Genomic DNA, 121896 nt, shown 5'->3' with positions numbered 1-121896 from the left:
AGGATATCTTATTATAATTTTCATCTTTCGAAAACAAACAAGCTATCGTGATTGCACTATGAGTGCACTGTGCATTTATACCCCTTACAATGTTTTGCAGCCATTATTGTATGTTTTTCTAATGATGCCTCTACATGAAACTCTATAACTATATTTTTAATGCTTAGTCAAACTAATATACAAACGATATGAATATATGCAATAAGAATAATGGTTGACACTAGATTATAAAGCCCTAGATTTATAGTGTAGGTTTGCTTCCAGAAGTATGGGTGAATAAAATAGTTACCAATTTGTACCCTGTTACCCTGTAGGTACAGTGTCAAAAAAACAAGACCAAAACAGAAGTTAAACAAATAGGGATTCTAGTGAAAAGAGGAATAGATTACTTGGTAAAATGACGTTAACAACCTCTATCTGTCTAAGAGCACACTTGATTATTTGAAATCCACGTAGGCTTGTTCTGACATTAAAAATATTCAAGTTATAATTATGAGGTTCTTCAAAACAGCTGAGAACATTAAGAATTGAGCTCGTTCATTGGTTCACAATTTATGTCCACACATAGTTAACAAGGTAACTCTTACATTTCTCTTTCCTGATATTTTTTACATATCCAATTATCAGAGGACATGGAGATACGTATGTTCTGTGTAAAATTGATCGTATTGAGATCTCTTTCAGAATAATTGGGTTTTTGTTGGTTCTCTGTTGATGCTGGTTTTGGGTCAACGGGCATCAACAGCTGTGCTTGAGGAAAATGTGGGGGATTTGTCGCAGGGAGAGAGAGAAGCTGTGACGCTCACTGTAAAGCTCGTCACCATTTCTTCTTCCTTTTCTCTCAAAAATTGTTTAATGTTATTTCTTAAAACGTTCTCTATAATATCAGTTAATTTTTGAATATTTGAAAATAAAATGTTCACATGTTGACCCTTTAAAGGTTCAGTTTGTAGAAATTAATGGTGAATGTGCATCATGCAGCTGAATACCCCTAACCTCACCCTCCCCTTCCAAACATGAAGGAGAACCTGTGGTAGACTTCAGTTGTCATAAAAACTCAAAAGGTGTTTAGTTTGTCCAGTTTGAATGACTGTAAAAAAATAAATAATAACATGGCGGCCTCCGTAGAGAGGACCCGCTCCAGATGTAAATATAAAGTGTTTAAATATAAAGGGCCCAGTCTAGGGTACAGAAAACCACAATTTGAACAATTTAGATGAAACACACAAGTGAAAGCATCACTAGGATTATTTTTAATTCAATTTCTGCCAACAGATCCCTTTCGCCTAAATCTTACACACTGGACCTTTAAGTGTGGGCTGCCATTATACAGTGTTACATTAAACGGCCTCTAATGTATACAATGCCTGTAAATGATAGAGTCTGGTGTTTTACACATAGGCAGCTGAAGGTCAGCGGGTTGACTGGTCCAGGTCACAGTGTTGTGTTTTTTCGAGGGTCTGTGTTTGTTGTGTAACGACCTGCGATAGAACAAGGTGCCCGGCACGTGTCCCTACGTCACGGACAACACCCACGCCCGGCCCTCTGACGTCAGCGCTGGTTCCTCATCAGCTCATCGAGCCGCTGCCCCCTTCGCTGACAGCTCCGCCGACCCGGCACAGAGAGAGGGATCGCCGGCCGCTCATCGGGAACACAACCGGTGCGACCTCTTCTTTCACGCGGGGGACAATTTAAACAGAAGCACAATACGAGGATGCTGGCTGCATGAAGAGAACGATGGCACAGAAAGACACGCTGCTTCATCTTTTCGCCGGGGGGTGAGTCACATTAACGATACCACTCCAAACCGGCGTGACGTTATTAACACGATAGAGGAAAACGAAACGTGAAGATTGGAACCGGAGCTTAAGCTTCGCTGCCTCATCTGTTTGAAACAATAGAGAATTCACGCTTTGAGCTAAAGGTTTCCTAGCCGCCAGCCGGCATGCTAACCGAAGCACCTAAAGGCGAGCTAGCTCGTGTTAGCATAGCACAACGACTGTACTCTCACTACGTTCGCTGCCCTTCACCAGCGGACACATTCGCCACGTGAAATCATCTGTGTGAACTTAATTCACACCTCAAACTTATAACATGACCAACGTTAGCAAGGATAGCGAACTTTTCTTTTATGTCTGCGCGTTACATCATTCCGGAAGTTTGCTAACACCGCGTAGCCACCGTTAGCTAGCATGTTGTATCCAGGTTGTCGGTGAGTTTTGAGTCTGAAAAGTCGTGTACAAACTACCGGGGGTTATATTTAATACGTTATGTAGACGACTTGGGCTATAACGTGTAACTCAACACCGTGAGTTAGGGGCTAGCCAAGTCTCCTCTTGGCCGACTGGATGCGGTGCAGTCTCGGGAACCGTTGGCCTTTAGCTCGGTGTTACGTGAGACTGTGCCCGCAGGCAGCTCCGTGTTCTGCCGCCACAAGCTCATGGCCACCTGGCCGAAGAATGCGAACTGTTCCCAGCGTATAATTCCACACAGGACCGGGTCACGAACATGCGCTGGGTGCACAGACTGTATAGAAAGGCTGGATGACTTCCAGTGCATGTTGAGGTCACATTAGAGCAACACAGGCTTGTTAAAAATGACGCCATTTTACCCTTGAAATGTTACGTCGTGCACAAGTTTTGCTGCCTTTTGTAGTATTGGTGATTTGGCCTGAACATGTTTTTATTTAATTTTTTTTATTGTAAATTCAGTTGTGTTGACGACTTTGTTGTTGTTTGAGCTGTATCCGGCTGAAGGTGTGCAGTTCCTCCAGTATCTGTATGTAGTAAACATTTACATAAAAAAACCAGCTGAGCTTGTATGACAGCCTTTCGCCTCTTCCTTCATTATATGTGCAACAACACCAGGGATGTCACTTCAGGCCAACGCACGCATCCATTCACCGCTGTTAATAGCCTTTCTAATAATTAGAATTTCGTCATTCCATGCTTTCTAACAATCAGATAGTCCGGCTAGATGGGGAATGATTAGTAAATGGACAATTGGAAGTTTGACTCTGTCCTCCAGACACCAGACAGTTCAGAGGCTTAGTTTAATCTGTTCCAGACTTCTAAGCCTGTCACTGATACGTTTGTGCTAGTGAGACGTGTAAAGAACAGAATGAATCAAAAAGTTGTGAGGACATTAAAAAGTGCTGCTCTCTAAAAATAGTCTTCCTCAGTGCAATAGGAACGTCTGAGCCACAAAACACTTTACCAGATGTGTTGGTAACCCCGTATTACCACTGCTAACTATGGCTTGGTCCTGGCTGCTCATGTGTGTTACGATCAGAGGGGGAAAAAGTGTCCTCAGTCAAGGTTCATATGGGTAATCATGCAAAAGAAATTTAGCACACTGTTCTAAGCAGGTTAACCATTGTACTATCATAACAAACACGCATCTATTGGCCAGCGGGGAATTGCTTTCAACCAAACATACCCAAGGCCCATAATCCTAATTTTCCCAATTTTATCAATTTGCAGGTGTAGTGGTACGGTGGGGGCCATCGTGACCTGTCCCCTGGAGGTGCTGAAGACACGGTTACAGTCCTCTGGCCTCACCCTCCGGCCCATCTTCCAGGTCCATCTAGGCACCTTAAGTGGTACGGGAGTTATTCGACCGGGGCCTAGCCTGCTGCAGGTCCTACGGTAAGATTTTTGTGTGTGCAAAAACAAAGTGTGAGCTGTCCATTGAGGCATTTGTATTTCATTATCTGCATGCCAAGGCACAAAGTGTTCCATCCTCACAGTTTTTGTACTTTGATCTTTACTCTTTTGTAGTTGCAGTGTGACTTGCTGCTATGTGAAAACCTCAGTGTTTAGATGCGTCTGTTGTGTTGACTGAACAACTTTGTCAAAGTAACTTTTAGTCTGTGGAAATGCTTTGGGAGAGCCTGTCATTTGCTCCCTGCTTCATAGTCCTGCTTTAATAATCCTCTCCTACATAAAAGAGAATCAAGAACACTCTTTGTATTTAGTTTCTTTAATCAGCTGTTCGGGGTAACACTAGTCATGCTTTCCCAGCAGGCTTTAAGGTGTGCTTATAACCAGGTGTTCTTGGAAATGGCTCTATTGTGAATGTGCTTAGGTTGGAGATGCTGAAGAGCAGCCTCAGTAGGCCAAATGGAAGGAGGGGAGGTTTTTAGTAGGGGGCTGTGTCAGTGTTATATTACACTCAAAGGACCATGGCCACATAATTAACCCGTCTGAACTGGTGTCTTCTGTAGCTGAGGCCATAAAAGCTACTGGCATTTTTGTCTTTGGAGAACAAATATTTCCGTGTCAGTTCAAGGTAGTTTTCTAGTTTTTCAACTTACTTGAACTGATACAGATTCTTGTTTTCAGGGCTTGTAGAGGGTTGTCTTTGATAGGCTCATATGTGTAAAATTCATATTGGACCTGCAAATAGGTAATTGTACATAATTTGTTCAAAATGTGTTGGGAAGTCGAATGCATGTTGCACTGCTTTAGCGCACTACAGAACACAGCAGCAACTGCAGTTGTAACCACCCCTTTTTTGGCCCCGGGCAGACCTGAATATCATCTGGAGAATGAAGGTTGCTATTTACAAAACAGACACAAACTCCCTGGGATGTGGCTGACGTGACAAGCCAAGGGCTGCAAAAGGCACTGGGTTCAGTGAATAAACTTATGCAAAACCAGCTCGAGTGTACAGGACTGGTGTAAATGAATCCTGCCTTTAATAGAGCTTGGGATAGTCAGACTGACATATGAAGAGACAGTTCAATATGTACAGTTGTGTGTATGAATAAAAGTCTGTCAGTTATTTCATTGTATGATGGTTTATGTCTCTGCTTTTATTTCAGATCAATTCTTGAAAAAGAGGGACCAAGATCACTTTTCCGAGGTCTGGGACCGAACCTTGTTGGTGTGGCCCCCTCAAGGTACAATGAAACCCATTTGAGTTGCTCAAACATATCAGGGTTGTCCACCTCCACTACCATCTATACCAATGTTCTTTTTTCATAGTCAGAGTTAAATATACCTGCTCATCACAGTGCAAGTTAATGATAAAAACACAAGGAAGTGTCCTTGTTATTCTAAAACAATGAACAAAGCCAAGGCCAAGAGGGTCACAAAGTGAAGCAATGGTGATTTCTTAGCAGTCTTGTTTCCATGTATAAGGACACTTCAGATTGTACTATACCACAGCCGCTAACAAAATAAAACCAAAAAAAGGAGGAAGCTGTGTTTACATTTTACTCTTAAATTGCTGAAGACACGAACTGGCTGTATAAACAGGAAGCTGTTGCCATGACAATGATGTTTGAGTCCCCCCGCCCTCCTTACAGAGGCCTAGTCCACATTAATGAGTTGGTGTCCACATAAATAGAGGAGCGTGGACACCAGTTTTATACCTAATTAAAGAACAATAAAACAATTTAGGTTTTACAGACGCAGACTGGCAATGAGAATAACTGGATAATTGAGCATGTTTAAATTTGTGTCTGAAACTTTTAGAAGAAGTTGTATCAATGTTTTTGCATGGAAGCACCTTTTTTAAGTTTCAATTTCACCTTTGTTCTATTTTTGGTTTCAACACAAAGTCAGAACTTTGCCCCGTTGGCTCATGGTTGATTATGTTGAAGGTAAACTTCCATACAACAGTAATATAGCTGTAAAAGGAATTGTCCTAATTCATGTGCCATTAAATGTTGATCAGACCTTGAAACGTTGTTAAAGTGGAAAGGGTTACGGGTTCGGGTCATACTTTTCCCCATGGTTAATGAGTAGCCACAGCATGAGCCTTTGGTCAGTAACTCCACTGTCCCTCTGTTCCACTAGCCAGCTCGAACACGCTTACATTCAGAGCAGCTCAGTGGGTATCTGTGTTGCCCAGTGCTTATTCAGCCCATTCTGGTGCTGTAACGGTTTGTTCCAGAAACCAAGCAGAGAGAACAGGCACCGGGAAACCGACTGCTCTGGACACACTCTCATAAGCCCAAATTGAATCATTTGCATATTTGAACAGCCATATGTAATATCACGTTCACATATTCAAAACATCTAAGCACTGTGTGCTAATCTTTATAGCTGCTTCTGTTCAGACTTCTCAACAGTTTGTTCTTTATTTCAGAGCCATTTACTTTGCTGCGTACTCAAAATCGAAAGAAAAATTCAATGGGCTGTTCGTCCCTAATAGCGGATTGGTGCACATGTCCTCTGCTGGTGTTGCAGGTGAGAAGAGTGCATGTTCCCCTTTGTTATATAAAATAACGTGGTGCCATCTTGAGTCTTTTTAAAGCCTCTGAAATGAACATTATCAACTTCAGAAAAGGACTACATTTTTAATATTCCTTGATTGTATATCTGACTGAGCAGTATATTTTGCAGGTTTTTATTGTTGTGTTCCTATAATTTCCCTCAATTGGCCTAACAAAAACATTTTCCCTTCACAACTTTGTTAGTAATTACTCTGACGAGGTGATAGTCTTATTACCCTGTGGTGTAAAACGGTATATTCTTTGGTCACTTTTCCTCAGCTTTCGTTACCAACTCTCTGATGAACCCCATCTGGATGGTGAAGACCAGGATGCAGCTGGAGAAAAAGTGTGTACTCTCTTTATTTCACCTGCCCTGTGTGTTCTTGCATTTTAACCCAAATCTTTAGACAGACTGCGGTGTAAAACAATCTGACTTATTTTAGGGGCTTTGCAGAGGGTAAAGGTAATAATGTGACCTTTCAGCTTAAACTGAGCCTGCCTTCATGGCACTGACCTTGGGTTACACTGTGTTTGAGACGGAGCGTGTGACCTGGCGCCATAAATACACAGTGCTGACGCACTGTCCTGCGTCCAGGGGAAGAGTCTATATTTACATTACAGAGTACAGGGCAGTAGTATCATGTGATGTCACATGCACAAGTCTTGTCTTTGAAGCACTTGTCCTGTAACACAACTATGGCTTTATGAATGAAGGGGCAAAGGATTCCATTATTTCAAACCAAATTCAGTTGAAGTAAAATTAGGTACTAATTCCAACAAATGGGTAAACTCCTTGATTCCCATGTTGCAATTTTCATATCATTTAAAGTAGACAATGCTTCAAATGCAAAAGCTGTTTTTCTCAAAATGTATAATTGTGCTTGGGTTTGGTTGTGATACCTTGTGCTGGGGATCTATCATAATGTGATTTTAGCACTAATGAGCCTGACCTGTCTGATCTTCCAGAGCCAGAGGAGAGAAGAAGATGAATGCACTGCAGTGCGCCCGCTATGTTTACAGAACAGAAGGGATCCGCGGTTTCTACCGAGGCCTGACTGCATCTTACGCCGGCATCTCGGAGACCATGATCTGCTTCCTCATCTACGAGACACTGAAGAAACATCTCGCCGAGAGCCAGTTCGCCTCCGCGAATGGCGAAAAGGAGAAAGGAGCATCAGACTTCCTGGGTTTGATGATGGCGGCTGCTTTTTCAAAGGGTTGTGCGTCCTGCATCGCCTACCCACATGGTAAACACTTGTATTCATTGTTTTTCCCTTGCAACAACCGAATATCACGTAGAGTAATTCATATTTAATTAAATGACTAATACTTTTTTTGTGCTTTGTCTCCACAGAGGTCATACGGACGAGGCTGCGCGAGGAAGGCAGCAAGTACAAATATTTCTTCCAGACGGGAAGGTTAATAGCAGTGGAGGAAGGCTATGCAGCTTTTTATAGAGGACTCATTCCACAGCTAATTAGACAAATCCCTAACACAGCCATCGTCCTCTCCTCTTACGAACTCATTGTCCATCTGCTGGGAGACTCCAAGTGAAGACAAGTTGTGAAGCCAATGATGGATTCCTCGCACGCAAAACTCAAGTCACACTGAGCAAGAGACTTTTGAAGATGTAGCACATACTGTTCGAATTCTGATGTGGTGCTACAGAGACTTTTACGGTGGAACTGAAGCAGATTGTACTGTTATCCAAAGAGCTAAACAGATTATTTTATTGAAAGCTTGTTCGGAGTTTATCAAAATAATTCTTGGAAGTCGTGGTACTTACTGAAACTCCAAACCTGTGAAAAAAAGGTCATCTACTTAGACGACTAGTGTTAAGTTAACTAAGTTATTTTATGTTTTGTTATTTTATGACAGTGTTTGTTTCCTTTTATCAGTGGTGAATGTCCCATCACACACAAACACACACACACACACACACGGGTTGACTCGTTAAGTTATCAAAGGGAAGTTATTCAGATGCAGTGCAAGTAATATTGCTGTTCCTTGCAGTGTAATGACCACCGACCATTTTGAGATTTGTTTCACAAATACTGTTCTGGTTTTGAATTACAAAGAAAGCAATCATATTTTTCATTAATATATATATAAATATATATATATATATATATATAAACATATATACAGATTTATCTATTTTTTCTTAGAAAAAGATGGTCATTGTTTCCAATATAATAAGAACTTGGATGCTTATTTGACCAGTAGTTCAATAAACTGCATCAAGGAAATGATATGAGTCGTTGGCTGACACCCAGGTGAGAAATGTACTTTTAGTTTGTCTTACACGCAATAGTAGTGCAGGGTTGTTGCACTGTCACTATGGCTCAATAACTGATGACTGATTATGTGAGGCAATAGTGTGCTGGTTCTGTTTTGAAAGCCAATTATACCGATTGATTCATTTAGTGAGGACTTTATACCTGGTGATAACATTAGGATCTGGATAAAAGACACATACAATACCAAGACTGAAAAAAGGAATCTATAGTCAGAGATTTCTTTAGTGAATTTAATTTTATTCCACTTTTATAACTACGGTAAATTTCTCTACATACAAGCATAGTGCCTTTATTACAGTAAAGGCTCTCATTTGCTTGTAACTTGTGGTTATACTTCGACTGAACATCCAGAAGTGTTTCCCAGACATCATACTGTTATTTGCTGAGAATATGTTATTGTTTCTACTAATGTCCCAACCTCAGTCGCTTGGATCTGAAAACAACTCTTCCACTATCTCTGCATATCATGCCTATAAAAATGATTCTCCCCGTTGGACTTTTTTCATGTTTTAATGTTTCACAACATGTTATAATTTTATGCCCCTGATCAGCATGAAAGATTAATGCCAGCGTGACTTTACTCAAATCCATATAGTGCAAATATAAAATGCCTATCCCATCTTTAAAAGCTATGTTTTTATTAATAATGCATACCTATAAGAATTGAATGCTTCAATTTATATTTGAAAGAGTCTTCAGGGAACATGGATGGACAAGTTTCAAGTCTGGTTACAACTCTGGGATTAAATTGAGGTCTCGGCCCATTTTCAGTAAAGTAACATTGTTGTTCTTGGAGCCATCCCTGTAGCTTTGGCTTTATATTTTATACTTCTCACATGGAAAATAAATCTTCCCAAGTTACAGCTCTTTTTCAGACAAGCAGGTTTTCAGGAATTCTTCTGTATTTTACTCAGCCTTTACAAGCCTTCCAGGAAATGAACACAACTGAGGTAATAATGAGTCACTCAAAGTGGGAACATATTTGGTCATAATAAAGGAAATGAAAAAAAATCCACCCTGGGCCAGAGAAGAGCCAAGTCATCTATTACTGGAAAACAATAGGAAACGAAAAACATGTCACGAGACATTAAAAGCACGTCTCTTTATGTGCCAAACCACTAGACCAGTCATACATGCATCAGCAAAAATGACTTCCTCCTGTTGTGGTTTCTGTTGATTCATCCACATTTTTGTACATTGCCAGGAAGAACAAGCTGGTGACTGAATAGCTGTGAGAAGACTGCAGCAGGAGTTTTCCCAAGTGAAATTGAGACATACTTGCTGTTAGTGTTATATTTCTGAAAGGTCACATCTACAATCAATGCTTACCTGTTGGTCGTTCTCTCTGTGACATGTATATACAGCGTATCACTTTCTTACACCTGCAGTGGCTGTAATCAGCCCTGTACGACCATGATTCCAAGATGTTTAATGTCATATCAGTTATACAAGTATAATCATTGTAGGGAACACTGAAGTGGAAAAAACAAACACAAACAATGTAATATAAACATGTATGTATATAATAATGTATTTAAGTAAGTAATAACATAATACACATAATACAGAGTAGCAATAATAATAAGATATACAGAATAGAAATGTATATTTACAATTTACCAAATTTACTAAATTCAATTTACTAATACAAAATAAATATGCGATAACATTTCATAATGACGTCATTATAAAGACATGAGAACATATAAATGTGTAATTACAGTGAAGGCTGAATACTTAATACAAAAAATCTACTTGCATATAATATTGCACTCTGTGTGTGCATATGTGTGAATGTTTATTTTTTTAGTTGCACAGGGCTGATTGCACTATTAAACATAAAAAAATACATGTATAATAAACAATCTATGCAAAAGTAAAAGTAAATCTGCACAAATGGATCTAAGCAAAGCATAAATATAGAGCAAAATTCAGTATCACTACTTAGCTGAACCTAAGACTGTGTTTTGCACAAAACAATAACTGTGTACTTTGTCCAGCATCATGGGCGCCCTGTGACTTCCGATAACTTTGATTTAAGATGAGATGTCTTTGCAGCCAGTAGAAATGGAACGATTACAGTAAGCAATAATACTTGGCTGTCGTCAGTATAACTTTAATATATACTTGAAAACCTCTTAGTAAGGGGTGATTTATACTCTATACAGTTTTGCTGTAGCGGAAAACTGATTTACTTCAGATTTACTCTGTGGTTATTAGGGAAAGGGGTTAAAAACAAGGTGATACAATTAACAAAAACAACAACAATAACAAAGCATTTTATTTCACAACACCTTTCTAGACACCAAAGGAGACATTACAATATATCATAGATACAATTTTAAAAATAAATAAAATCCTACTTTAAATCAGATTATGAGAGACACAAATACATACAACATATTGAACACAATAATAGTTAAAAAGTCAAAGCAAATTTAAGAAAGTCTAAGGTTTGAAAAAAATTAAATATCCTATTTTCAAAAGATGAAAGTGTTTACAAATAAAGTGAGAGACTCACAACATTATTACCTGCGGGTTCAAATATTTAATTTGTTTGATATCTCACTGATCAGGGAGAAATCCAAACATTTTAGAATATAGGACAAGATGGTGACCGAACAAGGGACATTCACCATCCTGTCCTATATTCTAAAATGTTTGATTTCTCGCTGACCAAAAGAAAATTGCTATAATCGATATCTGAGAAACTTCCTCCACCCTTGTATAATTTGAAGGTAAAAGTGACTCTCTGGGGCCGCAGGCTGAGTGATCAGGCCCCGGGGCCCCTGAGCTCCTGAGCTCCTCAGCAGAGTCGTGACCCCCAGAGCAGATTACCGGCCTTTAGAGCTGCTCTGCGGCGGAGCAGTGACCTCTGTCTGCCGCAGGGAGAAGAGCTCAGCGGCGGCGTTAACTCCCGGACTGTTGACGTGATTGCGGGGGCTCTGACGGCAAGGTAGCTCACCCAGCGTCACCCCGTCACGCAGCCTCCCTCCCCCGGACATGTCTCTGCTGTGAGAGCCACCAGCAGCCTCTCTCCATTTCCCAGATCCATTAATACAATCACTGTCATCTCCTCCGCGCTGCTCTTTTGACAACGGTGTCTTTACCCAACTTCCGCCGCTAAGTGCTAGTTGGTCAAAACTTTAGCCGTTCGCTAGCTCTTAGTACAGTTAACCAATCCGAGTCTCTCCAGCACACCAGCTAGCTAATGTCTTGTGCGGTCCTTGTGTTTGAACGGCGGCCAGCACCATTGCCGGGACACCGGGCATTCTCCCCCCCCGGGCGGCTGATGCAAGGGTGAGGGGAACGATGCTGAGATTCCTTCACATCCTCCTCCTAGCAGGTGAGCTAAGCTAGCCAACGGCGGTTAGCCTGCTAGCTAGGTCTGAGGCAGCAGCACCTCGGTAGTTTAGGGGATTACGCAATAGGATAAACTGTACCCGTTACTCTATTTACATTAGAGACTTAGAGTGTTTTATCTTATTTGTGACTTAAGACACATTATCTTGTAATTGTAGTGTTAATTCACACTAAGCTTCTCTTTAGCTTAATCTCGGACCTGTTGGTTCCAAGTAGTAGCTAGCACTGGAGTAGCACTTGGTTTCTAGTGAAATAAGTTTAATTAAAAAAAGTATAGTATATGTATATATGTATGTGTTGTTCATTTGTAGGCTGTAGTATGTTAAACAGCTGAGCTCAACCTCACTGTGGCTAAATAACGGTCTGTCCACCTTTAACTGTTTTATCAATGGGTTCAAACTATTTTATCTATAAAATAACAAGACAAATTGGTGATGATATTTCCACTTTCCTGTTGGTTTTTCTACGCCTCTTGTGTCCTTGCTCCTATTTTGAATTTATTTATGTCTAAACTATGACAAAGTTTGTACCTTGACTGTCAGTAAACACATAGATATTTCCATAATATCCCCTTTTGTATTAAAAAAAAAACTTTACTTGCACAGTGGATTCATGTTTGTTCTCATCTATTTCTTGTATATATATATGTTTGAATATGTTTCAATAGAAAACAAGTAGAATAACGGTATATCTAAATCAGGTTTAACCAAATCTGAACACTGAGATTGGGTACGTTCATTGCAGGACTTTTGTATTTGATGAGCTGTATTTACTAGGCTATAGTTAGGTGTAGTTAACAGACTGCTAGCCAAAGAAGCTTTGATTGTTGCCATTTTGAATGGAATTGAAATGTCAGATAATAATAATACCATGTCTGTAATGTCCTCCTCACAGGCCTCTTAGGTGTTCTATGGGATAGAGTCGATGCTCTTGGTAAGTGTGGGATTTCTCTGCCTCATCCTCACACTCTCCCCACCCTGTCTGTCTCTAATGCTGCTTTCAGACATGCACTGAACTCCAGACATTCTCCTGAGATTATCTTGAGGGCCTGTATGTGACAACGCGAATGTCAGAGTCCGTTGCTACATACATGTCTGGCTGAGCTCACGTGAGAACACAGCAGGAAAATGTCCGGGGAACTCAGGACAAGCAAGTGGGCGTGTTGATGACGGTTCTAACATGCGCTGGACACAAAACAGGAAAAAAAACCCTCCAAAATATTCCAAATCAGGATGAAAAAGAGGAGCCATCCACGTAATATATGCGGACAAAGATGTCAACTTGAAAAGACAACTAGATTTGAGAGCCCTTGGTGATAACGGGTGACGCCGGTTTATTGTGATATAAACAAAAGAATTTGATTACCACACCGGAATTTATACGTCATGTCCTGCCTCCTGCATGCTCTACTCAGACCCTGCATGCTCCAGAGATTTTCCTGTTGTTGTGTACACATCTAACTCACACAATCCCTCGCTGCATTGTTCATGAAATCAAAGTCCAGAGAATATTCAGTCCTAATTGTCACACTATCTGCTGGAGTTCATCTGGGAGAATGTCTTAACAAATTTTTCTCTGATCCACAGGTGGGGTCAGACTAGTGGATGGGGAGGACAATTGTTCTGGGAGGGTGGAGGTACTCCGCCATGACAGGTGGGGGACAGTTTGCGACCACGGCTGGGACCACCGGGAGGCTGACGTCGTGTGCTTGGAGCTGGGCTGTGGTTTAGCTGAATTGGCCCTTCATGGTGCAAAATTTGGTGAAGGTAGTGGAGCCATCTGGCTGCGCCACGTCCAGTGCACTGGTCACGAGTCCAGTTTGACACACTGTGCTGTCGTCCTCCACAGTAACTACTGCACCCATGAGAATGATGCAGGGGTGAAATGCTCAGGTGAGAATCTGACAAGGAATTTTATTTACCAAGGAGTACTGCCAGATGGTTGACTGATTTCTGCCTATTGATTCATAGAGGATATACAAAGCTCACAGTAATACAGTCATGACAGGTTTCTCCATTGAACCTAACTTAACATAATAATGCAGACATACCTAGAAAACACAAAATTTATCTGGGACACTGAGGCATGTCAATTTGTTATCCGGCAAGAGTATATAAGGGTTATGGGTCTGATTTGACCAGCATCTATTTTCCACCAGTCCATTAATCTGTGCAATTATCCCAAACCTTCAGCATTAGCAGAAAACCAATGTCTGTTTTGACAGCAACAGTCTTGACACATGAGGTACTTTATTGGAGTCAGTCAGCAGAATCCCTTTCTGTCTGCAAAAATCCCTTTTAGACTCACCTCTTTGAAACCTCTTTAATGCTTACCGTCTCTGTCTCTACCTAATTTATGCATCACTTTCGACAGAAGTTTATGAATAAATGTACAGAATGTTTGGTTTGATACGAGGTGGGCTGGGCAAAGAAATATATACTTTATTGGGGGAACAAGGACGGAATCAAACGTAAAAGTAGGATTGTACAATGAGATCTGTTGGGTAACTGAAACACTAGGATAGTATTTGAAATAGTCTGCGTGCCAGCATGGTCTTTGATAAGCTGGGTACAGTCCATTGGATCATCCTCACATTCTGAGGTTAACCTGTCTTTACTCACAGGTACCCTTTTAACGCCCACCCTCACCCTGCTGTCACCTCACACTGTGTTCTCACCCGGGGAGGCCGTTCGCTTTGGCTGCAGTGTGCTGCTGGGTCACCACCTCAGTGACCTCCACTTGTACAAGCAGGGAGTGTCCACGCCGTTGGTTACACAGAGGGCGGACCAGACCCACGCCGGTGTGGAGCTCACACTGTCCGACATAGAGACTTTCCACCAGGGCAGCTACAGTTGTCGTTACAGGATCAAGGGTGGCTTCCCCTCTCAGCTGCTCAGCTCTCCACCCAGCAACTCCATCAACATCACCGTGGGTGAGTCATAACTGCAATGTCTAATCTTTATTAACTTTATTGCACCAACCTCCAGTCTCATAACTCATTGTTCTATTGCACAATCTGATCAAATATTTGATTTTCTGTCTGACTCAACCTAAAGGATTTGTAACAATTCAGATTAAAATTTTCCTTAAATCACTTGAATCCGTTTTGTTCAAATGTTATTAGATGTATTTATCCCTAATACACCAACATTTTGGATTTGAGAATGGAGGTTCATGGATGATCCTCAGGAATAGTAAATGTAACCAAATAATCTAAACTCAAAAGCCAAATTAATAGCTTTTCTGAGCTTTCGATCGCATTCATGTGATGAGCTCCATCTGCTAAAGAAGACAGTGAGATGTGGTCTAAAGCTGGTTAACTGGATCTTTTGAGTTTAGGTTATTCTGTTACAGTGCATACAATTGTGATATTAAAATGTGGTTGTTAATATCACATTTATTACCAAATTTATAAAAAAGTTACAACCATCAACCGTTTTAGGACATTAATCTAGTCAAAGGTAGTAAAATCTGAGGGAGAGTCTCAGATGATCTCAATGACCTCTAACAACCTATTTGATTTTCATCTGATCCACAGTGGAGCTCTTGACTCCCCAACATTGGTACAACACGTCCTCTGAGGCCCCGGCTGGTTCCGTCATTAAAGGCCACAATTTTAACATCACCTGCTCCACCCTGCAGCAGTACCCAGGAGGTTCCTTCCAGCTGCGTCTGATCCGGTCCAATGGCACCGTGCGCCAGTCATTACCTGCCCTCACCCCGTCCGTCACTTTCACTTTTTCCAACGCCCAGAGCGCCAACGAGGGCTACTACTACTGCCTGTATCGGGTCCAGCTGGGTGGACGCACCTTTGTTTCCAGAGAAAGCCAGCCCCTGCCTATAGCCATAAGAGGTGAAACTGATAGTGTTACAGACTATAAAGATGTGCTAAGATTAAGGTATTGTGTAAATGATGAATTATACTATAATATGAATATTACATCATTTAGAGTCTATATAGATTTCTTTCCTGGCAGTTCTTTATTGTACAGATTTGATGTTTTGTATGAAGTGTAATTCTTTCTATGAAAACATACCCTGAATATAACTCTCTTCTCTGACCCCCAGACCCAGATCCACTATTGAGTCCAATGGTGATCAGCTGGCTTGTGTCTGGCCTGACATTTGTGGTAGCTGTCATTGTTATAATTATTGTGGCCAAGGTACTATGTAACAAGGAGAAGAAGCCCTCTGAACTAGAACGAGAGACCAGAACCTGTAAGTTCCTCCTTCGGATTTCTTTATACTTCAGACAGTGACTTTTAGAAGCCGTCCCTGTGTGTGTATTAATAGTAACAGATGTGCTTCTCTTTCCAGGTGTGGACAACACTTATGTTGCCTTATCAATTAACAAGCTATAATGGGGTACGCAAGCAACAGAACAACAACTAAAGGTACTGAAGGTCACGATTCTTACACTAACACTTATAAAGTGTTAAGTATTTACCACCCTATCTTACAAGGGTTTACAGAAATATATCAAAGGGTGTTTATTATGTTCTTGTATCCAATTCCGGACTGATCATCAATTACATTTTTGTGAGTTGTTGGACCTTCTAGTTCCAGGGGTATTGAAAGGTCCAGTATGAAGGATTTAATGGCATCTAGTGGTAAAGTTGCATATTGCAGCCAATTTAATACCCTTTGCCTTACCCGCCCTTTCTAAGCATGGTGGCCTTCAGGGAGGTACCATTAAAAGTGCAAGGTTACAAAAACACAATTATTGGTTTCAGGTGATTCAACACGTTAATCTCTATTTTCTAATTCTGAAACCAGCTTGGATACACCAGTTATGATTTCGCCATTTCCTATATAAAGAAGATGAAAACTCAACAAAGATGTATTTAAATAGTTTTTACCTCCAGCTGTCAATAAGCCACATTAAATCTACTTAGATGTACTGTCACAAAAGAATAAAGCAAAACCACTGAGGATGGGTGGATACTGTTTATAGTCACTATATTTGACTCTGATTGTATCGATATTCTTAATTGTTCGAGGTTGGTGAATTAATGTGGTGCGTTTTGTGTTTGTCCTTTGAAGCAGAATCACTAGTGAGTGAAGCGTCGGAAGGATCCCACTGTCCTACCTTGATTCAGACGGCACGTAACAAGAGAACCAAAAGGCTCGGCTGGTCGTCACACACCTTTTGACTAAAGGCACCAGAGGGACCCAGTTCAGAACAGTCTGGACGAGGTAGTTTCCACTGGACACTAACATAGACCCAAGACTGTACTAGTTTTCTAGCATACCAAACTTCAGACTAGTGTCACTGCAGGGAAACAATGGATAGAACTGGCTATTACAGATTGTATTAGAGTGAGATGCAAGCTAATGGCCACAGAAGACTGAGAGACAGGAGAAAGTACTTCCAAGTCAAAGTTATGGTTCAGGTTGTTCTTCAGATTCGCTCACTTGGTTACTGCCATGACCCCAGATGTATGGAGTGGGGGCAATTACAACTAAATGCTAAACTGGGGAAACTGTGACATGGGTTCTTCAGGTCTCTGTGTATATGCAGCTCAAAAACATTTTGTATTTATTACCAGGTAACACTAATGACAGGCTCAACTAGCTTTCTATGTATTTGCTTCCACAGATCAATGATCCTTAAAGGATTAGAAAATGTTTTTTGTATTTTAAGTCTAACCCTACTCTATATGTCATTAACATGTACATTACTGCACTTAGAAGTGTCCAAGTAGAAACTGAACTGATAAAAATGTTGCTGTTGTAGGAGCTTCTGGTTTCAATTAGTTTTTTTTATGGTATTACTGCATGTATTATGTAGTTTATAGCATCAGATCAAACTACATAAAAGGAGAAAGCTATTGTCATGAAATGCACAGTATAGTTTCTTTATTTTTATACCCTCCGTTATTTAAACGTTAAATATTGCTTTTGCCCCTGAATAAAAGCCTTTAAACTTGTTAACGTACACAAGCTCTTTTATATTTTTAATTTTGAAACTGAAGTACAAAACAATCCACATCAAACTCTGTATGCATGTATTTGGTACAAAAGTGCGATATCTCAGAATTACTTCTCGTGAAACAAAGCATAAACATGACATAACAGCTTGAATAAACACTTCAGATACAACTTTTACCCGACTAATTTAACACTGAAAACACATCAACAATTATATCCCAATTATAACTGTGAAACTGCTGAGGCACTTGAATTACAGCTGAAAACTGTCCAAACTGTATTTTAATGTAATTATTTATTGAATCAAAGGACGCATGCTTAGAGTATTTAACTACCAGGGTCTGATTAGTTTTTTTTTTTATAATGTACACAGAATGATATACTGGCAGACACTCACAATACCAATCACTATAAATATGTAAAATTTTTGGAATACTAAAAAGATCTGTACCTTTTACACGTTGTGACATCAGTTTTTAAGATATTGAATATAGGAAAAAGATATATTTAAAATTTTGATGAAATCACAATTTCTTGATGGCATCTGATGGTCCCTTTTAAAAGTAATGTGTGTGTGGTTAAATGACTGGATTTTAATCTTTTAATTAATTGTGCATGAATATTCTATGTGAATTGCTGAGGTGGAGTATTCGGGCAGTTTTCTGCAGTTTGTGATGCTCAATGTGCCAAATATTCACCATCAGTGTGACTTCTTATTTGGAAAATCCACTTGAATTGCTCGCATCAAGATCAGTGGATAGTAGTAGTGTTTAAAATGTCGTTTCTTGGCACATTTTGCACCAAGTATCACTGAGTACATTGTGCTTCATCAGATGATACTGCAGCTACCTGGGTATCCTGTTTTTGTAGAGCTGCGATACTGACGCCTGGTGACAATCATGTATTTTACCTTATAAACATAAGCGGGCTAATAAACTGCAATCATAACACACACAAATATTGCATAAACAACAATTTCAGCAATGTCTAAAATAAAGGCATTGACCAAAACACATTCCTTGAATTGAAACACACAAAGTGCAACAGCCCAATAAATGGAGCGAGAATAAAATACTATCATTCTAACCCTTTGAGGGATTCATTTGTCTCCATGCTGGAGAAAACCAAGTAGAGGAAAACTGCCACGGCCAAGAAGAACACGAGCTGAACCCACATTGGGATGAGGGGGGACGACTTTGGGGGCTTCGGAGCATCTTGATCAGGTTTCATGGGCGGAGATTTCAAGGAGGAGCCTCTGTAAGTGGACGGCGTGTCATGCATGTAGTGCCTGTACAGCAGATCAGAAGAGTTAGGCTACATCATATTATTAACATCTCGCTAATGAACTAGCAGCAACCAAATGCCAACCTGTCACCATCTTTGTATTAATTCACTTACTCATCACCAAAATCTCTTCCTCTGGATTCAGGCCTTGCCCTCTGGTACGTTGAGTAAGACGTCCTGTAGAAAGCGACATCAAATGTAACCGTGAAGGTTTTGTTCAACCTTGGTCAACAAAAACCCAAACAATTATTAGAACTGTAACTTACTCATGTTCAAGTTCCCTCTCAGCCCAATTGGATCTGGAGCTCAGGTAAGACCCTCTGGACAGATGGAGAAGAAGTAAAAATCATTCAGATTATTATTAGTTTTTTGATTACATGAAATAGAAGTAGTGATCATAAAAAAGACAGAGTTTAAACCTAGGAGAGCAACATTAAAAACCAACCTGTCAGCATAGTCTCCACTCTCATTCTTAACCTGCAAATCCAGAATCAGAGAACAAAATAAGTCTGCTTTTTACAACAGTGCTGATATAAACAATGCATCTCTTTAACTACTGCTGCAATTCATTTGAATGTACTGTCCTGTCTGCATCTCTGGCTCTTACATGGGATGCCCTGCTCAATCAGATTTTTAAAGACGAGTATAAAGTCCCATTTCATTTAGGACAAATATATGATATGGGCCTATTTTAAGATTTTATCCTTCTGGCGACAAAATATCAACTGGTCACTGAAACTCCAAGGTGAAGTGCCTGGAGCACATTTTTACAAGAATTGGTTAGTGGAGAACTTAAACAACATTTAACAGAATGAAAATGACTTTTAGATTGATGATCATATTGCCAATACTTCTGTAAACTAATTGTAGCTGTAAATGCAAAAAAAAGGCCATTTTACTGATATTCATTATACAATAATTATTTTTATTCCCATTCAATATAAATTAAAGTACCCTCATTGCATGATACAAGTTTTGCAAGACTGACATGCACAGATGCATCTATCATCCTGTCTGCTTGTGTTCATCCACAGGTGCAGTTATCGGCTAAAATATCATCAGGAGTAAAATTTTCCCTGCATCCCTAAGCAACGAAAAAGATAAATTACACTACAACTCACATTCAGATTCAGGAGGCAAGTAAAGAAAAACAAAGCACCCGGAGGCAGATGGGACAGAGATACTTACTGGTGTCCTGTAAACATAGGTGACTTCATCCTCTGTAATAAAAACAAGTATCACATTAAATGTCAGGAGAAGAAGTCCCATTATTTATATTATTATATCATAAGACTTGGGAGCACATTGACTGCTGCTCAGTAACATTTCAGATTCGGGCAGAAGTTCAAATGCTACTGTGGCGTCCAAATCAAATTCTTGTCAATTCAAATTTGTTTTCCTTCACTTTATGTATGTTACTTATCCTAAGATAGAAAAACTTAATATTTGACTGTAATAACCCTGATGAGCTAATGTTTGGCTTCACCTCATCTGAAAGGGAGGTTGGAACAGGTTGGAACCTGTATGGCCAGAGTAAGATTACCAGCTTTTAAAGAAGATATTTAGCTTCTAGACAAACAAGATGTAACAGAGAGTAGTATATACACTCACTGAGCACTTTATCAGGAACACCGTGCAAATGCTGGGTATGGTCTGATTTCTTCATGGCATGGATAACTTAAAAGAATCTGTTTGGGATTCTGGTTCATGTTACAGGACCGCTTCACATTATTTCTGAAGATTTATCAGAGGCCCATTCATGCTGCTAATCTCCCGTTGGACCACACCCCGAAGGCGTTCAACTGGATTCAAATCTGATGACTCGTCGTCATGTTCACAAAACCCGTTTGAGACAATTTCTGCTTTGTGACGTGGAGCATTATTCTGTATTAAAGGGATAGTTCACCCAAAAATGAAAAATTCACTCATTATCTACTCACCACGTTGCCGATGGAGAGGTAGGTGAAGTTTTTGAGTCACCAAAACACTTCTGGAGTTTCACGGGTAAACAGCATTGCAGCCAAGTCCAATACAATTGAAGTAAATGGTCGTCCATGCGTCCGTAAGCCCCGGCATTCAAATGTGACTCGAAACAAGGTCATTTCCACCATGATTTTATCCTCCTCTGGACACTTAGGCTAAAACGGGGTGCAAATGACCTTGTTTTGTGTCAAATTCGAAAGTCGGGGCTTACGTACACTTGGATGACACCACAGGAGCAGTATGGAGGCATTTTAGGTTTTTTTTGTTACGTTTGAAGAATCGGTCGCCGGTTAATTCAATTGTATTGGATTTGGCTGCTACGCTGTTTACCCCTGAAAGGTGTTTAGTGGACTCAAACACTTCACCCACCCCTCCACCTGCATAGTGGTGAGTAGAAAATGAGTGAATTTTCATTTTTGGGTGAACTATCCCACTAACTGAAGCTCCTGACCTGTATCTGCATAACTTGAATCACTATGCTGCTGCCACACGATTGGCCGATTGGATCACTGTATGAATAAACAGCTGTACAGATGTTTCTTATAAAGTGCTCAAATATGATTGTTTTATATGCACAATAACAACACGAATCATTCCTGTACATATGCAGCCTGTTCCTCAGAATGGGAGTATACTTGTATGTGAATGGAGTATCAGGAGAACATGTATATATATACCCTCTTCTCTGTAGTAGGTCTTGTCAGGTGAGGGTTTACTGTACTTGGCTCCTTTCCCTTTGGCCATGGCCTCTTTCAGCTTCTTCTCATACAGACTTCTGGTGGTGTCTGAGAACAAAAAGCAGGATTAAGGAACAGGACTGAGGTGACTAACGGTGACAGACAGTAGCAGCAGGACGAGCAGGAGGCCTGTGAACGGAACAGCCATAAACGTGGATTCGAACTCGGACACAGAGTAAACCAAGTGAGCCTCTCACCGACCACAGGTCCGTGTCTGATCCCGAACTCATCGAGCAGCTCGCTGATCTCTTGCGCACTTTTACCGCTCAGAGAAGACATTTTCTTTTTCACTCGCTTTATTCGCTCAAACCACGAAGTTGTTATTTAGTTTTAGTGTCGTTTCTGTTGAGCTGTACTTTCTCTCTCTGAGTCAAGACCGTAAACTCCGCCCGCCTAAAGTGAGCGGGAGCTCGTTTTGAACTCGCGGGCAGCACGGACTGGTAGTTTAGGGGAACAAACAGAGGCTTAACCCCGCCCTTGTTTATTGAGTCAGGTGTGTAAAAACATTCGCACTTTCCGTCTGACACTACATCATTTCCGGTTGGCAAATTCTTCTTTATGGTTTCTATTTTTATTCTGGTAACTTTTAAAAAACGAAGCAGCGCTACCAGCAGGCTGATAATAATAGTTACTAAAGCTAACATCAACACTCGTGTATCGGAAGTCAATGTTCTCTCATCACTAATGTCACTAACTTGGAGTTTATGTGACACAAAAAGCCTCCTTCCACATTGTTTTCAATTTTTTTATAGTGATTATTATTATCTTAACATTTTATTCATAGTAGTTAAATCCAAATCCACCATTTTAACAACTTGAAGCGGTGTGTTGCTATTGTACCTGCTAATAATGAGCATAATTTCAAGCAATTTGCATAATGTTGGCTAATTTAGTTTGTATTAAAACTGTAAAATAAATAAATACAATCAAACGATTAAAGCAGTTTGAGTAAATCACAAGTTTGGTATGTAAAAGCTTTATTCTTATCAGTACTTGCAGTATAGAAAGCAACCAATTGATTTTTTTGCAAGCGTTTGAAGTACATAGAAATTCTTTGTTACTTTCTACCACAAATAATTTTGAATTTCAATAATTGTCAAAAAATACAAAAGAAGTAGAGGCCTTAGCTATAGGTTCATTTAGCCCTGATTTAAAGGGAACATGTCTTATCTATGGTTTATGTTACACATACAATGCATATTAAAGATAATGATTTCCAATTATCAGTATTTAGCATTTTACACTGCATTTGTAGCATAACATAGCACAGCATAACATAGCATAGCATAATGTAGCATAGAATGTAGCAATTTAGCATATAATAACAATTTAGGTTTGTTTTGCTAAACATAGCAAAACAAAGCATAGCATAACATAACATAAGATAGCATAATATAACATAATATAACATAACACAACACAACATAACATAACATAACATAACATAACATAACATAACATAACATAACATAACATAACATAACTAGCCCCAGATGAAAAGCCAGTCTGGTAGGTCTGTGGCCAACCAGAACATCAGCAGTCCCATCACTATCACCAGACCCATCTTCAGTATCGACTTCAGCATGCGGAGACACTGCAGAAAAAAACAACAGAATCAATTGAGGCACAAACACACAAAGTAAATGTTCATCAATAACCAGTGGGAACGGACCTTGTGTCTTCTGCTACAGATTTGTGTCTGACTGACATCCTTCTCTGGCTTGCTCTCTGGCAGCTCAGTGTCTGGGGGATCACAGACCGGTATCGTTGGCAGGATGTCGTCGGGCTCTTTCAGTTCCTGGTCACAGACAACGCAGTAAAACAGTGTGTATGTGGTTCTGTGTGTTCTCATTTGTTACCACATGCAAATGATCATACGCTCTCACTTCAGATGTTTCTCCAGAGCTTGGGTCGTCCTCCCGGTCTGTGGAGCTGCTGAGTGAATCTCTGTCACTGCTTAGAAAAGAGGAGAGAGACACAGTTTTGGTTGCGTCCATCACACATCAGGTTGTTCTAACAATGTTTGATGCAGAAAAGAAACTCTGCTTACCTGTCAGTTTCATAGTGAATGACTTGAGACAGTGGATCTGCACAAAAATGAACTTTTGTCTGCCTCTCTAGAAATATGCACAAATGTAAAACGGATAAATTGTGGAATACATGTGAGACATTATTTAGTAATAAAAGCTGTAAACCCATCTCCACTCACCTTCTCTTTCATCCTCCCCTTCACTGTCATTGTAAAACCTGAAGAAAGCCTTAATTCTCTCCTCCTCCCGGCTTCTATCCTCTTCATTTTCATCATCTCCCAACTGCTCCAGCTCAGTAATCCCAGAGGCCTGGACCTCAGTGTTGAAGAAGAAGCTGTCATCCAGGGATCCCTGGTAAGATGGACTTGTGGATTTGCTCTCCTCGCTCTGTACGACTGAGCAGATGTTGATGTCTTCTGCAGGACGCTGACTCACACGTGAAAGAGCTGTTTCCGTTCTATCTGTGTCCTCTGCGGTTGACAGGTCCTCAGACAGGATGGAAGCAGTGTTTGACATGTCGAAATCCCAACTTATGCTGACATCTGCTGGTTCCGCTCTGTTGTTTGTGATGTGATGGTCGTCAGACATGCTCCACCTGGAAGGGGCAGCATTGCTTGCTCTGTAAAGCAGAGTGTCCTCCAGTTTCTTGTCATTTTGAAGATCATGCAGACACTTATTATCTAAGAGTTCCTCGTCTCTCCTCTTCACCTCAAACTCATCATCACTGGAGCTGTAGGATTCACTCTCACCTGTCTCACCCGACACATTCCCAACAATCTCTGTTTTTCCTCTGTCTGCCACATCGTAACTCCTGAACACATCAGCATCCATCTCCAAATCTCTGCGGCACAGATACCTGCCTCCCTGCTCATCAGTGTCCTCCTCTGTTCCCATCCATGTTACATCCACCACAGCTCCTTCCACACAGACCTCCTGCTTTGCCTTCGAACCACTGTCGGATGTATGAGGCGAGGCGCTTGCCTGGGAATTACTTTCCAATTGTTTGACTGCATCTTCTACATATTCACATGAAGAAAAGTCTGAGGGATAATCTGCAAAGCCCTCACCGGCCTCTTCATGCTCCTCCCCTGAGAAAGCCTCCATTTTCTCTACATATTCCTCACCATCAACTTCAGCAATGAGATCCTGCAGATTTTGCCCTGATATGTCCGGAAATGCCAGAGTGGCGGTCGCAGGCTCACCTCTGTAAGGACTTTCAACATTTTCTTCTTGTTTCACTCTCATGCTCTCACTCTCACAATCAGACCCTTGCTTGGCTCCTTCACTTTCTCGCTCATCCTGTTTGATTTCATCACCTTTTGTCATCATCTCATTGCCACGTTCAGGGACTCGCTCGAAATAGGACACCTCCTCATCACTCTCGTTGTCACCTTGTTCCACTTTTCTAACTTGAGGGTTTTCAGCACCCTGCGGGGCCAGAGGGAGTCCCTCAGCAAAGATCCTGTCCTCTTCATGACCAAACTCATCGCTGCAGCAAACTGACATCAATATGTCTCCTGGGTTGTCTCCTGTGCCCTCGTCCTCTTCCTCATCCTCTCCCGACACAGAGCCTTCAGGTTCATAGTCTCCATCCGAGCTTGTGTAATCTTCCTCTGGTGGACACCGGACACCCTGAAAATCTTTTTTATCTTCAAATTGAACTTTATCAACACTTTCACTCGTGTACATATCTTCAGGATCAGTGCTGAACAAAACAGCAGTTGCACCAGTTCCTTCCTGGTGCAGATCTTTGTTTTCATCAGCGATGCCTGTTCTGTCTTCCTCAAAGTTTTCGTTAAAATTCAAACTCTCAAAGTCTAAATCTCCATCAGGGAACAATGGAACAGACGAATCTGCAACAACACCATCATTTGATCATTACTCATTTGTAAATGGGTAACATAAATAAAAACAAAACGACGATACTAAAAGGTTTTCTTACCTGAGAATGCATCACTTAGTAGATTGGAAAGATCTTGCTCCATCTTCGCAAATAAACAAATAAACACATTTGTTTATTAAAACCAGGAGTTATAACAACACAAATGTTAATGCATTGCCTCAGATCAGTCTCCTCTCTCTGAAAGGAAGAGCGCACCAAGTTACTCTCCTTTGTTGTTGCTGCAAGTGGCTTCCTGTCAGACAGACGCTGCATAGATAGATTACACATTCAAACTCAAACCTTTGTTTAAATATATGATGTTGAATGTCAACATTATTTGAGGCTGCCATTAAATATGAAGATATAAAAGTATGTTGCAAAAAAGTTTCTCACTAAAAAGTGAAGTAGCAGAAGCGGTGTTTTGTGCTGCTGCAGGAACGTACCTTCAGGAGCTCGTGAAATGTCAGCTTTGATGCGGTTTTGGTTTCAGATGCACTATATGAACTCCTGCAGTCACACACGCAGTTCCTTCTCGATGAAACAGCTCATGTTTATTGGTGTTTTTATGTTGTCATTGTAAAGGAATGGTACAGTGAAAGTTCTGGTTGTGACTTTGATTTATTTATTTCTATCAGCTAAAAACTAGTCATACTGAAGATGTCCTGGTTTGTTAACGGTTGTCCTAAGTGGTTTACAGCTCATGGCGAAGGAGGTAGCGGTGGTTTGGCTTCAGGTCAACTTCTACTGGAAAATGATCACTCACCTCAAGAGCCTAAAGAGCCAAGAGATAACAGGATTGAAGTTTGTGCTAAATATAAAACTGAACTGATAACATACATGTTTACAGGGTAACACGCTTACTTCCTCCTCAGTGAGATGGAAATCCTCTTTAAAGTTGAACGGTTGAGCCGAACCCGGAACTACACTGGAAATAATTTCACGTCCATGGACAACAATCCTGTTTGGTGAAAAGACGACAGTAAGAAAACATGATTGGTGTCTGCAGAGTTTCTTCATGTGTGTGATTTAGTTTTTTCCGCAGTCTCTGACCTGTCGTAGGCGCAGTGCGTCTTCTTTCGGACAGTGGTGTCTTGTTCGTCTCCAATCAGCCAGAGAAACCTGGGGTCACTCCTCAAGCGGACGGCTCTCCAGCCCTTGATGGTGACGTAGCTGCAGCCGGCGTTCAGGTCCCCCAGGATCATCACATTCTGGTGTGCATAGGTAAAGCAAGGGTGGAAGTTTCAACACATCAAAACAACTCATACATGTCAAGCTAAGCTGAGGACATGATGATGATAATGATGTGGTTTCACTTACGTCAGTCTTCCACTTCTTGTAAATTCCTGTGAAGACTGTATAGAGTTTATCAATTTCCTTCATGGCAGTTTTTGGACTTGTGTGTTGGCCAATCAGGACAAAGTCCTTCACCACTGCAACAAAACAAAAACACAATACATTTACTGCTTTTGCAGTCTGGGGCTTATCAGAAAGCCTTCCCCGATTTTCATTCAGTTTTAATTCAAATTTCTATTTTGAAATACTGCTTGGCTTTTATGCATCAAATTGTTTTTATCTGGATTAATTGAAGAACCTAGTTCTTTGTCACTTTCTCATCTCGCCATCAGTAGTGGAAGAGAGAGGATGACAACTAAATTGATGAGATCATTTATCCTGCAACCTCTGGAACTATATAGACTGATATTGAACTCCTGAACTGACCCCAGAACCTTACATGTTGAGAATGATTAGAAACCTGGATAAATCCCTATTATCCAGTCAGCATGTCCAAAACCAAGAGAAGAGCCAACCCAGCTTTCTGAAAATATAATGTAACAGGGTGCAATTTCTGGATTCTTACATGTTGTGGGGGAGTGAAAGCGGACGATGAACGGCTCTCTGGAGAAAACATCGGTTTCATTGGTCCCTTCATCCAGTTTAGGATACTGATAAACCTCTTTGACCTTCAACACATTGCTCCTAAGGGTGAAAAAAGAGAAAGAGCAGGAGTGTGATGATGTCATGTTAAACTGAACATTTACAGTATTGTTGGATGAACAGCCCGAGTTACCTGTAAATGTAGACATACTGTTCCTTGTAGCTTTTCCTCCCCAGCCTTTCACTTTCCACATAGGAGTATGGGTTGGATTTGTCCAATCTGCTGACAACAACATGAACCATATGAAGTAGAAGTCGCTGCACCAGGTTTTGAATTTCACCCGCAAACACTTGTACCTGTTAAGATCTTGAACCAAAGTTTGAATTGCTGCTCCTTTAGAGTCTCGGACCTCCTGAATGAGACACAAGTCGCATCGAGAAAGGATCTGAGGAGCGAAAAAAGTCAATTAAAAAGAAATTTCAGGGGTGCCGTTTTGTTTGGTTGTAGCTGTAGACAAATACAGCAGAGTATACCTTCATTAGAATCCCCATAACCTTCTGGTTGTTTGCCTTTGCTTCACCAAAGCTCTGAATATTAAAAGCGCAGATTTTCAGTGAAGATGTGACATTCAACAGACACAACCCCGCGGCCAGCAGCACAACTCCAGTCCTCATCCTGCAGAGGGTTGTCACTCTGTAAGAAGAAAAGAGAAATTGGCAAGAACTTTGTTGTATTATGAAATGTGTTACAGGAACTCTCAGCCACATGTATGTTTGCACCACAGCCTCTGACCTTCAGTTTCAGTTTCACCAGGAGACTGAACTCAGTCCAGCAAAGATCCATCTCATCAATGAGCGCTGTTGTTTTAGGGAACATGCAGGTAAACGTGTGTGAAAAGACGGGAGCTGCAGATCTGTGTGGCGGATGTGCTGCGTCAGTGCTTGTTGAGAATAGCACTTCATCTGGAACAGTTAAAAACCTCTGAATACAAAGAACAATAGCTCCATCCCACTGAGCTTTGAGTGTGTTTTTGTCTCTGTTTGAGTGTAATCAGACAATAGATGGTGTCGTGTGTCATTTCTGTGGAATCATATCATTCAGTCAGTTTGGCACAGACATGAGCAGCTGGTAGTTACCACACAGAACCACCACAGACAGAACAGGTGCAGATTGAACTGATATAGGACAGTTCTCCCTCCCTTCCCCCTGATGTATCTGATATTTACTGTGAAAATCATTTTCATTTAGACCTCAGACTATTATTATTATTATCTTACTTACTACTTGCACTTCAGTACAATTCAGAATAAAATATAATATCAAATTATATAATATTGCATTCAATTGTTAACTAGGGTGACTTTACTTTAGCTACACATGTGTATCTGTGGCTTGGTATTGTATCTGAGTGTTTGTTATGTATTTTAATCATGGATTATTTGTTTGTTTTTATTGATTGTTGTGTGTTAATCACAGGTTTCTTGTACAGTTACTTCGGATGGTATAATGCACCTGAATTATCCATAGATATGTGTAATTATATAGAATTGGTCACTTTATTTTATTACATGTTGCCTTGTAAAAACTGTCTATAGGCACAACAAATGAAAATTTGCTTTATGGTAAACTTTGGCTTATTTACAGTATGTTTTCTGTTGATTGAACAGCACTGATTATATCAAATAAATAAATAAACTTTGCAAACTCATATTACATATTCAAACTACATATTTTAGAAAAGGACAAGTTATTGTTGTTAGGCATTGTTATAGATAAACACCATGCGGCATTATACAACCCATTACAGTGCTAGGTATACAATCAATCAATAACAAACAATATAACTGTATGATATGCTGTATGAATAGCCTAATGTAACTCTGACAGGGATCAGTTTGCTGTTCTTTTATTTTTATTATTTTAAGTATATTTTAGATTTTAAAGGTAGTTTTTACTCTGTGGAGTATTGTTACTTGTACTTACGTTAATGAGCCAAATACGTCTTCCAACACTATATATGACATTATAATGAATTACAAACACTTGCTTTGTTCACACTTCATGTGTATTTGAATAGTCTGCACACACACACACACAGTACATCATCCACATGTCAACACAACATCATGTATCTTACACTTTAAGTTTCAAGTTTAAAATAATATGAAATACATATCATACTACATCCAGTACAAAAATCTTGTTCTAAAACAACAGCTATAAAAAAGTAACGATATTCCTGAGCAGTGATGTTGTCATATTGGTCTAAAACAGCTTGAATGTTGAGGAGAGGCCATTTCCAGGAGATAGTTTTCGATACGTGTCTCTATGTCTGAATACAGGTCTTCAACTTGCTCCCTGAAAGGAGGATGCCACAGCCACAACATGGCAACCCCCGCCACAGCGAAGAGGAGGAGGAAGAGCACACACACCTTCCACCAGCGGCCACACAGCGTCTAAACAGAGAGGGAGGGAAATATTTGTTCATCATTTAGTTATTATTATGTTATTTTGTTGCATCTACACCAGTGGTAGCAAGGACATATTCCCCTGAATGCAAACACACACACACACACACACACACGCACACGCACACGCACGCACGCACACACACACACACACACACACACACACACACACACACACACACACACACACACACACACACACACACACACCACTCACCAGTCTCCTGCGGCGGATTGTGAGTTGCCGGAGTTCTTCCCTGCACTGCGACAGTCGGGCCTGGCTGGACTGACACTCCTGCTCCATAGCCTGCAGGTCCGTCTGCAGCTCCTCACACTGCACACACGCACACACACACACACACACACACCATATGGATGGGAAAAATATGTAGATTATATCTGGCTGCAATCCATTTCCAAGAAATTCACAATGCAGGTGATATTTGGAAATGCACTTTTCTGTAGGATGTAATGTATTTTAAAACGTCTGTTGAGATAATTTTATTATTATTATTTGTTGAAAAAAAGACTTCCAAAATGTGCCCCAAATAAAAAAATGTTTTTGTAATTATTAATGTCTCTACACAACAAATTGTACTGAGGACATTATTCATTTGTTGATGCCTCCGGTATACAGTGTACAGTGATGTCACCAGTATACAGTATACTGTGATTTCCCCAGTATGCACTATACTGTGATGTCCTTTACCTCTGTCTCCTTGAGCCGAAGATTCTCCTGAGTGTGACGGAGCTGCTCTTCCATGTGAGAGTCTCTCCTCAGGGCCAGTTGTGGCTCTGCTTCCTCTGATGTCAGACATTCTTGCATCACGGTGTCCTGGCTCTCATTGCCACCATCTAGGAAGCAGAAATCAGTTCAAATCAAAAACATTTCCTCTTAGCAGCATTATAAATGCTGGAGTAGTTTGTCGAGAAATTTGTTAAAGGCTGAGGAGTTTTTTTGCAGATTCAGGACAAACAAACATCGTAGCTCTGAGGCCTGAGTGTCTCACCGCTGAGGTTCTGGATTTCCTCTCTTAAGATATGGTTGTCCTCCTCCAGCCGGCAGATGTTGTACTGTAGGTCCTTGTTCTCTCGTCTTAATGACACCACCTCCTCCTTCAGTTCGGCCTCTCTGGCCCCGGACAGCTGCACAGGACACACACACACACACATATATTTTCAACACCACTGACATTGACAGTTCTTACCATGCACATTACTACAGTGAACAGTACCTCCACTTGGCTGTGTAGCTGCTGCAGCTGTTCATTATTGAGGTGCTGGTTCTCCCTGAGTTGACCAGAGCTGAGCCTCAGCTCCTCATACAGGCTCTGACACTTCAGCGCCTCTGCCTTCGCTGTGATTAGTGATTCCTGGGGTGATACAAAGAATCGTCAGGTTTCAGCTGCAAAACTGAAACTAAAATAAAACAAATGAGTCAAGAGACATTGATGTTAAGTCGTTCTCCTGTGCCAAATAGAGAGAATGTAGCTGTATTGAATGAGAGGTTTGACCTGCAGTGTCTCAGCCTTGCAGAGTGCATCACTTTTCTCCTGTGTGGCCCTCTGAAGGGCAACCAAGGCCTTCTCCTCATATATCAGTTTCTGCTTCTCCATCTGCACCACCAGCTTCTTCACTCCATCTTTTGGAAACTTCTATAAAGACAAAACATGACTGAGTAACACTATTCGTGACAGCGTGATAGTATAGGAATGGTTGTTTTACAGAAGACTAAATGTTTTAGTTGTTTCAAATAAATAACAGAGAACAAACAACCCCATTGCTTGATAAAAAACACTCCGTGGTTTCTTCCTTGCAACCGGCAGCTGCTGCTGCTCTTACCTGCAGGCAGACTTGCAGCTGCTCCTCCAGAGCCTTGATCTTGTTTCTCAGCAGGTCTTCACTGCAGCGAGCCTGTGTGTGGGTTAGAGAGGAAATGACTGACTGTCACGCTGTAACCTGCAGATGGGAAATTAATGGTTCATGTACCAAAAACTGTGATAGCGCGCTCTGTCGTAGTCTGTGCTCACTGGTGCGTAAAGGCAGCTTGCGGCATCGGTGAACCTCAGAAAAGATCACAATGTCTGCATGTGCACAGGAGTGGAAAAATAGAATATGCTGCCTTATAAAAATAAACCCGAGTGAGAAACAATTTTACAGATGACAAACTAAATTCACCTCCAGATCTTCATTCAACAAAAATGGGAACATTCACACCCCTCTCTCATTCATTATAGCACCTATAGCAGCTTGTGATTGTCACACCCTTCCTGTATTAGACTGACAGCTTGCACTACTCCTATGTAGTTAAGACTCGAGCGGAAGCAGGAAGCTTCAAACCACAAGCTATATAGGCCTTCCTGAGGCAAACACAGGCTGCGTGCACGACTGTGAAAAGAAATGTTCAGTATAATTACAACCAGGCAACAGAAGAGCAATAAATAGCAACACTGTGGCCACATAAAAATGAGAATGATGCGTTTGGTATTTGGAAACCATAAATGTGAAACACTGGGGGGGGTTCCATTTCAAATAAATGGCCTTTGCATACAGAGAGTCTTACCGTCCATATTTTCGTCGAGGAGTTGGTGAGGTTTGACGTGCTCTCCTGGAGCGCTGCCAGCTTCTTCTTCACGGCCTCCTCTCTCCACAGGGCCTCCTGACAGAAAACAGACGGCAGAGGACATCAACAGCGACAAACAAATACTGAGCGTAGCCTAAGGCAGTCAGTACCATCTGCTAATGTCTAAACCTGATGCTCAAAATCTAATTAAGTTAATGATGCTACTCAACAAGGTATCATCTCACATACACAGCGTATGCAGTCAAGGTGATTACAGAAGCTTTAGGACATATGTTTTGCTGATTAACAGCCTCTATAGCAACAAGTGACTGGATAACAGTAAATGGTGAAATGTAGTTTACTTACTTAAATAATGTCAGGTATCTAATTCTACATAACTGCTAACATCAGTTAACACTAGTCTCACTCCCCCGAGTGTGTTTAACTAACAAAGGAAACATTTTATTGCCTCCACCGCCGAGGTAATGTTTTTGTCTGCATTTGTTTGTTTGTTTGTTTGTTTGTTTGTTTGTTTGTTTGTTAGTAAGCAGGACAACACAAAAACCGATTTCCATAAAATGTTTTGAAGGGCTGGGGCATGACCCATGGAATAATTCATAAGATAATGGTGTGGATCTTTGTGAGATAGGCAGTTTCCAAACATTTTTTATTGAACAATTTGTGGATTTTGATGAAAATAATCAGCCATAATTAGGGGACTGATATTTATGAGGGCTTGCAATTTGGTGCAGATCCAAATAAAAATCCAGATCGAGGGAATTTAAATGTGGTTTCATAAGGCGTCTGTTGGGCCATTCTAGTTGCATATGAATTAAATATACTAAATATTGTAGGAAGAGTTTGTCACTTCATATGTCAAGTTACTCCGTCTCACTTTACACCTAAACAAAAGAGAATGGACTCGGAAAAGATTTGTTTGGTTTACCTGCAAGTACTCTGCTAACCGCTGAATATCCTATAATGTGAGGGATGAGAGACAAGAACAGTTACAGGTAATAGACACTGTGTGTTACAGTTTACACAAACACCACCAATGAATAAAGCAACAGTTAGGAACTCACTGATTCCTTGACGGTGACAAAGCCAGACCTGTGCAGGAGAAAGTATGACATTATAGGACGATAAAACACCGATTTCAACTGTTTTTCATATGAAATGTAAGTTTCAGAGCGATTTACACTAAGTCACACTCACGCTGTCTGCACACCCGCCTCTCGAAGGGATTTGTTTTGTAGAATATTTGTGGTTTGTTGGGAGAATTTCTGCTGGATGTTTTCTCTTTGGATTACTGTTTCGATGATGCTTGTCTTTTGAGCTGTGAGAGAGGAAAGAAGAAGAACAGCCTAATTAGTGTGAGAGCTCAAAAATGATGTGACATGCAATTGACAAGAATTTCACCTTTTGTACTGTTCTCTCTTCTCATCCTGTGCTGGTTTGATTCCTTGATCACAGGTGTTGAGGTAGATGCTTGTATCCTTGGATGGCCTTTATCGTGCCTCATCAGTGTTACCTGCTCTGACCATAAGGAGGCCTGAGGGAATGACAGGAGAGGGAAGAAGATGCAGGTGTATATGATCTATGGAGCAACATGCCTCTGATAATATAAAACTCCAAATGATGTCAGAGGATCTTATATTTACCCATGTGCTGGTGCTTGGACCATCAGTTATGCTGCTGTTTGTCGCTAAAATCCCCTTTTCATGTCCGTTAGAAATAGTTGGGCTATTTGTATTCACTTGATATTTGCTACTTGAACTGTGATGTTTCGTCCAGAACGTCTTTGGTGAACTTTTCGTCCTTGTAGATTTCAGATCACACAGCTCCGGGCTCACTGACCTCCTCCTTAGAAACTCCAGCTGCCTTTTGTCTTTCAGTTCATTTTTGATCAGTTTTGTGTCAAACTCTCTCGTGGGGCTGCGACACGAAGTCACATTGTTGCGCCCTCGAAGGTGTTGGTGCTTCTGTGCTCTGACCTCCACTATTCGGTCGAAGTCTTTCACTGAGGAGAGCTGTGCTGCAGCCAGGGTGTCCATGGCAGCTCCTCTGCCTTGAGCCTTCAATGACAGTATAAGGGAAAAATCATTATGACCATTTGTAATGATTAAATATACAGAACGTAAATGATGTAGTTGAAATCCTACTATTTACTGACGTATGTTTATTGTTATAGATGTGTGAAAAATGTGATTTTCAAAGTTGAAGGGGCTGTATCTGAAGAAACTATTACTATATAAACATTTGGTGGTATTTCTCAAACCCAGTCCTGTCATTTTAATCTTCAAGACTCTTCTTATTCTGCCTCAACAAAGAAAAATAAAATTTGTGATCTGCAGGACCTCCAGGTTGTGCTCCAAGTTTATTTGAGGAGTATGCACCAAATAACGTAAAAGATAAAGTAAATGATGTTTTGTGTAGCTCAGCAATTCTCTGTGACCCATGCTGATCCGTTGTAGTTGAAGCACCTGCAGTAGTAGGTCTAGAAATACTTTTTCCTCCTATTTTTCGCAATAATAGCAGTAGTAAAAGTGTTGGGTTTAGTGGAAAATGCAGTAGTTGCATTGCTGGTGTATTTTCTTTTAGAATGCTGCAGAATATGATATCAAAGACAGACTAGGCCCTGGTAACTGCTAACTGAGGCTGTGGAGGGAAAAAATAGACGATAGTGCAAAGACAACACCGTACTTAATATTCAGAAATGAATCAAGAGCTTACCTACTATGCCATCTCATTCAGTGGCCTTAAACTCTTCATGCGGTGGATGAGAAGTTACCCATTTCCTTACTCGTCTGAAATAATGTCCGGAGGCTTTGTCTGCGTTTCACATGTAGCTGCTTCTGTTGAGCATAATTTTACAGGAAGTGAAGAGAGCCACAGCGTCATATGTTCCTCTATCTCAGCAGCCACTCGTACCAAACTGATGCCACACACGGGTGGGCCCCAAGATTACAGACAGACCCGGTCTTTTCCCCCTGTAGGCAGCCTGGGATGAAACACACCACGTGGGAGACAGAGCTGTGCTGTGTGACTGCAGCATCTTGGATATCTGAATGTTTATAATCATGACAGCACTGTCATTCCTCATTGGAGTGTGTTAATGACTTAGATCTAATGAAGGCATACATGACGACTGTTATACAAAGGCAGAAGACTGTAGAGAACACAATGGAACATTATAACTAGAGAAGTAGTTGAACAGAGAAGGGCCTAAAGTTTGAAGGCTCTTAGCCAAAGTGTTTAGAAGACACACAAGCAGTAAAATCTTATTCCCGTGTGTTTATGCAGATTAATAATAACACAGACCAAACAGACCTTTTATTTTTTTTTCCTTCAGCTTTTCATTGCAAATATGCAAATATAGGATTTAAAAAAATAATTCAGACATATTATATTGTGGGAACTCTTATCAGAGCCAAAGGCTACGCTGCTAAGCTAGTTTTGAGCAGGTTAGCTCAGGACTACCTATTATCTATCTATCTATCTATCTATCTATCTATCTATCTATCTATCTATCTATCTATCTATCTATCTATCTATCTATCTATCTATCTATCTATCTATCTATCTATCTATCTATCTATCTATCTATCTATCTATCTATCTATCTATCTATCTATCTATCTATCTATCTATCTATCTATCTAGATTACTCCCGCCTTCATGACCATAGATCCAAACTCAGCTGTGCCAGCAGCGCCCCCTCCTGGTCGCGTTCCTTCACAGCTGTTACACAGGAAGCTCACCTCTACTCTCGCGACATTTCACGGGGATTTCTCGCGTGTCCGCCATCGCTGTGGCTCTTTGCAGAAGGGCACTGAGAGGCTGAAACGTCGCTAGCCGGTGGAGGAACAACTCTGCACTTTCGTCCTTCAAACATGCTGTCCCGACTCGTCCTCGTTTCAGGTACGTTCTCATCGAACCTCTGGGATATGAAGAGACATTATTCAGCGTTGCTGTCACCAAACAGTCGAGCAGGAGAAGTGAAGGTTTGAAGTGAACGTGAAGGGTAAAGTGAAGGCCGCACGTTGAATGAGAGACATGCTAATGCTAGCTGTGGGTAACAATTCAAACTGTAGCTGTTCTTTTTAAACTTAAAGCAACACTGCCACCTCCTCTGTTTCTCCAGCAGACAGCACGAGAGCTCAGTCAAGGTTAAATACGCTCACAGTGAATCAGAGAGTAAGAAGAAGCTAAGTTAGCTAACGTTAGCTCTTCAAATGTCACCTCATTGACAGCCAGGGCTGCTCCTCGGGTTATCTGCACTTTATTTCTACAATGAAAATAATCCACAATGGCTTCACAATGCAACTTCAACGTGTGTTTCTATTTCAGATTTATTAATTGTATTGCAATGGCCTCATAATTTAACTGTTTCCAGCAGTAATATTGATCTACTCCCAGTTTGTTAGGTACACTTTTAAACGTATGCAATCTACCACACCTGCTTTAAAATTAGTCCTTATAAGTATCCTGATGTTCAGCTTTGGTTGAAACTGATTTGAGGTCACGTCGATTAATCATGAAAATAATCTCAGCAGATTAAACATTTTCTGTTGAAAATCAAGTGATTCACATAAAACAGTAAAAACATTCCGACAAAGTCTTGATCAAAATAAGGTTTAAATAGAAGGAGAGATTTTAAGATCTAAAAGCAGAGTAAACGTAATGTCCAGTGCAATATATGAATCTGACCTTGATTTTAGGTGTGAGTTTCTTACAGATATATTTAATAATAGGATTTCTGTTTGTCAATGATGAAAGTAATCTCAGCAGTTTAAACTTAAATGAAAACTGTTGTTGCCACAATGTATAATTTATTCTATTGTCATTCTGTTGTTTGCAGCCAGTTCCCTGAAAAGCAGTGGACCCCTTGGAGCTGGGTATGTCTTGGTCATGATGATGCATTTGATCAGTAATATGTACAATAATATGTGCAAATGCAATGAGGCGTGTTCGTGTGAAAGCTAACAGTGTTGTCCACCACAGACTGATCCAAGCGTCTCGCTCCTTGCACACATCGTCCCAGAGTCTGGCTCCAGTGCCCCCTCTGCCAGAGAAGGGAGGCAAGGTCCGCCATGGCATCATCCCAGAGGAGCTCTTCCAGCTCCTGTACCCCAAAACTGGAGTCACAGGTTTGTGACTCATCGTGCTCCAGCAATAGGTTTACATAGCTGACTTTTAGTTCCAAAACAAAGGAAGAAACACTCATAATGTTGGAAATGTAAATACATTTGCTGCTGAGATGTTTGCATGAAATAATGCAAATGATCAGAAGAGGTCACACAACATTGGTGATTTGGAAATGTTTGTGATTTTTAAAACTGGAGAGAAAACACATCTTCTGCAAGAAAAACCGAGTGACCTTTTGTCGACGAAGAACAGAAAAAAGTCTGGTTCCACTGGGAACAGTGGATATATAAGTTGAGATTTTTTTTTTATATGTTGAATAATTATAACACCCTGCTCCAGGATCAGCACAGACGAACATTAAAGGTCCGGCCGTCCTGTGTCAGAGTCTCTGTCGGAGTCTGCTTCCTCTTCACTCCCCCTTGGACCTGCACTCACACTTTAACAATAAATACCATCACTGATCAAAAGTTATTAGGACACGTACAGGACTGACGTATACTTTGTGTTTGTTTGATCCGCTCTAGACTTTAAGACACGTGTTTAAACCTGCTACACAACATGAGACGTAACGTGACGCGCACAGTCAGGACATCAGGGTTAAAGTGAATGGAACGATCCGGAGTCATGAGCTGACATTATCGATAAATAACTAAATGCATGTTATTATTAGTTCATGTTTGAAGAGCGACAGAGACGAACACACACACACACACACACACACACACTCACACTCACACTCCTGCAGACAGAAGTTCTTCCTGCAGTTTGTGACACTCAGTGTTTTAACTTCATTGTAAAATATACCGCATAAGAAGCGACGAACATAACAGGTTTTGTTGAGAGCAATGCTTATGACACTACATCGTGTACACATTGTATATGCAGTCGTCCACTGTATAATTTAATGTTGAATTTTCACATTTGACATAAATGGGATATCACTCTTGTATAACATGACCATGTACTACATGTGGTTGACCCTGTCTCTTCTTTTAACATTAACAGACAGAGCTGTGTTTGTTTTATTGTTGTGTTTTCATACTTTTTATCTCGTGATGTGTTTAAATTACCATTAAAAAGAAGCTGAAGCAGCAACATCATCTCAGTGACTATGGAAAAGAAATATCTAAATTTTGACCTCTGCCACTAGGACCCTACATGCTGGGCACTGGCCTCCTCCTCTACATTCTTTCCAAGGAAATCTACGTCATCAACCATGAGACCTTCGCTGCCGCCTCCATAGGTGCTGTCATCATCTACGGCGTCAAAAAATTTGGTCCAAGTGTTGCAGCTTTTGCTGACAAACTTAATGAGGTAGGCCGGCAGCCATTTGTGGTTTTAGCTTTTTAATTAATTTATTTATAGGATACTAGAAAACAAGATTTCACAAAGTGTGTGGATTCTTATCCCTACTGTCTTTGAATTGTGAGATTGTTACACAAATGTAACTATAATCAAGATACAGTTTTCCAAAAATCATCGATCTACTCTTTAATGATTTACTCTTTGCGAGCACCACTGTAATCCTGATTGTTTCCTTTTTTAGGACAAAGTTGTGAAGGCTCAGGAGGTGAAGACTCTCGCTATGTCCAGCCTGGCTCAGGCCATCGAGGATGAGAAGAAGGAACAGTGGAGAGCCGAGGGAAGATCACTGCTCTTTGATGCTAAGAGGGTGAGCGGCATTGATGTTTGCATTTTCAATTTCCATTTTTATCTGAACCATTCATTATACATTGCTTTGTATTTGCATGAGACATATCACCAACAAGTAATTGCCCTAAAAGCTTCTACTCTGAGTTGTATGTGTTGAAGGGGCATCATTACGTAATCTTTGATTTAGACCTCTGTCAGCAAGTTGAAGTTACAACACTGCCCCCAAGTGGCCAAAGAAACATGTTAAAGGGATAGTTCACCCAAAAATTAATGACATATTTGACAATAGATTTGAATCTGCTCTTTACGTCACTTACATTACAACAAAATATTAACAGCATGGAAAGAGGGCATTGAAACTGCTTGAAATATTGTAGCAACCTCTGTTAGAGTCTGGATATTTCTGTAAAGACTCAATCGACTCCTCTTTTCCATCCAGAACAACGTGGCCATGCTTCTTGAGACCAATTACAGAGAGAGGGTACACATGGCGACCCATGAGGTGAAGAGGCGGTTGGACTACCAGATCGCACTGCAGGGCCTCCACCGCCGTATGGAGCAGGAGCACTTGGTCAACTGGGTGGAGAAGAACGTTATCGGCAGCATCACTGCCCAGCAGGTCAGTCTAGTAGGAGGCGATCATCTCAAAAAACATGTTCTTTTTAATAATCAGAGTTCCCTTTTCTGAAATGGTAGGTCGAGCATATACAAACTCAAACCATTGACCTACATATTAAAACACAGTATTATTTAAGACACTGGCAGATCATACTGTACTAATCTAAATTGTACACCAGTGTCTCAAATCCCACATTGTACACAGCTTGGAATGGCACCAGATCCTTCGCCTGTGATCAATAATACCAGATAATATCGCAGGACCTTGTGAGATACAGATGAGTGATGTTGTACCAATGAGATTAAAACACTCTTGGAATAGTCGTTTCAATAGTATTGTATTGAAGTGTTTGTAAGTGATACTTGTAAGTGAAAACATAGAATATGAATTGATTGCTTTATGACAGTTTCTTGTTTTTCTCACTAAATGGTTAGATTCACATAAACATTTTTTAAAGACGTTCCGATACTGATTTTAGAATTGGAAATGTCTCTGATGCTGCCAAAAATGCTTTGGAATCAGAATACGTAAATCTATGTACTGATCTGAGACCATGTCTTTGAAGTATACACGTTTCACTCAGTTAAAACAAAAACAAATGTTTCTCTTTAAATCAATTCAGATTTTCGAACTGACCTTTAAACCCCTGTTATTCTTACTGTCTTGTACATACGTCTCCAGGTGACAATACAGTGCCTCACATCTGTGTTTTTGTTGTTTTTCAGGAGAAAGCCAGCATCGCTAAATGCATCTCAGACCTGAATGCTCTGGCCAAGGCTGTTCAGGCCAAAGCTACAGTCTAAACTATCCAGTCTTCAGCGAAGGCTTCTCGAATCCCCAACTCCTTGTCCCAAGACGAGACGTTCACTTTTCTTTACGGAATAAACTTATTTCTCATAAGATTGTCTCTGTCAATAGTGTGGGTGTGTACAGTATTTACACGTCAGCTGATGGTAAAATAAATGGTTCTCTTATTCAACTTCAACTGGTCAGTTTGTATTTTTCCACATCAGCTTATTTTCGACTATCTTTGAACAATTTGGTTAAACTTTGCTTAAGTAATTTCCCAGTGACATAAGGTGTGTTGAATATGTAGCATTAACATTTTATAACCATGGTAGATTACACTCGAGTTAGGGTTCTGGACCTTTGATCACATTATGAAACTTTTCTAAACCTTTGGACTCAATGAGCCACAGATTTGCTGCCTCCCTCCAATACCTCAACTACTTGCCCTCGAATGACAAATCAGACCAGCCCTCTGGATCCGTCACTCCTCAATCATTGTTGCACTTTGAACCTTATGCCTTTAAGCAGGAAGTTGAGGATGTTTTCTCAGTTGGCTGTTTGAGAAATAATCTGCCACGAAACGTGTCGTAGAAAATCAGTTGGAAAAGTACGGAACAATGACACTGGAGCAGAGCTGACACGGACAGGTAATTACTGGATTATGAAATAATAGAAATACTAGAGGTAATAACTTAAAAAGTTATATTAATCGCAATGAGTGGCGGATTCTATCTGTTGTTTAGAAGTGTGTTTGCTCTTATGTGGATTGAGTCAAAGCTTTTTAATATTGAAGGTGCAGGGTAAAATCAACACTGGGGTGTGGACTTTTTGTTGAATTGTTTCCTAACCTCATGAAGGATCAGGTAATAACTATAAACGCTGTTTATGTGGATCTGATTCCAGACAGGAGGAAAAGTCAAAATCTTTAAAAAAAATCTAACTGATTTTAAAAACAGTTGTATTAAATTAGCTAACTTAGTTAGTGCTTTATTGTTGCTTCTGTTTACAATAAATTTAGTTTTAAAGCAAACTTATCTTTTGGTGAATAGCAGCCAGTGTTGTCACATGTGACAATCATAAGATAAGAAACATTAAACTGTAGAGTTACATGTAAAAAAACTGAGCTGTCAGTCAGTTTAATATTATCTTGCTGAAGTTTGCTAACATTAGTCACCTTAAATACAGGCTATGCCAGACCAAGTAAGACTAGCAGTTAAATCCTAGTGTTGGTAAAGAAAGAATTCATTGTATTGCTTAAAAATCTTTAAGTTTTAACTTGTAAAAAGAAAAATGTTTTTCGTCTTTAATTCCTTTAATTGAGCTGTCAGAATCTGAATTTCTGAACATGGACTGAGTGTATTTACCAACCATCTGTTCTGGTTTAATATGAAACAGAACCGCTTATATTTTTCCACTTTATCAGGTTGAGAAACGTTCTGTGCAGGTTGGTGTGGCTTCCAAGAGATTCTGAGCAATCTGAAGATTAAACTCTTCTATAAAAGAGACAGAAGCTGCTTGACAATGTATGGAAACAACGCCCCCTTCTCCTACTCCCCGAGGTCAGTAAAACTTAATATAAACATTCAGTGTCACTGGTGTAATTAATCCACCATGACCACAACATTTAGATCTTTACAACACTCGGAATGCCTCGTTACACCCTGTTGAGATAAAACACACCTGTTGTAGTAGCTGTGCAGCTCATTTGAGACTGTGGATGATTCATTTCTTCAGATTACTGATTATTTTATTGATATGCAAGGTGAACTTGCTGCTCTTTCTTTCTCTCTCTCGATAGATAGATAGATTAAAAAGCCTCTTTTGCTTTCCACATGGACTGTTTACCTGCTCAAACATGATTGGAAACGGATATCAGAAGGGATCCGGCCCAACAGTCTTGTCCCTGGCCTACAGTTTATTATGTCAATGCATAATCTGTATGCAGAGATTACCTTAACCGTCACAACTCAACTTCAACCATTATGTTAAACCTAATTCGAGTACTGATCCTAAAACCAAATCTTAACCCCCAAATAGTTCTGTGAAAAATGTGCTCAATAAGGTCTGATTGTGTCAGTGGTCCTCACTAAGATAGAAGTACACACACACACACAAACACAAACCATCAGACAAAATGGGCAAAAATACCCACTCTAATAAACTTAATAACATTCCTGTGCTTATATGTAGTAAATCTCCAAGATGACTTGAAATGTCAATGTCAGATGTAGATAAAACAAATTAACTGTTTTTTTCTCACCATATCATTTTATCTACTCGATGATGTTGCTTGAAATTAATGACTATTGCGTCTATTATGAACACGCTCATAAATACCAAAGTAAGGTTCAGTTGAGCTAGATAACAAGAAGATATACTGCGTATGTTGAACTTGCTTCATTGTGCAAGATCCATGTGCCCCGTCTCTGCAGTTTGATAAGTTTCCTGTTATTGTTCTTCAGGGCGGTTTTACAAGAGGACCTCCCACAACCGAGGCGTTTTTTCCAGCAAGACGACCTGAGGGGTTCTCCACTGCAGGGCAACAGCCTGTCCAGACCCAGTGGAAAATCCATATATAGTATGTTCAGACGAAAAATAAAACACCACACATCCATGTGTCTTTGTTATTATAACCGATCTGATAACTGAATGAGGAAAAATGGCGTTTTTTAAAACTTGAACCTGTTCTTTATACCAGTGCAGAGAAAAGAGTACTCTGAGACGCTGACCAAGCAAAGGGACAACTTTCATGTCAGAGTGGAGGTAAAGGAGGAATCAACATGGTGACACACAAGTGACAACACAACCTTTAGCTCGCCCACATTCATGACACTGAACCCTGACTCCACAGCATCTGTTCACCTGTGAGCTGGACGGCAAGGAGGTCAATAAAGTGGACGACTGCCTGGCCAAGCTGAAGTGGCTGGATACCAAAGGTCGTCTGTGGGGACAGGAGATGATCATGGAGGTTCATGGAGGACATTTAACGCTCAGCGACATCGAGACCAAGGTTGGTGGTGGGGATTCTTAGAAGTCTTTCAAAGACTTGATCTCAAACGCCCCATTCTTAGAGTAAGAAGAGTCTTAACAGGTACCCTACGTGGCCAAAAGTATATGGACACAACACTTCTCTGTGAACATAGACATGCTGCTATAAGGACCTCCTCTCTTCTGTAGAGCCGGACTGTGTTCCCTTCCAGTCAGGAAAGCATTTGTGAAGTTACACTCTTGTTGGGCTTCCTTGTTAATGCATTCTCTGTCAGCACAGGTTCTTTAAACAAGTCAACAACGTCTTTTTTTTATCATTAATCTTAACATTGCTGTCACCCCCTTTTTAAGATTTATGTATTTAGATTTAATTATTATTTAGATTGATCTATTTTCTGTTGTTATAACATCCTTTCTTATGAAGTTTTAACTATAGTTTTTGACTACCTTTTACCTTCTACCTTTTGCATTTCAAGTACATTGAGCTGCATTTAATGCTGTGAAAAGTGCACATAAATAAAAGTAACAAGTCGGTTTTGAAAAAGTAGAAAGTACAGATATTTGTTAAAGTGTAGGGAGTAACAATTTCTCATATTCCATTTTGTTCAACATTTGGTGTCAATCTCTATATAATCAATCTGATTTTACAGACAGAGCTGGAGGTGCTGCCTTTGAGCAGCATCACACAAACCAGGGCTATACTGGACAGCTGTGCCTACAACTCTCTGCTGACGATTACCGTGCAGGATCACAGCAAACGCATCCCGCAGGTCTTCATGTTCCAGTGTGACGAGATCACGGTGAGTCAACTTTGGCCTCCTGACCCTCAAGAGAAGGGCGGGGATGTTAATCCGGTTGCACAATCTCTCAAACCATAAACAGTCAGTCTATGGAACCATAATCAGTATTTCACAACGTGGATGCAGCTGTTTTTATGTTGACGTCATGTAGGTGTGCGATCTAAATCAGGTCTGTTTGACTAGGCGGATCTACTCAAGGCAGATCTGGATAAAGCCGTTCAGAAGAGAGGTGATGACGTGGAACCACGCAGAGACCAATCTGACATCAGGTACACTGGTACACGTCACATGAATAAAGTCTAAACACAGACTCCAAATGTAGAAATGAAAACAGCCACATTCATTCAATGTTTGCTGTTGATGTTTTCAGAAGTAATCTCGAAAATATCATGCGGCAACAAAGTTTTCAGCAGCGACGAAGCCCAGACACCATCCTGCCACCTCTGGAACAACCGCTGACACGGTGGCGCAACAGAGAACCAGGTACATTGTAGAAAATCACTGAAGAGAAACAACATTTTGAGTGCACACCTTCCCCCCTCCCATGAGCCTTCATTTTCAGTTTTGAGATAAGAGCTCAGCGGCTCTGGAACAGGAAATAAAACAGGCTGAGTCAGTAGTTTCCCTCAAATGAAAACTTAAAATGTACTTTCATCATGTTGTTTCATCCCCTGATTTGACCTAATTCTAGTTTTTATTATTGTGATGTGTGGTCTTGCTTAAATTTTTATTCTTTACTTTATTCTTTTATGACAGTGTCTTTATTTGTTTTAATGTAATTTTTTAATGTATTTTTACTTGTGTGTGTGTCTCATATTTGTGAAGCCCTTTGTAACTTTGTATTGAGAAGTGCTACATAAATTGTTATTGTTAGAGTGTAAAAGGGGGGAGGGAGAGCAGCAGCTAAAAGATCCCCGGCGCAGAACAGAGCAGCATCAATGACAGCACACGACACTGGTTTGGTCAGATTCAGTTTGAAAAGGAGGTGCTGGTGTGGAGGTGAGCTTTTGCCGATTGACTGAATTGAAGTGGATCAACCGAGGGATCAGCGGATGTGGGCTGGTATATAGATATCTGCTGCTGTCAGCGGCTGGACCGGATGGACCAGTCTTTGTGACCTGAATGAACTGACCATGTGCTCAATTCAATTCTAACATTTGTGATTTCTTCTTTTAAATTTCCTCAAACATATTGTAAATTGATGGATGTGTTCTGTACAAGATCGCATCAGTGAACTCCAACTCGCAGTGCGGCTAACACTGTCAACACTCTCCTTAGGTGCGGCCATATCAATATTGACTCTTTTTTCTTTATTTCCACTTAGAGAGTATGCCTCCCCCATGGGACTACACTCAAGAAGAAATGCTGCCTCATCCTGATATTTATTACTTACAGAGTAGCCCAGAGGTTTCATCTGAGCAAACAGAAGCGGAGAGGAACACGGTCAGTGCTGCGAGTAACTGCTCTTTAGGAAGTGGATTTAATCTGGAACAAAGTGATTTAATCTGACTGTTATTAAATAGTCATCTGAAGGAAAACATGCTCATATGTGGTTGACTGTAGAAATCCTAAATCTGCTAACCATGATATATTTCTTGCCTTCATTCCTTTTCGACAGGAGACTTTTAACCATGTTCTTGATGATTTGGAGATTTTCCAGGACAAAGTTTCCGGTGCAACAAATTCAACTTCACTGCAAAAGAAAAGCAGAAAATCTAAGAGAACTGGTAATATTCTTTTACAATCTCCCAGGAAGTCATTAGTGGAGACAAACCTCCCACAGGCACAAACAACAGACTGAATGTAAATACAGTGTTGTTGTATTTATCATGAATGTGTATCTCCTGCACAATCAGCTCTCAGTCTGCCGACCAGGGAGGAGTATATCTCCTGTCTCCAGAAAATCAGATATGGATTCAATCTGCTGGTAAACTCTTTGTCAGATCTTCACGTCTCCACAGATAACATATTTCCCATAGGGCTTTGCCCTGCATACATTCCCTGAAGTGTTAAGTGGAACACTCTCTCTTATATGACAGGGTCAACTGGATGGGTCACTGACCAACCCCAGTGCTGCTGACTATGTCCACATCTTCTTCAACAGTTTGGGCATGGTGAGCTCTTTCATCCTGAAGTGTGTTGATACTTTTCTTCACCACAACAGGTCAACCTCTCAGTTGTGACAGTAAACACCTGCTCGGTTTCTCCACAGATCGTTCCTCGGTACCCTGCAGACCTGCTGCCCACCGTGGTCTCGCCCCAGCTGACAGAGGCGGCCCTGCGGCTGATCGGGCAAGAAGTCAACCTGAAGGAGAAACGCCTATGGATTTCTCTGGGAAATTGCTGGACCGACTCCAGGTAGGGCGGCCTTCACAGTTGCATAAGTCTTTAAATTACACAGCTTGTTACTTTCCCATACACAGCCCTCTGGTGAAAGTACACATAAACCTGACCTGGCCCACGCCCTGACTCTGAGCTGAGAGTGTGTTTGCTGATATGTAAATGTGGGTCAGAGTTAATGCTGCATCCATGGCCTCAAAGTCGAGCGATTGGCAAAAATAAGACGATGAATGTGTTAATTAAATTGTTCAATAATTATTGTGTAATACTTTGTCGATTAGTTATTAGCCATTACAAACATCTGGCAGCTGTTAATGCTCCTGCAGCAGGACACATTAGATTAGATTAGATTCAACTTTATTGTCATTGCACAGAGTACAAGTACTGGGACAACGAAATGCAGTTTAGCATCTAACCAGAAGTGCAAAAAAAAAGCAGTAAAAGTGCAGAGTATGTGCATATGAAAAGTGGAATATGTAAATAAATAAGATATGTACAGTAAGAAATAGATATGGAATATGAACAGTATTGATACAAGACTTGCTTTATCTTTTAATATCTATGGGCTTCACCAAGGGACTGTTTTACCATAACTGGTGGAGACGAGCTGCTGACATTCTGTTTATTAACATTTCTTACTGCAAACTTAATGACTTCATTATTTTATTGATTAACCAAGTTACAACAAACATTCAAAGCTTCATTATAGAAAGGATAAATATCAACCAAAGGAATTGTTTACAACCTGGCAACCCAAGAGTTATGTATAAATGATTAACTTAATAGGCCATCAAGGCAACATGTTGACATTTTTAAGAGATGTCTATTGACTGAAAGTTCGACTGATACTTCTAGAATTTCACTCTGTCAAATATGAAACCACTAGACCTGCCTGTGGTCACCAGACTTAACGATTCCTCCCTCCATGTGTCAGACCCTCTGAGTCAATAAACTGGTGACTTATTTCACCATGTCAGCAAATTACACCCTCATTTATAATAGAGCGCAACAGAGACCGCCCACTTTTAGAACAGCTCTGGTTACGGAAATAAATTTACAATTAATTTACCATAAAATGTTGGATTCACAGTAAAAAAAACATACAGATAAATGGGGAAAAGCCAAATGTACATAATTATTTTAAGATTCCCATTGGGAATCCACAAGCTGGCCCTCACTTACACCACACTCAGTGCCTGACTTGACTTTTCCTCATCTCTAAAAAATTGTGGTTGCTCTGTGGTAGATGTAATGCTGATTGTGGCCGACATGATTTTCTGCAGTTGTGGTGAACATTTCCATGGTAACAGAGAGCTCAACCAATCAAAGACATTTATATCACACCTAAGGATTGGAGGAAATAGTCTGGCTCTTAACTGCCCTGTAAAACCGCAAAATTGTCACTTTTACATTTTTGCGCACACTTAAGATAGAAACCCTCGAACCAGTGTTTTACCCCAAATGTCTAACTACTCCTTTAATTTCACATTCTACGTTAGAAAGACTGATGTCCCACTTTAGAGTTCCGCTGACAGTTTCCTGACATCCTGTCTCCTCGCAGGTCCAGAGGGCCTCATGATAATACTCCACCTTATATCCCAGAGTTCTATGATGGCTGGCAACCAGTTGGCCCCTCACGCATACCCCCCCCGTTCCATTACCACAACAGTCAAGTGAGCAGGAGCAGCAGCCAGCGAATCCCACCTGACCGACCAATTTCTCCAAAGTAAATATGGCTGTATGATTGTTTGCGGACATTTCCTCAATCGGTACTCAGTGAGGTTAATTGTGGTCATCTGCCTCGCTGCTGTTTCATCTTCAGCGAGTCACCTCTGACCATGCGGGCCGTTTACAACTTCCCTGCCAGAAACAACCGAGAGCTGAGTATCATGAAGGGTGACATGGTTCAGGTGAGATGAAAATAATGGTAACGGTAACTTTCTTTTATCATCGCGATCATTGTAAATAGAAACCAGTTTGTCAAAAAAAAAAAAAAAGTTTGTTTCATCAGGAAAATATAATCCAATTGTCCTGAATTCGATTTAGAATTAAAATGGTTCAAACATGCTCAGTGTCAACAAATCCCAAAGTCAGCAGCACTGGAGCTGGATTTTGATTTTCCACTGACAAAGTCTGTCATAGGATGGTTAAAAACAAGAATACCATAACTTGAATGACTGAAATGTCACGCACCTCTTCTATGGAATACAACAATAGAGAGGGGAGAGGGGAAGCGGGGGACACACCCTTATAAGGAGGGGTCCCCCCAGAAGTGGACGTAGGGATACAGGACTTCACAGGACTGACATTCCACATTAACACTGGACGTCTGAAAGTAGGGGCGTAATAACAAAGAATCTGTGTAATTATAACGATGAAATGAAATCAATTAAAATGCTCATTTCTGTGACACAATACTGCTGTATTATTGTCATTGTTACACACATCAAGTCTTGATAGTATCTTAACATGTGTAAATCTTTACATGCTGTACTAATAAAGTACACTATTCTGGATAGAATCTGGTTTCTATTAAAATTTTTTTTTTTTAAACAGGTGATTCAGAAATCCAAGCAATGGTGGCTTGTTCGTAACGATCGTAATGAGCAAGGAAACGTTCCTATTAATGTTTTGGAGCCAATGAGGAGCGCCAGGGAAGATGTACTGGTGAGCTAAGTTACAGGTGAAACCGTTGGTAAACCTACGAAACATATTTGAGAAATAAAATGTTCTTTACTTCTCTCACACACACACACACACACACACAGGAGACTCGTGGCCCAGGGATTATGGACATGACCTCGTCGCCTGCAGAGGTGAGAGCCTGGCTTCAGTACAAAGGCTTCTCCAAGATGTGAGTGACCTGATCCGACCGTCAGTTTAAAGATGTCTGAACTGTAAATGAGGCTTGTTGTATGGGATGATAATGAGAGATACTCTGTGTTTTGTCACTTTGACATGAACAGCACTGTGACCAGCCTCGGGGTGCTCACCGGTAAACTGCTGCTGGGGATGACCAAGGACAACATAAGGACCGTTTGTCCAGAGGACGGAGGCAGGGTCTTCTTCCAGCTTCAGGCCATTAAGTCGGCCATAGCGGTAGGTGCTGTGTCATATGATACGACCACTCACACACGTCCGACCACGGCACATCAGTCACGTTCCTTTCTGTTCCCGACAGCTCGCCAGTGAACCGTCAGGACCATACAACGGCCGCTACTAACGTCCCACCACACTGCTCCTTCATTTTCTTTTCTCCTGATTTCATCCGCAGATCAACGTCTGGTCAATCATCAACATTTGTAATTTTATGTCATAAATTATGTCTGGACGGCTGTTTTCATTATGAATGACACTGCATCAAATCCTTATTTCTGTCACGCAAAGTACTTTTAGTGAATTCAATTTTCATGTATGTGTTATAACATGTAGGACACGCTGCAATTATTCATTAATTATTTAGTTATTTCTTTTGCTCACTATGTACTTTTACTCATCGACAATTTTCCATATGATGAAAATAAACTGTAATTTCACATTAAAGTGCCATCAAACACTTCCATCAGATTCTTGTCTTCATAAGCACATTTTTTTTACAATAATGTTTCTTAAGCTGTAATTTATTTTTGACAGATCATGATGGATATTAAAAAATCATGTGATTTAAGACTAATTAAGGTTTCTACTTACATTCGTTTTGGTACAAACTTGGTTTTCTATTTACAAAAATTACATTTTCAAATTAGCAACAAAACAGTCTTTCTAATTACAATCACTCACTCACTCACAAACGGAAGGGAGACAAAAAATCCAGTGAGAACAACATTTATTCTTCATGGACACAAATGTCAATAAATGATATTTCACAAACAGCACATATAATTCTCTGGTGGTGACAACATGTAGTTTTCATGCATGAGTGTTGCACAAGCATAAAGGACAAGTATTCATAAGTGCACGAGGCTCAAGATAAAACCTTAAAGATGATATGGATAGATGACAGACGAGTCTAGAATAGTTTACGGTATCTTTGCAGTATGGTAGCAAAAACATATTAACAACTGACACTTCCCAGGCTGCAGTTTCTCTATAATGGTGACACAAAGAGAACTAATGAAGAAACATTACGCTCTGCTTTCCTACTCTATTTAAGGACGCGTCATCCTTTTGCCATTTGTTATTCTCTGCTACTGATTCTGTCTCTTCTGTTGATGAACCGAGCTCCTCATAAAACCTCTACTGAGATTGTGTGTCTGCGTAGCCACGTACCCTACATTGTTGGGTACAATGCACTCTACATGCACCTCTCTAGAAATGTAACATGTTGCAGGGATGCCTAACACAACAACTGATTGGAATGGTCCACTTGTCTTGTCCACATCTCTGAGTTATTTCTATTAAATTTGTCAGTGACTAGTATGTAAATATAAGTGTCACTGTTTTATATCTCAAAACTGATTATTTCTAGTCAGCCACAGCCCTGTGCACAGGCTTTTACTTTGAAAAGATTTTCCCGGTCAAATTTTTCTTTTTATCAGTCAGTGTTAAATCCAGTGTATGAATTGGTTTAATGGGCTGAATGATGTGAGGGCTTACTAATGGAAATGCAGCCTTTGTCCACAAACTCTGACAAATTGTGATCGCAAACCATGAAAATATAATAATCTCAAAATAAATACTTCATGAGACATTGTAAACTAACCACAACAAATTAACAAAAGAGTGACTAAAGGAAGTGGACACCTTGGGAACACAGATTGTAGGTCCTCTCTTATTGCTACGGTAGCAACTCACATTCTTATTAGAAATCTTTTCTCTTTTCACAGGTGTGATATGTTTGTATGGAAATCTGTACAAAGTCCTGATGTGGAAACAGGGAATGTAATGAGAAATTTGTTTGTGTTGTGCCGCACGTTTATTTCTATGCCTGCATGGCGCCCATGCACAGACTGCCCTCCTCCTCGATGGTCTCCAGCTCGTCTGTGCGGATGGCCTGTGTGATTAAATTCAACTCCTCACACATGGTCTCGAAACGGTACGCCACGCGGATGTCGGGGACGTTGGTGCGTCTGATGTCGTTACTCTCCTGTCCCTCCATGATGTAGTGGGGGCCAAGCCAGTAGCTCTTCACCTGATTCAGAGGAAGAGTCAGAGTTACATTAGACTTTCTGAGGAAGGGGGGCATAGCTGTAGACAACAATGAGCTGTGAGGACAGTTGATACCTTATGAGAGAATCCGCTCATCAGAACGCTGTTTCTGGCAAGTTCACACATGTCACAAGAGCTCAGCTTCCACACCTGAGTAGCAATACTGTACTCCTCCATCAAGGGCTCCTACACAGACACACACAAAATAAAATAAATACCACTATCAGACCTACACTGGCTGTTGTTAATACGACAATTTTAGTTTCACCTCAGGCAACTGAGTTTTCATACTATTGCAAAAAACCTGGAACAATTTTAAATAAAGTTAGGAATGGTGGAGGTTTAAAGATAATTGTATCTGTTGACATTTTTTTCCTGTAAATGACTTAACTGAAGTAATAGGCAATGTTTTTATGAGAAATATGTAATGAGGCATTTATGAGAAGAAAAAAAAAACAGCTTCGAAGGTGAACCCTCATTCAGAAGGGACATTTTTAAAAAGAGGCTCGTGGCCACTGTGGATCCATGAGATCTGTGCTGTGATGAAACAGCAGGCTTGGTAAATACAGCCAATCTTAACATATTGGAATTCACAATCAAGAAATCAAAAAAACTCTGAGAGATACTGAACTAAAGTCACAGGCATTATCATGCTAGGTAGGAATTTAGTTTTTTTTGGACTTGCCTTTGTTTTTTTACTGACAGAAAAAGGAAACATAAGGCTGCTATGCCTTACATAAGGTAAGCCTTATGTAAGCAGCTTTTGTGTGGAAAAGATCTGTGTCAACAGCTATTACAGTGATATGCTGAACTGACAGGCTCAGCACAGAAAGAATCAGGAGACTTAGCGCTTTGAAACAACTTATTTTCACATTTGAAGGGATTAACACATTTACAATTAAGAATCCAGGTCTGACTGGCTGCGTACTCTGACCTTGGTGAAGTGAAACTGCAGAGGGTCGTCTGTGGACAGAGAGACCATGAGGCCTCGGGACAGGTACTCAGGCAGAGGGTTGCGATGGTAGCTGAGGAACAGGCTGTTATTGCTGAGAGGGGACATGGCGATGCCTATCTGAGCCAAGTAGTACAAGTACTGCAGCACAGGAGCCTGGAGGAGGTACACAGGGCGTAATGTTGTATACATTGTGTGTGTAAACATATAAAACACAGCAAGGACATGTAAGCATTTACGGAAGCATCATCATGACTGAAATGTAGCTCAGTTAAACAAACAGAAACCAGGTGATCTAGATGAGTCTTTCACTTTCCATCATTTGTTCACAAACTGATGGAAGAAAGAACTCTTCTGTGAGTGTGTGAGATGAAGCAGATGCTGTAAGTGTTGAGGTCCCACCTTCCTGAGCAGCAGCCCGTGGGAGATGTTCTCTGAAAGCATGAACCCAGACACCAGGTGATGGATGGGCCCAGCCTCGCCACAGTGAGGACGTAGGACAAATGTGTGGAACCCCCGCTGCCTGGAAAGAAGAGACAAACAGTTACCAGGAGGGTGGCTTGTGTGGGGTCTCGTTTAAACAGTTAGGCAAAGTATAGTCTGCGTAAATTAATATCCACGGCTGTTCCTTTATATTTACATCTGGAGCAGGTCCTCTCTACGGAGGCTGCCATGTTTTTTTTACATTAGCCCAGACTGGACAAAAGAGACACCTCTTGAGTTTTATGCCAACTGAAGGCTGCCACAGGTTCTCTTTCATGTTTGGGGGTATTCAGAGGCAATGGGAAACTTCACTACTAGATGTCACTAGATTCTACACACTGAGCCTTTAACATATTCTAAGTATTTTTCAAAATGTTAGTGTGACATAATTACTAGCAAAAAATATGGTGATTGAAAAAATCGTGACCAAAATTCTTCAGTTAGGGCAAATTATGACAGCAAACACTGCAGGTTTTAATATTTTTTATAGCATTTTGAAAACATAAAAAGTTACCCATTCCTACTAATGACAAACCTTTCTGAGAAAAGTTCCAGCTAAAAAGTATCCATATATATCCCATTCACTTTTTGACTGTATTTCCTGTATTTGGACAAAAACATACAATTAACAAATTGTAAAAAGCAGATTATGACAAACCTGCGCAGGTGGTTCAGCACAGTCATGTTTGTATACATATAGTAGAGGTAGTAGGAATAGGGCGGGTTGTTCTCCTCTGTCCAGTTGACTGGCAGCGGACTGTCCAGGTTGAAGATATGTTGCTCTGGTTTGGACTCATCGTCCACGCTGTCGAAACCCACCACCTGTGTGACGGACCATGAACACATCCATGAAACTTTCTGAAGATTGACAAGTATAAATCTGAAAGGTTGAATATACAGGAAAGACTTTGTACATGTTGAAGGAAGAGGTGCAGCTCTGGGTGGCTGCCAGGGTCGACTGTGACCTCAAACAGAGGCATGAAGATGTTCTCCAGCATCTCTTGGAAGTTACACAGTTGTCTCTTTGTGTGGTAGACGTCACTTCAAAGACAGAATAAATCAAGATATCAGTTGTGGAATCATTTTGGACGTAGTGGCACAGATATTCACATTATGGTTGGTGATTGTGTAAGATTTAGGTGAAAGGGACCTATTAGCAGAAATTGATTATAAAATAATCCTTGGGATGTTTTCACTTGTGTGTTTCACCTAAATTGTACGAATTGTTGTTTTCTTTACCCTAAAATGGGCCCTTTATATTTAAATACTCAGATTTACATCAGGAGAGGCTCCTCTCTACGGAGGCCGCCATGTTTTTTACAGTAGCCATAACTGGACAAACTAAACACCTTTTGAATTTTAATGATGACTTAGGGCGACCACAGATTCTCTATCATGTTTGGAAGGGGAGGGTGAGGTGAGGGGTATTCTGCTGCAACATGCAACTGTCAGTGTTAGAGGCATTAACTAATTTGACCTTCTTCATATTCTACTGTACAATTATATCAAAATATTGCATTATATTTATGCTTATACTTTATTTTTTATGAACTCATAGGTGCAGTGGTTGATTATGGGTGTTTAGTTAATTTTTTACTTATTATTGGTTTTACTCACAAGAGTCGTGGGACCTGTATAAGCCAGCGCACGTTTGTGGAGTAGACCTGATGCTTGACGGACCACTTGGCCAGTTTGTCCCACTCATCTCTGCAGCGGCCGTAGATCGACAGCCTGAGCTCCACGTTCTGGTACTTGCTCTCCTCCAGGTCAGCCATCACCTCCTGGGAAGCAATGTCACAGACGGTCAACAGAGGGCGTCAGTGCCCCTTACAGTCATTCTGCATGCATCAGGAGCACTGTCATGTGTAGGTGATTGTTCATGTGTTCACTAAGCACCTTAATCATGTGACCAAAGTATTTCCCCTCGATGTAGTTGTCTGTTTTGATGAAGATCTCCCTCAGGATGGACTCGCCGATGGGATTGTATTTGGCATTGAACTTGTCAAATCGATGGAACGTGTTACGGTCCTGCAAAAAATAGTTGACACATGACATGGAAGTTGAAACATCTCTCATTTTAACATGATGGAGCATTTTTCAGACCAGGCGCTGCTTCTGAAAGGATTAGCGCTTGATGCATGGGCATCTCTTACTGCGTGCATGTCCAGGGTGTCCACACTCAGGTCAAACGCCGTCAGGTTCATGTTCTCAAACACCTCCATGAGCGTCTGACCCTTCCCTCTTTCCACGTGAACAATATCCTTTGGATACTTCTTCATGGCCCTCTTGATAAAGCGAAGAAGGTGCTTCTGGTTCATGCAGGACGAGGCGTGTATATGTGTGTCAACCTGTGCAGACAAACCGTTATGTTAAGAAACATATACAGTCTGGACCTGTAATATTGCAAATAGTTCTGAAAGGGTAAAGTAGAAAGAGCTCTCAAGTTCACCTTACGGATATTGTAAAAGTCTCGATGTGGAACTTTCTTCTGCGCGGCCAGCTCTTTCATCTCATTCAGCAGGATGTGCATCTGGAACTTGGAGCTAAGATACTGCAGGCGGCGGTAGCAGAAGGATTTTCTGTGGTGACGGGAAACGAAAAAACAAATAGTTTGTGTACTGAAGGGTCAAGTCATTTAAAATTAGTTTTCTATGTTATTCTCTGATATAAACTCACACTGGGCCGTTGATGATGAGGGCCATCATCACGTTCATATCAGCGATGTACTCCTGCAGGTCTGGATATGGCAGGTCCATCTCCGTGCTCCTGTTCAAAAACACAATGTGTGACCTGGTTCTAAAAACACACAAACATCCTACCAAGATACAGCATGCGTGCGCCAAGTGATTCATCGTGAACATCTCACTTTTCCATAATGCTCTTCGTTGTGTACACATGCATGACACCATCCACCATCTTGCAGCCGTAACCCATGTCAGGGGGCATGCTGGAAGGGTCCTGGTTCTCATACGGGTGGTTTTCAGACACAGGTGGGTGCACTGCAGCTTCTGTGAGGGGACAGAATGTCGCACTGTGTCACGGTGTTGAACGAGGTGGTAACGCACATGCAAACGAATTTGTGCAGGCTGATTGAACCAGCCTGCATGTTGTGACAGCCTGTTCTGGGGTGTGTAACAGATGGATTGTGGAGTCTGCGGACATGCCCGGTTATGTCTTAATGTGACAGTACTGTACATTACACTGGACATGACATATAAACACCGTATTAACAGTTATTTTTGTGTAAGCAGAGCAATAGTATATTTTTAGTAAAGTTAATTTCATGAGAATTATTTGGACCACTCTTTTTTATTGTTTCTTTGTACTCTGTCTACCAAAAGGTTCCGGAGCAACAAGGCAATGTCTTTGAATTACTTTTACCCAACAAACATCCCAAAACCTAAAAGACTGTCTACAAAGATGGACGATGTGTCTCAACTTCCTCCCACTGCACAGTAACAATCGAGGGATGGAGGAGCGACTCACAAAAAACACTTGAATGAGAACTACCTCCAATGAAAAAAAAGTTTTAATCCATGTCCCATCTGACAACATGGAAGAGGCAGAATTTATGACATATACTGCAGCCAGCCACCAGGTGGTGATCAAGACGCTTTGGCTTCTCTTTTGGGGATCATGTCATCTTTATACAGAGTCTATGGCCCAAAACCTAAAGATATTGAATGTCCAATATAAAAAACTAAGACAAGCAGCAAATCTTAAAATGTATTATTAATTGTATCATAGTTGAGGTAACATTTCAGGACAAATTACCAGCTCCTGTTTGTTGGTTCCACATGCACAGGACACTACAGATATATAGTGTGAAAACAGTGCAGACATTGGTCAGTGTGAATGTACCTGGTGTGAATGTGAGCTCCTCCTCGTAAATGTTCAGGTCCAGAGATCTCTCACTGAGCTCCTGCAGGCAACGAGACGTGGTCCTGCAGAAGCTCTGCAGGGACAGGCCCATGTACTTCTGTCTGATGAACAGAGCCTTCACCACACATTTGGCAGCGTCCAACAGATCTGTGAAGGGAACCTTGACAGAAAAACAACGGAGTGAAAAGGGATGAAGATAGAGGCAGAGAAGAAAACAATAGAAGGCGTCTATTTTTAGAGAGAGGAGGTGTTGAGGAGGTGTTGAGAGAGAAACACCACAAAAAAAGTTCTGTGTGAAATACTGTAGCTCCACTTGCTTTTTCCTGATTCCTCCTGTGTTGCTGCACTGACTGGACTTACCCCACATTTCTCCTCCCCAGAGATCGAGACTCTCTGGTACTCCTCTGGGACCAGCTCTCGCTCCTGCAGCTCATGCTCTTGGCTCTGCTCCTTCATATATCTAATGATAGATCATCCAAAAAAATTACAAACTTTTCTTGCAAGATAAAATATACATCGAATGGATGAAGAGATGAGTGTTGGCTGTAGCCAAAGAGATGAACTCACTCGAGGTCAGAGGCACTGTCAGTCTTCATGAACTCCTGCTTGGCCCTCAGGAGGATGTCAGGCTCAAACCTGAGGACAGAGCTCATTTTAAGATCAACACAGGGTCTGACTGCATCCACAGCCACGTGTTTTATATTACACCACCTGCCTCCTGCTGTTCTCCAACTTACTTTACATCCTGGCTGATCTGACGCTCAAGACGATGACGTCTCTCCTCCAGCTGCTCGATGGGGCTATCCTCTGGAAATTCATAGGGGGCGCTGCGCATCTCACTCTCTGCCAGGCTGCGGGAGAAGAGCTCCTTCACACAGATACACATTAAACAACATTAGGAAAGCTTCACATACATTTAAAGTAAATGTGAATTTAAAAGGTTGATAACTGACTTCGGCAATCTCCTTGTACTTCCCGTCCATGGATGTACGCAGGTCAATGGACTGTTTCAAGGCCACGGGGATCCCAGGCAAGGAATGCTGGGAAGTGAGGAGGTGGCGCGCACCACGGAGATCAACTGGAGATAAAGAGAGGGAGAAAGAGGAAAATAAATCATTGAATGAGAGAAATTATGCATCCTAATGAGTGTGGTTAAATTGAATATCTTCTGATTATAAAGACAGACGACATGACTGCTCCCCAAAATGAAGCCAAAGCTTCTCGGTTGCCACCCAGACTGACTGCAGCATAGGTCTCAAATCCCACCTCCTCCATGTTAGTGGATGGGACATAGGCCAAAATTAAAACCATAAGTCAAATAACTTTTTGTCAAAGATAGTTTCGGACATTTTAGGTAGTTCTTGTCACACCTATACATGCCGGCATGCTAATGTTTCTTGTAAGTTTGGTTTTAATTGATGATTTTTTTTATGCTAAAAACTGCAGCAGCTCAATCAGCCTGCTGAATGTGTTTTTTTTTGTTATTCCTTCAACATATAAGCAGTTCACAGTGAACAGACCAGTCTGGTTGTTGCTCTGTCAGTGGGCCTGCACACAACAGTGGAGGTCAGCGGCTGCACAATGGACCATTCAGGTGGAGAGCCCATGAGCACATTCACCAGCAAATGCCCTCCATTGTTGGGGGACTCAAGTTTTCTACAAACTCCGTTATCACAGAAAGACGACGATGAGGGAAAAACGAATGGGGGAAGGTCCTTACAAAATATACGGATTGGGACAGAACACAGCTGTGAGTGGATAATGGGACACAGGGTTGTAAACAACAGCGGAGGGGGAAAACAGAAAAGTTATGGATTTGTCAGTGAGGAGAGAACGTGCTGTCACTGCAATGTTATTCATCTTTCACTTCGAAACTATGCACCTGTCCTGAAATATTCATGATCCCGCTGAATATTTCATCCTGTGTGTGCTAGAGTGTCAGTGGGTCTGTTGTCTACCAGTATTTATATCCACAGACACAAGGTCAAAGAGGGTGCACTGTGTGATACCTGCAGTCTGACAATGAAACTGTAAGATCTTTGTATTACAAGTCGGATTTATTTAACACAGCATCTCAGAGCCTGTCTGCTCTGTGATGACTGGAGAGGTGAAATAACTGGGCCAATCAGGAGTCGACGTAAAGCTTCATTAAAAGGTATAACAACAAAGGGTGGTGGCTATAAACAGAAAGGAGGAGATGGTGTAATTATTGCCATGACCACACCTCACCCTTGTTTATCACCTTCTGCTCAATACTCTCCAATCAACACATCCCACTCTGCACTCAGCACAAGTGTGCCAGTGCACCACAAGGCAGCGGCATCAAAACATACACAAGAACCTAAGACTAAAATCATTTAGTGAAAACTGAGGGAAACAAACTTCTTCTGTGGAACTGGATAGCTAAAATTAACTGTGTAAGATACGAGATGTAACATCTGGAAACTCTTCTGTAACTTTCTGATGGACAATCATATAAGTATATGGTTGGAATGATGAGCTGAATTAATGGCTACTCAGGGCTGTGGTTGTTTTTAGTGTGATGATGATGGTTGTCCTATAATGATTAAGACAATATTATTAATATATTTGTATCTTTATATGTGCATATGTGTATATGTTTAATAGAATAGTTACTATGTTATGGTATTGTAATGATTTGTGGTATAACTACTATTATCACAACTATTGTAAATACTGGTATCCCTTATTGTTTATCTGGTTCTCTGGTCCAACACCCTGCGTGAAGAACTGAATGATCGGGAGAGGATGTGGAGATGGCATCTGAGGCAGAAGAATAACGCTGGAGAGCAATAGTCTGCCCAATGGATTGGCTGCAGGGGTTTTATTGCAACATCCACCATCAGGTTGCTTAAAGAGCTGGGAATCCATTGACAAGTCTTACACCAGACAGTAAAAGAAACATCAGGGACTGCAGAAGGCTGCAGCCAATAGCTCTGGATCAGGGGAACGACCCCAACTGGGTTAAGGATGCAAACCCAGGTCTAATCAGCCTGTGGTGGGTCTGTCGTGGAATAGTGTGTCTTGTGATTTAAAAAGATATAACACTTGTGACAAGGGGCACAACTGATGATACGCCCCCAACGTACGCTAGTGTTTGGCAACTTATCATCATCAAAATAGTGCGTAAGACCTTCAATCCTACAAGAGATATTCATCATCTTGTCCTATGTTCTAAAATGAGTATCCTATGTTAACCTATGTGTTTTGAGTTCTGTGATCTTCTTTGTTTTTATTTAATATTATTATTTTTCAATCAAGAAATTGTAAAAAAAAAGAAAAGAAAAGAAAACTAAACTTTCAGAGATATACCAATCATCCAAAACATTGGAACTGATTATACAGTTGCAGATAGAATATTGCATTTTTCAATATTTTGTGAAAATTGGCTGAATAAGATAAACCAGATTAACCAGGTTTACAGCCTCTTCAAATAATTAGTGGAAAAGGTTCAATTGTTTGAATAACTGAAAATGAATCTGCTGCTATTCAATTCTTGTAGTCGTTTTTCAACACACTCTGTGATGCTAAACTCTCCTCCACATAATCACTCCCCCGGTGATTGGAGGAGGGATTGTCTGTGTAATGGCCGGCCATGATGGCTCTCCCTGCTGTCGGGTTGAGGCATATCAAGTGGTCATGATAACAGTGGACATGGAGGGCAAGAGCAGCACCCAGCAGCAAAGACAATCCTGCATGTGCCACAGTAAACCAGCCCACTGGACCTGGAGCTAATCCCCTAATGGCTGCTATATTTGGATCGGTAGCATCTATGCTTATGTAACAACTCATCCCGCTGCATTTGCACAGCAAACCACTCAGAAACCAAAGTCGGCCATGTTTTGCTTGAATATGCTACATAATCCAGTTGCCTAAAGCTATTATTGACCTGACAGGAGCAGAAGGGCAGCAACATTAGAGCTTGATTTCTCCACACTCACCAGATGTCTAACACAGAAACATGTTGAATCAAAGACAACGCAACACACGACCTGGCACAGCCCCGTGGCTCCATGTTGTCGCAGAGCCTCAAAACCAGGTCAAAAAGTATCAGCTTGCCAGGGGACGTCCACTTCATGCATATTTCAGCAGCAGTACAGAGTATGGAGTGTCCTAACTCGAGTTGACCTCAAATCATACAGTCAAGTTTAAAAGGTCCTCTGGGATGAAATGAGAAATGGAAAGTCATCCGAAGCTCAAGGGCCAGAGGGGAGAGAGAGAGAGCCCAGGGGTCATGACACATCCTGCGGAACTTCATCTTTATGGCTGTTTGTTATTAAAGGAAACTTTCCTCCCCTTCTCCTTCCTTTCTCCGTTTCTACCACCACACAGGACAGGCATCATCGACCACTGTCCACCTGCAGCCACTGACAATGCAGATTTGTTACTCAGCCCACAGTAAACTGCACTGACTCACATCTTCTGTTGCAAAAAGCAAATGTACACAGAGGTGAACTGTGTCAGAGCTGCTCTGAAGCAGGATTACAGGAAAACACACATGTAAACAAAGCAGTAAAGGTTTTGCTCTCTTCCCATTTCAGTGCTGATACCAAAGTGATTGTTGTTTTGAGGCCTTACTTTGCAAAACCCTTAAATTAAAGGAAAGAAGCCTCAGACGTTAGAGCACAAGCAGCCAATACTAACAATTGTATAAACTTGGCAATTAACTAATTTGTGAAGCATCTCAGCAAAGAATGAAGTCACAGCATCATGAATCCACTCAGGAAGTTCTTTCAAGCTTTCACTACAGTTTGCAATACTCTGTGCTCTAGATACATTTCGGTCATTTGAAAAAAAAAAGCCTTCAGGGCTGAATACGCAGCCCGATATTTTTTTAGTGCCAGAGTAAATCGATTGAAGAAGTTTGGCCTCCACTGATCTACAAATCCTAAACATAAAGTCAGAAAACATCATGACTCGATGTAAAGTCAGTTTTCTGCAGACATATAATTTTGCAAAACTAAAATGAAACATGGCTGCTCACGAGTCTCTTGGCCAGAAGAGGAACACACAGACAAACGGTAGCTTCAAGGATTCAATCAGATCTACAGTAACTCTGGACTCATTCTGCTTCTCTGAAGGATGCTTCACTCCTCCAGCATCTCTGGCTCTGCACCAAACAGCTGATGCCTCTCCACATGTAAAATACAAGTATTTGCTTTGGTCTCTGCAGCTGCGTGAACTGTATATCATCAGAACAGTGTTGCTGTCAGCCTTGTCACTTGAATCTTAAAAAAAAAGAAATAGTGAAAATAAAGAAAGCATTGAAAACAATCAGATCCTCACAGTTGCAGGTGAAGTCAGCCGGTTTCTGTTTATCGACCCGCTCTGCCTCTTTTGTGCCGAGTTGCACCTTTGCACAATCCTCAAAACACACGAGCCGAGCTGCTTTTGTGGGGCAATCAATCCACACACATCCTCCTCAGCACAGTGAAAAGACAGCACGGCTCGGAGCTGTTACACAAAGCCGTCAAGGGACAGGCAGAGGAGAGTGGCAGTGCGTGTGAAAGGAAATAGGGGAAAGGAAAGCAGAGGGGGGAGGGTCAAGGATTGTTGGGGGTGAGGATTGTTTGTGCTACTTGACGGGATGAGGGTAGTGGAGCGTACCTGTCTCAGAGTTTACCAGCAGCTAGCAGGGCTGAGAGAGGGAGAGAGAGAGAGAGAGAGAGAGAGAGAGAGAGAGAGAGAGAGAGAGAGAGGGGCTGTCCTGGTGGGGGAGATGGAGCATGCCAAACAGCAAATGGCCCAGGATGGCGTCTGCTGACCCCTCAAGATGGGTTAAACAAGATGGGAGGGATGGATGGGGAGACACAAGAGAGAAACACTTCAAACATCCAGTCAGAGGACAATGCTGACAAATGTACACACAAACACACACACACCCCACACAGTCATCAGCAGCTCCACACTCACAGAGCCAAACAGTCACTGCCTCTATTCTGCTCAGTCTGACCCTGAAATACATACAAAGAGCTGGTCCTGCAGATCCATGAACTCCCCCTCACTTCCCAGAGTGTGACCCCCCCCTCTGTGTCTGTCTGCCTCCTGGTTCAGGCCAGCTGTCCCTGCACTACAGCTGCCTCTGGAGCTGATCCTCCTCATTTAAATGCCTCTGACATCTATCTGGAATGTACCACAGGAGGGAGAGGAGGCAGGGGGGGACATGGGTGTGCATGCGTATCCTCCTGCTGAGAGTTTCTCCAGCATCACCCCTCTCTTCACCACATCATCATCAGTGCTGTGTTTTGCTGAAGGGGACCATGTGTTCAGGATGTTTGTGTCATGAGTGTGTGTGTGTGTGTGTGTGTGTGTGAATAGGATGGTGCTGTCTCAGCTGTAACCCTGGAGATGTCATGGTCCTTTCTTCACCAGCTGAATAGTTGCAGTCTGAGGGAGATGACCATCTAATAAATGAGAGCCTGCCTCCATCTCCTCTCACATGAATGAAATTAAAGGGGCAGCACAGTGTCCCCATTATGAAATGCAGCATGCGATTTCTGCAACATGCTTTTCCCATGCCACAAACACAGAGGTGTGTGTACTCTCGATGAAGCAACACATTAATAACTCCAGGAACTGATGCAATTTTATGACAGAATCAAAAATGTTTGTGAAATCCTCATCGTAATCCACAGTGTGTGAGTTTATCTGCAGTCATATCTTTCTTTTTATTATCTCTTCTGCAGTGAATGTAAATTAGCTCTGCGTTGCACAGACTGACTGTAAAAGAACATGAACAAAATGTATGTTTCAGAGATTTGTGTCAGAATGCTCTGTGAATTTCAGTTTAAGATTTGGAGAATCAGTCACAGCCGAGCAAGAAAAGAAGACATCAATCCGACTTGTCTACCGAACAAGGCTCCTGACATTTAAATCAGTCAACAAAGATTTGAAGGAAAAAAAGTGTTTAAATGAGATTTTCAGAAAGTGAAAACCTAAAACAATGCTGATTGAAACTGTTGTTTGCTAAAGCTCATTTCTGATCATTTACAACAAAGAGTAAAATCAGTTTTCAAAGTTCAACCAACATGAGCTTGTATGAGGCGTCTACACCGAGAGTCTCATCTTCTCTTGCTCAATACAGTTCAACTCAAGTTAACATGGAACTCAAAGCTGAATAAGAAATATTTACAATCTCATCCTGACACTGAATCTTTTGTGCTTTGCATTGTTTTCTTACACTTTTCATATTTGGCTGACATTATTCTTCCCTTCATTGTGGACACCCTAACCAAAACCTTATCCCGAACCATGATCAACTCGTGCCTTAGCCTCACCTTAACCTAACCATACAGCCTTAACCATAATCCTAACCCTTATCCTATCTTTAACTTAAAATTCACATAAGAACATATCTTTACTTTAAAATGGGATGATTTACATCATGGGATTTGCTTTTTGTCCCCATTAGTCCCCATGTGACCGTGGTAACAGATTTAGGTCCCCACAACATGAGTAATACCTGGACACACACACACACACTTGTCTCTATAGTTTTGAGGACACTCATTGGCATAATGCATTCCCTGGCCCCTTACCCTTACCCTAACCTTAACAAATACAACTAAACGCCTAACCCTAACTCTAACCTTAAAACCAAGTCTTAACCCTCAAACTGAGGACCGGTCAAAATGTCCTCACAATAATGGGTTTGAACCAAAATTGGCCGTCATAAATATAGAAAGACATGCACACACACACACACACACACACACACACACACACACACACACACACACACACACACACACACACACACACACACACAGGCTACACAGACAGTAAAGTAGAAAGGATTTAAAGTTGGTTTTGATCTCATTATTTATTCCCCGTTCTTTAATTCTGAAGCTGTTCATCCTAGGGGATTAGGGTTAGGACTAAGGTTAGGGTCATCCAATGAGCCTTCCCAAACAACTATGTGCACAAAACTTTATGTCTAAACAGTTTCTATATGTACGTCCGGACCGTAACAGCATCCTGTAGATGAGAGGTAATTTCCTCCACACTCACAGAAAGAGGAGTTATTTATTTAGCTCCTGTTTTGAGAAGCACGGCTGACGAACTGGACAAACACAACAGAGAGTCAGACGTGATTCAGACACAAGTAAATTACAAGTCTGCCTCCCAAGGTTAAATTGTTCTGTTATTGTCAAGGCACTTCAGCCAAAATTGCTTTCAAGAGGAGTAATCAACTTCTTCTGGCCTCAAGAGGAAACTAACAAACAACACTGAGGCCCATTGATTCATCAGTGTGGCTGCATTTATTCAGACCAGGCTCCCTCTGCTGGTCAAAAGCTGCATCACACACAAATCATCACTCGCTCTTCATGAAGTGAGAACACGTTTAACTTAAGAGGGGAGAAATGGCTCATTTTACACAACCTATACTTATTTATGTGGGATAATAGGAAAAATCCAGTCTGATGAGGATGAGAATAATAATAATAATTATTTTCACTTGAATGACACCTCAGGAGAAGTATGTTGGCATTTTATGTTTTTTTTCCCTGTTGTTTTTTTTACGTTTGAAGAATCAAAAAATAATAAATATTTAATAAATCATATATGACACATTATGTTGTAGTTGAAAGCAGATATAAGTGTGTATTCATCTTTTTGAAAACAAGTATAACTCCTCCTATGAGCACTCATGGAGGCTGATTTACAAGTAGAATGTAATGGTTGATAAACACTATAAATTCATAATTCTACTAGGATAACTCTACGACTATAGATGTAGTTGTATTAAGTATAGGAAAACTGATTTCAAGCAGCACACACTGTACCTTTCAAACAAGGCTCTGGATCTCCACAGGACGTTGTGTTGCAGACAACTGCTGGCATCAGACTTGTTTTCAGTAGATCTACTGCATCACCACAGCATGAAGTATGAGCCCTTACACAACAAAGAGCTGATCCACCCAGGGCCAAAGTCCAGGAGACCACTGACAAGCCAGATGTTTATGTGAGTCACAGAGACAGACTGTTGACTGCAGGGTTTTCACATGAAGGTGTGTTGGGGTCGGAGTCAATCGCTAATCACCAATTCCGGCTTTTCCTCGTATTGATTTCATCACAGTAGGGGAGTGACGGGGCTTAACGTTTAACCTTCAAGGTTCCTCTCCTGTCATTACTGTATTTAGTCACGGGGAAAAGGCCCTGACACTGTGTCGCTGTGTGGGCATGGAACGATGACAGGATGTGACACAGCCGCAGGAGGCGTGAAGAAGATGTGGGTGAAGTAGAGTGTGTTCAAAGCTCCATCATCAAGTAACTGGACTGAATGAATGAACATTTTGAATTAGAAAATCATCTGATCATAAAAAATCATGGTGTTTTTAGTGTTTTATGTTGTTGAGTTTAGCTTTTCCTGCAGAAGTTGTTAGGATTTTAATAATATAATTAGACACTATAGCCCTGAAAAGGATCGATTTTACGCGCACCATGTTTGTACCTTAGCAGAAAGAATTAATGTGTGTATGTCTGTGAAGATGGCAATGAAACTGAACTCTAAACAAATGCAGTATGTTGGACAGGGGTGGGGGCAGGGGCAGTTTGGGCTGAATATGTGGGAAAATGTGTGGCCTTCACATAGTGACTGATAGTAGCCGTTGCTGGCTGGTTTTAATCTTGAAGTTGATTGTTGTGTGTGTGTGCGTCACATCGCAGTTCAGTCTTGCACCTGTCTGATAATGCCTGTTTGAGAAGACTGTACATCTGTGGCATACAATACACTGTACTTTAACTTGTTCTCATACCTAACTTACTATATTACAGCCTAAACTCCATTAGCTTTATTCAAACATCACACATACATGAATGCACTGTTTTCTTAAAAAACTGTGACATACCCTTAGAAAGAATTCAAGCAGCTGCCACTAGGGTCTGAAGGACAGATAGGAAAGGCGTTGTTTTGTCTAGAAAATGCGCATGCCATACTGAAAACTCACAAGCTGTCAGCCGATTCAAGGCTTGTTTTAAAACACCAAACCAAACACTGTCAGAATGTGAAGATTTTCCCAGCTACTATCTAAGGAGGGACGAAACGGGGAGCAGCTCCTCATCATTGGCGGATTCCAGTGCCTAGAGGCTGGGACCAGCCTGTGCACTAGCCACGGTGACTCCCCCTCGTTATTGACCAATGAAGTTCTACCTATTATTATAAATATTGCACCTGTCGTCCGTTCGGGGTGACTCTTGACTACCCCGTGCTACTAGAAAGCCGAGGCTGTGTATTGAGTGCCCATAGCTATGTGCACATAGCTATGCTGTACCTTTTCATTGCTTCTAAATAAATACTTTTTTGAACCAGACCGACTCTACCCTCTCTACCTAAGGAAAAAAGAACACGACAAAGTGGAAACTAAACTTCTTCTACTTCTTCTCCTGCTTTCCACAACACTATAGAGGAAAATTATTTAGATTTTCTTTCCCTCATTATGTTGCAGACTCTACATTAAAAACATATGATCAAATAAGAAAATTCAGCATTGCTATGTTACGCTATAGCAAAGATAAATAATATAAATATCTATACCTCAATTAAAATACCACTTAGGTATGAAATTATCAATAGTAATGATCTAAACTTGATAAGTGTATTTATACATCGCTTTTCCATTCTTATCAACCACTTAAAGCATCTGCACTGTTATTTTAACTCTTTTATTTATTTTTCTATTTATTCTTTATTTTGTATTTAATTTCTTTTGAAATGTTTTTTTGTATTGTCTTATGTGTCATGACTCTGGACTCTAGACGTTAACTTGGACCCTTAAATGAAGATTATTTTAGTTTTGATCTTGGACTCTTTATTACTTGTCTTGTTTTCCTTGTGTTTAGGTTTGTGTTGGATTTGTGTTCTCCCTGCATTCTGTGTTTCCTGTTTTATTTTGTAGCTTTTCCTGTCTTTGTCCTGTTCCCGCCCCTGTGATTGTCTGCACCTCCTCCTCATGTGTTTCACCTGAGTCCAATCACCCCTATCTCCCTGTGTATATAAGTCTCTGCGCTTCCCTTTGTCTTTGTCATGGCCGCCTCACGTCATCACCCGCTCGCCTTCACTCGTGAGTTCTTTGTGTTTTCTATGTTTTTTCAGTTTAGCCTTTTTTTGAGTCCTTTTCTACTTTTCCAGTGCTTTTCCTGTTTGTGCCAGTGCTTTATGTCATGCAATAGGTTAGCATGGGCATCATGTGACTGAAATCACATGACTACATGGGGGTGATGCCACATAAAGGGGCAGGGCTAATGTCAATCAGAAGCTCCCCTTGGAATTGCAGGACAAGGTCAATGACATTCTGACAAGATTAATGTTAAGGATGTAAATCTGCCATACATAAGACAATGTTCCTAATTGTTATTAAATCATGTTTATGATGTATTCAAGCAAAATATGCATTGAGTTTAAGTTCTCTAAATGGAGGAAATATGCATTTAGGGACTAAACTAAAGAGATTTCGGTTATAATCTGCAGTTGTCAGACAGGAGTTAATGGTAAATACAGTCTGTCCCTGTCTGTTTAAACTGATTGTCTGGTTAGGTAACTAGCTCATAATAATTTAGCTCTCTAGGACAGAGATGATCCAAAAAGCACAGAAGGGTCTGTCCTGTGGTCCGCAGCCGTTGGTTTCACCAGACATGAGGACTGTTTGTTCCCGGTTATTGTTATTTTTGCCTGCTGTTGATTGAATTTTAATAGATTTTTAAAAAATGTGATACACGTTTTAATAGAATATTTGAAATACATCTTATAGTTTCTTTATATAAGTTAGTGTTCTTTATGAAAAAATATGACTTATTTGTCAGTGTGAATTAATGACATTCCTATGAATAATATAGATTTTGCTTTCTGTCCTTTTTTCAAAATGCTTTTAAAAAAATTGGTAATATTGAGCTTGGCATGCATAAAGCAAGATGATTTAGGCTTTTTAAAAACCTAATACAAGTGTCCTTGTATTTTAGTGAAACATTCTTTATTGTGTGGTTAGAAAACATCTTAAGGATTACAGAAAGGTATAATTTGTAGATCTAATGTTTAAAACAGATATCAGAATAAGTCGCAGAAGTCAAAATTGCAAAAAGAATGACTAGAATTCACCCTAATTGTCTTTCTTTAGATTTCTTTACTTGCGATTGAATAGTATCACACTGCTGAATTTACTGATTACTGCAAAGATATATGTTTATCTAAAATGTATTTTTTCTTGTAAGCTGTATTTTTATGTGCTGTAGTAAGTATTTATAATCTCATGTTTTTAATCTGGTATATTTCTGAACATCCATTTGCAAATCAGTTTAAAACCTGCTCTCATACTGTTTCCCAGGAGAGAGTGTGTTTGTGCAGTCACTCAATATAATGAGGCCTGTTCATGACTCTTTAAACAGTAAATAATCAGCTCCTGCGACAGGAAGTTCTTCTCATTTGACCTCATTGAAGTGATTCCACGAGAGCAACGCAGCACAAAGCACAGAATAGGCTAACTGGTGAGTGGGTGGTGCTCTAATCTCAGAACTATCTTTTTCACAGGCGCAGAAGTGATTCACCCACGGCTGTCCTCCGCCGAGTTCCCTCCACACTCCCTGCAACAACGTGCTAAATACGGACAACGCCATGATGCCTCAGCTCCTCACACAGTAAGAGAGCAGGAGGCCGTCTGATGGATGAGGAGCAGTATGTCATGTGTACGTGGGGTCTGTAAACTTTGAGGAAAGCCAAGCTGTGAGTGACCGAAACTCATTCAGTGTTGCTGTGCTGCTGTGCTGATTGATTGATTGATTGATCGACAGAGAGCTCATCAGATTAGAAAGTTCAGGATTCTTATTGAAACAAGCTCCGTCAGTTCAGAGAATCATTAAGCAGACTAATGACATGAGAGTGTGCATCATTTATGATCCTATTATGAGCGGCTACCGCAGAGACAGGAAAAGCAATCACTTAAATAAAGATGCATCAATCATTTAAAGACATGATACTGGCGACTATTCAAACAGCTCATCACTCAATCAACTCAATAGCTAAAATGATCACGTATCTGCAGCCTATTTTCACTGCATGTATTACTATTCACACACATCAACATAGTGTACTGTACAATCTGCCCCAAGCTAGAGTGCCCTTTAAAAAAAGAAAAAGATGATGAGTCACATAAATGTCATCTTTGCTTACTCGGATGTTTCCCTGGACGCTTTAACGGCATTAAATGTGAATTTTGTTTTGATAAGAAGATAACAAGTCTTCTATTAGAGTCTTCTATTAATCATATAGTGGAGGCACCAGAGGAGAATCTGTGCACAGCAGCATGTGTTTCTTTTATATCCTCAAGAATATAAATATAAAAGCTGGAACTAATTATTATTAATTCCAGTCGGAGGTTCCAGAGCAATTTGGGTAATGGCCACTGTCAGCTCTGAGCTGTAAATGAGGTTAATTACAGAGTGCGTCTTGGACAGGAGTGAGCGGGTTGGAGAATCACTCAGACCTCCAGCTGCTGTGGCTGTTGTTGGGATTGAAAAATCAATCTGTGACTGTATCTTTGCAATTACCGTATGTCACCGACGTGTCCCAGGGGGGGTAACATGGCAACAGGAGAGCTTTTAAAGATGCAGTGTATTCTGCGTGGATCATTTTCTGCATGCATTATGTAAATCTAATATTTAAAAAATCTATAAATGAGGAGATGATAGAAACAATTTTAAAATCTTGGAAGAAAAAAGGGACAATTTAAAATTTCTCATCGCGGATGATACATAAGACTAAATATGACATTAATGAGAGAGTACATTTTAACCAATAACATGATGTGAAGATTGTACTGCAGTATAAGCACATCACTATTTCTATGATATTAACATAAACTAAATGAGCCTTTCCACGTTTCAGGGTAAATGCGAGATGACAGGGAACAAACAGAGGGAAGTGTATTTCGACGGCTTGTGTTTTGTGCTATGGTCTGTCTACATTCATTGTAGCCTTGATGAAAGGCTGATCAGTGTTTGCATACATCAGAGTGGAGGCTAATCCTTTCATTCAGCGGGGGATCAAGTCCTGAGGTACCAACCTACATATTCTGCCCGGGCCACGTATACTGTGGCCGGGTGAACAACACAATCATAACATTTATCTAAGCAACACGTCACAGCCTCTATACAGGGAAACAAATCCCCATTTGCAACAAACTGTCACAAGTCCGGTGACTAACTCATGGAAGAGCTGTAATCCTCCACTTTAAAACATGAAACATTCAAAATACGAGTTTTGCAACATTTCAGCAGCATGAAAACATATAGAATCTGGCTAATGATAGACAATGTGTGTATTTTCAAATAGTGTGAAAATAGAGGATGAGATGAAAAGCCAGAAGCCGGCGCATCGACGTGAACCTGCAGGATCACAAAGCAGCACAGAGCATCCTCTGCTGCACCTCCCCAAGCAACAGGTCTGCATTTCCCCCAAACTACTCGCAGACAAAATGTGATGCACCTTGTGTCTTCACTCCTCACGACTACTCAACAGATGAGATGTTCAAGAGGTCACATTTCTTTCAAAGATGCACATTCCAGAGATTTGCAGCCAGAGCTCACAATGCAACCATCCTCGCTGTGCAGCCCCAGACTCGCTCCACTAACCTGTGCTGGCTGTGTACTGGAGGCTGCCTCGCTTCCTGAAGGGGGAGAGGGGCTTGCTCTTGGCCCCGGTGGCCCCGGCTGTAGTCCCAGAGGGCAGGTTGGAGGACATGTTCCCAGGCTGTGTGGCTCAGCGTGGCTCGGATGGGGAAAGGAGAGCGGAGTGAGTCAGAGCTGCAGAGTGCAGAGCTTCTGAGAGGAGGAGAAAAAGAAGATAGACGACAGAAATGAGAGGAAGGATGCAACACAGATGCTGGGAGCTTGAGGGGGTTTGATTGCAGTCAGCGTAAATGCAGTGTGTGTGTATGTATGTGCTACGTGCCTCTGAGCAGGGATTTCCAGACTGGTTGGTCCAGCGTGGTGCTGCGGAGCATCTCTCTGCAGAGAAACAAGCCCCGCCCCTTCCCAAAGACTTCAGTGCCTGAGCTGTATCACTGATGGAGGCTGAGGGAGAGGGGGGGGTGTGATGTTGGAGAGGCTCGGCTTCCCCCCTGCAGCGCACACACACACATGCGAAAACACACACAGGGTAGAAAACACACAACGGGAGGAAGAGAAGGACACACAGCAGCACAGTTCTGCTGTTGCCATGACAACCACAAATCTGTGGAAAATAAGAGGAGAAAAGTTGCAGCAGTAGTGAAAATAAAAATTAAACAATAATAATATCTATATATTAAATATTTTACAATCGTAAGTGGTCCATAACACACTTTAATGTAGTTTTTAGAAAATTATATTTTAGTTGTTTATTAATTTAATAGCCTCCTATAAAGACTGTTTCTTATTTTAGATTATTTTTAGTTGGCCTTTAACTTTTTTTATATAACGTGTCTTCACTTCATTATTTTTTATCATTATTAGACATTCGTGTAAATTGTCATATGAATGCTGTTTAGGCCCAAAACATATGTCGTTAAGTCCCAGTGACCTTTGACCACTAAAATCAAATCCCTTCATCCTTGAGTCCAAGTAAATCTTGCTGCCAAATTTAAAGAAATTCCCACGACTGTCACCAGCTCAGAGACATAAAAATGTGTACAATCATTTCCACCTTGATCCAATGGTGCAGTCACAACATATGGGTACAGTGCGTGTGAGAAGGCTTGACCCTCCTCTCTGTTCCTCTGCTTCACCCTCTGCTTTTCCTTTTTATTCCTCTTTTTCCATACCTCTCTTCTTTTCCTCCCCTCTGGGGCACTTCCTCATTTCCCCTTCCCTACTATCCTCCCTCCTTCCTCCTACAGCTCACTCCTCTCACGCTGATGTGACACCTCAGGTCTATATTTGCTGCCTGACTGAACAAATATAGATGTATTTCTGCACAATTTACCATCACATCTTCTCCTTCATTCTGTTGCCAGATGGCAGACCGCTTTAATAACTAATGCAATAAATAGACAGATGCAACAGTGAAGCTTTGAAAACATGCATGAAATGAGACGACACTTCAAAGCTGAATACAATTTATTCATTAACAAAGATATCATTTTAGGAATGAATTCATGAATACATCATTTTGATATTAGTCATCTGAGGAGCTGATGTAATGCATCATAGTGGAACACAGTTCACTGCATTAAACATTTATTATTTCATATTCATCATTTAGCACATATTTGCAATTTAGAGTAAATCTATCTGGATGGTTGTTCAGCTTGTTGCAGCTGTAAACAGATGTTTACTAAGGAAGCACAAAGTGCAGAGGTGTGTTCACAGAGTAGCCAGCGCCCTCTTGTGGTATTCATGGGGAAGTAATAAAACTGACTGCAGCACCACTCTGTTTGCTGCAGTCTGTAAATATGACAGCATGATAATAGTGGAGACTTTAATGACAAACAACAAACTCTATGAAATGTTGTGAATATTGTCAGTTCAGATATATTTTATAGCATTATGATGACAACTTATACAATTTATAAATAAAAAAATTATTATGATAAGCATGATTAGTTTATTTCATTTAATCCAACAGGAAACGGACTTTCCTGGAATAATTTCAAAAGAATATTGTTCCTCTCAGCCTCGATAATGTGTTTGAAGCATTAAACACTCACATACACACCAATAATAATAATAATAATAATAATAATAATAATAATAATAATAATAATAATGAGGCACTGTGACCCACACAATATATTTTAAGGCATCTCAACCATTTTATTAGTAAAGTCACTGGGCCTTGTTGACCTTCCCCAGTATTTTATTTTTTCTGCTGCACATTAGGATGTTCTTAAACATAATAAATGTTTAAGGAGGCTTGAGTCCTGCTGCAGTGGGGGAAAGTTCAATTACGACCCAGCCCTCAAGATCCATGATATTTTGTCTGAGAAATCAAAGAGTGTTGAAAAAACCCCAAATCTCACAATGTTAAAAAAGAAAAAGAAATTCCTGGATCTGGCCCCTGATCCAGATCCACAGTGACATTTATTGGGTTCTTCCCTTCCCCATGCATACTGCAACCTTCCACCAAGTTTCATGGTTATAAATAGTTTCTGTGTAATCCTGCTTAGTATGACTACTAAGACTAATGAGAGGGACAAACTGGGTCTACATAGAACGCCCATTATATTAGCAGGGAATCAAATAACAGAAGATGTTGAACAGAAGGCAGATATCAATCCCCAATCAATTGATTAACTGTTGCATCAGTCTAATGCCAGTGAGCAGGTCACCAGGAAACATGAGCAGTTTTGGGGGAATCCAGAGAGCGTGAGTGACAACAGCTCCTCCCAGAGCCGCGGCAGATGAACAGTACAGGTGATCTTCACTTCACCGATGGAGGGATGCACACAGTAGCTGGTTGTGTGTGAACAGATCGAGTAGAAAGTCTGATTCACTGTATCCAGGAATAAATTCAGCTCGTGTCCACCCTGACTCCTTTTCACCCATTGCCTCTAAAGTTAATCTGTCTGTGGTTAATCCCTCTCCAACTATAGGACGATATGTGTTGACCTTGGATCCACGGCTTCCTCCAGAGGCAAAGATACATCTATATGTACATCTTATTTCTACTATCTTTGCTGGGAAGGAAAACAATGAGCAGATGAAAACAGAAACATGAATGAAAGAGATTTGGGATTTACAAGGTGGAATCGAAGCGATTCTGCCATTGGATTAAAGCCCATAGCTTTTACTGAAGAGGCAGACAGGTAAATTGTGCATTTTGACTCAAGACATAATTTCTATTTGGTGCCAACTCAAAGTTTCTGCCTCCTTTCTTGCCCCAAATAAATACTGTGTTCCCTCAAACAAAATGGTGATTGTTTGTTGTATAACGGAGCCACAACGTGTTTTGTGTAACAGGATTATCATCCGGTATTACATTTTGTGTGTGATAGCTGTGGTAGTATAGCTATGGTGTCACCGAGGTTTTCCTCATGCGTCATCAGTAGGAGAATGCTTATTTATTTTGCAGACTTTAGGACTTTGTGGTAGACTAAACCACATGAGCTCATCAGGGGGTGGGAACCTCTTGTAATTGAGCCTGCAGAGGATTAGCAGAGCTGCACATCAACCACACATCCTCATCCTCAACCGAGATAAGGATTCACATGTATCTGTAAAACAAAACCATTAGTTACAGTTTGTTACTGTGATGGGAACGATTTGGTTTAAAACTCATGTAGCAGAGGTCTTTGATTATTGATCTGCTTTTTTTTATCACCTCTCAGGTTGGTGATGTTCAAAGAGCACAAAACTCAAGCAGGAGAATCAGCTCTTTCTTGTGTATTCATGAATATAACAAGTAAATGCTGCTGTTAACTGCTGCGTCTGTACCTACTTAAACCTTTCCACACCCTGATATCAGGTAGTGTGCCTCTAAATAAAAACTGAATTAGTCGCGCATGTTCAGTTTTCGTGCTCCATGTTGCACCCATCACCCCAACAAGACGGCGTGTTAAGCCCCTGCCTCCTGGGTTGATCTGAGGCTCTGTGGTTAATCTCGTCAACAGATCAAAGACACAGGGACTCTACGCCATCCACCGCCTAATGGGATTGGTCGCCCTCACTCGATGTGCTGCTGCGATTAGCCTGCTTGGAAGCATCCTGGGATTTAGACCTGGAGCCCCCTGCTGCCATTAGCACTACATCCTGGACTCTGAAATGGAGCAGTGAGCAGAGGCAGGGGGAGCGGAGAAGGTTTTTTTGGGGGGGATGCACTGATTATAGATACAGTAGATATGTGCAGCTTGTCAGCCAAGTTGAATTTGACATCAGAAGCCTGTGTCAAACTTCTTGATTTTCTTTTCATCTTTGTTTCTCCATCATTCACATGTGACATCTTTTCTGAGGCATTAGTCTGTCTGTCCTTTTGCTCCCTGCTGAGCCTTTTTGACCCTGACATCACTAAACTAGATCTGAGCAGGTGAAGTTCTGCTAAACCTGTTGCTCCTTAGAACACACTCACAGAGAAAGTTACAAACACATGGAGCTGATATACAATGCTTGTTAAAAAAAAAACTATTATAATATTCACATTTAGTTTTGGTGGAGCAGTCCTGCTCTGTCTTCACAAGATTTTTACGAGTTTTATGGGGTGATGTAAATGACTGTGTTGTCCCACAGCTTCTGGGTGTGGTTTATTCCTCAAATTAAAGGTTTACAGTGACTCTCATACATCTGCAGTGAAATAAGCAAACGCACAAAGCGACAACACAAGCCTGTGAAAACCCTCTCAAAAGGGACGGTGCAAATGCAGATCAAATAAACTTCTTAAGTTTATTGGGGGATATTAATGTTGCCGAACGTCATTTCATTGGCCAAAATATACGGCATGACTCTGTCTTCTGACTGAATTGGTAACATCAAATAAAGCATCTCACTTTAAGTCTGACATGCAGGGTGGGAACATGACAAAGTCCACTGACCTCCACCCATCATGACTTGTTCACAGATCAACTGCTCCAATCCTGCAGCAGCAGCAGCAGCACACTTACTGTATGTGACCTCCTGTTGTTTAACATCTGACTGACAGAAAACAGGAACATTTTTGAGATGTGGGCTCAGCCATGTTGATGATCCTATTCAAACGTATATGAGGTAATTGAGAAACATATTTGGGTCATGTTATTGCTGAGACCCCAGTGGACAGTGCAGTGCAGTGACAGTTGCTTTATTTAGCAGGCACCACACCACCTGGGACTTAATGGTCTTAACTGTAAGACGTTTACGAGACCTTAATGCCTCCCTCCATGCTTTGTCCACGTGACTGACACTGATGTCAAGAGTCCGCACCACACATGGGCGCCTGAGGCTCAGGCGGGTCGTCCACTAACCAGAAGGTCAAGGTTTGATCACCTTATTCTGCTTGACTTGGGCAGCTTGACTTGGGCACCCAAATTGCCCCTGACTGCTGTGCATCTAGTTTGTGAATGGTGATAGAGAACGCTGCACAAAGATGCAGTGTATGAATGTGTGTGTGTGTGTGTGTGTGTGTCAATGGGTGAGTGGCAGAACTGTACTGTAAAGCACTTTAAATGGTCAAGACAAGAAAAGTTCTACATAAATGTTAACATTTACATGTCTGTGAATGGACAAAGCTTTGATCCCAGGCAGACCCTTGTCGTGTGTGTGTGTGTGTGTGTGTGTGTGTGTGTGTGTGTGTGTGTGTGTGTGTGTGTGTGTGTGTGTGTGTGTGTGTGTGTGTGTGTGTGTGTGTGTGTGTGTGTGTGTGTGTGTGTGTGTGTGTGTGTGTGTGTGTGTGTGTGTGTGTGTGTGTGTGTGTGTGTGTGTGTGTGTGTGGTTATGAGGGCTAACTTTAGTTCAATACCATCATTGTGAGGACATTTTGGCTTGTCCTTTTTGAGGGTTAAGACTTGGTTTTAGGGTTAGCATTAGGTTAAGGTTAGGGTAAGGGGCTAGGGAATGCATTATGTCAATGAGTATCCTAACAACTATAGAGAGGTGTGTGTGGTGTGTCTAAGAAGTCTCAGACCACTTGACCGTACACCAACAGGTTGTTGGGCTCTTACGACCAAAGGAAATACAGCATGTGCAGTTTTCCCTGGAGAACCATGTACTTTATAGTGTATGTCATCTTTCTCTCTTTCACACACCTACATATTGATATCAACGAATCTCACTGCATCCAAGTATCTGAGTGTTTATTTCCTCCCTTTCTTTACATCATTCACTACTGCCCTTTTTAGACTAATTGGATTGACTGGCCAATCAGGAAGAGGCTCCTCCTAAGTCAGGGCTTTAAGTCGAGGGATTTAAACTGTGGATCCCTGCCCAGTCGAGCTGTAGAATTGATTTGAACCTTGAGAGGGTCGCATCTGATCATCTAATCGAAAGAGTCCAACGGAGCCAGGAAAGCTCAAGCACCTCCCTCTCAATCCCCTTCCGCTTGGAAATCGCCTTTCAGTACGATTAGTGCTGCACCTAGTTTCTCTGCACCTGCTCTCAGACAACCGTCAAAATTTCTATCATTGAGGATCTTGAGTTTGCGGAGGAAGAAATGGGTGCGGGAGCCAGCGCAGAGGACAAAAAGTCCAAGGAGTTGGAAAAACAACTCCAACAGGATGCTGATAAGGACGCTAAAACGGTCAAGCTATTACTGCTTGGTAAGTGCTCTTGGTTGTTGTTGCACCAAGTTTTTTTTTTTTGGTTCCAAACAGCAGATGATGCATAAGGCTCAGAGATACTGGATCAACTGTCAAAAAGATTCTGTAGTTTTACAAACTCTGTTTTTCTTTCCATTTGTGACTGGTGAAAACTGTGTGGAGGTTCAGGTCTGCAGGCAGTCAACAGGCAACAGGTGCAGCTGAAGGATCAATATCAAAGTATCCGGATTAGTTTTAGGCAAAATGTTTCAGTCAGATTTCATCAGTCCTTGAAGTGTTAACAACAGGTTTCAGGATGACAGTTAGTTTATGTTGCAGATCATTTACTGAAATGGAAAAATGTATAACTTATTTTGACTTTATATTTGTTAACTCTTGGATATGAGCCATCTGAAGTAATTATCAACCACTCTGACACATCTGTTCACTCCTTGTTAGATGTAAGATATGGTGCTCAGAGGATTAACAGGCCGGGAGGATGATTAGTTTCTGGATAAATCCCCACATTAGTTTATTAGTAACATGGAAGGACTATTCAAGACTGGGAAAACCCCCAAAGGCTTTAGTAAGAGTCAAGTCTGGGCAGCAGGAGGAGAGATAAGAGAGATTGAGTTTGCAGGTTGATCTTATAATGATCTAATAAAGAATACTAAGTATAATTACAATATAGAACATTCAAATAATAATTTGTCTTATATGCTAAATGCAGTAAAAGCTAAACTTTAGTAAAAAGTTTTCATGCAAACTTCTTATGCATAATACAAACGCTGCAGACTTGAGCTTGTTCAGCTACAAGTTAGGTTTCTACCTTTTTGAGTTATTTCTAAAAACCTGCAGAACTTAAATGCTGCAAACATGAAAGCATTGGACACATCTTTCTTATATTTGAAGAATATACTAAGTTTGAAAAAGCAGTGCCAAAATGTACTTTGTTATTTTCTTGGCTACTTCCTAAAATTAAGAGTGACTTTTCAATTCTAATGGAAGGACACTGGTGCTTAAAAGATCATAGTCTTTGGTCTAAATGAATCACAGAGCAGCGGTGATATGTCAATCCGATTAGCTAACTGGTTTAGCGCAGATCCACTTGGCCTGGTCTTGGTTGATCCCTCAACTTGCACATAAAGTATAAACGTTCTTATTCAGTTTTAGAATTCAGAGTCAGTAAACCATTTGATTGTTGTTGCCTTTATGTAAGAGTTACATTTGAGACATCATTAACAGAAAAAGGAGAAAGTCAATGACAATTGAAAGTGTGATAAATGAAAAACAATCAATCTTTGTAGAGCATGGGCCTCTCTGCTCTTATACAGTACTGGTGATGGATGGATGTTGTAAATCAAGTATTTAATTTAACTATTTACTACTATTTACTATTTGCTATAAAACACTATGTAATAATGTAAATTATTGAACCTTATGAATGCAATTATAAAACATTATTCTTACAAAGTCTCATTTGTGAAACTAGCTTCACCAGATATATGACAAAACGAACCAGATCAGTAAATAAGCACCGGGCCTTCCTCTGAAGGAAGAGGACGTAAAAGTCCACCGCTGATTAAAATGGTTATCTCCTCGTGTACAGGTGTGATAACCAGCTTTTACAAACAGTTCTCCAACAAGAAAATAAACCAGAGGACTAAAGACAGTTATCTACAAAGAGTTGGAATCCTAAGAAATTAGATATCAAGGGCAACAGCAAGAAATACTTGATAATTCTCACTGCATTAACTTAGAGGGTGAAAATAATATTTTCTCTAGTGTTTGCATATGACATGCCAAATATCGTGTTGTCATCAAATGTTGCACCATCTGAAGTTTTCATTAGTTTATTCATTTAGTATTTTCATTCACTCTGAGAGCTCAATACTGTGTCATTAACTCCTTTTATCTTCTGCAAAAACATCTTCAGGGTCTGCAGTGTCCTCTGCAGGATGAACGTGGATATACGTTCCCCATCCCCCCCCCTTTAAAGCCCAGATTTAATGTCACTGCAAAGCCTATAGACTGAGCAGGAGGTGAAAGAAGGGGATAAGGGTCACTTTATAATCTGATAAAAACCTATTTAATACTGTCACTATACCACCTTTTACTAATGCACAGCAAATTGGTGAAACAAGCTCGTCAGTGGCTGCGAGCAGGGGAAGACCAGCAGCTTCCCCTTGAGAGGGTTGGATGAGGCCAAACGAGTGACGGCTTCATGTCTTTAAATGCTCGGCGCTAAGTCTGGATGGAGCTTAATGTGGCTCCTGTGAGCAGGATGCGATGCAGCTTTGCTCTGCTTTGTGACGTGATCATTTCCTCCTGCCCTCAGTTAGCTTAGCGTTAGAGCTGCAGAGAGCCTGAGCTGCCTGAAAGTTTTTCTTTAGCCAGTACATCCAATTGTGTCACTTAGATTGTACATATACATAAGCCCCAGTCTATATTCTGCATAGACCTGCAATGGTAAATCAAAAAAAAAAAGAACTGCTCCATTTAAAATGAGACATGTCTGCATTGACTGCATCTATTAAGTTTCAGTGTGATTTGCCAGAAGGTCAGAGATGAAAGGAGCTCAGAAGCATTTGTTACAGCTAAAGTGCATAAATAAAGTCTATAAAACTGTAACTAATCCGACATTAATCACTTACATAAGACACACATTTATATCTCAACAAGAGTTTTGTTGTTATGTTAGCAGGAGATCTTCTGTCCCTGTTAGCAGAGCCTTTCGCCACTTTAGTGTCCTCTGCGTTTCACAAGGCTCCACATGAAACTGAGAACCAGAGAACTTCATGTTCACCATGATTTCACAGAGAAGCTGTGGCTTATTCACAGATATGAATGTTCACATTTTAATCTGCCTCCTCAACGCTGTCATGTCCTGCTTCTCATTCTCTGTCCAACCTTCAGCCGCATCATCTATCAGCCGTTATCCACTGACCTCGTTTTTCTGGGTGTTTCCTGTCTCTGTGTTTCACGAGCACAGATTCTGTACTTGTTTGTTACATGTGATATTCTACGTCAGTTTATGCAGAGACAGTAAATGTAAAACTAAATGTGATTGAGTTTTATTCTCAGACATTTAAGAAACTATGAAAAAATGAAGCTATCCACACGTGTCCACAGCAGCCTGGTTCAAATGAAGGACATGGCTGCTCACAGGTACAGAGCTTCTAATGTCTTCTAATGACTTGTCTTCTCTTCCAGGTGCTGGTGAGTCAGGAAAAAGCACCATCGTAAAACAAATGAAGTAAGTAGTAGAATAACTGATGAAATATGTTTTGTGTTACCTTGACACTGGCGAGGAGCCAGAGTGCAGCTTAAAGTTCATTCAACCTCATTGGTCAGGCACAAAGCCAGCGGGCCAAAGCCTTGCTCATCTCTGTCCTTTCACTTTTACAAAAGGTCAACAGTGCAAACATCCGCTTAGTCTGATTCGTCAGCAATTGTTTTGTGCAGTGACTCTGGCATTGAGAGCTGAGTCACACACACACCACAGGGTGGCACTGTGAGCACCAGTTCAAGGCTGTTCCCATACTCTATGAACTCGACTTTTTACATGAATGTAAATGCAAACAGAGCATGTTCAGGGTAAGATCTTTGTAGTTCTAAATAATGATTACCCATCTCAACCAAGTAGAGGATTTATGGATCAAAAATTGACGAAGCTTTTTTTCCCCCAAACTGAAACACTTCCTCTTCTTCTGCTCAGGATTCTGCATCAAGGTGGTTACACAAAAGAGGAACAGCTGGAATTCAGAGGGATCATCTATGGCAACATCCTGCAGTCTGCTCTGGCTATCATCAGAGGCATGGAGATGCTGAGCGTGGATTTTGGCGCGGCCTCTGCACAGGTCACCATATAAAAAGATAAACGGCAGACATGATTAACTTGTTATATGCTATGAAATCATACTGTTATCATATTCATACTATAAATTGTTCTGTTACTGCAAGTAGCTTAGCCTGTACTGATGGATTTGTGTTTGCCTGCGACCACAGGAAGATGCACAGAAGCTGCAGAACTTGTCAGACTCCATCGAGGAAGGCACAATGCCCTCTGAGCTGGGCGACGTCATCAAGAAGCTGTGGAAAGACACTGGTGTGCAGGCCGGCTTCGACAGAGCTGCTGAGTACCAACTGAACGACTCTGCTGGCTAGTGAGTCCATGGTTACTACTGGAGCGGGGGCATTAGTGGGGGTCAGCTCAGTGTTTAAAGACGGTTCTCATATCTGCAGCCCGATTGACTGTTTGTTCTGCCGTCACCAGCTACCTCAACGAATTGGACAGAATCTGCAAGCCAGACTACCTCCCCACTGAACAGGATGTGCTGCGATCCCGAGTCAAAACAACTGGTATCATCGAGGAACAGTTCGCCTGCAAAGAGTTGCACTTCAGGTAAGTAACAAGGTCTGACACAAGCAAAAACCTTACGGCACCGTGATGCCCAGGAGACTGAGTGTGTTGTGCCTCTCTGTGGTGGACAGGATGTTCGATGTGGGTGGCCAGAGGTCAGAGAGAAAGAAGTGGATCCATTGTTTCGAGGGTGTGACCTGCATCATTTTCTGCGGAGCTCTCAGTGCATACGACATGGTGCTCGTAGAGGACGACGAAGTGGTGAGTTGGGGACCCCGTCAAACACATTGTGACATATTGAATCAAGTCTCGTCAACTGGGAGCTCACCCTGTTCCTTTGTGACCTTACAGAACCGCATGCACGAGTCCCTCCATCTATTCAACAGTATCTGCAACCACAGGTTCTTCGCACTGACCTCCATCGTGCTTTTCCTCAACAAGAAGGATCTGTTTGAAGATAAGATCAAGAAAGTCCATCTGAGTATCTGCTTCCCCGACTATGACGGTGAGACCGACTGATGCTGATTTAAATGCTCTGGAGTTATTCAGGGATCTCAGGCTGGATTCAGGGAACAAGATCAGATCCATCAGACATGAAATGAGTCTATCATTGATTATAGCAGCGTGTGTGCAAAGCAATCTAAGTGGTTAATGACACTAGAATACAGACCAAAAACAGATAAGGGTTACGAAGGATTAAGACAAAATGTCACAAATAAGGAATACTGAGAATAAAACAGCTGACAGTGACAGCCTTATTGATGCCCCCTTTTATAAAATAAGTTGAAGCAAGTAATTATTCTTAACTTTCGTCCTGTAGAGATCAGTGGTTTATTCTTTTCGCAAAACTAAATCCACGTAACGTTTCTTCTCATCCTCACATTCCTTGATTTCTTTTAGGCTCCAACACGTACGAAGACGCCAGCAACTACATCAAGGCTCAGTTCTTGGAGCTGAACATGAAGAAAGGTGTGAAAGAAATCTACTCCCACTTGACCTGTGCCACAGACACAAGGAACGTCGAGATTGTGTTCAACGCCGTGACAGACATCATCATCAAAGAAAACCTCAAAGATTGCGGTCTTTTCTAAAATAAGCAGCTGCGGAGTGAAAAGAGGTGAGCGGTGACCACAGCACAAGCGCTGCCAGGGACTCTGTTGATATAGAGTAATAGGGTCCAGATGAGACAGACCCCCGGCAATTCAATTTAATACAGCAAATCATATCTGGCCAAACGTGCGTTGCCATGCAACAACTTCTGACCGAAACACAAACTATTTAGAGCCTTTTGGGACTGACGAGGACAAGGAAGACAGTGAGAAATGTAATCATTTCCCCATAAAGCTGCAGAATAAGATAATAAGATAACAATGTCTGATTGCGGGACAAAATAACTTGATATTTTAGAAATATATTAAACCTTGCAACCTGTTATATATTTGAGCCACAAATGTAGCTAAACATTTCTATATAAAAAGTGTAACAATGAATGCAGAATTTAAGGTGATTTCCCAATGTCTGAGCTTGATTTCTTCTTTTCCCATATGCTGCAGAACTTCCTTTCCTACCTTAACCCCTCACATATTGGCATTAACTGAGAAGTGTACTGATGGAGCATAGAGGATCCTCTGTTTGTTGAGTTCATGCCATCGTTTCCAAGCCAAGTCCCAGTCCTGCATGGTCCTTGACTGCTCCCAGCACCTCACCACATCTAACAGTACATCCCTGAAACACAGTGCACGTCCAGCTGGGTTGAAACTACCATGAAGTCACTATCACTATCGTCATTTTGGGCATACAGCGTTCGACAGGATTCTTCAGTTTTTTCAAAAGTACAGTATTTATCAAACACCAGAAGCTGCTGGTTTGAAGGTATGAAGATGAGATAGTTGCTTGCTCGATCCTTATTGCTTACTTTTGACTACTGTATTGTGAGTTATATTTAATATTTAAAAAACCCAAGCTCTGTAAAATTAATAAAAAAAATAAAAAACAGGGGGAAATATTAATATTTTGAATAGCAACATGGCAACCTTGTTTTTGTTTTTGAGTACACTAGTGTCTGTGGTCTTGATAAATTTAAACTGTGAAAAGTCGCTAAGCGAATATCTCCACTATCGATATTCCCAGCACTCGCAGTGTATCCAGATTACAAAACCCAATTGTACATGTATCTAATTTAAATAGCGTTAATGTACTCAATTCATTTAACATTTTAATGTGATGATTTACTGTGAGAAGGTCAAACATGGTAGAGAAACTTTGTACATAAGAGTAGATAATGCATTATATTTTGAAAGATAAATCTATGGAACTATATGAGAGCAAGAGAGGGAAACACTAGGGGTGATGCTTTATTATGAAAAGGGAATGAAAATCTACTGAGTTTGTCCTTTCTTATGAAAAGTAGAAGCATGAAATAAAGATGCATCAACTTCACCCGTGTGTGTCTGTGTGTGTCTGTGCTGCAGGATCACACAGTCATTCCCTAAATGATTAATATCAAATTAGAGAAACAGGGCTGTCAACACTGACAGATCACCCCGGGCTCTAACATGATGGGCACAATGCTGCTGTTATGTGAGTTCCCTGCTCCTCCCAGAGGGGAAATGGCGGCGAATGCGAGTTCATTAACAATAAACCTAATGAGGAAGCAAAACAAATTAAAGTAGTAATTAATCCACTTGTGGAGAATTACTGTAAAATTGTGTTCATCGTGTGTGTGTGTGTGGAGCTGACAAGACCAAGTGTATGGCTAGATGAGTGAGCATGTAGAGAGGCTTTGAGTCCTATTTAAAGATGCATGTCCTCAGTTTTAGCATGCTCCAAACAAAATAAAGCAAAATGAATTTAACACGAGTGTGCAGTGTTTGTCACTGTCGCCCCACAGCAGGTTCCTGCTTTGACCGTGGCCTTTTGCAAGTTCTCCATGTGTCAGCGTATGTTTTCTCTGGCTTCCTCACTGTCTAAATGTGAGTGTAAAAGGTTGCTAGACTCTGAATGTTGGCCCTGCGACACACTGGCGACCTGTCCAGGGTGCTCTCCGCCTCTCGTCCAATATCAGCGGGGATTGGCTCCAGCTGACCGTCAAAGGATAAGCGGTATAGATAATGGATGGATCATTAAACATGTCTGTGGTGAGTTTATTAGCATTCCCATCCGTCTATTAAAATCCTAACTGTAAAACTATGTGGTATCACTTTGACAAGTAGGTGTGGATGTGTGCTGCCAAAGCCTTTTGACAAAAAAGGTTGATTTTGAAGGATAAGCCTCAAATTTTTGTCCATGTCAATAAATCCCACAAAAAAAGCAAAATCAACAATACAAAACAAGAAGCCTGGTCTAGGGATTTTCTCCGTGCCACGAAACAATTAGAAACACATTAGAAACACATTAGTGATCCACACTGCTGCACCTGGTCTCATCATTTGTTCTAGTCAACATGGACACTAGCTTCTTTTGACTCGATCCCAGGGATATTGTTCTGCTGCTTTAAATACTCACTGGAGCTGAAAACAAACCAAACAGTCTTTATTCCCGTCTGAGTAACAGCTCATAATAACTACACAGCACTCAGCTGTTTCAGAAAAATATTCTGCCTCTTTCAAAAAGAAAACTATACATTAATGAGCTGCTTTTAGAGATTCATGTCTTCATTAGGAACCAATGTATTAGACACTCCCTAACTGGAGGAGCCTGGGATCAAACCACCAGCCTTCTGGTTAGTGGACGACCCTCTCAATCCACAGACGCCCTGTACAAAAGATGTACTTTGTAATAGGAATGTATGTATTTCCCCTTTTTGTTGGAACTTAACCAGAGAAAATAGAACTTATTAAGCGACAAACAAACACACGAAATTCATTGAGTAGAAAAATGCACAGTATCCCCTATTATACCCTTTTTAACTTAACTCAAAGATAAGAATCTGCCCCTGCATGTTCTCATGTAGATTGAATACAGTATGAATTTATTTTGTCATCACTCATATCATTAATAAACTTGGATGGAGTTTTATACTCCTTTACAGAGGTTGCATACAGGGTTAAGACATTAGGGGAATATTGGTGAGCTGTGAATCCAGATGTGTCTGAAATGCATCTGTGTGCATGGCCTTTGTAAATCTTCACAGTGGAAAACGTGTGACCGGTGTTACCGTGGTACGATTTTGGAATTGACAGAAGAACAGGTGAGAAAACTTTGAGCCATCATTTAATGATGTCAAAATAAACCAATACAACTGCACAAACTTCAAGTGAGATAAATATTGAAATTCTCAATCTTGCGGAGAGTTGGTCACCAGGTCATCTCTGCGCAGGAACACACTGACCTGACAGAAAGAAGCATCTACTCCAGCATTTCAGAACACATCAGCAGCAGGTCTCCTCAGTGATATGTGAGGGCCACGGCCATAGAGCACCAATACAGCCTCTGTCCATGTGACACTATCCCATCCTTTTTGTTGTATGTGTTGATATGGCTTTGCTTATATCCAAAGGATTAAAAAAATCACCTTTATGAAATTCTACATTGATCTTCAGCAAGTGAGTAAAATTTGTCATATTCAACTAATAGAAAAAAAAGAAGATCTCCCTTCACAAATTGATTTGCAGTGATGAGTCTCAAGTATAAAAAATAAGGAGAAATACAATGCGGTCTAGTTAAAATGAAAATAACTTTGCAGACAGCATCGTGGCTACTGAGTTCATGAAACTCATGCTAACTAACCCCAGACCCAAAATGATTCGTTATATACATGAAATCTTCTCACACAAATTCTAAATTAAAATGAAATATAATGCAAATATTGAATAAAGCAAGGTGAGACTGACTTAGAGCGAAGAGAAGATGGAACACAATCAAAAGTGAGTGGAATTTACATTTCAGCTGTGAAGCTGTGTGATGCAGTAATAAATTTGATAAAATCCGTTTTGGTCCATGTGCAGGTGACAGACAGAATATAAAGGTGTCAAGAGACGTCAGAGGGGCTTTACCTGCCAGCCCATCCGCGGGTTCAATTCCACAAAACTCCCCCACTTACCACTTCCTCGCAGTATGCTCTGCATTTTAAAACACTTTAAGACAAAAGTGATGATAGTAGTAAGTCCCCAGATTGTGGAATTCATGTCCTGCATGCTGCATGGCCACAAACTCAGTCCTTAGAAACACCTACTTTCCTATTCGCTCTCTGCAAACAAGTCATACCAGCCCCGACGTCCTGGTGATTCCCCCCCAACACCTGCAGGGAAAAAGAAAAATAATCATCAATATCTGTATGGCGATCTATCGCTGTGAATACAGTGTCACCATAACTGTCAGAAGGGTTCAATCATAAGTGGCTTCCTTTACATGAAAATCTAGTTGCATTTACTTAATTACATTTATAAATTGATAAATAAACCTTTAGGAGTCAAAGTTAAAAAAGAATGATGCATACTTTTACACATATGTAAAATATTTTTTTTACATCCAACTTATACGATGATGTCTAAGTTTTTACTTGGCCTATCAACACCAAACACAAACTAGCACAGAGTTTCACGTCAGCACTTTCAACTGAACTTGAAACCAGCGCTCCACGTGTCTCTGTCTTTACAATGTGACGTCTTGAGCCAGACATGTGACTTGATCGAAGCGGCGTGATATCACACAGCAGTTTTCTATGCAATTTATTAAATAATCATGGAGCTTCACTCTGGACAAATATGATGATAATCCACATAAGTTTCAGGGTAATTAGAATGTGCCATATTGGGATATTAACTATATCGCTACTGTATTGATATATGGAATATAAGTAACGCTGTTGCAGTGCTGCAGAGAATTTGGCTCCAGACAAGAAAACAACTTGGTGGTTGTGTAAATGTGGTCAAATCACATTAGGTCTAATGAATCAAATGTTTTGGTTTGTCTGTTGCTGCAATTAACAATATCATGATATTGGTTTAAGGTATTATGGCTCCTGCTCACTGTGGACCGCAGTCAATCATTTCATAGAAGGACACCTTATGATGCAACAATGAGAATAAAGAGTCTGTGTGCTGACCTGCAGGGCCTGGCGCTTTAGTAGAGCCCGATCTCCCTCAGGTTAATCTTGATGATGACGTCAGTGACGGCGTCAAACACAAACTGCACGTTCTTGGTGTCCGTGGCACAAGTGAAGTGGGAGTAGATCTCCTTGGTGTCCTTTCTTTTATTCAAGTCTTCGAACTGGCACTGGATATAAGTTGCTGTCTCTTCATACGCGCTCCCACCTATATTAAAGAAAGGTCAGTTATAAAAAAAGAAATTGGTCAGAATTTGTACGGAAAACTAGAAATACTGTAGTTGTACGCCTCCACCAACCAGTACATTTATTTTCCAAATTCATATATGGTCACTATGACCTTTACCTTTAACCAATAAAATATATTTAGCTAATACAGTCTAGTGAACATGTGTTCCAAATTTGAAAGAATTCCCTTGAAGTCTTCCTGCGATATTACATTCACAAGGAAAAACATGTGTCCACCAAAATCTGATCAGTTCATCTTTGAGACCAAATGAATATTTGCACAAAATTTGAAGACATTTCCTCCAAAGCTTCTTGAGATATCACGTCCACGACAGACAGACGAATGGACGGACAACCTGAAAACATAATGCCAGCGGCCACTGTCTGTTGTCCTCTGGAAAACATCTTATTTTCAACAATGTGCGTTCAACGCACAAGAACCCATTTTCTTTCAGTTTTATTCCAGTGAAAGTCAGGTGGTGACAATATTTGCTATTATTCATTTGATCAGATTATTGTTTATTCTTCTGTGGGACACAAATGGCGCTTCAGGCTCATGTTTTGATCATAAGTGGAAAAATAAAACTGACAGCAAAGCATTTGAAATAGAAACAGAGGCGCCCGGAATTATTGACGACCTTTCAAGAGCTGAGATCGGCTGTTAAATTATGACTGCATCTATTGTGTGCAAGCACCAGCGATGTTCACTGACATGTTGGAGTCAACGAGCCGAGACACTCCGTTCAGTTGTGTAGCAGATTGATGAAGATAAAACCGTCAGCATTCACCATGGACATTAGAGCAGTCTGGGTTAAATACACCGACAAATGTCAAACAGCAGAAATAGTAAATAGTTGTTAATCTGTGAGTGATGGTATGTCAAGATAAATCTTGTTCACTTTTGAGCCACCTAATTGGATTGGCTCCATGGTGGATCAGTTCACATGTGATAAAACAGCTACAGGGAAACACAGTCAGTGTAAAACACACATACACACACACACATAATGAAGAGAAGTTTTAAATTCAAAGCTTGTTTATAATATACCAACAACTCAGTAAACTGGCTTTTACTACATAAACTAAATCAGATATGTAAAATAAATCAAGAGCATGAATATACAGATCCAACTATTCAGCTGATAGATAAATACATATTTCCTCAGATACCAGCAGCCGAGGAGTGACTCACCAGAGAACTCGGGGTAGCAGATAGTGAGCGGACTCCTGCTGATCTTCTCCTCAAACAGGTCCTTCTTGTTGAGGAAGAGGATGATGGAGGTGAGCGTGAACCACTTGTTGTTGCAGATGGAGTCAAAAAGCTTCATGCTCTCATGCATCCGGTTCTGAGGAGGGAGCAGATGTGAACTTACCCATTATGGTGCCATTGGAAAATCATAAGTGAAATTAATGTATAAATATAATGACTGAATTCCAGATAGATAGATAGATAGATAGATAGATAGATAGATAGATAGATAGATGTGCTCTGCTCAATGAAATACAATTATTATTTTTATTAGTAAAATGCTAATGAACCTCTCATGGAAAACATAACTAGCAACTATTTGTGATATATATATATATTCATATATATATGAAGCTAAACACTACAGTCTATCATCATCATCATTTACCATCTCCTCATCCTCAGCCAAGACGAGGTCGTAGTCACTGAGCGCGACACAGAAAATGATGGAGGTTACTCCCTCAAAGCAGTGGATCCACTTCTTCCTCTCTGAGCGCTGACCCCCGACATCAAACATCCTGAGGACAGAGAGAGAGAGAGAGAGAGAGAGAGAGAGAGAGAGAGAGAGAGAGAGAGAGAAAGACTGCATGAATAAATGCACAGTGAATGTGCTCATTTTAATTTTACTGATTTATGAGGATGAGTGTGCAAATCTAGGGCAAGAGCACACACACACACACAGGCGGCATGCTGGTGACCTCACTCTGTAATCTCATGTTTGTGTCTGCTGCCTCTGTCTCCACCTGAGGCCGTCGGAGGTGAACTGAATCTACACTGAGCTGTTTAACTGACAGAGAAATGAAATGGAAGAGCGCTGCAAGCTTCAACACCAATCCAGTAATTACACACTCCCAGATCCAGAGCAGTTTTTTTATGGGGCTGCAAAGGCAGGCCAGGGAGGCTATTACAGTTCATGTTTCACCAATATTTATAAGTACAGGAGCTCGGCAAAATAATGTAAAAGGACTGAAGCTCTGTAATCACATTAACTGCTTCAAAGGTGGGTCACACTGGGCTGAATGCCAGACAGCAGCATTGGGGAGTTATACAAGAGGTTCGATAATCAGGGAACAGAGCTCCAAACAAGCAAAACATCTGCAACCAACATGCTGATGCCACAAACAAAACCATATTTTATCATATTTAATTATTATATAAGAAATTTCCTTCGATAAACATAGACAAAACAAGCTAAAGAGAAACAGACACTGCAAACACTAGGAAGTCGATGTAGATAATGACCATGCATTCTAAACATTCACTATGTAACTTCGGCTGCTATGGGGTCTCTCAATCAATCAGGGTGGGATCATGGGAATTGTGTTTTTCACCACTGTTGCCGATGAAAAGCTAGATGAAGTGACTCAGACACAAATCATGGTCCCGATGTAATGTATTCAAAGAATAATCACTCCATACAAATACAAACAGTGGAAGGAAAAAACAGCTAACAGGCTAACTGGCTAACTGTGTGTTTTACCTCCATCATACGTCGTTTGCCACAGAAGTTATAGCAGAGACGCAAAAAGCCACGGGTGATGTGGATATGACACAATTAAAAGGCGACCAACATGAAAAGTTTCGTTGTCTGGGAATAAAATTGGGGGGTTTTCTGAATTTGAACATAATCATTGGATGATTTAAAAACCAAAGTCAATGAAATATATAACACAGGTCTGAAGAATTGCTACATATTAAATCTTTAAAAGGACCTGCTTCTGCAATTTGTAAAGAAAAATTGATTCACTCTTTTTTCATGATAATTCACTTTAAAATAAAGAAAAAGTTCTGTCGCAGGAAAACAAATACTTCTCATCATTCGTAAAATAAAATCTTTTTTTACAAAGGGATGTCTCCTTGCAGCTTGGAATCCTAATTTTCATGGGACGAGTAAAAACATAAATTATTTTGTGAAGCTGAATTTAGCCGCTCAGTGTCCCCACTAATAATCTCACACCTTTTAAATCCTATGGTTAAGATCACCGGGTTGGGAATCAGTGTTAAGCTTGTAATGACATTTAGTTCTGACCAATAAAAGAAATCAACTCAGGTCCTCACTGCTCATAAAAGCTTAATAAGTTATTTTGATGGCACAAACACAGCCCACCTCAGGCCAGGCTCCTTGGTAAGAAGTCAAATTGAAGTTTGTACTAACTTGAAGTAAAGATCTTTGAAGGTGAAGTGGGTTTCCACGATGCCAGTGGTCTTCACGCGTGTGCGCAACACATCCTGCTGAGTCGGGACATAGGTTGACTGGCAGATCCTGTCCAAGTCGTTCAAGTAGCTGAGAGACACAAAATACAGATGTATGAAGATGATCCCACAAGCAAATGTGCACACAAAAAAAACCCCATTATCTGGGGTTTTCCTACCATCCACCTATCCATCCATCCATTACCTATACAGCGTATCCTTTGAGGGTCGCAGGGGGGGGCTGAAGCCAATCCCCCCCTAACATTGGCTGCGAGGCAGGATACACACTGGACAGGTTGCTAATGTATCACAGGGCCTTTATACAGTAACAAACAACCATTCACACTCACACCTACTGTCAATTTAGATTCTCCAATAAACCTAACCCCAATCTGCATGTTTTGTTCCTGTGGGAGGAAACTTGAGTATCTGAGGCAAACCCACGCACTCCTGGGGAGAACATGCAAACTCCACACAGAAAGACCCCAGCTAAACCGGGATGTGAATTTGGAACAGTGCTGACAACACTGCTAACCACTGCCATGTTTTCCAGACTTTCAGTATGAAAAATGACAAAATATTTTTTTTTCACATTTATGTCTGGAGAAGAAGTGGGGAGCTTGTTCTGCAGACACTCATCCGAGGACTTCACAGAATGATACTAAATAAGGGCTTATATTTTGGTGCATGATAAACACTGGCTCCTTGCGGGTTGAGCAAAAACAGACTAACTCCACTGGTTCCTCTTTTCTCATAGTGTGGCGCAGCGAGAGCCATGACAGCTCGGCTGTTTTCAAAACAAAGAAGACGTCCGTCACACCTTCGCATTAGGCTGCTTTTTCTTTCATGTCGAGCGTACAGAAGCAGAAATCCTTGTGTCTGTGTCTAATAAGTCCTGTAAAACCCAGTACAATATTTAATGGCCGTGGTGTCTGAAGAGCAGCAAGTGTCTTCTTTCCAGTTCTCCTTCTTAAGGAATGCACAACAAGGACTGTGCAACAAGCTGACACAGGATCATGGAGAACAAGACACATCTTGCCTCCCTTTGGGTTCTAGGGAAAATATTACAGACAGCGAGGAGGAAAAACACTCCTCGTCAAAGAGGTCGCCCTCCTTGTGACAGTATCACAATAATAAAACAAATAACACACATTATGTGTGAGCTTGGAGATGGATGATGCACTATCATCGAAGCAGTTTCATACAGGGCTAATTAGTTGAGTATTTTTCCACCGTGTATTATCCAGAAAACTGGACTTGATTCATTTACAATTCTTGAGAAATCTGACTTGGAATCAGGTGGTGAAATGATCTCATCCCTCTTGGGGCTCTCCAAACAGTACTCCATTGATTTAGCAATCCACTCTTACAACACATGATATAACATCTAAACAAATAGAAAACCCCCCCAAAAGGATTGAAATTTAGGTGCAACCGAATACTGTTCCATGCATTTTTTCTTCCTTGCCAAAACCCGCAGCCTACATTACCCAGAATGCAACTCAACCAGAGCGTTTGCTACGCTTAAGCAGAGATGAGTAGCACTCTACAGAGGTCTGGTAAACTCACTTCTTTCTAAACTCCTCAGATATCTTTTTTTATTCAAACTTGCAGTCTTCAGCCCCAACAGACACTGACTCGAGTGGCCGAGTTCCCTTTTTAGTCAAAATAAACAACAGCTGGATACCATGTTAAATATGCAGATGTTTCTTCTTACTGAATGATTTAATACGTCTGTAGTTACTTCTATGAAACCTGTAGGGGTGTGTGTGTAGAGAAGTGCTCACTATGCAGCAGAATCGTTGAGCTGATACTCTCGTGACCGATCAAAGCAGGCCTGAACACCCCCATCCTTCCACAGCTTCAAAATGACGGCGGTCAGCTCGGCCGACATCACCCCTTCCTCCGCGGAGCTCGCCAGGGCAAACAGTTGGCGAGCATCGTCCTGGAAACAAAGACAATAATAGCTCTCATTGTAAAACTGTTCCTGTGCTGAGTCATATCATGAATGAGGGTGCAGCTCTTCGAAAGTCACATGTTAATGTCGAGTGTAGCTCGCTTACCCCCCGTGTGGCATCCCCAAATTCGATCTTTAACCGGCCCATCGCCCTGATGATGGCCATGATGGACTGGATGGTGTTACTGTACACAACCACTTTGTACTGCTTGCACTCCTCCTCTGAGTAGCCATCTTCATGAATGATTCTGACACAGAGATAAGAATCCAAGTCGGCTTTCAGAGTCCAGATAAATATTTGACAGTGGGAACAATGGCTTGAACAAATGTGGGGCAAATTACAGATTTGAAACATTTCACTGTCATTAGCGCTGGGATAGGAGCATCAGTGAGCATGCAGCGTGCCTAATGTGGGAACCGGGGGAGTCTATTCAGGTTCTGCCAGGCTACAGTTGGCCTCTGTGGTCATTGTTTGACATGTTAGAAAAACAGAGCCTCCCCCTCTTCATGAGCCGAGCAGAACGAGGCTCCGACTCCACAAAGATGAGCCCTGTTTGTAATCACAGCTCTCCTCTCACTATTAACCTCTGACATCAGGGCGGCAGCTGAGACAAGGAGCGAGCAGCGCCTGTCTTTTATCAGCTTGCAGGATGTAGGAGTTTGATATAACGTCATGTGCACTGTAACTTACTTCATCTGCTTTACTATGGTGCTTTTCCCAGATTCCCCAGCTCCTGAAAAGGAAGGACAGTGGATATATGAGGCAACATACAACAAACATGCTACCACATAATACCCCAGGTTCTCCTCTCACACGGACGATCACGAAGCAGCTTTTCATCAGGGCTGAACTTAATCTGATCTCATCTAATCATACAGAGTGCAGTGTGTGTTTATGTCAAAACACTCAACAAACACACACCTTGTGATGAATTTCAATGGCAGACATTTAAGTGGAGCCTGAGGGAACGTATACAGTCAGGAGGTACTCCCCTGTGTAGTAGTGTGATGTTGCACTATATTATGAACTGGACGTACGTTTTACATTTTTACTCTTTCATTAATAGTTATCATCTTCTGATCCTGGTTCTCCTCTAATTCAAATGTTTTAATTCGCTTTCTATGAAGTTTGCATCAGAAATGAGAAGGATACTGTCCAAAACCATGAAAAGATTTCTCCAGACATATTTTTTCATAAACTTTAGCTTGCTAACCCACTGGTTAGGAATTTCTAACCAGCGCAAAAGGCCTGACACTCATATAGTAGCATGTGTTTGTTTCAGAAATTGCAGTTCATTTACCAATCACATTTTGATTTACAGTGTGTGGAACCAAAAATTATGGCCCAGGCCTTCCTGAAGGCCAGGGTGCCATCCACGAAGGATGCAAAGAAGGATGAAAATTGAGCAGGAGGCTAGCTCCAATCTTTGATGGCTGTTAAGCTAGATTGCAAGCGACCAAATAAGCATAAGTCTAATGCAGATCTTTTAAAATATATTTCAGCTGCTAGCTTACTGCTAATGTGTAAATCCTACATGCATTTAATGGGAGGCTGCAGTCATCCCTCTTCATGCAGCTAAAAATCTCTGACTAAAAAAAGTGTTCAGCCCCCACAGCCGTACTATTACTGGAAAGATCAGATTTCAAATTAATTGTCAGTCATTTTCGTTTGCAGACAGACAAACATGTTCAAACACTTTCCCGGTTAGTCCCTAACCCCGTCACTGCACAGTGCAGATTGGGATCCACTGTATTGCATGTTGCAGAGATGAACTATATGAAGAGAGAAAGTGCCCTTTTTCTGGGGTGTTTTTTTTTTTTATAAATAGAACATATCAGGTCGAGAGATTGGTGCTCCCGGGCGATGTTCTCTACCCTCCCTCCCTCCCACCTAATTTCCTGCCAGCAGCTAGCACTGTGTGGACACAACGCGCACACACACACACACACACACACACACACACACACACACACACACACACACACACACACACACACACACACACACACACACACACACACACACACACACACACACACACACACACACACACACACACACACACACACACACAGTGAGAGTCAGTGTGATGAGTTACTTTGAGGCCACACCAAAATCCTAATTAAACAGTTCTTATTTGTTGGATAGGTCAATTGATGCAACACACACACTCCAGGCGAGAGACCAGTATCGATATTAGGTTACATATAAAAGAATTAACGCGCCATTGAGGTCGGTCTTTTTGGAATAAAGCCTATTTATCTAATTATTTGCAAAAATTGCCCTTTATGAATTTGGGCCCCTGCTCCTCAAACATCCTCTGCACGTCCCTGACCTTTACAGTATTTCTACGACAGTCAGCCAAACAGGAAACAGTTGTCACGCTCAGGCCGAGCCCGTGTTTTTCCACTGTAGAGACAATCTCAGACATCAAGCTGTTCTGGGTGTAGAGAGCAGAGGGGCTATATAAAAACTGCATATGATTCAAATATACCCCCCTCTAAATATTCAATAGCTGTGTCTCTGACCCAGACCCAACTGTACCGTACAGAGGATACTATCACTCTATGTTCATAACAACTATCTCATTACAATTGAGGTTATGTAGATGTGTATGACAAACGAACAATAAAAAACAACCCTATTGAAAAACCTCCTGTTTATTGATAAGAAAGATTCTGTTTATTTTAAGCTCTTCTTTCCTCTTTTAAAAGGTGTTGGAACATTTTAAATACTGAAAAATCTGCAAAACAAACAGCAAAATCTCAATAAATTTATCGACAACCACTTAATTGCAGCGACCTAACTTAATTTATTGTGTAGATTATAAATGCAACAAGTTCAAGTCCAAAAATAATAGACTTCCATCCATTATCTATACTGCTTATCCTTTTATGACATTGGGCAAGAGGCAGGGTGCAGATCCACAGATTTTCAGACTAATGGCAGCCATGAGAAAAAAGCTTTTTGGGCTGCAGTACCATAGTTGGCATAAAATAAATAAAATGGCGGTGACTCACTGTGGAATGATATATTTTAAATAGCTGTGGTTTAATTAAAGAGGCATACAAATGCATATGTACATTAGCTGTCAAACTAATGATTTCCATAAACATCTGAGTTGAGTTTACACTGGCAGTAGAGCCTTAATTTAACCGCAGTAATCATCAGGAACTGGTATTTAAAATATGGATACCTGCTTCTGTTTTAAAACCAACCAGAAGTAAACCTGAGATTATTTCAAAATAAGGGCACAGATTTTCTAAGAACTTGTATTCCCCCAAAAGGTGGTGAGACACATGTACTCAGCGACTCAGGAATCCTTAGCAGATGAATTTTGTCAAGGAGGCTTATAGTAGAGTAATGTGTTCAGATGGCCGGCCAACAAGAATTAATTCCCTGAATTCTTGGGTTAAGCTGTCACCAGCAAAAAGAGACTTAGGCTCGCTCACACAGACAGGGAGGAGAGGACAAATTGTAATGGTTCCCCCTCCACTGGCCCATCAGCCACCAGTTCTCTCATTCATGGCATTTTTTGGCTGATAATCAACTGTGTCCCGCTGCCAGTTCACAAACCAAATTTACACAAGCATTCAGAGACTTGTCCAAACCCACACACGAGTTCAAGCCTCGGTTAACAGGAATCTCAAATTCACTTTTATTTTTTATATTTCTGAATCACTGGTTGTGGTTAAACAGGAGAACATTTTCATTGGAAGGGTGCATTGCTCTCCTGCTTTGTGGTTGTGCATAAAGAACGGCAGCTGAACTCCTCTTTGTTTTCCCCCATAACTCTCTCACTCCTGCACAGACAGGGAGTGGTGGGCACTGCCTGGAAAAATCCCCCTTAAACTCTGTGGTGGGGACTTGAAAATGACTACATGGATGTTTCCATACATTGAGATTTTAGCCTGCATTGTGACGTTATACCACCACACCAGTCAGACTGAAGTAAATCTAAAAAATCGAAATTTATCTGAAACCATGTCGATCCAACAACCACATCTGTGTCTACACTAACTATCTATTTCAGGTTTCACTTCTGTCATTACACTCTTGGCTAAACTACTTAAAATAGCTCATCTTCCACACAACAAAACAAAACAATGCAAATTTGCTGCAATACACCAACAAAACAGTTGAAACACATTAGATGAGAAAATAAAATAAAAGCTGTGGATACTAGAGGCTCTGAAATGGTACGGATGATTTACTGGCCTGGTTTTGTTCTGCCATATCTTCTATAGATTAAGGTAAATCCCAGTAAACATAAACTCTCTGATGGGAAAGTTTCATTTTAAATTCAAGATTTAATTCGAGAACAAAAGCAAGAATAAATGAAGAATAAATGAATCCCATATCTGGAGATTTGCTAAAACATGGAAATGATAATACACTAAAGATCCTGTATTTAAATCAGTTAATTGGGATTCATTTGGAAGAATGACTTTGAATCTCTCAACTGAATTTTAAACATTTGTACGTTTTAGAGCACGGCAGCTCATTAACTAATTATATAATTCTATGATGTAAAAAAAAAAATCATAAAACACTGCCTCAGTAACAAATCAGAGACACAATCTGAGTCACACGGACACAGCTCATCATTTCATGGTACAAGTGAATTGATTCGTCAGTTTGATACACCGGTTTTATCAACACCATCAAACTGTTAGAAAATATGTCTGTCTTGTGGAAACTTTTCACCGATGACCCATCACACAGGAAGACGTGCTTCACGAATGACTATTATGAGGATTTCCTGCCCATAGCTAAATCAAAAGCTGCGTCTGTACTCTGAATCATCTATATAATGAAATACTTTGCATGACTATTAACTCTGGTCACATATATCAGGCCATCATTAATCAGACTTACAACATGATATATACAACTCGGGCATGTTACAGGAAAGTGAGGACTCAATAAAACTGAGTGGAGAGTTTTTCTGAAAACTGAAGCATGTCAATACCACCAGATGAGTATCTTCATCATATCACTTGTTTGACATCAAGTGTCGTTTTTTTTACATTTACACGTGAATGTCTCAATCAAAAGGGCCTGAACTTTGCAGTACAACAATGCATCAGTATAATCAAGTTCACATCAACACATTACTGCAAATGCTGTGTGGACTACTTTTATTAGAGATATTCACCAAAGGGTTTTTCCCTTCACGATACCGATTCCGAGACCTGGACTTTAACGGGCACTAATCTGAAAAACAACAACTGACCCTGTATGGAAGTGAGGATTGCTGTTGTTGTGTATGACCTGGCTCAGGTTAAACCCTTGCCACGTACCCCTGGACTTGCACATGGTAGATATTGCCGTTTTCATTGTGAGACTTTCCAGCATGAATTATTGCCAAGAGGCTAACATGTTTGCTAGCTCTGGCTAACGCTTCTCTACTGGAAATCACCTCTTCTTCATGCCTCTCTAAAAACAGTACTTGCCAGTGGCAGTGCAGCGTAAAAGGTAACTGCAGTTTTATCTGAGTGAAAAATATACTTTAAAGTGGTAGTATCTGATCGGTACATAGATTTGTGTATCCACCGATGGCATTTTGTCCATATGAGAGGCTGTTCTGATGCTGGTATCATAACATCTGTTTTTGTGGTTATTTCAACATCATATTTTCTACATACTAAAATGCCTTTTATTTATATATTTTTATTAGATTTTAATTTTAGAATATTGGGATTAAGAGTAAGTTTTAGTTAATGCTAAATATCTAATCAATATTAACAATAGATAGTTGTACTGATGAACGGAGAATTATCATCCTCGGCTCTACACAGCGTTTTAACATCTTTAAGGTCATTGTTTTGTTTTTTTATGACTCATCCCTTTTACTGTTCTGCTTCACCCTCACAGTTCTCATTAGAGTGTATTACAGCTGCAGGCCGCTCTTCAACGTTAGTGACAAACTGCAGAACACAGTGTAGGATTGAGCAGCTAAATTTCCAGTTATTTCCCTCAGGAGACGTTGGAGAAAATAACAGAACTAAAAGAGAGTGAATATTGGCTTTAGATGCAATAGATTGCCAGAAACAACCCCAGATAAAGGTTCATGCTGCAACAATCATGCTTGAGGTGTAAATGGGTTTCCTGGCAAGTTCCCCACTGTTTCATAAGGTCCCCAAGTGGCGGAAAAAAACATCTTAAACCAATAATCATGATTTATGATTTAACAGAACATACCACGATAAATACTGACCACAAAGCTCCTTAAAATAAATCTGAGGGGATAGTGAAAAGAAATGCTAGAGATTGTTGAGGAAACTTTCCCCAAACGTTCCTGTAAAAGTTCTTCACTGGAGATAACGTCACTGCTCACAAAGCGTGACCACACAATGGCCTTGGGGGTCATAAAGTAGGAAACAAATCTGGGAACTACTGGTGGACACACAAACACATGTCCAGCTATAAAATAGGATGTGGAGTTAAATCACTTCTTGTAAACTGGCACGAGAGATTTACAGTCAGGGAGCAAATGTTGAGTGGTGCAGGACTGGGGTCATTTGGTCCACACTCACGTTGCCAGCACCACTGAGAGTCTCACTAATATCCACCAAACCAACAGAGAATCTACAGACAGGCAGTGATCCTGACGAGCTGGTGCAGACATCATGACTCTGAACCTTAACAGGATTTCAAGTAGCTGAAGTTTTGTTCCAGTGAGACAAACTGAAATGAACAGACCAGTCCTCAATGGAAAAACTTTCTAAAGTTAGTTAAATTAAATCACTACAAGTACAGCCAATGAGGAATAATACACATCACAGCTAAAGCCTGACTCATTTATCAGTTGGCCAATAAAATCAGATGATATGAGCCTTTCACAGACATGTCTGTGCTTATGCTTAAACTGTAAAATACCAAGCCTCAATTTATACCTGTTTAACATCAGTCTCAGTCATCAGCCTCTTTTCCACTGGTCGAAAAAAAAACACCAACATTTGGCTTTTGTCTGCAATGGGCATGGATACAATCAGCATTCACTCCCGGGTCAAATGACTCTATAGTAGACACAGGTTTTTATCAGCAGTGATAGAAACATGGCACCTAGGTGAAGCACTTATTTCTTCTTCTGCTTTATTTCAGCAGAACAAACACATTTTCTGATGCAATGTTATGACCCGCATTGAACTTAAACGTGAATAGCCATGATTGTTTTGTACTTATTGTTATTTTTACTTGGGTACAATGTGTAGCAGCAAATTTTGCTTCATATCGTGTAAGATGCAACAAGACAGCAAGGTTTCCGAAACGTTAGTGACATCGAAAATGACTTTGCATTGACAATGCAAAGAAACAAATCACTGTTACACGTTGTTCCCAAGATGTAAAAACATGAAGTACAAGAGTGTTCATGGCTATTTAAACACCAACACCCAGAAGCGCAATGCGTGTTGTGTCAGAAAAGGTGCAGCATCAGTGTGTAAACTGTCAAAATAAAGCGGAAGAAGAAGAAATTAGCATGGAGCAAACGCCGACACTGCAGACCCATTTTACCCAGAAGTATAAAGCCGAATGTATCCATTCCAGTGGCATTTAAAAGCCAGATGTTAGTGGGGGGTTTTGACCAGTGGAAAACAGGCTTTATATTTCTTTGTCATGACGGTTTGATAACAACATCTTAGGAATCATAGCCAATTAAAAAAAAATATATATATATATATATATCAGTCGATATATCGGCATCAGACATTTTTAACTATCTGTCTCAACATCGCCCCACAAAAATCTATATCGGTCTAATCCCAGCAACCTGAAAAAAATATCATCTAAATCAGACATGCTGCGACTGACTTTGGTATAACCAGCTTCTCACTTGGGAGATTTCAGATAAAATCTTCACATTTTTCCATTTCTTGTTGTTTAGATCCTAGACTGTGTTGACCCAGACCAGTGCCTGCTGCTGCCAGGTTGTGTATAGAGGCCTGCGTGAGTTACTGCTTAGTGACAACTGTGATGACACACATGTCAACACACAGTCGCCTCAGAGCACGTCCTCCCTACGTCTCAACAATCCATAGGCTACAGGAGAGAAAAGCCCTGTCAGCACCAACATCTGGTTTGCTGCTGCTCGTCAGAGAGGGAATGAGGAGCCACAGCTGCATTACAGGAGGAGGAGGAGGAGGAGTGGATCAACTACAAACTGTAGTGAAAGAGTGCAACAACTTCACGATATAAACTAATGAATGCAGAGACAAGGAGAGAGTGTTGTGGTTCATACCGAGCAGGAGCAGCTTCACTTCTCTGGAGGACTTGTCCCTGTCGTCCCGCAGGTTTCTATCAATCATCTTACTCCTCTCCACTGCAGCTTTGTCCTCGGCGCTGATCGTGCAGCCCATTCTTCTGTCTGTGGCTCTCCGGTGACTTCTCTCGGCGTGTGTGGGTCTGTCTCAGCAGTTCATGAGCTGCGGGGAAACCAACGTGTTTGGCTCGGTGAAGTTTCACAGCCACGGACACAGAGAGTGGGTGGGGTGGGGTGGGGGAGAAAGGCGTTGGCAGTGGAGGCTCGTCGGTCCAACTACAGTCTCACAGCTTCAGTCCACACACTGTCTGTCTGTGTCTATCTGTGTGTCTGTCTGTGTCCGTCTGTGAAGATGATTAAATTCAAGTCTTTACGCAGGAGGAGCGAAAAACCCAAATGCGTCCTTTAAAATCCTTTTCTCCAACTTCTCCAGAGTTTTGTCTCACGCAGAACAACTTTAAAAAAATGTGAATAATAAAACAAATAGACTTAAAGTACAAACTTGTGTTTTAAAAAGCGCTTAATCCAGTGTTTTCAGAGTAAATACACAACCATGCTGCGCAGCCGCGCGCTCATCCAGCTGATCCAGAGGCAAACCAAGAGAACTGCTCTGGGGGGGAAGAGGGAAAATTGATGCGCCCTACGGGGGCTGATGGGAAATGTAGTCCCTTCTAAAAGTGCCAGATGTAGCCTGTCCTGCGCGTGCATGTGCAGCACAGATGTCACACAAAGTGGATGCACTTCTCACAGATCCTCTTAAACTCGTGTGTGATGTAGTATTAGTCACATTCTGCAGGTTTTCTCTGCAGCTCCACGTCCCTGACCTGCAGACACTGTGGCAGCAGGGTTGTGTGGTGTGACAGCGCCCCCAGCGGTCCCACACCTGGACTGCACATAGATTCACCTCTGCATGTTTGTTTGCCGTGTGTCGGCAGGTAAACACATGTCCCACACGTGTCTCCGGTAAACAGGTCAAACTGTGACTTTGTTTGGCCTGAGTGTCATGTTCAAGCTGAACCCTTCTGGATGTGTAGTGGCAGCACTGAGGTGGGTTCATCAACACAGTAACTTCAGTCGATCATCTCAATGCTAACCTGTAGCAACAACATCACCGTGTTAGATTCGATGTGTTATCCCACTTTAACTTCACCTCAGCAGGGTTTGGAGCAGAGTCAGTGAGATCTGCTCTGTGAGTTTAAAGGTTTTTTGTGGAAATAATAGACCCACAATTTAATCGCTTGTGTAAAAATACCAGGAAATAGTGAAATTCTTTTAGTTTCTGGTGTCTTCACTTGCTTGTTTTGTTCATACAACACATGAAAAATGATCTTATATGACAAAGAAACACAGTAAATCCCACAGTAATTTTACAGAGAACATTTGATATTTTTGTACTGCAAAAAATCACAACACAAGCAAACTCGTGCAAATACAAAGCTTTGTGAAGTTATAGAAGTCTGCTACTTGTCAGTGGTGATGGAACTTCACAAAGCATTGAACAACAGGTTCATCACCTTTTTGGGTCGCCTGGAAACATTTCCGTTGTTGTTTTCCCAATTTACAGCACGTTTCTGTATTTGCATGTGTTGTGACTTTTTGCAGCGCATGTGTCGTCAAATTGATGAAGTTGTTTTCTTAATTTGCAGTGTGTTGAGCTCTCCCTGGGCCACCGTAGTTATGCCTTTATTAATTAAACGTCTGCTTTATACCATGATAACCACTTCTCTGCTTGACAAAACCTGTTTTGAAGCTTTTTCTAAAATAGATTACTTGGATTTATGTCAGCTGTATGTTCATGTAACACCAAGAAAGATGATTTTTGACCTCCCCGAATTTGTTCTCATTAATCAATTGTAACTGAGCTGCAATGCATTTATATTAAAGCCAATAGTCATGACTTATAAACCAATTGTAAGGGATGCCTTGTTTGAAAATGATAAAATGATATTGTACACATGGTTAAAACAATAATTTGATATCTGATGTGGAGATTTAGTAATTTAACTCCAAGTTATAAGTAAAATTATTTAAAAATTCCATTGCTAATAGCGGCTGGCTTATTAATAGATAATCTTGTTGAAACCCAGCTGAAGGTCCTGGTGTCTGTACATTTTCTAAGTCGTCTAAACTTTGCTCCTTCCCCCCCAAACAGCTTGACTCTCCTGCTCCTCCTGCTGGAGCCCTCAACACCATCATCAGCTCCGGTTACCAAGGCAACAGCTGATTTCAGTGGAGTCAGGATTTGGTAGTGAGTGAGAAATTCACAGTATTGAGTTCATGTGTGATCCAGTAGTGATGTCACAGCAGACAGAACTGACAGGTGAACATGCTCGCGTTGAGCTCACATCTGTGTGTGTTCAGCTGATACGAAACCCAAACTCCTCCTCACAATCAACGTGCTGTGCACCCAGTGACCCTCGAGGGGGCACGACGGTGGCATCCGTTCTTCAGCAGTTTTTGCTGGCTGTGCTGTAGCCCACCACAAAGGTCAGTCTGTTTGAACCGTTTCCCTGCACTGCGGGAGGCGCCCTCCCAGGCTCGACATGAAAGCTATGAGTCACTCTGTCCGTTGGGGAGCAGCACAGGAGAGGCTTAGAAAATTAGGATGATCAGAAAAGAGAGGATGAGCCTTGGGTGATGCTGTGCTGGTGGCTGGATCTGAACAATTACATCTCAGAACTAACAGTTAAGCTCCAAAAACAGCTCAGATGTGCCTTATTATGTGATTACTCAATGTAGAAAAGAATAAGGAGATTTTTGTGGTATTCATCTGCACATTTCACTCAGGAAAAGCTGCAAAATCTTCAGCTCAAATTTGGGTTTTTTATATTTCAGTGTTTTAGTCAATAGATTTAGGATTTGCTGTGTGTTTGAAAATCAATGAGGGATAATAGCTTAGATTCACCTCATCCCTGAAATATTCTTATTGTGATGAAAGGTCGGCCGCAGATCCAGGTCAGTCTCAGTAGGCGTCAGTTTGGTTATAGTATCACAGTGTCGTTCACAATGTCCCCTCCAACCGACAGGCTCCAGCACCGTGCCTTGCTCAAAATGTCACTCCTCTTTCATCCTGTTCTTACCGCTTCATTGCACCTCTGTGACGTGCACCCCCTGCCTGCTACGTGCACACACAGACACACACACACATACAGGCAGGGAGCAGGCAGCTAGAGGGCAGGAGCGATGATTGATGGGATTGATCATGTGATAGATGAAGTTATTGATCTAAAAATGTCTATGACAGACCACAACACACTCAATTTAATCGTCTTGCAGTGTTTTAAATCATTTCAACTGATGGGTAACCAATACACAGGGGATCTTAACAAGGGGCCAAACAAACCCCAGTAATGAGGCATCCAAACAGTCTTTTCAGCTCAGGTACAAAAGGAGAAACAGAGAGAAAAATGAACACGACATGTATTAATGATTTACAGTGAGCAAAAACTGTATTTTCATTCAAATTCCCAATGCTAGGAATATTATCTGCCAGTCACCTTCACAGCAGCTTATGTGTCCGTCCGTGTAATCAGCAGATGATAGCAGAAATAGAGTTTAAAGCGTGTAATCAGATTGGTCAGGGCAATTCTGCTGCTACGGTAACGGAAAGCCAGCTGATTGGATGGTGTGCTGATTTACATTTGACACAAGGGGCTTTGTAATGACCTCAGATTGTGTGAAATATCACAGAATTTATTAAAACAATTTTTATAATAATAAACAGCAGATAACAATAATGAGGAAGATCTCAGATTATCCAAAGAGGTTAAACCTTTGCTCATGAACGCTGGTGTAATACATCAAGGCAGTTTTATGTTATTCTTTTACTTAGAATTTTATGTTAATAATTATTATGGTTCCATATTTTGTAGTTCTAATTAGAGCCCGACCAATATATCGGTTGGCTGATAACATCGGCCCATATGTATGGCTATCAGAGTTTATGTGCCAAAACCTTTATTTTACAGAATAAGAAATTCTGAACAGATTTATGTTTTCATTTCAGGAAAAAGTATGTATAATATGTATAAATAAATTATATTTAATCTGTTTTCTTAATTCAAGCTCTATATATCTAGTTGTATTTGTGATTTCTTTTTAATTAAAGTTACTACTTTTCTTTGTCATTTCAGGAATTATTGTCATATATTTACTGAATATATACATAAAAATGCACACATAGATACACATATATATGTGTTTGAACAGTTTATATATGTTTAAACTATAAAATATCAAGTCAGTCACATTTCATTGTCATGAGGATTTGATCACATCTTTTTGAACACACCTTTATTTATATATATATATATATATATCAGCAGATTTATTGGTATCGGAAATTATTTACTTCCTAATAATGGTTTCGACATTGGTCAGGCTCTAATTTCAATACTACTTATAATAATAAAAATAAGATATGACCTGTAGAACATTTATGATTATGGCAGTCATTTTGTCTTGTGCTCCTTATCGTTCTTCATTTTATTTCAAACAAAAGTCGGACTTAATGTTTCTGCACCATTTTTCGACACACAAGAAATACTTCAAAGCAAGATGACGAGACAGGTACGTCTGAAAAACAGTCAGCAACAAAGTTATATCCCAAGAAAATTTAGAACACTCTGTCCCCCTAACAAAGGGACCTTTTTTTGTTCTGACTCCCAGCAAAGCATGAACCTTCCCTGTACGCCTTGTGTGGAGAGTCTTGTGATCAAATCGACAGTCCTGTATGAGGCAGTCCAAAAAAGACGAAGGCAGCGAGAAAGAGCAGAGTATAAAAAGAGACAAAAAACTTGTTTTGTAAGAGATTTGTGCCTTGTAATTTTCTTTGGAACATATGTCACTGCCTCTGTGACTTGTGCAAACTGTATTCCACCTGAGATCAGAGGAAGTGTCGCCAGTGTCTTCCATTTGTTGCTAAATGAGGCCAAAGGCAAAGCTTGCCATCTGTAAGCATTGTCACACCTGTGTGCTGTGTAGCCACAACAAGCATGGTTGTTTAGAGCACAAACTCAAGAGCACTCGCACTGCTCCTGTGTTTACCTGTAAACAGCCCGGACATCACGGGGCGCTGGTGGACGTGTCCAGGCGTCCGAAAGAACCATGTCCACGTCCAGCCTCGCTCTGAGCAAAGTGACACTTTGAATGTCCTGTAGTCGATATTTTTCCAAAGATTAATCCTGAACACCAACAGTGTCATACGAATTAGACCGGCCACAATGTTTTCCCTTCGAGCGGAAGGGGCTGGAATCACAAGTCGAGCAATGTGAGGTGATTTTGGTGAGGAAGTGATAATCACAAGACTAAAAACAGATAAACATGATAATAACGCTCCTGGAAAATGTTTAAAAATACCCTGGTGTGTCAGCCTGTTTATTATAAATACCAGCAGCAGCTGCACCAGCTCTGAGTTGATCTTGTTCAACACAATGAATTTTTCAAATGGACACACTAACTCATTAAAAAACTGTCTACAGCAGCTACAATAATGACTTTAAACACCTCTTTAGTTTAGTATGTTGGAGGTGAAGCAGGGCCTATAGGAAGAAGTGGGTAGAATGTTGTTTATGATTAGGTCATAGTGAAATTAGTATTATCACATCTATCCTGTTAAACAGAGCCAGTTGTGTCACTGCGTCATTTTGAACTGATTGTCAAAGGGCTTCAATGAGGGCATATTTAGCAAATATTAAATTGAGAGAAAATAAAAGAATCTGGAGGAGGAAAATGCACAAAGAAGTGCGTATGAAAAAGATGGAACAGTGATGATTTATCATGACAAATTGTTTCACATACATTATTGCCTTATGTCCAATGAAGAACCAACATTTTTGTGTGTGACAAATTTCCTGTCAACGGCTTTTGTAGCTTTCTCCCTGAAGCTTTGCTCTGTCACAGTCTCAGCATGTATTTACATCTATGAGATCGTTGTCACTTCACTGTGCTCTGGTTAACACAAGGGCTTAGTGTCCACCTGCTGACATAATACAGAAAACAGCCGGATGCTGTATGGCTCCCGAAACATGTAATGCTCCAGTATCATGGCCATTGGGGATATGAATGAGACAATGCACATAATATATTCTGCTGTGTCCTTCTCTTAAAAGCTATAAAACTTAAATTCTTCAAAGAAGATACCACTGAATTTTCAACTTAAGCATCAAAGATGAATTGTTCAACAAATGTTAGGAAGAAAAAAAAAGTATGTTTCTTGGATTATTGAATGGCGGAAGAGAAAGTACATGAGAGGAAGCTACAGCTCTAGTACAGTTTTCCAGCAGTTCTCCTTCTCTGATACATGTAGTTCATTGTTCAGCTGTTGCTGTGGAATGAACTCTGAGGTCTCCTCAAGGATCTGCCCTGGGATATGGAAGTCAGCTGGCATGATCTGCTGAACAGCTGATTCATGAACGAACTCTGTCCCTGACTCCTCGGGGCTGGCTCTGCTGTGAGAGTTACAGGGCTCCAGATTGCATCCTGTGCCCTGAAGGAACTGCATAAAGTTTTCCTCAATAGAGGCCTCACGGCTGGGCAGCTGCTGCCCTTCGCTGGGCCCAGCCCGCTTGAAGAGGCAAGCCAGGTGACGGCCCAGTTCCTCGCGAATCTGACGGTTTAGGCAGCCGTAAAAGAAGGGGTTGGAGGTGAAGCAGAAATAGCCAATCCACGTGACCACGTCCTCCAGTTGGGCCAACGATGTGGGAGAGGTAGACACCACGGCCGAGTAGAGGTGGAAGGAGAAATATGGCAGCCAGCAGCAGAGGAACTGGCCTCCTACTGCCACCAGGACCACCGCAGCCTTCCCGCCACTGAAGGTCCTCTGAGGGGTGGTGCGGGCACCAGTTCCTCCAAGGCTAGCTGCCATGGTGGAGTGGCTGCTATTGGACTCGGACCGTTGTCGTGGCATATCCATCCATGTGGGGAGGGGGCCGTGCTGCATGGCTGCTACTCGTGCCACCTTGAACATGTTGCAGTAGACCACGAGAATGATCATCATGGGGCACAGAAAATAAATAATTGTAAAAAAGACCATGAAAAGCAAGCGCGTGGTCCTGCCTCCCGTCCAGTGGAGGGAACAGTGTCTCTGACCGGGAATGAGGACAGAAGGAGTACCCAGACCCTGGCTCCCCTGGAGCAGCCATCCCAAGAGTGGCAGCACTGACATGACAACAGCTTTAATCCAGATTCCTACCACTACCACCACCACCACCCCCACAGTCATCTTCACCTCGTGACGCATGGGATGGACAATGTAGTAGTAGCGCTCCACGTTTATGGCACAGATGGTGAGGATGGCAGCGCTCACTAGACACACACTCAAGCAGAGGTAGCTCCGACACAGCGCCTCGTCCACCAGGATTTGGTCTGACACCATCCCCAGAGGCATCAACACCAGCGCTGCCAGCAGGTCCACCAGACAGAGGTGGAACACGAAGGCAAATTTACGCAGCTGCGGAGTTTTGGTGATGACAATCATCACGGCCAGGTTCCCCACCACCGCTAGCACATCCATGATGAGCATAGCACATAGCGCCAGGGACTGGTTCAGATCTACCCCACCTCGGACACTCGCTGTGCTCGGGGTCACGTTCGAAGTATTTGGATGAAGTGAGGCTGGAAATGTTGGGAGCCTGGAGAAAGAAGTGTTCCAGGAGGGGCTCGATGTGACAGGATGCTCCATGAGAGGATGGCATAAGGAGGAGAGAGTCCGCTGAATTTCATGGGCCCATCACCCATCCTCCCCCGTCGTAGGCCGTCACTGAGAAGCTCAAGCAGCGGTGTCTGTCATGGCAGCTGGAGCTCTGCAAGCCCTGGCCGCAGTGGACTTAATTCTGCACACTATCACAGGTGGATTCCTTGAAGATGTAGTAACTTTTAGGGACTCTTCCTCTCTCTCCAATATGACCTTCAGTCAAAAATATCTGAAACAAAGCACAGAGTCCTGTTGAAACGCAGGTGCTGGTGAAGATGAACATTTTAAAACAAACTTGTTAGAGAAATGAGAGAAAGCCTGGTTTAGTTGTCACAACATGCTCAAAAGACGCTTGAGTGCATTTCATGAAACATGACGCTGACTTATTCAAACAGTACAAAATATTAGTCTAAAAGGTTCATAATGTTTATCATCACTCAACGGTGAAGAACATATTAGCTAGAATATTATAGAGTGGAAGTACAACACCTTCATACGTTTGTCATCTTATTCCCAAATTTTTTTTCTGCAAACAAAGAATGACAGACTATCAGTCTACTGTGTGGCTGTGATCTGACATGAGTTGTGTTACTCTCGTGCTCTGGCTGTGAAAGCCGTCAGACTGGATGCACTCACTTGTAGCTGGGGTCATAATTTACTACTTATATTTGACATCTGCATCCTCAGATGTGTGTTTTCAGGGCAGCCGGTGCCCGAGGGAGAAGCTGAAAGCACGGAGTGGACCATATGTCCCCCTTAACAGAGTCGAGAGGCAAACTGGATGTGTGAACAAACTGTGAAACGCAGCGCCGCAGAGCCCCCTGCTTTCTGCAGCGATGTTAGGAAAAGATCAGTAAATACTATTGTCATGACATGAAAAATATCAAATCTTTCGGAAATATATAAATTACAATGAAAATATGCCATTATAAAAACCTATGTGGCTCCATGAAATCATGATCTGATTTTCAGATAAACAGCGGCAGAGCAGCTTCAGCGGTGTGAACAAAGTGTTTGTGTGGCCAGAAGAGTAGTCAAGAGTGCCTTCGCTGTGTTTACTGTCATAATCTCACCTGGACACAACCCCACATGCTGTAAAAGCCGTGGAGCGAGCACTAGGCCTTTGGTACATTTCCATATGCTCCACACCTGCATGGTGCAAGTTTTCCATTTCACAAGTGTGACAGGCTCCGTGGCTGCGAGGCGCCTGTTCTTTTCCTGCCCGCGTACGCACATCAGGCACGACCGTCACCTGACAGACACGAGTAGGTGGCCTTTTGCCGAATAGGTCAAAGGGTTACAGTCACCTTCAGTCCAATTAAATAACCTGCAAGCGACATCTGAGCTGTGATGTAGCAACAACTGGGACACGGCCCCCTGTGGATTCTCACTCTAATTCAGCGTGGTTTGTTTTATTGCTCTCTGGTGTCCAGGGTCACTTAAGCCCTCCGACGACCACCAAAAGTGAAATATGTGCGATAGAAGAAACACATTATCACTGCGACTCCCCAAAGTGAAGTGGGTTAGTCTCTGAAAGGGTCTTTATCCCACGAAAATCCCATTCAGGAGGATCCAAATTAGAACGATTTGCCTGATAGATGCTTTATGATGATCAATTATGTCAAGTATACTCACACAAACATAATTATTTAACTAATAAAGTGAAAATTAGGGAGTTAGTGGCTCTCATGCAGCACAGACTCCAAATGTAATGTGATCCAATCAGTGAAAGTAGCATAATTTCGAGTCAAACTCTGCCTCAGAAGCTCCTGAAGAATTTACACAAAGCTTGAATATAAGGTTGCGGCAGAATCTCTTCAGCTGCTGACTGGAAACCATATGACCCCCGTACGCTGTTTACTGTGTGGAGAAAAACTAGCCTGTTGTTCGAGTGTCCCTTTTCATTACGGAGCACTTTCACTGCTCATCAGCAACACGAGCGAGTGACGATTAGGAGTTTAAATGAACGTACACGACACAAAGGAGGCATCTGTGTGCAGAAATCCTGGATACGCAAAGATAGTGTGATGTGTGATATGATGGAAAAAGACACTGCTTCTTTCCAGCATCCTAACTTCCACTCCCATGCCTCAGAAAAAACACAACAACACACTCATCCCCCCCGCACACACTCCGCTAACAGGGCAGGTATGTGTGGAGATGTGTGTGATAATAAGTCGGTGACATACCTCAGTCTGGAGAGGGCTGCTTCCTCCGGTGCAGGTTCACAGTCTGCTGAAGGAAAGCCGACCTGTCTGCTTCTCTCCTCTCTCTCTCTCTCTCTCTCTCTCCTCTCTCTCTCTCTCTCTCTCTCTCTCTCTCACACACACACAGCAAACACACACTGACACACGCACGCACACACACCACGTCACAGAGAGAGAGAGAGAGAGAGAGAGGAGGGGAGAGAGAGGAGAGGGACACTCCTGTGTCTCCTCCTCACCTGGCCTTTTTTATCTCCTCATCACGCTGACCGCCCCCACTCCCCCGTCCCCTCAAAACACAACACACACCTCCCTCCTCTCTGCTCACCTCCAGACAGGTCTTCGTTCCAGGTGGGAAAGGCAGAGCAGGAGCAGAGGGTGTGACAGTGAAGGAATAATAGAAAGAGGCAGAGGGGTACCGTCATCCAGCCTCTGATGTGCACCCACACACACTCTCCCACCTCACACACTTTCATACAAACATGTACTGGCTCCAGCACGTGCCCAGGGCAACTGCAGAGCCGTGCAGAGCAGACAGGCAGGCGGCGGGCGGGGGGACATGCAGCACCCAGCCTCCATCGCTCTCCACTGGGTCTTAGTGCCTCGCAACGTCCGGGCTCCACATGGAGGGATGCTTGTGCTCTTCACAGGTCCAATCCGATCTCACCGCAGGTCACATCAGATCCCCACAGCTTTTGTCTAATTCTCCGTCTCCTCACTCTCAGCTCGCCAAGATCTCGCTCGATGCACAATCCGGCAAAAAAGCCTCTCACGAGGGAGGATTATTGATTTACAAAGAGGAAAAGAATCCCAGTGGTTAATGTTAATGAGCTGAGATTAACAAGGCTGCCCCACACAACGTATATGAACTGTTTCCTGGCCTGAAGAATGAGTTTGTTTACCACCGGAGTGAGTGAGCCCAAGGATACAGTGGATTGTGCAATTCAGATTTTTGCAACGTCTTAACTCCAGAAAATGACATTCAGCCAGTTGTTATCTCATTATTAATTATATAATGTTAAAGATGGCTTTTTCAAGAGAACTAAACACACGAGGAAAAAACAAATATAAAGTCACACAACTTTTCAAAAAAAGGAATAAAAACACTGACAAGAGTAGAGTTGAAGCGCGTGTAAATCCTCTTTGTAACACAACTTTAAGTCCACAGGCTTTAGATGTATATTTAGGTTTTTGATTCCTGCCGATGCTCTGAACTCGTCTGGTTTCTCCCTCTGGATTTACATGAATGGACTGCCCCACACATCAGTTTCTGACATCTCTCTTTCATGTATTTCCTGAGGAATTCATTCATCAGTGGAAGTGCAGCTCCACAAACCCTGATTAGTTGAGTGATGAGTCATTGCTTTTGTTCACCGATAAATCAATGGCTAAATTGAACACATGTTCTACTATTGATCCAGTTACTGTGGTACTGTTCATATCAACAAAGGCGTGGACCTCTGCTGCTGCTGCTGAATGGCTGTAAGCGGTCGCTCATGATCTGCAGGAAAAAGACAGCATCAGATCTTCATGTGTCGAGACGACTGAAGCACCAAGTCATAACAATGATTATAGATTTTAGGAAAAATCAGCCGAGATTTAACTACTGAGGCATTTGGAAGACAGAGACTGAATATAGAAGGGTCTTTGTTTGTATTTGTAAATGCAACAGTCGCGTGTGTGTGTGTGTGTGCGCGCCTGTGTCCTGTGACTGTGCTCATGTCTGAGGTGTTGAATAATGACAGAAATAGCAGATTCTTGCTCACACCAGCAGCACCAATCACAGGGTAGGGAAATACAATGGTTTCCATGGCAACCTCGACTTCAGCTTCCCTGCTTTGCCTGGGTCTCCCCCACCCCCCACCCCATTACAGCACAAATACACGCTCTCTCATACACACTGCTTGCAGTACCAGCGGTTCAGGGTGGTGGTGTTTAATCACTGACATGTTGGGTCAGTTTTTATTTTCTGCAGTTTCCCTATTGATCTAAACACAGGAGGGTCGACTCGAGCTCCATTGCAGCTGCTGAACTAATATTGTTCTCTGCTGTGATCTCATATGTGATCAGTAGGGGGAGCTCTCACATTTGACAACAACCGCAACACCTGAGATCCCAGAAGTGAAGTTATGAAGCCCACTGACATCAGGTTATTTACAGTATATAGGTGCAAAGAGGGCCACCAATTACGATTTCACACTGCAACTTTTTTCATTCAAGTGCACACACACTGCAGGCAAAACGTCCTGAAGGGTACAAATGAGGTAATTAATAGTTGAGGCAAATGAATTACTTTTTAAGATGAATATGTCTGAGCCGAAAGTTAGAAAGCAAGATTTGACGGATAAAAAAGTATCTGAAGCATCTGAATGTAGTTCAGTTCCACAGTTTGACTTGGGGGGGAGTCAGGCAGCGTGCACACACTTGTGCAGGCGCACACACTCACTGTTCCAGTGAGAGCAGATAATGTTCAGCTGACGTCAAAGCCCCAGGGATAATTTGATTTTCAAAAATGGGTTTGCATTATTCCATACAGAGCTGAATTGTTTCACTCAAGGCTTCACGGTTGTCATGAGTGAGGAAGCAGAAACTGAGAATGGATATTATTTTAAAAAGGGAATTAATGGCAAAATGATTACCGTCACATATATTTTACATTTTAGATTACTTAAATATATAAATTATTTAGAATTCTGCATTATCCCCTGTGATGCCTAGTAGTGAATACATTTATATACTAGAAGGGCACTCAGAGAGAGGCCAATGTCAAACTACATAAACCAGACTTCAAGGAAAAATATAATTGCAATAATCTGAATCTGCTCAAAATCCAATGGGTTCTTCCATGGCCCACCTTCATCCCTCCAACAAGTTTGGTGCAAACCGGCTCAATACCTTATGTTCAATCCCACTGACAGATAAACAGACACAGGTGAAAACATAATGTCCCCGGCAGCTGTGAACATGTGGGAAGCCAGAATTTCGACAAGAGATAAATCAGCTTTGCTCTAGTTGTTTATCCTCCCACGGTACCTCAGAGAGCAACATCCACCTGAGGGGGTCACATCGGACTGATTACTAACCACCCATCATGCACGTCAGCAGACGGGGGAGGGTGTGCGCACTTATCTGAGCGACACTGCATCCTCACATATTTCAGTTGTACAGTGCTGATGCAGAATTGTGCTGCGGAGCCTTTGGAGAAGAGCCGTGAGTCAAAGTGGATTTCTGAGTGTGTTGAGTCTCTCACAGTCGGTTTAAATACACACACAGAGAGAAAGTGTCTAAATGTTGATCTGCATGCTCCATTTACTCTTTCACAGTTATTAGAGCATGTAGATCATAACATCTTCCTACCTGGTTTGAACTCTGCAGCACTGAGTCACAATTATACTCTTGTGTCTTAGTAATTCCAAACTTGGAACGTCTGTGTCTGTGGAACGCATATCTCGCAAACCATTAATCTTATCGGCTTCACATATTTGTAATGCTAATGTTTAACTGTTGGATTTGAACATGCAAAATGTTGAATGTTGATCAGATTTGGAATAAATAGGCGACCAGCGGTCAGTGCGGCACTGGGCAGTGTGCCTTCAGTCTTCGGACCAAGTTGAACATGTCTTCTTCTACGTCCTTGGATAAACTACAGCAGTGGTTGTCAACTGATTCAAACCAAAGATGACAATCATTTTGATGATTTGATCAATTGCTGAACCGATCTCGGAAATAGCCCGGAAATAACAGCAGTTCAATCATGTTAAATCATTCGAACTTGAAAAACATTGACAGTAAAATCTTCACTGCAGATAAACCAGGTAGGATAAACACAAAGTTCATCAGGTTCACTCTGCAGCATAGACTGTTTATAAAAAGCTCTGCGCATGAAGTCCAGCACACAAACAATAAAAAGTGACAGTATATTGTAGAACTGTTTGAAAACGACTCCCTAATGACAAGGAATAATTCTGAAGTAGCCCCAGAGCATTAACACAGGCAAGTGAACAGCCCATTATAAACAGTGAGGTTTAGAACAGGCACTGCACTAGTTATGAGTTAAACAGCCAAGTTTGAGTTTTATTTATACACCGCATGACTCAAATCTACTTTTTTAGTGCTAAATCAAACAGTGAAGATCATAAGTAAAGTTTGGGACAGCGTGCTGGGACTCCCGGGACACCCTGCTCTCTGTGGGCCGCCAGAGAAAACTCTAACCAGCGACGCTAACTGGTTTGTGCTTTTTGATTTCCCAGTCATGCATTTCGAGTCCAAATAGACAGAATTAGCAATCTCTGTTGGCTCCAGGTTGGCACTGTCTTCCTCTGCAAACACTGAGTCACTGACGAGTGCCGACGTTCTGGACTGCCTGTCTGTCTGGGGACACATAATAACACCGAACCTCACAACAGGAGCCAAGGCAGGAATATACATAAAAGAAGATGAGGGTAATACAGCCTCTTGCAGGCATTTGTGCTGCTGATTCATTTCATATCCCTTCTGTAACGTTTTTACACCATATTTGTTCCTCCTTCAGCATGTTCAGGCTTGATTCAATGTAAAAATTCATCTCGTTTTTACTGACTGGAAAAAAACAACAAGTTGCCTCGAGCCCACAGATGCTCGATGACTTATCAGTGTCACACGTTTTATTGTAAGAACATCACAACTCCCCTTCGAGCTACTGTTTTTTATTCACTTTCGGACTATGAGTCATTTATTAGTTTACTATTATCATAAAAATGGGTCTTTTGGGTGAAACTCTATAAAACACATGCATTAATTACACCAGCTTAATAATAAAGGGTAAAGCTAAATCTCTTTTCCTAAAGCATTTTGAGATTCTTTTCCTTTTCCAGAAATCCGTGGACAAGAACACTGAATTGCTTTTGTACATGTAGTATATTGCTGGTGGTGCAGTGTAGTGAGACGTCCTTGGTGGAGTCACGGAGGCCTAGAGGGGCTTTGCTGCTTTGCTCTGCGTCATGACACGACCTTTGTTAGAAAGACACGCAGTTCTTAAACTTTATCAGACAATCAGGATTATTCTCCACTGGTGGCTGGGGCTCAGGAGATAGAGAGGGTCGTCCACTAATCACAAGGTCAATGGTTCGATCCCCTGCACCTCCACATTCTGAAGTGTCCTTGGGCAAGATACCGAACCCTAAATTGCTCCTGATGGTGTGCTGTGTGAATGTGTGTGTGTGTGTATGGGTGAATGGGACTTGTAGTGTAACGCCTTTTATAGGGGTGAGAAGACTGGAAAAGTGCTTTTAAAGTCAAGTCCATTTACTGTTAAAGTGTTTTAGATTACAATACATATAGTGTTCATGTTTATATGTCCACCCCCCACATATTAATTATAATAATAGTAATACAAATTAGATACTATGGTTTTAAAGACTAAGCATTCAAATAAATAGTCTAAATCTTTATCGAAATATATGCTTGTTGAATATGAATAAATAACCTACTTTTTTTTGCATATTATTAAACAAAATCCTAAACTGGTGTTATCAACGGATTTGATGTTTTAATTATATTTGAAAGGAACAAAGTCTCAGGCTCAGTCTTTGAGAGTAGTGATGGGAATGTTGCTTCTTTGAAGGCAGCCAGATCTTAAGACTTTGTTCTTCTCTGAGAGATGTTTGTTCTTTTTGCTTTGTGCCAGCAGCAGCGGTTCTTAAAATGTGAACGTGTGTCCCTGACTAACTAACTGACAGAGAAGCTGACTGATGCTGCTGATCAGCCGATTGTTAGAGTTTTCTCACTGGCCTCTGTGGTCTAGTTTAGGCAACAAATCCCTTTGCTTAAGGTTTGGGAAAGATCACAAATATAAATAAACATGTTGTGTATGAATTCACTATGAACTCTCTGTGGAACCAGACCCTAACCTGAATGCCTATGAATATAAAAATGTAGTTCTCCCTGCTGATAGATTTTGTCCTGCAAGATTAGTGAAACGTGGGTCTGAATATTTTATCCCTAAATAATTAACATAATCTCATCATAAGAACAGAAGATGCAATTCAGCTGGAGTTATATTTCCTGCAGTGAAGTAGGTTAATACCACATGACACATCTTCATGCAGTGGCACAAGTTCAGTGTTTAGCTGTTGGCTGTATATAACAACCCCTTGTGAGAGAACATATTATACAAAAATATACATGATGAATTCAAAGGATTTCCTATAGCGGCAGTGTCATTTTCTCAGAAACCAAACAGGGCAGTCAGTCAGTTGATGAATGGCTGTATCATCAGGCAGAAACGAGGCCAAGGCCGCCACATCCCTGCACCCCCGCTCGCCGGGGTTACCCATCATACATCACAAGTCTGCTCTCTGCTAACAAGGATGATATATTATCATTTTTATTCCGCTCCATCTTTCCATTTCTTGCTCACATCAGCAAACTCCAACGTCACAGTATTAGATGCCGCATCGATACACACCATAAATATGAGCATTCAGAGCCTCGTCGTGGAAATGTATTTCTTCTCGGTGAGCATCTGCTCGACATGATGTCTCAGCTGAGCCGAGACACATTCTTACTCAGCCCACCTGTCACTTTCTGCTTTAACCATTAAGTTGTTAGGGGGGTGGGTGTAATTAACATATTTTTACTTTTCATAAAGAGAAAAGGTATTCTTATATCATATTGGATCATTCTTTAAAACTATAGGTGGCAAAAGTACTCACATTCCTTACTCAAGGAGATGTACAGATACTTGATGGAAGTAAACAGTACCCCTCTGAGGGTCATTTCTACCGACTGCATCTGTGCAAACTGAGACTCAGGTCAGTTTGCCCAGGAGGAAATGTGTAGGCTACAATGGAATAAAGTATTCTTAATTTAAATAAGGCCAGGGATAGGGATTTTTTTCTTGCCCTGCTGCGTTGTGGAAGTTATCAGTGATATCAGCTGATTCTTCACTTTCTTCCATCTTCTCCTCGTCATGGACGTATGCGAAATAGATGTGGAGAAACAGTACTTCACTCAAAGTGTAAACCTCATTGTTGTGCTTTTGGAAAATTCAACCTGGAGTTGGTAAGATTCATCCACCGGGGACCATGAATGTCTCTTTCAGGCCAATTAATGCAGTCGTTGTTGTGATGCTTCTGCCATGCTGCTAGTGTGGCTGCAACTTAGAGACACAAATTAGGATGTTTTCATTTATGTTTTTGCATATTTGAACCTGAGGATCCCAAGATTGATGTGACAAAAGGTATTTAAAAAATCAATAGTATAATATTGATGTCTAAATTCGTACATATCTTCAAATGCTGAAAACAATATTAACAATGAATATTAACATTGGATTTTATGTGATCATATATTTTCATGCAAGGCTTCATTAGTTAATTTTAAAATGTCTAAAAGGCCAAATAATGTTGTTTGGTAAGATTAAAAGTTTCTATGTCATATCACACTGGCTCACACTGCACAACCCATTCTCTGTGGTTTGACAGCTGGTGAAAAGGCATTACTCATTCGAACTGCCCAAATGAACACTGGGTGACAGGAATAGTCATGACATAAATATTTATGAGAACATCACAAATGCCAGAGGTCTGTTAAAGTGAAACACTGATGCAGAAACCTGTCGTTTCTTTAGTGTAGTTTGTTCTCACTCGGATAAGTCAGGTTCTGTGTCAGTGGCTCGGGACACAAAGAGCTGCTGGTGGCCTGTTCTCTGTAAACCAGCTCCGATGAGAGAACTGACGCGAAAAAACATCAGAGTAGCTTTTATGTTCTTACTCCTTCCTTTAGTCTTTTTTTCCTCAACTTGCACATCTTCTGTCCTCATTAGAGAGCTCAGTCCTGCAGGCGGGATGGGGAGGGGGAGGAGGAGGAGGCTGGAGGAGGAGGGGATGATGTTGTGAAATCTAGACAGATGCTGCTCAGTTAATAATGCAAGCCAGCCGTCAGCATTCAGGGAGGGTGAGAAACTGAAAATCAGCCAGGCAGCCTTCCAGCTAGTCGAGCACTCAGACACGGTGGTTCAACAAACTAAAACATAGTTTGACTTCTACTACCTCAGCACACGTTCACATATTAATAACTTCACTCAGGGTCAAACTTTTATATTTACCTGATACAACAAAATGGAAACAAGGAAGAGTTTTATGTCTAAAAGCATATTTGTTTGTAAGCTTTCTCGCCGAGAGTCCGATCAATACCACTCTTGTGTCTGTCTTGATATCTGAGGAGTGGTATTGATCTTCTCATCGAACTCTCTGCCATGAGTGCATTCCTCTAAAATGTAGAGTATTCCTTTAACTCAGTGCAGTTCATGTAATGAAGAATTCATCAGGAGGCACAGGTTCAATATTTGCAGGCTCTGGAAAACCGTAGTCCATATGATAATAAATATCTCTGCACACACGTTTTCTTCTTACAAACTCTTCTTTTATTCTATAATATAATAAGTCCTTCACAGAAAAGGACAGATAAAGAAGACAATCAAAACCAGAATGGAACTCAGTAGAGGGCAGACCTCCGCCAAAGCCTAACAGTCCCCTTATATTCACTCAAGCTTCACCAGTGCACACACTCATAGATAACAGTCAATATGCCTGATTTTGAAAGTAAAAAAATCCTAGATCTGCCCCTTGATACCGATCTGCACCAAAATTGAATGGGTTCTTACCTGGCACATAACGAATCCCCCCCACCAAATGTTGTGGTAATCCAATATGTAGTTTTTGCGTAATCTTGCTAAACAAACAAACACATGGGCAGGGCTAAAAACACTTGGTGGACGTACTCAAGGTTTTCTTCATGGTTCTGGCTGTAATCCCTCATATCCTCTGATGTATTAATGGCCAACCTGGAACAAGTGACATGTGTCACCTGTGTAAATACATCTGCTTCCTTATGGCTCTGTTATTGGCCTTTATTGGACTCGATCAATAACGTTATCTCTTCTCTATTAAATATAGTGACTGAGCTTTGACTTATATACAGCCCACAGCCCAATGATGTTTTTTAATTGGTCAGTTTGATCCCACAGGGACTCCGTGTGTATTATACTCAATATTTTTTTTTAAATAACAAAAGAACTAAGGAGCT

The 121896-nt window shown here is 41.2% G+C and overlaps 11 protein-coding genes across 22 annotated transcripts; 5 read left to right on the top strand and 6 right to left on the bottom strand.

Annotated features, from left to right (window-relative positions):
* The first annotated feature begins 1553 nt into the window (after positions 1–1553).
* Positions 1554–9019, top strand: slc25a33 (solute carrier family 25 member 33). The gene is made up of 7 exons (XM_035158168.2): positions 1554–1778; positions 3483–3647; positions 4826–4903; positions 6097–6197; positions 6503–6569; positions 7190–7470; positions 7578–9019. The coding sequence occupies exons 1-7, from the start codon at positions 1726–1728 to the stop codon at positions 7775–7777; spliced, it is 945 nt and encodes a 314-aa protein (XP_035014059.1). The 5' UTR covers positions 1554–1725; the 3' UTR covers positions 7778–9019.
* A 2298-nt stretch (positions 9020–11317) lies between these two features.
* On the top strand, positions 11318–17816 carry si:ch211-150o23.3. 2 transcript variants are annotated; one of them, XM_035158167.2, is made up of 8 exons: positions 11318–11869; positions 12781–12819; positions 13473–13778; positions 14510–14818; positions 15425–15739; positions 15955–16104; positions 16204–16280; positions 16933–17816. In XM_035158167.2, the coding sequence occupies exons 1-7, from the start codon at positions 11836–11838 to the stop codon at positions 16245–16247; spliced, it is 1197 nt and encodes a 398-aa protein (XP_035014058.1). In that variant the 5' UTR covers positions 11318–11835; the 3' UTR covers positions 16248–16280; positions 16933–17816. The 2 variants fall into 2 exon arrangements, with proteins under 2 accessions (XP_035014058.1, XP_035014057.1); XM_035158166.2 differs by having other exon boundaries at positions 11320–11869; positions 16930–17816.
* Positions 17817–22781: 4965 nt separating this feature from the next.
* Positions 22782–26209, bottom strand: si:dkey-183p4.10. Its single transcript, XM_035158164.2, has 7 exons — positions 26177–26209; positions 25794–25836; positions 24031–25704; positions 23872–23938; positions 23708–23777; positions 23494–23619; positions 22782–23415 (listed from the first exon to the last, which is right to left on the bottom strand). The coding sequence occupies exons 2-7, from the start codon at positions 25834–25836 to the stop codon at positions 23305–23307; spliced, it is 2091 nt and encodes a 696-aa protein (XP_035014055.2). The 5' UTR covers positions 26177–26209; the 3' UTR covers positions 22782–23304.
* Positions 26210–26213: 4 nt separating this feature from the next.
* dnase1l1l (deoxyribonuclease I-like 1-like) lies at positions 26214–28540 on the bottom strand. The gene is made up of 9 exons (XM_035158171.1): positions 28402–28540; positions 28143–28302; positions 27966–28054; positions 27802–27888; positions 27592–27710; positions 27051–27163; positions 26784–26941; positions 26595–26691; positions 26214–26505 (listed from the first exon to the last, which is right to left on the bottom strand). Exons 2-9 carry the CDS (start codon positions 28281–28283, stop codon positions 26425–26427), a joined length of 885 nt encoding a protein of 294 aa, XP_035014062.1. The 5' UTR covers positions 28284–28302; positions 28402–28540; the 3' UTR covers positions 26214–26424.
* Positions 28541–29656: 1116 nt separating this feature from the next.
* LOC118111676 (TRAF3-interacting JNK-activating modulator) lies at positions 29657–35529 on the bottom strand. Of its 2 annotated transcripts, none has more exons than XM_035160483.2 (14): positions 35374–35529; positions 34302–34715; positions 34060–34192; positions 33856–33976; positions 33723–33750; positions 33587–33616; positions 32641–32736; positions 31920–31991; positions 31592–31732; positions 31313–31450; positions 31088–31223; positions 30787–30932; positions 30295–30411; positions 29657–30065 (listed from the first exon to the last, which is right to left on the bottom strand). In XM_035160483.2, exons 2-14 carry the CDS (start codon positions 34692–34694, stop codon positions 29865–29867), a joined length of 1752 nt encoding a protein of 583 aa, XP_035016374.2. In that variant the 5' UTR covers positions 34695–34715; positions 35374–35529; the 3' UTR covers positions 29657–29864. The 2 variants fall into 2 exon arrangements, with proteins under 2 accessions (XP_035016374.2, XP_035016375.2); XM_035160484.2 differs by having other exon boundaries at positions 35378–35525.
* Positions 35530–36405: 876 nt separating this feature from the next.
* On the top strand, positions 36406–41039 carry atp5pb (ATP synthase peripheral stalk-membrane subunit b). The gene is made up of 7 exons (XM_035160065.1): positions 36406–36561; positions 37502–37538; positions 37645–37790; positions 38939–39102; positions 39335–39460; positions 39881–40060; positions 40786–41039. Exons 1-7 carry the CDS (start codon positions 36534–36536, stop codon positions 40861–40863), a joined length of 759 nt encoding a protein of 252 aa, XP_035015956.1. The 5' UTR covers positions 36406–36533; the 3' UTR covers positions 40864–41039.
* A 1331-nt stretch (positions 41040–42370) lies between these two features.
* eps8l3b (EPS8-like 3b) lies at positions 42371–50443 on the top strand. Its single transcript, XM_047340155.1, is given in 17 exon segments — positions 42371–42408; positions 43282–43427; positions 43548–43612; positions 43701–43859; positions 44488–44637; positions 44821–44906; positions 45008–45120; positions 45962–46080; positions 46256–46364; positions 46494–46564; positions 46677–46751; positions 46850–46995; positions 48539–48887; positions 49534–49644; positions 49746–49831; positions 49944–50076; positions 50159–50443. Coding segments are annotated over 17 exon segments (1998 nt in total). The 3' UTR covers positions 50201–50443.
* A 343-nt stretch (positions 50444–50786) lies between these two features.
* Positions 50787–72416, bottom strand: ampd2b (adenosine monophosphate deaminase 2b). Of its 10 annotated transcripts, XM_047340459.1 has the most exons (20): positions 63377–63519; positions 63071–63220; positions 62750–62917; positions 58396–58520; positions 58180–58310; positions 58010–58078; positions 57803–57902; positions 57422–57602; positions 56427–56568; positions 56237–56326; positions 56010–56139; positions 55714–55908; positions 55457–55588; positions 55178–55341; positions 54475–54601; positions 54219–54382; positions 53480–53600; positions 53060–53233; positions 52201–52311; positions 50787–52108 (listed from the first exon to the last, which is right to left on the bottom strand). In XM_047340459.1, exons 4-20 carry the CDS (start codon positions 58423–58425, stop codon positions 51899–51901), a joined length of 2271 nt encoding a protein of 756 aa, XP_047196415.1. In that variant the 5' UTR covers positions 58426–58520; positions 62750–62917; positions 63071–63220; positions 63377–63519; the 3' UTR covers positions 50787–51898. The 10 variants fall into 10 exon arrangements, with proteins under 10 accessions (XP_047196415.1, XP_047196417.1, XP_047196411.1 ...); XM_047340461.1 differs by lacking the exons at positions 62750–62917; positions 63377–63519 and adding an exon at positions 72086–72103 and having other exon boundaries at positions 63071–63223; XM_047340455.1 differs by lacking the exon at positions 62750–62917 and having other exon boundaries at positions 63071–63223; positions 63431–63539.
* A 5899-nt stretch (positions 72417–78315) lies between these two features.
* On the top strand, positions 78316–85435 carry gnat2 (guanine nucleotide binding protein (G protein), alpha transducing activity polypeptide 2). Its single transcript, XM_035159105.2, has 9 exons — positions 78316–78654; positions 81847–81889; positions 82352–82493; positions 82642–82799; positions 82910–83038; positions 83128–83257; positions 83348–83501; positions 83897–84113; positions 84550–85435. Exons 1-8 carry the CDS (start codon positions 78549–78551, stop codon positions 84085–84087), a joined length of 1053 nt encoding a protein of 350 aa, XP_035014996.1. The 5' UTR covers positions 78316–78548; the 3' UTR covers positions 84088–84113; positions 84550–85435.
* Positions 85436–86945: 1510 nt separating this feature from the next.
* gnai3 (guanine nucleotide binding protein (G protein), alpha inhibiting activity polypeptide 3) lies at positions 86946–103547 on the bottom strand. Its single transcript, XM_035159104.2, has 9 exons — positions 102913–103547; positions 95361–95403; positions 94776–94917; positions 94500–94657; positions 92675–92803; positions 90908–91037; positions 90463–90616; positions 89043–89250; positions 86946–88235 (listed from the first exon to the last, which is right to left on the bottom strand). Exons 1-8 carry the CDS (start codon positions 103028–103030, stop codon positions 89060–89062), a joined length of 1065 nt encoding a protein of 354 aa, XP_035014995.1. The 5' UTR covers positions 103031–103547; the 3' UTR covers positions 86946–88235; positions 89043–89059.
* A 4033-nt stretch (positions 103548–107580) lies between these two features.
* On the bottom strand, positions 107581–112940 carry gpr61 (G protein-coupled receptor 61). Its single transcript, XM_035158257.2, has 2 exons — positions 112816–112940; positions 107581–110855 (listed from the first exon to the last, which is right to left on the bottom strand). Exon 2 carries the CDS (start codon positions 110612–110614, stop codon positions 109190–109192), a length of 1425 nt encoding a protein of 474 aa, XP_035014148.1. The 5' UTR covers positions 110615–110855; positions 112816–112940; the 3' UTR covers positions 107581–109189.
* Between the last annotated feature and the right edge of the window lie 8956 nt (positions 112941–121896).

This window comes from Hippoglossus stenolepis, chromosome 6 (genome assembly GCF_022539355.2).
Source record: "Hippoglossus stenolepis isolate QCI-W04-F060 chromosome 6, HSTE1.2, whole genome shotgun sequence".
Taxonomy (NCBI): domain Eukaryota; kingdom Metazoa; phylum Chordata; class Actinopteri; order Pleuronectiformes; family Pleuronectidae; genus Hippoglossus; species Hippoglossus stenolepis.
This window is presented reverse-complemented; position numbering and strand designations above follow the sequence as displayed.

Excerpts from the sequence above, each read along its gene's own strand:
- slc25a33 (XM_035158168.2), top strand. The coding sequence starts at position 1,726 with ATGAAGAGAACGATGGCACAGAAAGACACGCTGCTTCATCTTTTCGCC. Across the intron at positions 4,904-6,096 it reads GTTGGTGTGGCCCCCTCAAG|AGCCATTTACTTTGCTGCGT; the intron begins GTACAATGAAAC and ends TCTTTATTTCAG. Across the intron at positions 7,471-7,577 it reads CTGCATCGCCTACCCACATG|AGGTCATACGGACGAGGCTG; the intron begins GTAAACACTTGT and ends TTGTCTCCACAG.
- si:ch211-150o23.3 (XM_035158167.2), top strand. The coding sequence starts at position 11,836 with ATGCTGAGATTCCTTCACATCCTCCTCCTAGCAG. Across the intron at positions 12,820-13,472 it reads GGATAGAGTCGATGCTCTTG|GTGGGGTCAGACTAGTGGAT; the intron begins GTAAGTGTGGGA and ends TCTGATCCACAG. Across the intron at positions 14,819-15,424 it reads CTCCATCAACATCACCGTGG|TGGAGCTCTTGACTCCCCAA; the intron begins GTGAGTCATAAC and ends TCTGATCCACAG.
- si:dkey-183p4.10 (XM_035158164.2), bottom strand. The coding sequence starts at position 25,836 with ATGGAGCAAGATCTTTCCAATCTACTAAGTGATGCATTCTCAG. Across the intron at positions 23,620-23,707 it reads GCTCTGGAGAAACATCTGAA|GAACTGAAAGAGCCCGACGA; the intron begins GTGAGAGCGTAT and ends GTCTGTGACCAG. Across the intron at positions 23,416-23,493 it reads TCTGTAGCAGAAGACACAAG|TGTCTCCGCATGCTGAAGTC; the intron begins GTCCGTTCCCAC and ends TTTTTTCTGCAG.
- dnase1l1l (XM_035158171.1), bottom strand. The coding sequence starts at position 28,283 with ATGAGGACTGGAGTTGTGCTGCTGGCCGCGGGGTTGTGTCTGTTGAAT. Across the intron at positions 27,889-27,965 it reads TTGGTTCAAGATCTTAACAG|ATTGGACAAATCCAACCCAT; the intron begins GTACAAGTGTTT and ends TGTTGTCAGCAG. Across the intron at positions 27,164-27,591 it reads CTTTCACTCCCCCACAACAT|TGGTGAAGGACTTTGTCCTG; the intron begins GTAAGAATCCAG and ends GTTTTGTTGCAG.
- LOC118111676 (XM_035160483.2), bottom strand. The coding sequence starts at position 34,694 with ATGGACACCCTGGCTGCAGCACAGCTCTCCTCAGTGAAAGACTTCGAC. Across the intron at positions 33,617-33,722 it reads TTGTCACCGTCAAGGAATCA|GATATTCAGCGGTTAGCAGA; the intron begins GTGAGTTCCTAA and ends CTCACATTATAG. Across the intron at positions 31,451-31,591 it reads GCAAGGCTGAGACACTGCAG|GAATCACTAATCACAGCGAA; the intron begins GTCAAACCTCTC and ends GTATCACCCCAG.
- atp5pb (XM_035160065.1), top strand. The coding sequence starts at position 36,534 with ATGCTGTCCCGACTCGTCCTCGTTTCAG. Across the intron at positions 36,562-37,501 it reads CCGACTCGTCCTCGTTTCAG|CCAGTTCCCTGAAAAGCAGT; the intron begins GTACGTTCTCAT and ends TGTTGTTTGCAG. Across the intron at positions 39,103-39,334 it reads TTGCTGACAAACTTAATGAG|GACAAAGTTGTGAAGGCTCA; the intron begins GTAGGCCGGCAG and ends TTCCTTTTTTAG.
- ampd2b (XM_035160382.2), bottom strand. The coding sequence starts at position 72,194 with ATGTCCTCCAACCTGCCCTCTGGGACTACAGCCGGGGCCACCGGGGCC. Across the intron at positions 55,909-56,009 it reads ACTTTTACAATATCCGTAAG|GTTGACACACATATACACGC; the intron begins GTGAACTTGAGA and ends TTGTCTGCACAG. Across the intron at positions 53,234-53,479 it reads ACGGGCTGCTGCTCAGGAAG|GCTCCTGTGCTGCAGTACTT; the intron begins GTGGGACCTCAA and ends TACCTCCTCCAG.
- gnat2 (XM_035159105.2), top strand. The coding sequence starts at position 78,549 with ATGGGTGCGGGAGCCAGCGCAGAGGACAAAAAGTCCAAGGAGTTGGAA. Across the intron at positions 81,890-82,351 it reads ACCATCGTAAAACAAATGAA|GATTCTGCATCAAGGTGGTT; the intron begins GTAAGTAGTAGA and ends TCTTCTGCTCAG. Across the intron at positions 83,502-83,896 it reads CTGCTTCCCCGACTATGACG|GCTCCAACACGTACGAAGAC; the intron begins GTGAGACCGACT and ends GATTTCTTTTAG.
- gnai3 (XM_035159104.2), bottom strand. The coding sequence starts at position 103,030 with ATGGGCTGCACGATCAGCGCCGAGGACAAAGCTGCAGTGGAGAGGAGT. Across the intron at positions 95,404-102,912 it reads AGTGAAGCTGCTCCTGCTCG|GAGCTGGGGAATCTGGGAAA; the intron begins GTATGAACCACA and ends CTTCCTTTTCAG. Across the intron at positions 91,038-92,674 it reads TTCAAAGATCTTTACTTCAA|GATGTTTGATGTCGGGGGTC; the intron begins GTTAGTACAAAC and ends CTCTGTCCTCAG.
- gpr61 (XM_035158257.2), bottom strand. The coding sequence starts at position 110,614 with ATGGAGCATCCTGTCACATCGAGCCCCTCCTGGAACACTTCTTTCTCC.